This window comes from Ascaphus truei, chromosome 1 (assembly GCF_040206685.1).
Source record: "Ascaphus truei isolate aAscTru1 chromosome 1, aAscTru1.hap1, whole genome shotgun sequence".
NCBI lineage: Eukaryota > Metazoa > Chordata > Amphibia > Anura > Ascaphidae > Ascaphus > Ascaphus truei.
In genome coordinates this window covers 496,519,834-496,664,012 of record NC_134483.1, presented here as the reverse complement: position 1 = coordinate 496,664,012, position 144,179 = coordinate 496,519,834, and the positions used below count along the sequence as shown (strand labels likewise).

The 144,179-nt window shown below is 41.4% G+C and overlaps 1 protein-coding gene across 1 annotated transcript; it reads left to right on the top strand.

Annotated features, from left to right (window-relative positions):
• Window positions 1-24,802: 24,802 nt before the first annotated feature.
• On the top strand, window positions 24,803-141,794 carry C1QTNF7 (C1q and TNF related 7). The gene is made up of 3 exons (XM_075569198.1): window positions 24,803-25,265; window positions 131,684-131,929; window positions 137,717-141,794. The coding sequence occupies exons 2-3, from the start codon at window positions 131,689-131,691 to the stop codon at window positions 138,343-138,345; spliced, it is 870 nt and encodes a 289-aa protein (XP_075425313.1). The 5' UTR covers window positions 24,803-25,265; window positions 131,684-131,688; the 3' UTR covers window positions 138,346-141,794.
• The last annotated feature ends 2,385 nt before the right edge of the window (window positions 141,795-144,179 follow it).

The following is a 144,179-nucleotide window of genomic DNA, read 5'->3' as shown; positions in this document are numbered from 1 at the left end:
CGTTTTATGGTTATTTCAGTTATTGTTTGAATGTATTTCTTTGTTTTTTAATGTTTACATTCATTAATGTAGTAATTCATTGGTTTGATTGGTTAGTGTTACTATTCATTTTACAGTTGGTTTAGGAATTAATTGTTTTGATTGGTTGATGGTTTAATTAATTCATTGTTGATGTTGTTATTGCTTGTATTCATTGGATTAGCTGGCTACTGTTTTTATTTAGTGAAGTATGTTTTTTTGGAGTTAGGTTTTATTATTGTGTATCTGGTGCATTAATGTATTGTAATTAGGGTGCCCATTGAGTGCTATAGAGGCTTATCATGCCCATATTATTATTATATGGGTATGATGTACCACTATACTACTCAATGGGTACAGGGTGGGTATAACAGTTCAGTTCAGGGTGGGTGCTTAGGCCTCCCGGGTTTGTATCGGGGCAGGGTGGGTTAACCCCTTAATAACTATAGCGGTTAGTAACCGCTAAGGTGATTAAGGGTTTAGGGGCCATTAGAATGTCTTTATTATGTATATACTGTATGCTTTCTTTAAACGGAGGACAGAGGGACCTGCTGTTGTGGTAAATATAACTGTATTTATTTACTTTATTTATGTATGCTAATGCAGTGTTTAATAATGGGCAAGTAATCTATTATCCATATCTGGATAATAGTTATTTTGCACATTATTGTACTGTATGTGTTAGGGGGGTGTATTTAGTTAGAAATAATGTTTAGTATTTTTGTAGGCACAACATTGGCACCGCAGGCCCACGAGTACCCCGGGACGGCCGCGGGGTTAGCCGGGGACACCCGCGCGACCCCCAGTCTCTCTCGGGGACCCCCGCGGGGTCAGCTGGGGACACCCGCCGGCCTGTTGTATGGGTGTTGCGCATGCAAAAATGTAAAGCAAGAAATGTTTCAAAGTCCAGCTTTTTTTGCGTCTACCTTGAGCTGACGTGTTCTGTTGAACGCAACTTTCGCGTACGCTAAGGTTACGTAGCTTAGTGCATCCCGCTTAAGGGCAGAATTTAACGCAAACAGGGTAACGAACGAGCAAAGTTGGACTCAGAAAAAATTCCTGAAAAAAGTCAATTTTAGAGCGCAAATTGCCTGTTTGCGTGGCTTAGTGCATCGTGTTCAGCGCAACATCACGTTCTAAGAGCACTTTGTGTTCTAAAAACAACTTAACGGAGCTTAGTGCATGATCCCCCATGTTATGATCACTGTTACCCAAATGTTCCAGGACTTGAATATTTGTTATTACTTCTACATTGTTTGATATGACCAAATCCAGAACTGCCCCTCTCCTGGTTGGTTCCTCAATAATTTGGGTCATATAATTGTCTTTAAGCACCCCCAAAAACCTGTTTCCTTTTGTTGTAACGCTAATCTCATTGCCCAGTCTATGTCTGGATAATTAAAATCCCGCATTATGCAAACATGAGCCAGTTTTGATGCCTTCTCCATTTGCAAAAGTATTTTAGCTTCCTCAATCTCACAGATATTTGGTGGTTTATAGCATATCCCACAAACATTTTCTTAATACTTTTACCTCCACTGCTTATTTCTATCCACAAAGTCTCTACATTCTCATCATTCCCTTCATAAACATCATCCCTTATAATAGGTTTTAGATACAGTTTAACATATAAACATACTCCACCTCCCCTTCTATTTGTTCGATCCTTCCGAAAAAGGGAATAACCCTCTAAATTAACTGTCCAGTCATGAGTTTCATCCCACCATGTTTCAGTAATGCATATGATATCATACTGCTCCCTTGCAGCTATTAATTCAAGCTCCCCCATTTTATCTGTCAGGCTTCTTGCATTAGCAAGCATGCATTTAAGTTTTTTTTCAGCCTGTACTATTATCTTATCTGCTCCTTCCTTTCTGCGCCCACTTGGTTTAGTCTTTAGAAGCTTTCTAGTATTATCTGTATTTACTATGGGTGCTTGTCAAACTCGCACTTGCCCCCATTCTACCTCCATACCACCTTGTATCCTCCTCTATTCCATTTAGTTCATTATTTGTTTCATTTCCGTCCCCCCTCCATCCTAGTTTAAAATCTCCTCCAACCTTTTTAGCATTCTCCCCCCTAGCACAGAAGATCCCTCTTCATTGAGTTGCAATCCGTCCCTAGAATATAGATGGCACCTCTCAGAAAAGGAGTCCCAGTGCTCTAAAAACCCAAACCGCTCCTTCCTGCACCACTTTCTTAGCCATGCATTAACCTCCCTGATCTCTGACTGTCTCCCTGCGGTAGCGCATGGCACTGGTAGTATTTCAGAAAATACTACCTTGTTGGTCGTTGCCTTAAGATTTGGCCTAGATCCCTGTAATCATTTTTTAGGACCCTCCATCTTTTTCTAACTTTGTCATTGGTGCCAATGTGTACCAAGACCTTTGGGTCAATCCCAGCCCCCCCCCCAACAATCTGTCTACCCGATCCGCAATGTGCCAAACCCGAGCACCCGTGAGACAACAAACTGTTTGGTTCATGCGGTCACGGCAACAGATTGCCCTATCTCCCTTCCTAATAATGGAGTCCTCTACCACCACAATCTTTCTTTGTATCTTAGCATCCGGAGTCCCCACTGTGCTGGAGGAACTATTCCCCTGGCTGCTAGAGGAATTAGTCTTCCCCAGCCTTGCCATTTCTGCCCCGACATTCCCAACATCTTCACTCAACACGGCAAATCTATTGGGATGTGTCAGCTCAGAAACGACCCTATTTCTCCTGCTTCCCCTTCTAACTGTCACCCAGCTACCTACCTACTCCTCACTAATAGCAACCAAGCTACCTACCTGCTCCTCACTAACAGTACCACCATCTGCACCACTAGTCGAAGCAAGGGCCTGCTCAGTGAGCTCTAAACCCCTTTCAAGATTGCCAATGTCCCTCAATATTGCAAGTTGCCTCTTCAGATCAGCAATCTCTGATTCTAAAGAGACCACCCGCTCACACCTCTCACAGCGGTATGCTCCTTGGAACAGCTGCTCCAAGTGCACATACATGTGGCAAGATGTGCATTGAGTGGCATTTTCAATCCTGCTCATTCTAGCAACTATGAAGTTTATAAGTACTAACAGTAAACTGTACTTCAATAAACTATACCTTGTTTAACCGCTTCCTTGTTCAAACTGCTTCTGGTTCTAACTGCACACACTTTAAACAACCAGCACTTCAAATCAACCACACAGATCAGTCAGTACACGCAAGCTCTGAGGCTCTTTGTAATCAGGAGCAACGTCAGAATATCTATGTACTCCCCCTTTCATAACTTTTACCGCCTGTGCCAAATGCACTCCTAACATGCTTTTCACACAAAAGTAGAATCATGAAAGCTATTATTCACTATTTTTAGCTCCCTTTTTCTGCTTTTGTTGCTTGACCCGCCGTCTACCATCTTCTCGGGGGCCGTCTCCCCCTCCTCACCTCCTGCCGCTGCTGTAGGCTTACTGCCAACAATTAATTGAGCTGCTACCTCCGCTTGACACACCCTGCTTACCACCCCAGCTGCAACTCTTGCATTCTCCTGAGCTGCTTGTGCCACGCCTGCCGCCCAAGCATGTGACACATCAAGGCCAGGGACCCTGGCCCTGCCAACTCCGCTGCTCCATGCATCCGCTCGGCCCCATGAAATCCCTGAATGTGCTAAATAGAATCTCTCTTGCCCCAAAGCTCGCTGCAGTTGCCACCTCTGCCTACTGCTGCACCGCCATTTCTTCTGTCCCTGAAAACAACTTATGTGCTGCCACTGTACCATCTCAGCAAGCTCGTCTCCACACAGCAATCCTGCCACTCCACCGCTACTTCCTCTCGCCAACTGCCACTAGTGACTCAGCGCAGAGGATTCGGCCCCCTGAACCCCACTTTTCCCTTTGCCGCCCGAGTCAGCCCCACTTTAAAGCTTTCCATTAACCAACCTTACCACCGAAGGCAATCTAACTCCCCTGGCTGCCCCCCTGTCAGCCACTCTTCTTCTCCCACAGCCGATACCTCCTTGTTGCCAGCAGTCTCAACCTGGCTTGCCACCCACCCCCCCCCCCCCCGGCAGCTGCACCAGAGCCTAGGATCCACTCCGGGAGCCAGGCCGCACCTCTCTTCTCTGCCTCGCTCATAGACCAAACATTCAGGCTTCTTTACTGCCATCTGCCGCCTTCATCCTCATCCTGCTGCTCCTCCACTGGGCCATGCTGTCAGGATCCTTGTCTGGTCTGCTTATTACTTCAAACTGGTCATAATGATGAAAAAGTAGGTGCAACCTTTAGCCCCTGCTTATCTACCCTTCCTTCACTCCTCCCTCCCATACTCTACCGTCAATCAAATCGTACCCTTAACATCCCCCTCCACTTTGGCAGGAGTCACACTGCCCCTTCATCTAGGGCCTCTGGGCTGTTCTATTACACTCTACATTTATTTTTTATTTATTGTAAGGTATTTTCGTGGGTTTGTTTCTATTTTACTGTGAGAGACTCACATTGAATATGTTGAGAAGCTGCTTCCCAACGCTGGAGTAAAGTTCAGCTCCATCAAATGAGTGAGATTAAACTCCACTGGGAACACTTCCACTGCATATTATATGCTACAGCTGGCTCCCGGCTGCTCCGGTCTATGTTTTATGTATGACTACAAAAGATCTACATACTGTATACGTGTCCTTTTATCCAAAGCTGAATGTATTCCTTGATTTGTGTATTCAACACTGGTTATAATATATTATACGCTATGTTTTTAAAATGTAAAATAAAAAATGCTTCCAATATATTGAAGAATACAAAGAAAAACATTTAATTAGATTAAAAAAAATACTAATTAATTTGGTAGACTTTGAAATGAGAAGGGCGCAGCAGACAGTCTATGAATGGGGCAACGGATCGGGAAAACTGCTCAAATATAAACTGCAAAAACAGCAAAATTATTTATCCACACTATTAAAAATCCAAGCAATTTGATTCAAGATTTTAAAGAAATAGCGTCTTTGGTGATTTGGTGATTTTGATGAAAAACACTACACTTCCACACAAAAACATTCTACAGGACAAAGACTGTATCAGCATATTTATTCATATTTCTAAAATGTTTTACCAGAAAGTAATACATTGAGAGTTACCTCCATTTTCAAGTATTATTTTGAAACATGTGGCCATTCTCAAGTTCCTAGAAATCAAGCTGACCTTCTGGAGAAAAAAAATTGACATGAAAGAAGTTTCACAAGCTATTAAACAACACCAAAAAATAAATGCCCAGATGGGTTTACAGCAATCTTTTGCGCGACCTTCCATTTCATAAGGAAACACTGGAAGCATTAATCTCGGATATCCTTCCGGCTCTTTGCTGCAACTTTAAATCATTTTTTTTTATTGAATCTAGACCTGAAGGTATTTGCAAAAATGACAGCGAATAGGTTAGATCAAATCTTTACTGACTTCATTTTGCCATATCAGATTGGTTTTGCAAAAGAAACAAAAAGGCAAGAATCAACAAAAATATTTGATATATACCCAGGAATAAAGGATGGCTGGGAGTACCTCGCTTGCACATATACTATTATGCTGCCCATCTTAAGACACAGATGGGACTGGTTTATTATTATTATTAATAATAGGATTGGTCCTAACACTGCCTGCACTGTTACCAGGGCTTGTATGTCAGGGAGGACAGACTGGCAGCCAAACCAGGCTGGCTACATAATAATAATAACAACTTTGTTTCATATAACGCTTTTCTCCCAACGGAACTCAAAGCACTTCACAATTACAGTGTAGTGCGCAGTATGCAGCACATAGGAATTTTACATACTCAGTTGCTGCCCGTAGAGCTTACAATCTATGATTTTGGTGCCTGGGGCACTGGGAGATAAAGGTCACAAGGAGCTGACACCGGGATTTGAACCATGGTCCCCTTATTCAAACTCAGTGTCATTGTTTACCTGTGCTGAAGAAAAATTCTGGCTTAGTATTGAGCAAGCTATATGTAAATATATTTCTTTGGCACAACTATCTGGTCTTAAAAAAGGCATTCACAGTCTTAGCAAGCTCAAAACACAAACTTACTGTATTGAATATATTTTTGTGTCATTTGGAGCGCTTCTGGGTTTGTGACCAAAATGTATACAACAAGAGACAAAAAGGCCCCAATGCTATATCTAATATGACAAATTATTTAGTGCATTAATGTGCATTTTATTTATATTCTTTCTTCATAAATATCGGTCCTTTAGTTCAATACTTTGGCCAAAATATTTTAAGCCGACAACCAAGTCACAGTAATCCCATTTCAGCAGGTCCTACACTACCAATATTATACTGTCTTATGCATTTCACATGCCTAGTATGTGCCTCTCCCCGAGGGTAGCGTTCCTGCTGAAACACACGGAGCGGGTGCTCCAAAACAGCTCCAACTTGCTTTTTTGAGAAAAGTCACCATATTCTACTCACGCAACTAATAAACCTCTAGTGATAACAGTGATCAGTTGTGTATTAACAAATACCCTTCTAATTTAATCCATAAGATAAAACCACAATGTGAGAAATAAAGAATTTTTTACATAACCGTGCAATGTGGAAAATAGAGCATCTGCTGCTATGAATCAGGGGGTGGCTCGGCACCCCCCACACACTAAGGATATGGAGACAAAAAACAGCGCACAACGCAAATAGTGAAGTATGAAAATAACAAGTGTATATTGAAATAAGGGATAAATATTCTGCGTACATCAAAGTACTAGGACATAAGCATTGAGTGTGTATAACACACAAGTTACCAATCGGCAGCTGATAGTACAGGAGTCAGGAGCTTGTTTCCTTCGACAAGCGTCTGGGGCAGCAGCTGTGATGTTTTCCTTCCCAGGGACACCTCTGCACTCGATCACCGCCTCTAAGGAAATCTCCCCTCTGGTCAGCTGGGCTCCAGGTAAGTCAAGCGATCTGTAGCCTGCAGTCACACTCAGAAGGTCCCCGGATTGATCAGTGAAGATTTGGAAGATTCACACAGTTCTCCGGTCAGTGCAGCCACAAACAGAGACAGGCAAGCTGGCTGAGAGCAAAACTCCAGTATGCCACGCTGTCGCTCCGTGCTGAGGCGCTGCGGAGTGACGTCACAGTCACGAATTCAAAGTGTATACAACAAGAGTGGAAAATCGTCCTGAAAGTGCCCAATATGCACAAAAATGATAAAATAGCAAATAAACACATAGACCAAGGTATATCCTACGCGTTTCGTAGTAAAAACTACTTCATCAGGGAATAAAATAATCATTTCCCAGAGGTACTATATACCTCTCCAACACATCCCACTGGTCAGCCAATTTGGAAATAGCTAATTAATCACCTGGGCAGTGTGTCAGTCAGAGAGACTGGGGAAATGTAAACAACAATGAAACAACAACTTTATTAACAATGAAACTTAAAATACATCCTCACCTTTAAAAAACAGAATAAAAATCTGTAATAAAAGAAACACATAATTAGCATGTTAAAAATTGGCAAAACATTATCAGCACAGATAGAGAAGGGAGGAGATGTCACGTACTTAAAGTAATGTGGACTAAAACATTCAATAAAGTGCCCAAATGTCAACATCCTCATTTAACCCTTTCGGGGACATCGTATCTAACTTATGTATCAGTACGTTTCTCTAGAAGATAGGGTTTTAATCCTATCTCCACCCCTCCTATTACCAGGAATTTGTTGGATCCCCTTAAAGGTCAAACATGAGGGATCTTTATTGTGGTGGGTCAGGAAATGCCTAGACACACTATGCTTATCAAAGCCATTTTTAATATTTCTGACATGTTCTTGTACTCGAACCTTGAGACTGCGTTTGGTGCTGCCAACATATTGATATCCGCATGCACATTCCAATAGGTATACAATGTATGTAGATGTACATAAAATGAAGTCATCAATGATAAAGATCTCATTATTAATCTTGGAAGCAAACTTGCTCCTATCTGGGTGTAAGTATTTGCAAATAGAGCACTTGCCACAGATATGATTTCCTTTAGGCTGTGAACCCAACCAACCTCTTTGAAATAATGTATCCGTGGTTTGGTATATGTCACTTGGTGCTAACAGGTTTTTTAAGTTTTTTGCCCTTCTATAGATAAATCGTGGTCTCGTGCTCAAATGGGGCCCCAGAATTGGATCATTACACAAGATGCCCCAGTGTTTCGTAAAGGTTTTTTCTATATCTTTATGCACAGAATTAAAATCTGTAATAAAAGCCACATTCAGGGTGTCATTATTTATTGTCTGCATTTTATTTCTCCTATTTCTCGATCCGCTTTGGATCAACATGTCACTGCGATCCATATTGCGTACCCTCTCGATTTCTTTCTCCAGCAGTTCTCTGGGATAACTCTCTCTCTAAACCTATGAAACAGTTTAATAGCCTGATCATTAAATACCTCTATATTACTGCAGTTACGTCTGAGTCTGACAAATTATCCTCCTGGTATGTTGTTTTTCCATGAATTTTTATGATTACTATTCGCCATAAGCAGATTGTTAGTATCCACCTCCTTAAAGAAGGTCTCTGTCTCTACAGTTCCATCAGGTAGGGCTGTAAGTCTAAGGTCTAGGAAGTCTACCTGAGCAGCATCAACCTTATGAGTAAAAACAAGATTGTAATCGTTTACATTAAGGTGGGCTACAAATGCATTGGCTGACTCACAGTCGCCATCCCAAACACACAAGATGTCGTCTATGTAGCGTCTCCATACTACGACATTCCTGTGGAAGGGTTTTCCTGGCATGATGACATGTGACTCCCATTCTCCCACGTACAGGTTTGCGAAACTGGGGGCAAATCTTGTCCCCATTGCAGTTCCGCAAACCTGTAGGTAGAAGTTGGATAAAAACAAAAAATAATTATGTTTCAATATGAACCCTATTGACTGGAGGATGAATTCCCTATTAAGTGGGTGCAATTGGAGGTCTGATTCCAAAAAGGAACTCACGGCATCCATCCCCTTATGATGGGGTATGTGCGTATAGAGGGCTTTGATATCACAAGTAATCCATAAATAGGAGCTTTTCCATTTGAACCCATTAAATAGATTTAGAACTGCAGTCGAATCTTTCAGGTAAGATGTTAATTTGACCACGTACTGCACCGACACACTTTATTCGAGCAAATACCCAGTATGTACCTGGCAGATACCTGGAATGCGCCGCTCCTCACCTCTGACAAGCCCCGTTGCGTTTGCCTTCCCAGCCTGGGTTCATGCCTGGCTGACGGGCGGCTGATCTGTTAAATGATAATGATTAGGATTTAATAGGCTGCAATGCTTCGCGTGTCTACCAGATGGCATAAATTCATGAATTGTAATGCAGTATATATATATATACTGTGCAGTATTGCAGCCAGCGGGAATAAAATGCTTCAATCCCTGCCTGGAAAATACCTCAATGCACTCGGGCAGAAAACAGTCACAAACCTCAATACACCCGGGTATACCCGAATTCGTGGGACTAGCCGAGCTCGAATAAAGTGTGTCGCCAGTGTATGGCTGGAGAAAGAAATCCACATATTGGCTTAGGTTGGCTGTCATAGACTGTATACCCGATACTATTGGGCGCCCAGGTGGGTCTACTAGGGCCTTATGCATCTTAGGCAGATGATAGAATATAGGGATCCTAGGAAATTCAGTAAATAGGAAGGCAAACTCAGTTGCGGTAATAATGGACAAGGAAACTGCATTGTCTAACAATGCCTTAAGTTCTTTCACATATTCAATGGTGGGATCCTTGGGCAATTTTGCATAAAAAGATATATCATTCAGGAGTCTTAGTGCTTCTTTCTCGTAGTCACATCAGTTTTGTACTACTACCCCCCCCCCCTTTATTTGCCTGTCTAATAATAAGGCTTTTGTTGTCTTTCAAGATATTTAGGGCTAAGGACTCATTCGCACTGAGATTATGTTTTATATCTCCTGACTTGAATTTACGTGACATAATGTTAAACTCATTGATGACCATATTAAAAAAAGTGTCTATATGATGGCCCTTGGAATGTGCAGGATAGAACTTGGACTGCGGTTTAAATAGTGTATGCTGGATACCCAGCTCTGTCTCAGAGTTAGTGACAGGACCAATTGCAGCTTCATCAGAAATATGATCCCTATCTTGTTTAAGAAAGTGTCTTTTTAGGGTAATATTACGGGTAAATTTATGAAGATCTTTGAACAACTGGAAGGAGTTTGGTCCACAGGATCTAGAAAAACTCAAACCCCTTCCTAATATATTCAGTTGATCTTTCGTCAAAATAGTAGAGGAGAGATTAAAAACCCCATTATTCACTAGGGAGTTCTTTCCCGTGAGTACTCTCTTTTTTTGGATTCTGGCCCCTCCTCTTGTTCCTCGTCTGAGGTTACCCTTTTTTTCTTTTTCTCCTGGGGGGTATTCTGTATATCTTTTACTGTTTTCCCCTTCTTCTCTAATCTTGTTCTCACTAATTCTAAAAAAGAAGGTGATGCTGGTCTAGATTCAGATCTGACTGGGCGTTTAGGTGAGTAGCTGGATGAATGTCTAGGAGAGTATTTAGATGGTTGAGAATGGAATTCTTTCTTATCATAAGCATAGGTTTTGTGTGGGACCTGTGGTCTTGATCCATATCTAAAAGCTTCAATATAGTTTTTCCCTTTGTAGTTAGGGTTACAATATCCATTCCTATAGTTAGAGCGGGATTGGTCTTTTTCAAAAACCTCATGCTTATGGGTTTTACTCTCTCTCCTTTGTTCATAAGTGTGGTATTCTTGCTGCCTATTCTTAGAATGGGCAGATTCCCCTCTATCTCGTTTGTGGGGGATATACTCATTTCCTACTACTCTACCTCGGTCCTTTTTGGCCCAATCCCATTGTCTCCCATGTTGATAATCTTGTTTGTCTCTTAAAAATTTACCGTGTTTCGTTTTTAAAAGTTCATCTTCTTCATACTCTAATTTAACCTTGAGATCATGCTCAATTTCTGAGCAGTCAGTGCCAATTACCAATTGTTCTAATGTTTTAATTGCTTTTAAAATATCTTTCTCTAGATCCTTAATCTCATGGTTCCTCTCATAAATTATTAACCTCATGAGGTCCATGGAGCACTCATCTTGGATTCTATTCCACTCTTGCATAAATTTCTTGTTATCTTTACCGAAGGTAGGGCTTTTTGAGAACCTAAGTCCTCTTGGTATCCTTCCTACATCAATATAACTTTGTTGGGTTTTAGTCTCAAGCCAATGCTTACCTTTGGTAAGTAACAACTTCTCTAGTACTTTGAATTGATCTTTAACAGATAATTCAGTTACTTCATTAAGCTGACCATGTAATACCTCCTCTGAGAACAAAAGGTTAAAATTCTCCTCCCTTTTCTCCCTACAGTTAACCAGGCTCCACACCATGGTGTTAATGAATTAAAGTGATGATGCAGATAAATCAAATAGATAGGGGTTAATTGTGCAGCAACAATAGTGAGCAAAGACAAAAGTGAACAAAATATATTGTGCGCAACTAATAAACCTCTAGTGATAACAGTGATCAGTGATCAGTGATCAGATAACAAATACCCTTCTAATTTAAACCATAAGATAAAACCACAATGTGAGAAATAAAGAATTTTTTACATAACCGTGCAATGTGGAAAATAGAGCGTCTGCTGCTATGAATCAGGGGGTGGCTCTCTACACCCCCAAACACTAAGGATATGGAGACAAAAAACAGCGCACACCGCAAATAGTGAAGTATGAAAATAACAAGTGTATATTGAAATAAGGGATAAATATTCTGCGTACATCAAAGTACTAGAACATAAGCATTGAGTGTGTACAACACACAAGTTACCAATCGGCAGCTTATAGTACAGGAGTCAGGAGCTTGTTTCCTTCGGCAAGCGTCTGGGGCAGCAGCTGTGATGTTTTCCTTCCCAGGGACACCTCTGCACTCGATCACCGCCTCTAAGGAAATCTCCCCTCTGGTCAGCTGGGCTCCAGGTAAGTCAAGCGATCTGTAGCCTGCAATCGCACTCTGAAGGTCCCCAGATTGATCAGTGAGGACTTGGAAGATTCACACAGTTCTCCGGTCAGTGCAGCCACAAACGGAGACAGGCAAGCTGGCTGAGAGCAAAACTCCAGGTGATCGCTGGGGTTTTATACAAATTCTAACATTGCAGTAATGTAGCAGGGGGTCTCCGGAGCTGAACCTCATTGGTTTCAGGTCCGGGGACACCCTATTTCCCGAGATACAGGCCCCATTATGGGGTGCCCGTATCCCCATGTTAAAATCCTGTGGGTCATGTGACCGTGGGATCTAAACAGAGGAGAGGGGATACTGGCACCCCATACCGGGGACTGTATCTCGGGAAGTAGAGGAACCCCGAGGTTGAAATCAGCTTTGTTCAACTCAGGAGACCCCCTGCTCCCTCGCACTAGTATCAAACATCCCCCCTAACCCCAATAAAAAATCATTACCTTAGCGGATAGCTGCTAAGGTAATTAAGCTGCTTACATTTTTTTTATTCATAGTGTGCATGAGCTGGGGGTCACCTGAGCTGAACAATGTTTATTTCAGCCTCGGGGACCTCCTACTTCCCAAGTTACAGGCCCTGGTATGGGGTGCCGGTATCTCCTCCATGTTAAAATCCACGTGGGATGTAAACAAAGCAGAGGGATACCGGCACCCCATACCGGGGCTTGTATCTCGGAAAGTAGGGGCCCCGGAGGCTGAAATAAACTTTGTTCAGCTCAGGAGACCTATGGAGATCACCTGAGGACCCTCAGACGCCCACGGGAACCCCTCGAGGACCCCCGGACACCCACGGGTACCACCTGCGGACCCACAGGGGGACCTGCGGAGAAGAACCGGGGGCCCCACAGCTGTGGGGGCCCCACGGACCTGTAGGGACGACCCGAGGGCCCCAGACCCCCGTGGGAACCACCTAGGGCCCCAAACACCTGTGGGGAGGACCCAGGGAACCCAAGACACCCGCGAGACCACCTGTTGACCCCGGTATGGGGTGCCGGTATCCCCCTGCTTTGTTTACATCCCATGTAGATTTTAACATGGAGGAGATACCGGCACCCCATACCAGGGCCTGTAACTTGGGAAGTAGGAGGTCCCCGAGGCTGAAATCAACTTTGTTCAGCTCAGGAGACCCCAGCACATGCACACTATGAATAAAAAAAATGTATGCAGCTTCATTACCTTAGCAGCTATCCGCCCATACCGGGGCCTGTAACTCGGGAAGTAGGGGGTCCCCGAGGCTGAAATCCACATGTGCTCTCAAATTTACAATTGCAGCATGCGACTTGCAGATTGTAGATTGTGGGTTGTGACTGCAAATTGGAGCTGCTGGCTCACCATGTATCTGACACTACAGACTCTGGAGGTATCGTAGAATTTGTTGTCCCTATAACGAGATAGCCTACCTTGGGCCCCACAAACTTATCTATTCCATTTTGCATCCATTGGTACGATATTACAGTACATGTTTTTTAATAGATCTTCTCTGGGATTATCCATCCACTGTGTATGAATGGTTTCTACTGGTATAGTACATTATCATCTCTTCATTCAATTTGTTAGTAGAGATGGGCAAACCAGTCCAAATTAATTTCCTGGAATTCCTCGGATTTTTAGAACAAATCTGTCCTCCCCACCCAAATCCATCTGTGGATTGGGTACTAAAAAGCAGAGTAGATTCATTCAAATCCGTCATTGAATACAATCCAGACAGATTTAAAAAAATTCGAACTCGGATTTCGTATTGAATCCAAAATTTGTTGCCGAATTGAGAGAGCGAGAGATCTCTCGATTTTTAAAAATCCGGTAATTGATTTCAAATTAAAATCCACGGACCAAAGGAACCGGACGATCTGAGGCAGATCCAAATCCGCAAAATGTTTTTGCCTATCCGTATTTGTTAGTCCTCACCAGGCAATGATTATATTGTATTTCTACATGATTAATTACTGACTAAATGTGTTTATCGGGTAAACCATGTACTATGTATCTACAGTGATATTGCATCTAGAAAATAATACACTGAATCATTGATAGGAACAAAAAGGGAGGAGAAACAGCAGGTGTAGACGATAGCAAGGAGAGGGGCCAGGCCTCACCTGTATAGGTTTAGGACTACACTGCAGCTGCTCAGTTAGCATGAACAGGTTGAGGTCACAAGTAGTTTTAACTCTTGATGAGGAGTTATCAGTCCTTGTTAAAAAGTCAAGCACATTACAGTACATTTTCTAGCCTCTACGTATTTTTAGTCAACTGTGGGCATATTAGGCTTGGTGTTGTAACCTACATTTTCCCACTCTGTTAGCCAGTTCCGATGTGCCCTAAATAAACATAATAGAAATTGTACACATTTACCTAGTGTGAGGACAGAGTGGTAGGAACTTCAGACAGGCTTTTCAACATATTTTGCACACATGTTGCGCTGACCCCACCATGTGAAAGGGAAGCGGTGTTTCGCAACTGCAAGTAGTACCTTACTGTGCAGATCTTATGTGATGCACACATGAAAGTTCTGAATGTGGTAGCCATATGTCTTAAGAAAAATTGACTACACCTGAATGATGAAATGCAATTGGTCTCCAAGGATGTTGAGTCTTTGTACACATGTATAAGTCATGAACTAGGAATAGAGGCAGTCAGATTTTTTTTTTGTACAGAGCAGATTTGGCAAAAGAACAGATATGGTGATTATTAGTGTCAACTTTTACAATGTGTGTGTAGCCCTGGTTCCTAGCGAACACAGACCACTACCATATGCTGTATAACCTGTAGGCTCACAGGGCCTGAGCCTCTGCCACGGAGAGCCTGGTGTACGCACAATACTTATAACTTGGTGCAGCGCCTCCACCTGCGACAGCTTCTGCCCGAGGGGAAGTGGGTCTTCACAGGAACTTATGTACATTAATACACACACACAGCAATATACCTTAACCAATATACTTTACTTGTAGCAACCATAAGCTTTATCAACAGGTGTCACTCCCTAGAGGAGACACTACTCTCAGCGTCCTACCGAATGCTCACTCTCCCCCTCCCTTCACCGGGTTATCCCACCCAGTGTCCAGTTCCCTTTTGGAATAAGTCCCCCACCCTCAAGTGAGTCAGTGAATGTATATGTATGTGACTGCGCAGCCACCGTGTCCTGAGTGAATGATGGTACCGTTGGTGCACTTGAAGGTTACCTGCCGGGCACTCCAGTACCCGGTTCTGCAACTATCTTGACAAAGGTTCAGTGTGGGCATAGATGACATCAACCGTAGGTGTCCGGGGGGATCCCACCCAGACACGCTGCGACTTGGTAGCGGGGCCTGATCCCAGACCTCCCGCTGACTTAGAACTGTCCCGGTAGTGATCGTGTAACAGTAAGGGAATCCGGAACCTGTCTATGGCCAGTCCCTAGCTCAGCTTCACACTACTGGGACTCAGGGCCTAACTGGGCCTGGGGCATGCGGCCTAGGTAGGGGCGGACGGCCTCCCTACACCGGAGCTCCTTCTCCTTCCTCCTACAGCTAGCTCTGAACCAACGTGCGCCCCATCACTTCCTTTTCCTCCCTTCCTCTACCTGATTGGCCCTGGCGCGTCACGGGGGCCCGCGGGGCTGCTGGGACCCGTAGTTCCCTAACTCCCCTCCTATCCGAGCTCTCCTCCTTTGCGGGCTTTGCTCCCCTTGTCTGCGCATGCGCAGCCTTCTGCCAGGCCAGTTCTGTGCTGGCGCCAACCTAAACATGGCGGCTCACTCTTGCGCGGAACCACCAAAATCGGAGCGTTCCCTAGGTGCAGCATCTCCCACCCCACAACAACAAATGGTGGAAAAAGGGGTCCCGACTACATGTGCTTACCCACTGGTATTTTATTTGTTTTAATTAGTTTTATTTACAGACTGTAGGTACTGCAATGGGGTGGCTTTGGTCCTCACCAAATGCAGTATGATAACCTATTTTTAGATTGGTGGGAAAACTTTTTTCTTAAGTCAAATTATCTATGTATCTTGAACATTTACTGTATATAGATTATATTTGTATTATTTGAGAGGGGATACTAATAAGCTAAGGCTCAAACTTGACTACAATGTTGATAATCATCGTATTCATTTCTTAGATCTTCTTTTATTCAGGAATCCATAAGGAGAATTAACACAGACATATTTAGATAGAAGACTGCACTCCACCATGAATCTTGTACTCATCCAAAGTCTTTTATTTCTGGCATTTGGGTCAGATAGTTTCTATGAGTTAAAAGAAATTGCAGCAGTGAAGAAGTGTTCTAAGTAAGATCTGAAGAGATGAAACCAAGGTTCTTATCAAGAGGTTATTCCAAGAGGTTTATTCGTGGGTGTCATAGTAAAGTAAGAGAGGTCAAAAGAAGTACAGCCATACCCCACATTAACGTACGCAATGGGACCGGAGCATGTATGTAAAGCGAAAATGTACTTAAAGTGAAGCACTACCTTTTCCCCACTTATCGATGCATGTACTGTACTGCAATCGTCATATACGTGCATAACTGATGTAAATAACGCATGTGTAACAGGCTCTATAGTCTCCCCGCTTGCGCACAGCTTCGGTACAGGTAGGGAGCCGGTATTGCTGTTCAGGACGTGCTGACAGGCGCATGCGCGAGCTGCCATTTGCCTATTGGGCGATATGTCCTTACTCGCGAGTGTACTAAAAGTGAGTGTCCTTAAACCGGGGTATGCCTGTACTTCAATAATGGAGGAATGTAGCACTGCTAAAGAAGAGAATTGACAAAGTGAAAATATGAAGTTGGTAAAATGTAATTCAATTGAATCAAATAAGGGTCATGATTAATAAAAAAATATTGGTGAATACTATTAATAGAAAATGATCTTAGGGATGTCTTAAATAAAGAGCCCTCTATGGTGAGTAGGCATGCTAAAAATGTGAAAGATCTTTTGATGCATAGTCACAATATGCCAAGATATAATGTGCAGAGGAACCTAACTAATTGGGTCTTCAACAAGTGTGGTTGGTGCAAATTTGCCTTGAAAACACAAATCTTTTCTGATACTACTGGGAAGCAAAACTTTCAAATGAAATGATGCTTCAATTGTTGATGAAGTGGTGTAATTTATTTAATATATTGTACATGCAAAAAATATTATGTGAGGATGAAAGTGAGAATTCAAGAGGGATATTAGACAAAGCATCAGTCAAAACTCCAGTATACAGGCATTTCTGACATGCACATGACAGTAACAATAATAACGTGAGATTTACAGTCCTAGACCAATTTAAACCTGGAATGAGAAAGGATGGTGTAAATAAAATGTTGACACAAAAATAACTATAGTGGATCTATAGATGGCGCAAGCATGTTTCCTTAAGTTTAAATGAGGAGTTTGTTTTCATTTCCTTTATACATATACCACACACAGACAATATGGTGAATTCTCTGGAAGAAGACTTGTAATCAGGTAAAACGTGTGTCAGGCAACATATGGGTGAAGGAGATGGGACTCAATCGCAATAAGATGCACATTTGCTCCATCTATCTCTGGCACTATGCACTTTATTCTTGGGAATTACTGTATGCTAACGGGACTGTGGTCTAAAGAGATACATTTACTATAATGGACCTTTAATACCAAAAAGTTCCTTTGTGATTTTGCTATTTGTTCTGCATATATGGCTTCTCATGTACCTGTGAGGGTTCTAGTCCAGGCTTTGGTTGGAACCCGCCCTTACATGGCTGCTGTGGACATTTTGATTACTGGCAGCCTGCTACATTGGCTGCACCTGTTCAAGGGTTTAAATAGCAGCCAGTGACTTCCATCCCCTGCCTGAGGATTGTATATGTTTCCCTTTGTTCCTGGCCACCTCGGGTTCTAGTTACCGAGCCTTGTTTGTTCACGAGCCTTCCTTATTCGTGAGCCTTCCCTGTTGCTGTGCCTAGCCTATTGCTGAATGTCACGGGAGACCAGGCTAAATACACCTTTATACCGGGATCATATCATTGAGCAAAGCCAATAAGTAAAATAAATTGTAATTTATTCTATAGAAACAGGCAAACAAACATTGAATTATAATAGACAGAAAAAGATACACTTACTGGGGTCTGGGGTTGACAAACTGACTTTCCTAGTTTAAATAAAGTCTATAAATCAGTCCAGTGCTGAAGTGGGGACTTAGAAAACATTCTGGTTTAAAAGTCCTGCAGCCTTCCTCCTTGCAATCGCAGCAAGGCGTCTCTGGGCCCGGTCCGACCCGTTCTTGCCCTTATGGCAAATTGGACTTCAAATCACTTGGAAACACATGGAACAACCAAGAAAGAACAACAGCAGAGAGAGATCTGGGAGGGCGATGAGCTATCTTATAAACTTCAGGACAGGCCGTCCCACCGCTTGCCCTCCAACCAGTGTTGTGGGTATTTAAACTCCAACCACTCACACACTTTGCCAGGTTTGTGAAAGCTGGCACCTATGGCTTCAGAACAGTGAGAGAGCATGTGCACAAACCGCCATCTTGCCCACTCACTATTCAAAACCCCCCACCGGCTCAATGCCACGAAGTCTGGGCTAGGTTACAGGGACCCTTTGAACTGAGGATATCGGTACTCCAGTTAGCCCTCCTTCCTAACAAAACGGTTCACACCTCTGGGATCGCTAAGGCTTTCAAGTCCTGGCTGTCTCCCAGACGCCTAGGCACCGAGCCTGGTAGCCATGACTAGAAATCCCACAGTTCATATACAGGTTATCAATATATATACACATTAAACTATACCCATTTAATAAAATATATTGTGTCCTGTCTTCTGTGTGCTAAAAGTTATGAGTTCCTATTCTGGTGTCATGAATGGAGTGAATTCACCTACCCTCACAAGCCTCATTCTTGGCACACATTAGAAAAATACTTTTAAACTTTTTAAAACACTGCAAACAGGCTCAGCTTTATAACCTTAGCTCAAGCACCTTCCTGAACCCCTACTCTAGGCTCAGGATACCGGGCATGTATGTGGGTACCTCTGCTATACTGGGGAATCCCTACTATACTAAGGACTCCTATACCTGCAGATATATTTTAACTCCTTCATACCCGTTTACCTTGTCTGGAAGATGCTGCAGCATTGACTCTAGTGGTGAGCCGTAAGAACGTTTCCAGGGTCCAAGGTTGGCGGAGTAATGCGCTTAGCTGTATCTGAAGATATCACTCAATCTCCGGATACAACTTTTGGGGTATCCCCTAACTCCAGAACCTTGCTATATAGACACATTCTGCAAAGACTTTCTCCACCAAACCCACCCTGAAACTCACAGCCTAGAAATCTCCCAATCCCAGCATCCCAGTAAAGGCAAAAATCACATAATTTTTTGATGTCGCAAAATCCGTATACAGTTGCAGTAATACATTTTTGACATCTGAGTCCCAGAGGTCACACACTTAAGACCCTAAAACATGGATCAGGGTTAACCAAGTGGGCTTGACCTTTATTATAAGCCTGGTTAACCCCTTCGCCGTCACACTGAACCTTCCTTGTTCATGAGCCATCACTGTGGTTTCCCTGCTCAGGAGGCTAGCCTGTTTCTGTGGCTAGCCTGTTTATTTGGAATCCCTGTTGCTGACCCCAGACAGTGACCCCGATATTGCTGCCTGCGGCCTGTCCTGACCCTTTGTCTGTTGCCTGGACTTTGCACCACTGTCACCAGCCCTGACCTACTGCCTGCTTACCGACTACGGATACTCTAACAGGACTGTCCCTGGGCTCTGGACGGTTAATTTGCATCCCTACCTTAGCCCTGTGGGTCCGTTTCCTGATTGGAGACGAGCACCGTCACAGGACCATGATAAGTTGATATCTTTGTTTATATATGGTTTTCTACTTTTGTATGTATAAATATTTTTTTATAATGTATTATGATGAAGCATAAAGAGACACACTACATTATAGCATTTATATATTTTTAGTCCTATCTGCTGAGCTAGGTGTGTCGCTGCTAAATATGCCGGCTCATATTAAATGTTTTGTGGGATTCCTTCTTTATGCATTAATTTTGTTTAGAAGGACAGTGCTATATAGCTACTGTTAGGTGGATCTTGTTCCATTTCTATGTTGTATCAGTTATGGATTAAACATGTGAGTTATGGAAAATGTAGTTTGGTGAAGTCAATATTTTTTTTTTTGTATAATAAATATAAATGTAATATTCAATTTTTTCGAAATGCCGTGAGGTGCTTAGAAAGTCTTTATGTACAGTATATGCTATATATTTTTCAAGTGCTACTGTCATCACCTTCCTTGGTAAGTATCTTGGAAACCAGAGCCTCCCCGGAGCTTTAATAAACGCAGTTCAGCTCCGGAGACCCCTACTTAATACCCAAGTAAAAAAAGGGGGTAAAAAATTATGAGCTCCTTTAATATAAATTCAACTTTAGTGAGTGACATACTATTTTACAGGGGAAAAGATCCTTCCACATATACAATATGATGTTAGTGCTGTGGTAAGAAGGGTAAGTCCATGCTGACTCCAGGATGTGCACCAGGTTTATCTTCCGCAGGTGTGAGGACATTATTAATAGATGTTACTTTTTAGAATGACAGAATGTGGTATCTTCTATATTCCCTGAGTCTCAAGGATCTCCAAGTTCAGTCGCCATGAGCAATATTTTCAAGATTTCTCTAACTAACCAATATATTAATAGCCAATCACCACTAAGACAACTTGCTTATTATCTTACAAATCTTTCCTTAAAACCTGGCCTCTTTGTGCTCTGGAGGGCTTAGCTTGGAAAGCCCTTGTTTAAACATTTACAATAAATCCTACATATCTACTTCGCCTGCCTATGTTTAAAAATATATCCATGGTAAAACATACCAGATTACAGTGTTTTGTATCAATTGTAAAGTTACATCATTATTATCTGACAACACTGCTTTATTCTCAGAATGGCGGTGCCAGAATAACTCATGTTCACTTATCTTCTACTCATAAAATTCTAATAAAATGTTTAATTACTGCAGACCCAGTTATAGAACCCTATAAACATTTACAAGATAATTGAAAAAAATTGACATCCCTTTTTTATGTTGTTAAAAGAAAAAAAGTAATTAAATCACCCCTCCTGAGTCCAGTAAAGCTCTATTCAAGGGGGGTATTGAGAGCTGCCAGGGCAGGGGCCTGCCCTGATGCCCTGATGTTTTCAGGATGCTGAAAATATGTGCTGCACCCAATAAAGGGTTCTATTGGAAAGTTCCTGGCGTCTTATCTATTTTCCTGCATACTCCTATTCCTCAACAGCCAAGGCCTGGACGCACACACAGAGAAAGATCCTGAGTTAGAGAATTGCCCTAGCATATGAAGCATCAGGGGTTCAATTCCTGCATTGTGTATTATATATAGAATATGAAAAGGACCATGGGATGCCGGGAAGATGCAGGAGCTGGCACTGTGTGTGGTCTGGTTGCTGCACTTGTCCTGGTGTGTGCCTTGTGCTGCTCCTCATGTTGCTGCCATGCACTGGCGTCAGGAGCCCCCAGAGGAGAAATCCGGGCGTGGGAGGGAAATGGATGTCTGTTGGCTGAGCAACAGATATTAACAGAGCGATAACAGGACTGGCGCTTAGGTGTAGTGCAACTATGAATGGGAAAAAGGGAGTAAAACAGTGACATCCAGTGATGGCAGGAGGCAAAGACAGTTAGCAACAGATATTATCTGATGTTGTTGGCTATATTACAGGTGTCGCTACTACTGAGGTTTACTTTACAAGTCCTAATTGCAAAGTGTATAACCTGCAGGCTGAAGGTGCTTTTACAGAACTATTTTGGGCTTGTTTGTAATGTAAACGGTGCAGCAATGTGATAGCTATGTGAAAGTGTGGTTATGATACAGAAGTGCTGTGTGTGTTCAGGGATCAATAATAAAAATAATAATTATAATAATAATGGTTTGCTCTTGTATAGCGCTGCTAGTTTTACGTAGCGCTTTACAGAGACATTTTGTAGACACAGTCCCTGCCCCATGGAGCCTACAATCTATGATTTTAGTGCCTGAGCCACAGGGAGGTAAAGTGAGTTGCCCAAGGTCACAAGGAGCTGACACTGGGAATTGAATCAGGTGTCTTTACTCACTGAGCCACTCCTTCAGCAAGGAAGCTGTTTGTTAGGATTGTGCTGCAGATTTATTCAGCATAATTGATGATTTCCTTTTTGTTTCTGCGGGCAAAAAAAATGGAGGGGACGAGGCTATTTGGCGAGTAGATTTTTTGGTTGGGCGAGTAGCTTTTTGGGTAATTTGTCAAGCCCTGGTAGTCTTTATCCTAGGTGGGAGTCCCACCTGGACCCCGTAGGTTTGCTTTCTATAGTCCTAGGGTCCAGAACAACAGGGTGCCTCCTAGTTGGGAGAAGGTTCCCTTCCCCTCTCTATGCGGGGGAAACAGTCATTCTCTGGAAACTTCCTGCCTTTTATCCCTGCTCAAGCAGGAGTTAATTATATCCACCTCCCAGCTCAGGTAGGAAACCCGACACCAGCTCAGTTTCCTGTCCTGTAAAAGGGAGTTTAACTCCTTGAGTCCCTTACACTGGTACTGAGCCATTGTTACTAGCCAAGGTATAGAATGAATCATAGAGACAAAACATAAATAAAGTGCAATCAAACAGGGAATCACACTCAGTTTCATTTTACCAGGGTTGGAGGCCATATTACAACCCTGGGATGGCATATTAACCCTGCAGTGGGTCCCCGTCTTGACTGTCAGAGGCTGCCAGTGCCGTCACAAGCACCAGAAGGTGTCCTATGGAATATCATTGTTCAGTAAATATAGGCCCATATGAGTTAAGTCAATTTAAAAAATGCAAAATTTCTCTGTCTCTGTCATCAGCATAATAATGGTAACAAACCATAGCTACTAATGAACAAATTGAATATAAGAACATAATTAGAAACAGTAACATTAGTCACTAATGACCTCCATGCTGCAAAGACCAAAGTCATTACACCCTGCTCATTTTACTCAACCTCCCTGCAAATTCTGATACTGAGTAGTCTAAGAAGAAAAAAGGAGCGGTGCACAACGAAGGGAGCCAGGCCAGTTTAGAGTATTTACTCTCAACTGGCCTGGCTTCCCTGGTTGTGCTTTTTTTCTTAGACTACTTGGATTCTTCTACAAGCGGCTGGCACACCCCATCTGAACAGCTCTAGGAGTGGGTAAGACCTTCACTAAGGACATTTAAATCTACACTCAGTGAGTACATTGTCTTATGGTTATAAGTGAAGCAACTGCTATTTCCCTCCAATGAAGTTGCAGCACCGTGGGACATTATTTGTTGCTGGTACCTTCAGGAGAGAGTATTGTCAAAAGTCTTTAGATACCAAATATCTCACAGATTTTGTCTCATACCCACTCCATGCATCAGTGTTCTTTATTATATGTGATCATTGAATATGGAGACCTGAACTATGTGAGCACCCACTATTCCTCTCATATACTGCAACTTCTGATACTGTGTGGACCACCCTCTTCTCCTTCATATTCTCCAACTCTTTGTATTCATAACAGAGCTCTATCCTGGATTCACTCTTACCTCTCCCATCGTACTTTCAGTGTCTCTTCTGCTAACATCTCCTCCTCTATCAATCTCTCTGTGGGTGTACCCCAGGGTTTTATCCTGGGACCTATTCTCTTTTCTCTTTCTTTACACGCTATCTCTAGGTGATCTTATCACATCTCTTGGGTTCAAATATAACCTCTATGCTGATGACACAAAATTACTTTTCAACCCTTGACCTTACACCTGCTGTATAGACCAAAGTTTCTGAATGTCTCTCCACTATATCATCCTGGATGGCCCTCCACCAACTCAAACTTAACATATCAAAGATGGAGCTCCTCATACTTCCTCCCAATCACACCGCCTTGGGGTCACACTTGTCTCCTCCCTCACATTCTCCTCATACATTCACAATGTAGTTAATGCCTGTCGTTTTTCCTCCTTAACATTGCAAAGTTATGCCTTTCCTTTGTTGCTCTACTGCTAAAACTCTAACACAGGCCCTCATTCTCTCCCTTCTTGACTATTGCAAATTTCTGCTGTCCGGCCTTCCTGCCGCTCACCTGTCTCCCCGACAATCTATACTTAACGCCGCTGCTTGAATCACTCTACTGTCTCCAAAATCTGTCTCAATGTCTCTCCTGCTGGAATCCCTCTCCTGGCTTCCTAATAAATCTGTATTACTTTAAAACTTCTCCTTCTCTCTTTTAAGGTTATATACTCCTCTGCCTCTCCTTATATATCAGTTCCCAGTTCTATCTATATACCTGTCTGACTCTTCTGTCTACCCCTTTGTATCTAAAACCCTCTCCCACCAAAAACCTCTTACTTTCTGCCCCACATTGCCTTTCATTTCAATATCCGACTAGCACCCTCTCTCACCATCTTTAAAGACCATCCAGAACACACCTTTTTAATGAAGCATATGGGTTGCTCTGTTGGATGAGACTATAAATCTTACATCTATTTACCATGACCCCTTGCAGACAAACTTACCATAAGAACCCCCCCTGCCCCCTGTCTGACTCTGTAAGTTCTCCCTACTTACCATATAGATAATAAGCTCTTCAGGGAAAGGGACTACTTATTCCTATTATTCCAATTCCAATTATTCCTATTATGTCACGTGTGTTACTGCTGTAAAGTGCTATGCACATGGATGGCGCTATACAAGTAAAGATATACTGTGCATACATACATAAATCACATATTAGTAGACTAATGTAAAACCACCTCAGTTCCTTCAGCTGTAATCCCTCCCAGCTGCTAGAATGACTTGCTGACCTGAGTGGAGTGGAATAGAATACAAAACTGCAGGAAATTTTGCTAAGTGTTTGCTGTGACTTCATGTATTAAAGTAAAAAAAAAGACAAATGTGCTGTCATGGAATAGAAGGGAAAATATTGTCTTACTTGTTGCGTCCTAAACAGAGAAAGCCAGTCTCCGTGGGGAAAAAAGTGTTATGTTAAAGAGCTGCAGTTGCTTTAAATTGGAAAAGTTGGCAAGTGTCAGTGAAAAGGAGTGGGATTTTGTGTAACAGGGAAAACTTGATGCAGGGAATCATCTGCAAGTTGCAGACCAGTTCTCCTCCGTTGAGATGATCTGCTAGTGAAGTGTCAGACGTCGACGCTGTTTGAACAATTCACAGGATTTACAAAAAATATTCACGTTTTTCCTATCTGCAAAAACTTATGGGACATTTTGGAGACAAGGTTTTTCATGGAAGATTTGATAAGACCACTCCAAGATAAGGTAAAGTTATGTTACTGTATATTCTCATGTAGGATTGACATGTTGAAAAGGCTGTACATAATAACATCATCTATGTTGGTTTACATTAACTAGTGTAATGTAGGTAGGTTGTTACTAGCAAGTTGAACTAGATGTGGCTGATTAGTGATTGACCATAAGGACTGGGCATCTCTCTTGAAGTAGATTGAGAGATATCAGTGTCTTCCAGCTGCAAAACTGATGCAACAGTGGAGTGAAGTACAGCACTAGCTTTTACAAAGGCATACTGTACTAAAGCTATATCTTGTGCTATTTATAACACTTGTACTATAGCAGTTTTACACCTGAAGAAGTCTTTGGTATATCGCCGCTAGTATATACAGATGTAGCAGAAGCTATTTCTCACACTATGCGTTGCGTTAGCACTGACGTGTTATTTAAAGCAGTAGCGCTATTGAAAATATGGATTAAGGAGATAATTAAAGCATTATTTAATGTGTTATTTGGTGCGCTATTTCATGTTAATGTGGGTAATCTGCTTCATCTGCACCTATCATTTACATATTTGTGCGACTAAATATTAATTAAACTATCACAGCATGCTTTAAAATGATGTCTGCATGAAAAAGGAACCTATTTGTAATGAGACCTGCAAATTCTATATTCAATTCCAATCAAGTAAAGTTACGCAACCTTTCTACAAAATAAATAGTTGTACATAATAGATAAAAAGTATAAAATATATTCTGCTACAATATGTGTATACTGTACCAAGCTGTGTCTGCTCGTTTTTATGCCTCGGAGAAAACTGCACTAAAGCTACATTATAAAGTTTGTACCTTTCAAAAGTGTGATCCTGTAGAGGTCCTACGTATAAATTGTTGCAAACAGTCAGAAAACTCTTTATTACTTTAACATTGTGACATACTTTGCATGTGTAGATATATCAATCAGAATGTACATATAACATGAATATAAGGCTATAATACCAACTTATCATTATAGCAGTTATTATCATAACCAGTGGCAACATTGCAAGTAATAAAATGACTGTCTCTTGCATTAAAACCAGGGGGAACAGAAACACACAAGTAAAAACACGAGAAAAAACATTTTCTCAAAATTGTTCTCCTTTGCTCCCGGCGGGGCCTGTAACTCATTAAGTTGCTGTGCGTTGCAGCCCCTTCTAACAGTAAAGAGGATACAATGGTAGTTTTTGCATTGAAAATAATAATAGAATTCAACTTAATATGTTTGGAAATTGTTCAACTGACAATACTGTTAACCAGTATAGGGGAAAGGAACGTAAATAACTACAGCCACCGGAGTAACTGTTTTCTAAATCAACATTTTTACTGATGCCGTGACAGTGAAAAAGTAAACCCAATCCATTGTATTTCGCGAGATATTTTGAAATTATGCCCCATTACATATTTAGAAAATAAATCTTTTTTTTTTTAATTTTTATTTCTTTAGAAACAGTCTGCAAAACTTTTTGTTACTTTATCTAGAGCAGGGATGCGCACACTGGGGAGCGCAAGATTTTCCAGGGGGGTGCGGCGCTTGCAGAGGCCCGCACTCTTCCCTAATGCATTTAAATGAAATGCCGGGGAATCGCGTGAGGCCTCTGCAACTTTCCTTACATTGTCTTTTTGGCGACACGTCGCCATGGCAACATTGTGTCAAAGGATGACGCAGGGTCACGTGACCCTGCGGTGTCATTTGATGCTGAAGACAAGGTAAGGAGGGCAGCACGAGCAAGGGAGGAGAGCAGGCAGGGGGCGCAGGGGGAAAAGTTTGTGCACCCTTGAGCTAAAGTCTGGTACACTGAATACCAGGATCATCTTAACAATTCCTCATGCCACTGGTATCTATCATGTATTGCCATCTAGACAAATCTTTGTCATAGTTGATGTCTCCCCTGTGAAAGAGAACATGGTGATATAGTATAAGATAGACAGTATTGTTAACTTCACCACACCTACAGTATGTCCTTAAAGCTGCAGTGCAAGCAATATCCTACATGTGTGTTTTTTTAAATATATAATTTATGTACTATGAGAAAATTCTTGTAGCAATTTTTTTGAAAAAAAAATGTAACAAGCATTTTTGTTTCTATAGCAACCATTTACAAAGTCACATCCCCTTCCTCTTCTGAGACAGGCTCTGGCACACCCCTTTGCCCTCTTTCTAGCAGTGCACCAATTGTATCTAATGACTGCCTGGTCCCATGATCTTCCACACAGAACTTTGCACCTTGGGTACTCTTCTGCAGCACTAACAGCGATTTAATGAACCCCCGAGCTGAATCATTGCCGACCGATTGCAAGAGAACAGAATGATCGGCAACTTAGCTAATCACTTGTCAGCCTACAGATTGTATTGATGCACAAATCGAATGGGAGAATTTTTTTTATTAAAAAATGTCAGTTTGAACTGCAGCTTTAAATGAATTTGTGTTTAGAGATGCAGACATATCATAATTCACAATTGCATTATAAAATTATTCTTTTTACATTACCTTTTCCCAATATATAATACTTTCTCGTGTTACAAATTAGAAATAATTATTTCCATGTGAATTATAAGGTACAGTGAGTGAATCCTTTTCAGCATTTACCATAAGAGGCTTCTATTTGACTTATGTGAATACCCTAGAATTTAATTTTGTTTCTTAAACATGGAGACTCGTTATTCTGAGAACAACTTACAGCCAACTTACTGACATAATGTCCTTACATGGAAAGATATTCTTAACAATAATATGCTCTCCTGACCTGCTTTATAATTCAGACAAATTATAGACTGAGGTTACGCATGTGCTGGTTCTGTGATTGCAAATGATATTTCTGAAGCATAACAGCTTTGCACACTATCTGCCATCCAATGTTATGATGGATTTCAGCTGGATATCCACTTTATTTGCTTGTTTAAACACTAAAACATTGGAATTTCATGCAAGAATGAGTAATGTTGTTTGACTTCAAAAGGTGATGGTTTTTCATTAGTTGAACTGTTAAAAATTACACTGCGAGGTCTGGAGGCTTCATGTATTCTTTTTGTTAAACTATGTTTGCGCCGATCAATGAACTTTTCATGTGCAAAATGTATTATATGCCAGAATGTTTTGGTTCAACCCAAGTGCATCAGAGCTCAAAGAAACTTGGTACTAGTTGGGACTCTTTGGGGCCTATGTTATGTGTTCATAAGCCACTTATCAAGCACTTATCGGCCAAAATGCCTACTACGATTCTGTAAGCGTCAATAACTGGGCGATAAAAGACTGAATCGACAACATTTTGAGCCTTCAAAAAAAAGTCGTTGAGTGAGCGGTGATAAGCCACTTATCGGCAGGTTTTGAAACTCGTGCAATTCTATTAGCTTATCGAGGCCCATCGAGACTCTAGAATGGCGAGTTTATCCCAAAATCTTCACGCCAGGAAAAATTGGCGTGAAGATGGGAGTACCTGCTGAGAGACGGCGAGACAGGACTTAGAAAAATAAATGCTTTTTTTCTAAATTGGATTGATGCTGTGAGTCTCCGGAGCTGATATCCATTAATATCGGCATTGGAGACCCCCGGCATGAATCCCATGCAATAAAAATGCATTTACTGTCAACTTCATTACCTTAGCGGCTAACCGCTAAGGCAATGAAGGGGTTAACCCATCCCGCTACACACAAGGAGCCAAATACCCCCTTCACCCACCCCGCTTCCCACAATAAACAGTAATTCCCACCTCCTCTACCCCCACATGATTGATACCAGAGGCCTCGGGTGTCCGGGGGTCCTCAGGTGGTCCCTGTGGGTGTCTGGTGGCCATCAGGTTGTCCCTGCAGGTCCTGCTGTCCTGCGGTACCAATCCTGTGTCTTCTTTTTTTTCAGGATGTGATGTTATCTCCAAGGGAGGTACGTCACATCCTTCAAACCACATGGCTATATCACATGGTATTACAGCAAATGGGATTGAAGACAATCCCATTGGTTGCTGTACTATGTGATAGGTTACATTAATTCAAAAGGATGTGACATCATCCCTTAAAGTGACTAACACCCTTTGGAACTAATTTAACCTATCACATGGTACAGCAACCAATGGGATTGTCTTCAATCCCATTAGCTGTAATACCATGTGATATAGCCATATTCTTTGAAGGATGTGATGTACCTCCATTGGAGATGACGTCACATCCTGGAAAAAAAAAGATATGGCACACGATACAGCATCCAATCGGATTGGAGCCGTACCATCTGACCTGAAAATGTGACGTCACAGCCCATATATAAGGCCTTGACGTCTCATTTTACCTCAGAAGCCGACGAGACAACATCGTGTTTTGGATTTACCATGAGGCTATGGATTGACAGATGAAGATAGAAGATTAAAGAAAAAATAAAAATAATTACAGAAGAAGATAGAAGAAGGTGATAGAAAATAAAAGAGAGAAGAATTTTGTTACCTGTTCCGGATCTTCGAGGTGGATGGCGTTGGATTGATTTTGATGACGTCGCGGTACGAGAGCTTGCAGAAATGCCGTGTAAGAAAAATTTTGAATGTATGTAAATGTCTTTTTTTCAGGTTTTATTGTATTTTTTTATTTTTATGTTTTTTATTGCAGATGGACTGATAATGTATTAATCTGTGCCCATTTAGGGTACAGATCAATACAGTAATAGTCAATACATTTTTTGGAAAAAGCGTTTTTTCTATTGATTGTTGTTTTTTATTTTTCTGTTATTTTTATTGTTTGGATTAAATTGTTTGTAATCTGGATGGTTTGTTTTTATTTCATTTTCCAATTGTTTAGCATTTTTATTTAATTATTTCATTTGTTGGCTACTGGTTTTAATTTATGTGTTGCCTAGTGATTTGATTATATAATTGATTTGTTGGCTAGTGGTTTCAATTCATTAATTGTTTTGTTGGCTAGTGTTTAAAATTAATTGATTGGTTGGCTAGTGCTTTTATTTATTTAATTGATTGGTTGGCTAGTGCTTTTATTTATTTAATTGATTGGTCGGCTAGTGCTTTTATTTATTTAATTGATTGGTCGGCTAGTGCTTTTATTTATTTAGTTGGTTGAATAGTGCTTTTATTTCTTGACTTGGGGTGTTTATCTTTTATTATTGTCTATTTTTGGCCTTCATGCTTTTGGGTGACCATTAACTGCTATAGTACTGTAGCATATCATGCCTATATTATATGGGTATGATGTACTACTATGCAAATCAATGGGTATAGGGTGGGTATAGTGGTCCCGGGGTGGGTGCTTAGGCCTCCCGGGTTGGTAGCGGTGGATGGTGGGTTAAATCCTTAATTACTGTTGTGGTTACAAGGAGTTAGGGGCCATTAGATTGTTTTTTTTTCTTGTATTCATTCTGGCAATGGAGGACATGACCCTGCAGTATGCTGATGCCCTTCATGATGGCAGGGTAAGTAGAAAGGTTTATTCACTTTATTTATGCTGGCTGGCTAATGTTTAATTTTATAATGGGCAAATGAGCAAAATATCTGGATAATAATTATTTTGCCCATTACAGTACTGTATGTATTGGGGGGGGGGGGGAGGGGAGGGAAGGGAAGCGATATTTATTTAAATGTGTTGAAAACAAATGTTGGACATAGGATTGGTCTCAACCGAGGGCCCCTAGACACCTGCTGGGACCATCTGAGGACCCACGGAGACAACCTGAGGACCCGCGGCCTTCAGTATCAATCATGTGGGGGTAGAGGAGGTGGGTATTAGTGTTGTTGTGGTTTTAATGTTAATTGTGGGTCAGGGGGTCTCCGTGGGCAGAGCCGCATTGATTTGAGGTCCAGGACCCCCTGCTTCCCGAGATACAGACCCCGTTATGTGGTGCCGGTATCCCCTATGCATTTAAATGTCCTGCATCACGTGACCGCAGGAATAAAACCTATAGGAGATACCGGCACCCCATAATGGGGCCTGTATCTCGGGAAGCAGGGGGTCTCAGGAAGCAGGCGATTTAAATGGGCCGGCAATTTTTTTTATGAACGCTTAGACATAGGCCCCTTTATCTTTTCCCCTTTAGCTTCTTTATGAAATTGCCATTCGCTTAATTTTCTATCACAATTGCATAGGTTCTGTTGATTGTCCTAACTAAAGAGCTTGGTTAAAATGGTAATAATACATCTTTGGTGTAACATATGTGGGGTAGGTACTAAGATGATGCAATTTTCGTTTTGGCCCTGTGCAGGATTCTTTTTTTTAACTTAATTTTCTCTGGTAGCCAAGGCACGGCACGTATTATTTGAATGAGTTAGTTTGATGCTGATCTCTGGGCATAGAGACTGACATTACCTCAGAGCTGACAAATTTAATTGATGCAGAAACATAGCATAACAGAGGCATTCACAGACATTCATACAATATGGTGCTGTGCAATCCCTCCCTTAAGAGTATCGTATATTCACTCCCAGAATGTACTGATGTAAGTGGAGAAAATGTGATGCAATGCACATTGATACAGTACATGGATGCATAGGTATGCAATGTGAAATTGGCATACAAATTGCCAATCCTTGGCACACGCTTCTCATTCGGTAATAGTTCTAATTCCAGAAAATAATGATGTTGCCTGAAATAACCCTTTTCGGTGCCATAAGGCCAGTGGTACTAGAGCTTGTGTAATGATCATATGGCCAAGATATATCCCACCAATGATGCACACAGGAGGGGAGTGGCCCCCTCTTGCATTCAAGTAACTTTAACAATTCTAGGAACACGATGTCCCCTAGAAAACAAGCACAAAAGACATAGGGGCATATGTATCTTAGATTCTTAGATTGTAAGCTCTTTGCGGGCAGGGATTTCATTTTCTATAGTCTGATTTTGCTGTGCTTATTGTATTATTATAATTCTCTGTACTGTTTTCTTTGTGAAGCGCTGATTACACTTTTGGCGCTATATAAATAAACACATACAATTCAATGTCTCAAGGCAAAATTGGTGCAATTTTAGGACAAAACCATTGACCCAAAGAGTATGTATCACAGAACAAAAATCCCATTGAAATCAACAGGATTATTTTCATTGATGCATATGGAAGTATGTTTTGCCCCAGAATTGCTCCATATTTGCCTTGATACATATAGTATGCCCCATAATATTCTCAGGACATCATATGAGCAACTGCTGTCCCACCCCTAGTGATGCCTTAAAAGAGCCATAAGAGCATTCAAGGATCTAACTTCAACAGATCTGCGCACTAGACCCTACACTCCCAGGTTTAACCTTTCACCCAGGTCAAATGAGTCTCTGATCACTTTTTTTTATAGACTATTCTTTGAAATATTTTTCCTTCTTAGGGTCGACTCCATCTATGCAAGACCTATTACTTAAAATATCTTTATTGTCAATAATAATAATTGGTAAGCGTTCTTTTCAAGCATCCATATCTTACTGTTTACCAATAAGATACCATCTTATTCCATAAGATGAAATAAACAAGATAGCGCGGAGCACAGCAAAATAGAAACGAAAACTGGAGGCAGGATCAAAAGCGGAAAAACTTTGTGAATGTCTAATAATAATGTCAATACCCTGGCTAGAAATAAAAATTAAATACCAACTAATAACATAATAAAAATGGAACCCATGAATTAAATAAACCTTTGGAGATTGTATGTATGAATGTGCTACCTTGTTTATTTCGACTGATATCTTTCTACGGGATGCACACTGGGAATAAATCTACAAGCAACATGGGTATGCGAGTACTTTAAATGTGCCTTTAGTACTGGTTCTTTACCTATGAAGGTTGTGTTATTTGCTGTTACATACCTGGACCTAGGGCTGTTGTTGTTTACTGACCCCATCTGTCTTCCGGCTTTGCTGCATGACTGTAACGATGCGCGTAACACGCCCCCTGCAGCGTGTTCCTTCCTTAACTGTTTACTTCTGATCGCCGCCCTCTAGCTGCGAGTCAAGATCCTGTGTCTTTAAGGATTCTGAAGCAAACAACGCCATCTTGCTTCCTGGCAAATCCTGCCCTCTTCCTCCTGACAGGAAGTAAGCCTCTCTTTGACTTTCTCTTTGCTATTAGTCATTTGCTGCCTGCCCTGGTGCCTGCTTGTACTATCATCGCATGCTGTTCCTGCCTGGACCTCCTTGGGACCTTTACTTATCTCTTTTGGATTCCGGAAGACTAGGACAGTCACTCATATACTACTGAGGTTAGTTTACCGTCGGGTAATGTAGGTACCTGCTTAGTAGGGTTCACCTTGACGTGGCAGCAGGCTTATAATTCCTTGGCCAATGGATTAGACTAAGGCCTCAGACACGCTTACCGCTGGCGTGCTGAGGCGCGCTGAGGCTCAGGGAAAGCGGGTGCTTCCCCTGGCCTTGCAGTTGCTTACCGCACGCGCTCTCAGCAGGCCATCAGGGGGCGGTCCAGGGGCGGTCCAGGGGCGGGCGCGTCACTGGCCGGGGGCGGGCCAGTGACGTCACGGAGCTGGTTCGCCCTCATTGGGCGAACCGCTCACGTGACCGGCCTGTCTTGCCGGCAAGCAGGGGAATTTTAAATTCCCCTAAGACCTGCGCTTCCGCAAGCGCGCGGAAGCGCAGGTGAGCCCCTACTAAAGCCGCTCTAATTGCGGCTGTAGGGGCTCAGTGCTGAGCGGGAGCGCGCGTCAGCACGCTTCCGCAAGCAAGCAGGCAACATGGATGAGGCCTAAGAACCCTTATGTTTTATTTAGTTTCGCTGCACCTTACTGTTTCTGGCTTTATGCCTTTAAGAAGGCTGGACGTTCTCCAAGAAGAGTGTCACGCTTGTGCTCCTCACACACAAGCGCAGGGAAAGGGAAGGACCCGTTAGCGAGGAGGGGAAACCGCAGGGGACACGAAGGGAGTGAGTTGCCGTGCAGCTGGGGATCGGCACATGTAGTCACGTGACCGAGCCGCGCACAGGAGAATGCGGGACGCGTCCAGAGGTGCGGTGCCAGGCTCAGAGACATGACTGATCCAGTTGCATGTGTGCGCATGCTCTGACAGCAGAGTGGGAGTGCGCGTGTTCTCAGGCACCAACGCGGGGGTTGTGGGTAAGCCACAAGTAAGCCGCAGGGGAGGTAGAGTCCAGAGCACAAGGTAACACCCATAAGGGAATTGCTTCTTGGAGAACGTCCAGCCTTCTTAAAGGCATAAAGGCATAAAGCCAGAAACAGTAAGGTGCAGCAAAACTAAATATAACATAAGGGTTCTTAGTCTAATCCATTGGCCAAGGAATTATAAGCCTACATATAAGTACCTACACTACCCGACGGTAAACTAACCTCAGTAGTATATGAGTGACTGTCCCAGTCTTCCGGAATCCAAAGGAGATAAGTAAAGGTCCCAAGGAGGTCCAGGCAGGAACAGCATGCGATGATAGTACTAGCAGGCACCAGGGCAGGCAGCAAATGACTAATAGCAAAGAGAGAGTCAAAGAGAGGCTTACTTCCTGTCAGGAGGAAGAGGGCAGGATTTGCCAGGAAGCAAGATGGCGTTGTTTGCTTCAGAATCCTTAAAGACACAGGATCTTGACTCGCATCTATAAGGGGGCAATCAGAAGTAAACAGGTAGGGAAGGAACACGCCGCAGGGGGCGTGTTCCACGCATCGTTACAATGACTTCACCTGTGGGTCTCTTCAAGCAGGCTCAAAACTGTGGTCCGGAGGTACAGCTATTATTGATATGACTCATATCAACGGACTAATCCCTTCTTCTACTGATGGAATTTATGACCCTTTATCCCCGTTTGGCTTAAACTACATTGGAGATTCACTTCTCTGTATAAACACCTTCCATGAGATATAAAAGGCCAAAGGATGTTAATTAGAAGGCTGTAAAATAGTATTCTTAAGACAACGCCAATGATTTTGCATTCAAAAGGTAATTGCACCTGAACCGTGTTTTAATACTCCTGAGGATTCCTGTTACTATGCTAATAAAGCATGAAAGACATAGAGTATGGCTTTCAGGCCTACATTTTGAAAGCAAGTAAACTAAACATGAACTATAAAATGAAAATTACAAATGGCAGTAACACTGTTACATGACTGGGTGCTTTTATTTTATTGCAGCTCAAATATATTTTGCACAGTGGAATATTTATGGTGACAGCTCCCCTATTTTAAGTCATGGTTACTGTTTGACAGTGGTGCCAAGAACGTTTTACTTGAGTTTTTGTATAAGACACCCTAGTTTTTTTTTCAAGGGAGTTTGTTAGAAATTGAAATGACAAATTGTTACAAATGAAAATGTGGACCTTGTTTAATTTTTGACACAGCAGTCATTATGACACAAAGAGATTAACCAAGGAACCTTTAAAATATAGCAGAAATGTAATATAGTTCATAGTAGATGAGGTTGAAAAAAGACGTACGTCCATGAAGTTCAAACTATTCTAAATTTAGACAACAGATATTTCATCCTATATCTATACTTCCTTATTGATCCAGAGGAAGGCAAAAAAAAACCCCCAGTGTCATATCATCCAATGATATCTCATAAGGGGAAAAATAATATCCTTCCTGACTCCAAGAATTGGCAATCGGATTAATCCATGGATCAACATCCTTCCCATGTATACTTATTTGGTATATCCCTGTATACCTTTCCTATCTAAACATATATTTACATAGAATTTGAAATGAACACCAACCATAGTACAGAATTGACTTGAGAGTCCAGCTAAGCATTCATACATACAATCTCCAAAGGTTTATTTAATTAATGGGTTCCATTTTTATTATGTTATTAATAAATAATTATATAATAATATGTTATTAATTTTTATTTCTAGACAGGGTATTGATATATTAGACATACACAAAGTAAGTGGAAGTGGATGTGTCCAACGTTGGGGCCGGTGCCATCTTGTCTCAAAGAAAGTCGCCCTTGGCAAGACTACACCCCTGCATTTTTTTCCGAAAACAATTTCTTCTGCTGAGCGGAATTGTCTCATGCCCCAGAGGGCCTCAAAATCCAGAGGGTCACCTCTTCACCGCACCTCAATACCAAAAGAGGGTTCTTGACTGGTGCCATTTCTCGAAATCATCTGGACTCCCAGGTGCTCGAAGAACCATCAACCTCGTGCAGCGAACCTTTTGGTGGCCAGGTATGCAAGGAGACATCAAAGAATTTGTTAAAGCATGTGCAGTGTGTGCCCGTAACAAAACTCCTCGAAGCAGACCCCTTGGACTCCTACATCCTCTTCTGATTCCAGACCATCCTTGGAACCATTTGTCTATGGACTTCATCGTAGATCTACCCACTTCCAAGGGGATAAACACTATTCTTGTCATCGTTGATCGTTTTTCCAAGCAGACACATTTTATCCTGTTAAGAGGACTTCCTAACTCTCCCAAGCTTGCAGATATTTTTGTTCAGGAGATCTTTCGCCTACATGGGGTACCTCAGACCATCGTTTCCGACCAGGGGTCACAATTTAGAGCAAGCCTCTGTGCGCATGCCACCGTGCACCAGTGATCAGCGCTACAAAGTTTGGGGCTGGCGCACGTCCGTCTGAAAGTGCAGCGGTGACCGCCTGACATGGCAGGAGGTGGAGGCGAGCACGCGTCCTGTGCAGGAGCTGGACCCAGAGGTGGCGCCGTGGCCAACGCCCTGCATGGGAGAGAGAGGAGCCCCTGTAATGGAGGAAGGTAAGCGGGGAGTATGCTGAAGGCGGTGTGACTCCCCGATCCTGACAGTACCCCCCCTTTCAGTAGCAACCTCCTGACGACTCGGCTTCAGAGGGTACTTCAGATGGAATCGTCGAAGTAGACTGGGTGCGTGGATTTGGTGATGGGAACCCAGGGCCGTTCTTCTTGTCCAACGCCCTTCCAGTGAACCAAGTATTGCACCGCCCCTCTGGAAATCCTAGAGTCCACAATAGACTGGATCTCATACTCCTGTTGCCCTTGTACGAGTAGAGGTAGAGGTGGAGATGGTGAGTTGGTATCGGAGAATCATGAGCATTGGAATGTACAGTAGGTTTCAGCAAGGACACATGAAAGACGGAGGGAATCTTCATTGATGGAAGAAGGCGCTGTAGATATGCAACCGGGATGATTTTTTTATCACGGGATAGGGCCCGAGAAACTAGAGTGCCAGCTTGAGCGTGGGCACCTTAAGTGGTATGTTCTTGGAAGATAACCATACTCTGTCTCCTAGGCTAAATTCCTGGATCTTGCGACGGTGGCGGGCTGCTTGGAATTTTTGTCTCTTCGTTGCGAGACTCAGATTCTCCTGGATCCTTTTCCAAAAGTCCTGTAGGATGCAAATTCGATTATCCACTGCTGGAAGAAGAGGCCAACGGCAGTCCGGAAGGGTGGAATCCATCATTCATAAAAAACGGCGACTCTTGGGTGGACTCGTTGCGTAGGGAGTTATGTGCAAATTCGGTCCAAGGCAGAAGGTCCATTCAGTTATCCTGAAGAAAAATATAGAGAGATGCCCAACCTTTGAGAAAAGGATCACCAGTATTTGGAAATAAATTGCACCCTGAATTCAGCGGTCCGCCTGGTGGAAAACTTCCTAGGCGACGACAGCAAACAGGATAGCTGGGATAGATCCTGGCAAACACCAGCTGCTTCCGGTGGTGCCAGAGGCAGGAGAGCAGACAATCGAGTGGTCTACAACCCGCCAGCTTGGGAGGCTCTCATGATGAAGTGACATCATTCATGAAATGCGTTGGGAAGTGGCTGTTTGTATACTACACCTGGTCCTCTCCTTTGGCTCCCATCAAGTCCTCTCAATTGTGTTGCATGTAACGTCATCAGCCTGCAACAGTGCAGGCCAAGGTCATCAGTGACACGAAGGTTGCAGAAATGTGAGCAACTTGGAGAGTAGGATACTCCTGCTTTGATTAAGCTTTGTATTATTTCATGTTTGCAAGTGCATTACTTACTTGTTAATTCATTCATCTGATAAAAATTTGGTTACACTATTGACATTTTCTTGTGCTTCTTTTATTGGCTAAAGTTTTTTGGCCAGGGAAGAATTAGCATTGAAATGATATAACTTTAACAAACATATGTTGTCATATTTATCATTTCCATTTGTGTAGGTATATAAAATTAGATTTTCAAAGTTAACATTAATTCCAGATGGCTTTATTATTATAAACAAAAAGTCTAATCTTCATAGATTGCTCTTGAAAACCAATATCCATTTGCATGCACAATCTAAACTGAATTTATTTCCTTTAGAAAAATATAGCACATGCTGTTCTTAATTTAGTAGTAAGGCTATTGTGGATGGAATAGCTTTCCAGCATGAGATGTGCCATCTCCATAGCACATGTAGGATGTGCACAAGAAGGATGCTGATATTTTTCTAGTCTTGCCGTTTACTCAAAATGGAAAACTAACCTGCAACAAACGCAAAATCTAAAACTAAATATTGTCTACAAGTTTGACATTTCTGGAGGTATAGGAAAGGTGTTGTGTAATTTTCAATAAATAGTTTCTTCTACTGTGGTAATCTGATAATCAATCTTCAATGTATTAAGATCTCTAAATGAAATGCACCTGTTATAAATCACACCATTATTAAGTTATTTATTTTCAGCAATGGCCAAGCTCTGGCTTGTGCGGAAGAAATTATATACCAATTTGAGGGAATATCACACTTTTCTAGAATATTCATAAATTATTATTAATCATACTATTATTATTATTGGGATTATTATTATTATTATTGTTATTTTTATTCAACAGCCTTTAACTGGATAGTAGTACTTTTCTACTCACTATGCAGTTCAAGCCCCTACTTGAGTAAATGTATAAAGATATTTTCTAAAGGAACACTTTTAGGTGCAATGACTGAAATATTGTTTGATAAGTACTGCAAACCCAAATTAATTGTATCAGTTAATACAATACAATATACATTTTTGGCCCGATCCCCCTCCTAATTAATGGCATCATCAAGAATAGGGTGGAAAATATAGGAATAGAATAACAGAAATGAATTCAGAATGATCTCACATTAAGGCCCCTACTTAATACAATGAGAATTATGGTATGTTTTTATTATTATTGTATTGAAATATATATATCATTTAAAAAAAAAAAAAAAAACATTTAATGTATTATAATTATTGTTGGTTGTCACAGCTGTTAGACGTCGTAGTTAAGATATTGTGTTATGATTAATGTTGAGGCTCTAGGCTTAGAGGTAGAGCTTTGCTTAAATATTTGATTGATGTTACCTTCTTGCTGAGAAGTGAGGGAGGTTTGATGTTAAATGTCCTGAATTAATAAAGATTATGCTGCGGCCTTCACCTCCATACTTATTTGTCTCTTTCTTCTTTAATGGTTTATATTTAACATGCGACATAGGGCCTCATGCAGAGAGCAGCGCTATTTGAAATCTCGCCATTTTCCAGAGAAAATCGCGCTAAAAACAGCTGAAAATGGCGAGCTAGGGAAAACGCGCCATTTTTTTTCTATTTCAAAATTTCGTCGCGCAGCTGGCGAGAAACTACATCTCGCCAGTCTGAAAAATATCCGAATTCAGAAAGGCGCGCTCGCCATCTAGCGGCTGTTTTTGGCGCGATTTTCGTCAATTTTCTCCGCCAACTAAAGTTGGCAAGAAGCAGGAGCTCGTCGGCTATAGGGGGAAAAAAAATGCGCGATTTTTTTTTCCCCTTTCAGCTGCGCGCATCTCCTCCTTTACAATTCTCCACATGCAGTAATGCTAAAAATAGCGGATTTCGCCCATTTCTGCATATGGAGAATAAAACTCTCCATTAAACCTCCTTTTTATTCCCCTCTCCAATTTTAAAAAGCGCTGCTCTCTGCATAGGCCCCATAGACTGGAAATCTGTGTTAGAGGAGACCTGTACTTTGAAGAAATTGTTTGTCAACCGTATGTTGTGCTGGCTGCACAAGCAGTACTCTCCTCGTCTGACACTGTTTCACCGCACTTTGGAATTGTAATGCAAACATTGACAAGAGATGCACAAATTATTCGTCGACATTCGACTTCACCACAAATATAGCGTTTATTAGCAAGTGTGAATATGTGCGATTCGATTTCAAGAAAGGATCATTCGTCTACCTTTGATCGAATATATGCAATACCGCCGGCCACCACGTCAGAGACAAATAAAAGAGAGACAAATGGCTGCATGAGATTGAGAATGTAATACATAGCATTATACAGTATGTGTGTTAAACGTCTCCTCCATACTGCTCCCTGCCTAGACAGTTACCCTATGAAAGACACCACAATTGGTGTGACCTATTAACAAAGGTTGAACTCATTGGACCTAATTTTTTTAACCAAATCTATCGCGCTATGCACGTGGCGCGCTTACCTGTATGCAAGTTAATCCTCCCGTCCACACCCATGCGCGGGCACGCACGCTCTCCCAAGCTTGGGGCTTGGCGAGACAAAAAAGTTTGTTTTTGGAGCGGAGAGCAGGGTCACATGACCCTGCCCTGACCAAGGGAGAGAGAGAGGCAGAATAGGCTGAGTGGCGAGAGGTGGAAGGGGGGGGAGTGGAGAGAGGTTTTTTATTTTTCTTTACACAATTTTTATTTATTTTATTTTCTTGCACAATTAATTGCCAGTTTTGGAAGGCGGAGGGAGAGAATGGAGACACGCTGAGGGACACAAACAGAGACACACACACACAGACACACACACACAGACACACACACACAGAGACACACACACAGACACACACACACAGAGACACACACACAGAGACACACACACAGAGACACACACACACACAGAGACACACACAGAATCACATACACACAGACACACAGACCAGATCCAGCCAATGACATGCCCCCTCCATCATAGCCACGCCCTCCGCTCCTGCTCTAAAATTAGTGCAGGACAGCAGAACGCTCATACTTGAAGAGTTGATGACGTCACCACTCTCAAGCATGAGTGCGGCCAGCGCCAGCGGGGACTCTGCCTAACTGTACTTAAGTGATAATCACGCCTTTAAGGAATCATCCCCGTAGAATCAACAAAGGATAATTAAGTATTTTGACTAACTCCGAATTAAAATGTGGGTAGAAGTTTTCCTTTGCTGCAATGTAATTGAACAAAGGCCAATTCATCATAAAGCATGAACAAAGGGAAATGTAACTAATTAACTTCATGAAAACTAGAGAGACTTTGCAAAGGGAGAGATTGAAGTTTTCCAGTGGTACACAGTTTTTGCCAATTTTTTTCATCAGAACCAAGTACAAAGCCACACTGTAACAAGTTGGTTTATTTTCAATTTACAAATAATCATGATTTAGTATGACATTGCAATGATAACAGAGATTTAAGAAATCCATTCCTTAAAAGTTTCCATCCAGCTGGACCTCCAAATCCTAATTACAAATAAACATACACTTGGGACTAATGCATCCCTCTCCTATGTACCGTATCACAGGAGATGTGCCGGAATGGTTTGAAAGACACCATAGACCAACAAGAACTCCCCAATTTAATCCTCACAGATTTGCCATATCATACAGTATATAAAAACAGGAACACCCGTGGGACAGCACTTTTCCCAAACAAGACACTCCACTGCCACACTAATTAAAAAAAATACGCAGGATATAAAAACATAGTAATTAAAATACATCCACCTTCTGTATTCCAAAAACAATGGCTTGAATCAAGATACTAGATTCCTGACACTAGATTCAATCCACTTTCTGTTCAACATTTTAGGGAACGTGTGACCATAACAGCCTGACACCTCTTCACACCTCTGCTATTTACCCACCTCCGGCACCTACAGTAGCATATTTAGCTTCTGCTAGATATTTACATTTTTATGCCAACCCTCTCGCCACTCCACTTGAAAACTGCTTAGATCAGTGATAGCAATTTTTTGGAATGATGTGTGCTGAAAATTAGGCTCATGTTGAGGCTTTGTGCTGAAAGATCTAATTTGCCTTCTTGCATGTTAAAATCCTGTCAAATAAGAGCAGGTTACATAAATTAGTAGCGGACATTAACGAATATTTACACAGCTTATTACTGTATATGAAAAAACAATGGCCATTGTTTAAATCATTAGGAAAGGCTTAACATCAGGTTAAATTAGCACTTCTGTGCATTAACTTCAAATAACATGACTCCCGTAACACCTGTCTCACCTAAAGGTGAAGAGAGAGACAGAGGAGCATATAACCACACTGTGTTGAGGCCTTAAATATCAAACTTGTAGTCTGTTTAGAGATGGCCTCTCTCAATTGCACAGGTAGGCTGCGCTTATAGTGCCAGGGACGCAACGTTGCGTCAAAACAAATGTATTGCCGCCGTCGCCTGCACTTATAGTAAGCGCAATGCGATGGAGCGACGGCTTGGTCGCGATCGCTGGAACTCATCTCAATTTAATTTTTCCAGCGACCGCAGCCTGACTTCGCCGTTGCCATCACGTCGCCGGCACTATAAGCGTAGCCATAGCCAGCAAGATATCAGTGACAGCAGAACTAGGACCCAAGCAGCCAAGCAGAGCAGATAGCAGAAATGTCTTCAGAGTGAAGGGAGTGCAGGTTTGACAGCCAAATAATGAAACAAAGAAATGGACAGAATATGGTGTAATACGTTCCCACCAGATGATTTGTGAAGTGTTAGTAGCGTCTGCTCCACTCACAGTTCCCCAATTTAAAAACAGCATATCAGAGACACAATCTTCCTCTGAAAGATGTGTGCGGCTCCTCTCAGATTTAAATATAACCACTCCCAGGCATCCCAGCTTATCGCTATCCTACCAGCGGATCTCAGGAAAATAGACAAAATGCCGGACAATGGTGTAGAGTCAACAAATTTTTATCATGAAAGTTTTTAAACCATTAAAATGTTCACTCACAATTTGCACAAAGATAATGCATGTGTAAATGCCATCCCTGGTCCGTGGTGTCCTCACTGCTCCTCGAGCCTGCTTCGATGTTCCCCGTGGTCTCCGTATCACTTTCTATGCCTTCTCTTCCGAGTATCAAGACAGCAAGTTGCGTTCCCCACTCCGTCCCTGGATTCTGCAAACTCAATGCGTTTTGCCCTGGACAGCACTCACCCAGCGTTCACTTTCTGATTCTGACGTCACGAGTCTCGCGAGAAGTGGGTTAGATAGTGCTGTAACTGGTATGCGGACCTCCGATCACCTCCCTCTCCTCTGCATTCAATAGCTCCTGGACACTACGCGTTTCGCCACTGGGGCTTCATCAGGAGTCTTGAACAGAGGTCCGCATACCAGTCACAGCACCATCTAACCCACTTCTCGTGAGACGCAAGAATCGTGACGTCAGAAGCTGGAAGTGACCGCCGGGTGAGTGTGCCGGCATCCCCAGCGTTCTACAGACTCATGAGGAGAAAGTGTGGGACCCGAGAGGAAAGGACTGGACCAGGACCTGCCGATGGGAGACTCCCAAAGACCCCTGTACATTGAATGTAGGATTATTACAAAATGTGAGTGTAAAACCTGCACAAATTGTATAGACCTATCTGTTACAAGTGCACGCTGGAATCCATTCTCTCTTCATTGCCATGAAGGCTTCTGAAATAGATCACTGCGGGACGTTTGTGAAGAAGGATTTCCAAACATACTGTATAACCTCTGCTTCTGTGTTTTCATACGTTTTATTTTACACTTTATATTTCATTTGGTAATAAACCTTTCAAGCAGAGGTTGTATTTATATACATTTGCACATGCTTTTTGCACACATAAAGCTGTATGCACTTTAATTGTATATTGCACTAGCACTATGATTGAAAATATTTGTTATATTATTGCTCTTTTAAATACTGTATGCACCAGCACGTTGACAGAGTTTACATTTAAGTAGATAGCGCTCCCCTATTTTTCTACAGTGTTCCATATTTCATCTGGGAGGGATTAGGGGTCTCTCCATTGTTCCCGTGCACCCATCATTCAAACACAGCTTCAATATTTTTCTATAGGCAGTGCTGCCTATACTACATACTTTCAGTATATGAAAGGCAGGAAAATGATAAAGCATCCACTACACAACTGAATAGATGAACAAACTAAAGAAGGAAGACTGACAGAGCCATTGGGCATATGTGCGTTTTGGGATAAAAGGTTGTATTTTGTGCAGTGAAGAACATCTGTTGTGGTCAGTGTTGATGGGTAAATAAATGCATATGGATCTATGTAGGGAATTTGATTGCTTTCTCTCCTGGTCCTCAATTGGAGCTTGCTATGCTGTTCCATAGGAAACACCTTGATTCTGAAGTAATGTCTCATTTTGATTACTAGACCATTATGAATGTAATTGTTGCCATAACCCTACAACTAATGCCTATGATTGAAATTTCCAGATGGTTTATTAAAGATTTGTAATCGGTGTTCCATGGAATCCTGGTGTTCCAAAGCAAGTTACAAGGGGTTCCTTTAAAAAAAAAATTGGTAAGGGGGTATATGATACGCATCAAGCACACAATGTTAAAATTTGCCATATTTATTTAATCAAATTTAAAATTCTTATAAAATATTATACAAATTTGTTACAGGTTTGATATCTTTTAGGGGACCACCATGAGAATTCCTCATAGTTGAAATTATAATGAATATATAATGGATCTGTTCGATACCTAAGATGGCTGCTTCCATGAAGTGATTCATCCTCACAGAAGCAATTTGGACCATCTCGCTTCCTGGGAAATCCTGCCCTAAGTTCCCAACAGGAAGTGACTTCATCCCCACTGAAGCAATAGTGGCCTATCCTGCCCTTACCCCCTTGACAGGAAGTAAGCCTCACTCTGGCTCTCATTGTCAGCAGCTGCCATTGGCCATTACATAGCAGGCAGTTGCTACCTGACATTGCTCGAACAAAGTACTCTTTGCCTTGCTCTGCCTTTGATCCTGTTTGTCTTGACCCCTGCCTGGACCTGAATACCTCCTGCCAAGTTCCTGAGTCCTGAGTCTTCCTCTTGTCTGTGGCTGCATCTTTCCCTGGAACTGGACCTGTCTTCCCATGCATCCTAGGCTTCAGATCTCAGGCCAAGTGTGGTGTACCTACTCCCTACATCTCGCTTTCTGGCAAATCCTGCCCTCAGTTCCTGACAGGAAGTGACTTCAACCCCACTGATGAAAGTGTGGCCATCTTACTTCCTGGCAAATCCTACCCTTAACCCCCTAACAGGAAGTAAGCTTCACTTTTGCTCTCATTGCCAGCAGCTGCCTCTGGCCTTTAAATAGCAGGCAGTTGCTACCTGACAGTATTCGTGCAAAGTACTCTATGCCTTGTTCTGCCTTTGATCCTGTTTGTCTTGACCCCTGCCTGGACCTGAGTGCCTCATGCCTTGTTCCTGCCTTGTTCCTGAGTCATTCCTGAGTCCCAAGTCCCGAGTCCCAGGGCCGTCTTAACAGCATTATAGGCCCCTGGGCATAGCAGTGCACTGGGCCCTGCCTACACAACCACTCACAGGAATAAAAATGTAAATTATCGATAAAATAAACTTATATTTATTGGTACCTCCAACAAAATCAGTGTTTTGACATTAAAAAAAACATGCTGTTTTTTAAAATAATATAATAATAAATAATAATAATAAGCTTAATAAAAAGTGCAAAATTTCTCTCGCGAATGCAGACATGCCAACTCTCCGCTACAAGTCGTAATTTTTCTCCTTCTACCGATTTAGCGGGAGATTTGAATGTTGAGGAGGGGGATCGGAAAATTTGTGTTAAATTCTGGTCTGTGCATAGATTAGCATGGGGCCCCTATGCTCGTGGGGCCCCCGGGCAACTGCCCAGCGTGCCCAGGCATTAAGATGGCACTGCCGAGTCGTCGTCCCCCTTGCCTGTACCTACATGTTCCCCGAAACCAGACTTGTCTTCCCCTGAAACCCAGGCTTCAGATCCCAGGCCAAGGTCGGTGTACCTACTCCCTACCTCTGCCCTGCATGTCCGAATCCTGTCCTGCAGCCACAGCATTACAGTATAAAACTTTTAAAGCTTCACATGTTTTGGTAACAGCAAATATATACAGTACAAGTAGGATAAGGGTGGAGATAAACTCTGCAGGTAAATGGTTGGGGTGGTGATCTCTGTGCATATATATTTGCATGTGTGCATTTCTTTTGATTTCAGGGCTGTGTTCCTTTTGTTTCTGTTGTTACAGTAGATGAGCTGTCAGTCTGTTTCTGATAAGCATGTTAGTGAGGTTGAGACACTATTTTTGGAGACTATCAAGGATGTCCCTTTCCCATTCATTCCCAAAAGGCACAGATTGTAGATCTTTGATTATGGACCATAGTTACTAAGCAGTGCTATTCCATAAGACACATTCTGGTGCTGGAAGAGATCTACTTGCCACCTTGCAGCCCATTAACTTAACTACCAAATAAAATAACTGGTAAAATCAATGATCTGAGCATTGGTGTCTCCTGAGTGTCTTGCTTCATGTATTTGTCACATCTTGTGTTTACTGCTGTCTCTTCAACTAGCACTGTTTCATGCCTAGCTTGCCATTAGTGCTTCTTGCCCCTTATGTCTTTCTCCTGCATTCTGCCTTTCTTACCTAACTGAGCCCTGCATCATCATTCTTCAGATGCTGGGAAAGGCTTATTTCACGTTGGAGTGCAATAGTACTAAATGTGCCCAGGCTCAGCAATGTTATAGGTTACAAGGACTGCCTACCACCGCCGGGGCAGTTTAAAGTCACATACTCCAGACTGAAACGCTCAAAACTATCAATATATTAGATAACATTCCAAAGGCATGATTGGATTCCTTGTTTTAATTATTATCAGGCCTTCTCTAATAAACCCCACATGTATTTACATCATTGCTTCTCACACTGTAAAATGCAATATCTTTCACTATATGGCAGGTGGAAATCATTATATGATAGATCAACAAATCAACTGTAAAGATGGTAAAATCTAGGATAAAACTTGATACAAATGTATCAAGTGCTATATGATACTTGATACACATGTATCAAGTATAGTATTATAAAGTTTAAAAAAAATGTTAAGGTGCCATCGCTAAAGAGTTTCAACTAATTAACTAAGCATAATGTTAAACTTTTCTGGCATATAATGCTTTGGGATCTTTTTTAAAAGCTATTCATGGCTACCTTCCAGAAAAAACAAGGTCAGGATTTTGATCTTCAAATGTGGAAGTTTCATTCTCATTGTAAAGTTAGATATCTTAGGAATTCCTCTAAGAGTCAAAACTGGTCAAGCAAAGATAAAAAAAAAATGTGTTTTCACTTGGGCTCCTTTACTCACTAAAAGGTTTTTGTTGCTTGAAAAGCATCATAAAAATATCTCCCAGATGAGGCAGAATAGGGGTTATTCACTGAACCGCTTCACACCAGTATAAATATCAATTATTACCAAAAAAGGAGTATCAGTATTATTGTTGATTTTTGTTGTTCCAGAATTCAGTTAAGTCACATCATATAAAAACTCATTTGCATATGCAGCGCCTTTCCCTAGGACTAGGGTAACTACACGTGCTGCTTTACCTGTTGGTGCGCAGGTGGCCTAAGCCTCTGCTTCTGGAAGCCTATGGTGATCTCTCTCTCTCTGTTCGTTGCAGTGCATCCACGTATGAGGGATCCCAACAGGGCGGGATAGTCCCACATAGGACTCAATAACCACTATGCAACTGAGTATAATATAACTTCTTTACTACTCACACTATAACAATAATACAATATCACAATACAATATCACAATATCACAATGCAATACCCAAACACAATACCCAACACCCCTGTGTGGTTCCCCCAAAGTACTAAGGGTGCCTTAGGCACCTAAACACCCGGTGTCCGTAGAACAGTCCCACCTAAAGTGTGAGGTAGTGCTACCCCTGTTAGAATCGTTGGTGCACTTATATACCTCTCTGGGCACTCCTGTACCCAGGTACTGCCAATGAATCAAAGGGTCGGTCAGGTCCCACGTCGTGGGGTCTCCAACACCAATCCCCTCTCTCCTTATGAGTCCCGATCTACCTTGTGAGGCGAGCTCCAGCTGGAGTGTCTCACCTGTCTATGTGGCCTGGTCCCAGACCACAGGGTACCACGTGGCCGTCCGGTCACCGATGTAACAGCACTTCTATTTACTAATGGGGAAGCGTCCCTATCTGGGGGCCTTCCCTGCAACACTTCGCTCGGGGTGACTTAGGGCCTAGCTGGGGCCTAAGGGGCAAGCATAGGCCTAGTCCAAGGGAGCACTGCTACCTGCTCTATTGGATCCTCACTCAGGACTGAGCACGCTGGCTCCTGTCCCAGGGGATATCCTGTTTCTCTCCCCTGCCTGAGACCCATTGTTTGGTACAGCCCCATGTGTTAATCCCCCCCTCCCCCTGAGGACTCTGGGATGTGTAGACCCTCTGCAGGCTATACGGAGCCTGTTTAAGATGGCTGCCATGCTATTTCCACAAGGCATTATGGGACTTGTAGTTCCCAATGCCTTTTTTAGGCCATCCAAGATGCTGCCGCGCCACTTGCCACTGCACATGCTCCCCACCTCTGCAATTGCCGCCGCCACACTCCTGATCTCCACTGGAGGGGACTCTGCTACACATATGTGCATCATGTGACAAGAGAAGAAACTCATTAAAATTACTGTGATGGTGTCCTGCCTATCGAATGGCATCTGCAGAACGATGTACAATGCACATGCCAGGCTGATTCTGACCGAATTGTACATTTCCCTTTTTGGGAATGAGTTGTGGAAAAAATACAAAGTAACTGGCACTACTAGGGATCTTAACAACTACAGATGCCTGCGGAATACATGCACAAGGCAAACAAGACCAGCAAAAGTGCAATATTACTTTTACAATCTACCAAAATACATCAAATCCAGCAAACCTGGAAGTTCATCAACAACATATTCCAGATAGTGAGGAAAATTTAAACTAAAAGCATGTGATCAGCGCTCAAACCTATAAAACTATACCTAAATATTAGCTAAAATAACCAGGTGCTTACAAAAAAATAAATATTTAAGGTGTCCCATATAAGAAAAAACCTAATGTGAATTCCTCACAGCCTGTTGTGGCAGGTTGGGGAATGGCTGCCTTGGGAATATAACAACCCTATCCACAAGGGCTGTATGGCATACACAGAGAGATAACAAATGACACAAATATAACACAGACAATAATTCCCTGGCGCACTATCAGATAATAAACCTGACGAATCGGAGTAGTCCCATGAATCAAAAGATGGTATAAAGAAGATCCACAGTCCACAATGTCCCGTTCTTTTACACAGAATGCTGGTCTGAAAATACAAATAAAACAACCATTGCGCAGTACCCTATGGTCAGTATTCCAAGACCCCACCGTTGCTATCTACTTACTTAAAAATAGATAAGAATGGGCCTCAAAAGGTTTCTTTAAGTCCCCCCACGATTGGCTCCGACTGATTCCTGCTGCTGGTATCACGCTTTACACTTCCAGCATCAGCATCACCATACCGATTGGGAACAGAAAGGGGCACCAATAGTATAGCACTATAACATTTATTGTTAAAAAATGACAAGCATAAAAACATGCACTCACATGCGAGAATGCCCTATGTGTGTCCTACAACGTGCCGTCCGCTTCACATGGGAGGATGCCGAGGGATTGCAGGGGGAGGCTGGAGCCGGCGTGGGTCCCCGCTTCGTGGCCGCGACTCGGAGCGCCTAGTCCCTCCTTCGATGACGTTCCCCGTCAATCAACCTCTTTTCCTTCCACAGGGTCTGCACGTTGCAGCACGTTCAACAAGCTCCACCCTACGCGCGTTTCGTGACTCTGACGTCACTTCTTCAGGGGTAATGGAGCTGTGGGGGCACTTGAGGTATTTTATACCCTTGTGCAAAGCTGACAGGGAGTTCCCATTGGTTGAATGTCTGATTGGGAACTCCTATTAATTGTCCACTTGTTGGCTGATACCTGGCAATTCGTGTGTTTAGCAGGTTTAACCACTTCATGCCTGGATAGACAATTGCACTAGATGATTACATTCTAGCATGCTGTAAAACACTTTACAAAAAATTATTTTATACATCAGTATCATAAAAACCATAATAAAACTCTATAAATTGTAGAAATAAAAAGTAATTAGCAACCTTGTGGCTTATTATTCAATGTGCGAGATAGCTATTTGTATTAATCCCTGTTGCTAACAGCATAAAGGACCCAGAGGTGGAAAGAGATTATTTGCATAGCAAAAAAACAAAGTATAGCATCCCCCTGGAGAATACTCCAATGTTTCCTAATTATTTGTGTTATTTTGTTTGACATCCCATTAAACTTGGTTATAAAGGGGATGAACTCTACACCCTCTATTTGTTTTGATTTCTTATTGTCCATACTGATAAGGTCATTTCTATCTATGTCCTTTACACTTTCTAAGGCCTTCTCAACCATTTTGGGATTATATTCCCAAAATGGTTGAGAAGGCCTTAGAAAGTGTAAAGGACATAGATAGAAACAAATCAAAACAAATAGAGGGTGTAGAGTTCATCCCCTTTATAACCAAGTTTAATGGGATGTCAAACAAAATAACACAAATAATTAGGAAACATTGGAGTATTCTCCAGGGGGATGCTATACTTAAAACAATACTACCTAAACACCCCCAGATAGTGTTTAAAAGGGCCAATAATTTAAAGCTTCAACTGTCCCCGAGCTGTCCGTTCAATTCCGTAAAAACACAAAGTACAACATGGCTTAAGGAATTGGACGGATTCTTTACATGTGACAAATGTATTGGCTGTAGGTACAGCAGTAAATGCAAACATTTTCAATCCAATGTTACAGGTGTCAGATTTCCTATCAAATCGTTCATTTCCTGCAAGACTCCTTTTGTGGTCTACCTGTTAGAGTGCCCTTGTGGACTACAATATGTAGGGCGAACAGGTAGACCATTGAAACGACGTCTTGCAGAACATGTTTATAATATAAAAAGGGGTCTGGAGACACATAGTGTCTCCAGTCACTTTAAAAATAAACATGGGCAAAATCCGGAAGGGTTAATCTGTAAAGGGATTGACTGCCCTAAGCAGAATTGGAGGGGGGGTGATAAAATCAATCTTATATCCAGACGCGAAAGCTACTGGATATATACCCTCAAAACCTTAACGCCGAGAGGACTAAACATCGAATTTGACCTGGCAGCGTTTTTGAGGGACAGTTAGGTCTGTAACTGCTGATGTTGAATATTGCATAACCAGGTTATCTGTTTTTGTTTTTTTGCTATGCAAATAATCTCTTTCCACCTCTGGGTCCTTTATGCTGTTAGCAACAGGGATTAATACAAATAGCTATCTCGCACATTGAATAATAAGCCACAAGGTTGCTAATTACTTTTTATTTCTACAATTTATAGAGTTTTATTATGGTTTTTATGATACTGATGTATAAAATAATTTTTTGTAAAGTGTTTTACAGCATGCTAGAATGTAATCATCTAGTGCAATTGTCTATCCAGGCATGAAGTGGTTAAACCTGCTAAACACACGAATTGCCAGGTATCAGCCAACAAGTGGACAATTAATAGGAGTTCCCAATCAGACATTCAACCAATGGGAACTCCCTGTCAGCTTTGCACAAGGGTATAAAATACCTCAAGTGCCCCCACAGCTCCATTACCCCTGAAGAAGTGACGTCAGAGTCACGAAACGCGCGTAGGGTGGAGCTTGTTGAACGTGCTGCAACGTGCAGACCCTGTGGAAGGAAAGGAGGTTGATTGACGGGGAACGTCATCGAAGGAGGGACTAGGCGCTCCGAGTCGCGGCCACGAAGCGGGGACCCACGCCGGCTCCAGCCTCCCCCTGCAATCCCTCGGCATCCTCCCATGTGAAGCGGACGGCACGTTGTAGGACACACATAGGGCATTCTCGCATGTGAGTGCATGTTTTTATGCTTGTCATTTTTTAACAATAAATGTTATAGTGCTATACTATTGGTGCCCCTTTCTGTTCCCAATCGGTATGGTGATGCTGATGCTGGAAGTGTAAAGCGTGATACCAGCAGCAGGAATCAGTCGGAGCCAATCGTGGGGGGACTTAAAGAAACCTTTTGAGGCCCATTCTTATCTATTTTTAAGTAAGTAGATAGCAACGGTGGGGTCTTGGAATACTGACCATAGGGTACTGCGCAATGGTTGTTTTATTTGTATTTTCAGACCAGCATTCTGTGTAAAAGAACGGGACATTGTGGACTGTGGATCTTCTTTATACCATCTTTTGATTCATGGGACTACTCCGATTCGTCAGGTTTATTATCTGATAGTGCGCCAGGGAATTATTGTCTGTGTTATATTTGTGTCATTTGTTATCTCTCTGTGTAACAACATATTCCAGCCATCAACAACAATTGAATATCAAAAAGGACGATACTACCGTACTCTGACAAATGCAAACACATTCAATGAATACTTTGTGGGGTGTGCTACTTCCCTACTATCAAAGCGCAACCCTAACTACATTCATGAAGCCCAACCTGTGAGAACCCCTATAGCCCCACTCCCAGTATCTGAAGAGGACATTACACAGGCGTTCCTAACATTAAAGCTAAACAGCCAATTTGGACCTGAAAGCAGACGTCCAAGCGGTCATATTTTTTTTTAATGACATTTTTTCCCTTTAATATGTGCACAAATACAATGATAAGTAATGCAATTAGGTAAGTTGCCGATCGATCCATTCTCCTCTGATCAATCTGCAAAGATTCGGCTTGGGAGTTCAGTAAATGGCTGTCAGTGCAGTAGAAGAGGACCAAAGATGCAAAGTTCTGTGGGGAAGATCTTGTGACCAAGCAATCACTAGATACAATTAGTGCATTGCTAGAGAGAGGGTCTGGCTCAAAAGGGGTGTGCCAGAGCCTGTTTCAGAAGAGGAGGGGGATGTGACTTTATAAATGCCTGCTATATAAACAAAAAATGCTTGTTACATTATAATACATTAAAAATGTCAATTAGAGTTGTTATTTTTTTATAACAAGAGACAGGGGTGCCTAATGCTACATCCCATTGACAAAACATATATGGTAAAAAGTATAAAGTAAAATACTTCAGTAATAATAATAATAAATACTTGGTTATTTAGTTAACCCTTTGGCCCAAGCGTCATAAGCCTGCATACCAACGCCACGTATAACCAAATTAATGCAGGTCCTACACTACATTGTGAACACTTCCCTCTACCTGTGTAAGAGGGGAAGAACCATCATAGGTCCTGTTCCTGCAGCAAATGAAAAGACATCCCAAGTTAAAAAGGTGAAGGAGGAGGAGTGAGCTCTGGGGGGAGGTGCCACCAGCCTCCAAACAACTGCTACCAGTCAGAAATTGATTAACACACATTCCCAGCTAGCTCAAACTCCCACACCCACCACATCATGAATATATATTTATGTCAACAAGAGGGCTACTGAGCGTGGCAATTGTATATAACAAGAGACAGGGGTGCCCAATGCTAAATCCCATTGACAAAACATATATGGTAAAAAGTATAAAGTAAAATACTTCAATAATAATAATAAATACTTGGTTATTTAGTTAACCCTTTGGCCAAAGCACCATAAGCATGCATACCAACACCAAGGTATTTTTTTTTTATTCTACTACTGTATTTTCTCATACTATAGAACTGATTTTATTTTAAAAAAACACACAGGGGTATAGAAAATAGAAGGGAGGGTCCTAGGGTAGGATGTGAGGTAAGGGACAGATGTGCGGGCCAAGCGGGAGACTTAGCCTAGAGATTCGGAAGAAGAGAAGATCGGAACAGAAGATGAAAAGGGAGGAGGATGGACGGACAGACAGACAGACGGACAGACACCCCCCCCCCCCTTCTGATTTAGGTTTCATTTTTTCTTTTTTATTCCTTATACGTATTTATTTGTGTTTCATACTGTATGAATGCGAAGTTATGTCATGTTGTATGGTGGTAAACTTCAATACAATTTGAGTTATAAAAAAAAACACACATGTAGGATATGGCTTGGACTGCAGCTTTAAAAGTACAATCAAAGTTCCTACGACTCGGTGCACCAGTCATTACCTTGCCGCTTGCCTCCCTAATCAACTCTATTTTGTCTGCAGGCTATATCCCACAGACCTGGAAAACCACCAGAATTGTCACAGTCTTCAAAAGTGGGGACAAAAACATTGTCTCCAACTACAGACCAATCTATCTTCTCCAAATACCATCCAAAGTTATTGAAAATGTATCCACTCCCAATTAATCAATTACTAAACCAATACAAATGTTGTTAATCAACGCCAATGTTTTGCTCGTCCAAACCACTCCATGGTAACTACCCTCTTAAAAGTTTGCAATTAGATCCAGTGTGGAATGGAACTGGGACAACTTACTGGTGCCATATTCCTAGATTTTGCAGAGCATTTTGATACTGTTGATAATGTTATCTTGTTAAACAAGCTTTGTGTATATGTGTGTGTATATATATATGTATATATATATATATATATATATATGTGTGTGTGTATATATACAGTATTAGTTATGTTATGGTGGGTAAAAAAAGTGGCAAAAACCCTCCACCGTAAAGCATATAGCAAAAGGAAATATTACTGTATGCTCATTTGCATGTCTTAGACAGGTCTGCAACCCGCCTTTCACCATTATCACCCAGCATACAGTGCTTACACTGCAGCAAGGGATTCTGGGAAATGACATGCAAATGCCACCTTTTGCTTCAAAACCGTATCACATGGTCTCCTATAAGCTTATGCTTGCTGCATTGCACAGCTTTTGAGCACAGCCTGGGTTAAGATGCATAGCCAGTAAACCTACCAACAGACAGCTCTTTCGACCTGAATGGGTCTCATCAGTGTGAGGTTGGTTATACTGGCTATGCAATATGAAGCTTTGGGTAGGTTCCATCACACATTAATTATGTTATGGTGGGTAAAAAAAAGTGGCAAAAACCCTCCACCGTAAAGCATATAGCAAATGAAAATACTAATATTACATATATATATATATATATATATACATACACATACACATACACGGAATAATGGGGATTCTTGAGATGAGTTGTGTTTTAAGGAGTTTCATGCAAACTCAGCAAAAGGAAGCAGTTCCACCCAATTATCCTGCTGTTCAGATTCAAAACAACGAAGGAACTGTTCCAATGACTGGTTGGTCCTTTCTGTTAAACTGTGCATAGTAATCTGAGGGAAAATGGACAGATTATCATTCTGGTACAGAACGCTTACCAAAACTTGGAAACAAACTGCGACCACCGGTCTAAGATGATTTCCGAGGGTACCCTGTGCAAGCAGAAGATTTCCCCGGTGATGATTTCCAACAATTTCGAGGCGGATTGTAATTTTTTCATGGGAATGAAATGAGCCTGCTTAGTAAAGCAATCGACTACTACTTGAAGAGTAGTTATGCCTTGAGAGGGCAGCAGTTCAACAATAAAGTCCATTGCCAAATGGTTCCAAGGCCGGTCAGGGATTGGCAGTGGTAGGAGTAATGTATTCTCCTTCCAATCAGGAAAAAAAGGCAGCACTACAGCGGACTGGTAATGGATTTATTCAAAGTGAAATCAGATCAATGTTTCGGTCCTAACCATGGACCTTTGTCAAGTGGTAGGAGGAAGCTACAGGGAAGAGCACTGGGTACCTTGGTTTGAGAACAAGTGGCACAGGCTGTACACCATCATTTTAAAATTGGCATCATAATTCCTGCGCAGTCCTCTTTACATTTGGCCCTTTCTTGATTCCTGTCTTTCAATGTGGTCACTCATTATTTGCAAGAGGAACAATCAGCCAAAACGTTGTTGTCCATGGAGCACAGGTGCAGATGGCTTATGTGTTGGTAGCACACACAGGACTGAATGGAGCATATGCGCAGAAGGCTGCGGTCTTGGGAGCACACACAGAAATGTAAGTGGCCCGATTATAAAGCAAGTGTAGCCAGGTCCCCCTCTTACCTCCGGGCTGCGTGAGGAGGACGTCTGATAGTTGCTGAGGTTCAGGGAGGTTGCGCCGACCGACCAGGTCACGGGGAGGCCTGCGGTGCACCCGAAGTCGGAGCCACCATGTTGAAGTGGTCGCGCATGCGCAGAAGAATTTGCGCAAGCGCAGAGCGTATTATGAGTCGTGGTAGCCATCTTGTTCCACCTCGTGCATGCGCAGGAGGCATACAAGCGGTGGTCATTACCCACAAGCTCCGCAGGAGGAATTACAAGACCCAGCAGCCTCAGGGGCAGCCTACCACATGCACAGCTAGAGCCACTAGGGCAACCGGATTCCCCTGCTCACCCAGAGATACATTTGGCATGCTGGAGAGACCACGCCAGTCGGAAGAGGGACCTCAGAGGAGCAGGTAGTGTCCAGGGAGCAGTGCCTCCCTGGACTAGGCCAGATCTCCCCACTTAGGCCCCAGCTAGGTCCCGACTCACAGTAGCTTGTAGTTGCTGCAGGGAAGGCCCCATTAGATAGGGACGCCTCCCCATTTACTGCCTAGTTTCAGGGACACAGTAAAGACGCTGCGTGGTGATCACGGCCTGTGGTCTGAGACCAGACTATCTCCGTGGTAAAAGACACTGTATGGTGATATTATCCACACCGGAATTCACCCAACGCCAAGGCGGACACCCTCGCAGACGATGGCGCTGGATCAGCAGATCCCTCTTGCCAAGTTGGCCGCACCGAGTACTGGAGTACTTGACAGGTACCCAACTAAGTGCACCAACACCTCTCAGGATAGCGCTATCAGAACTACACTTCTGGGTGGGCCCTGACATTGGGGGAAACGGACATCAGGGTATTGGTGCCAAGCACCCTATGTACGTTGGTGACACTCATTGCTGGTACTGGGTTGGGCCTATCAGACTGTGTGGTACAGGGTACCTCTATACTGTGTTCAGTAAAGGTAGTTCTTATATACCTGCCTGTGTGTATTCTTGTTATTGTTCCTGTAAGGGGCATATCCCACCACGTTGGGATTCCTTGCAGGTGGAGGCGCTGCACCGAGACAAACCCGATATCACCCCAGGCTCCCAGTGGCGGAGGCTCAGGCCTCCTGGTTGCCATACAGGTACGAGGGAACAGGGGCTACATGAGTATGGATTTTTCAACTTAACTTTATTTAAAAAAACATTGCCTTATAATCGAGCCATCACAGTATTCCTTCTTTAATCTTCTTTTCTTCTCTCTTCATCTATTCCTCTAGATCTCTTCACCCTTCTTTCTTCGGCCATTGGATATAGCCTCTGTGAGTGTCCAGTGTCTGTGAGAGCCTTGGCCTTTTATAGAGGCCAGGGCTGTCGTAGAAGACCAATAATGGCATCACATGGTACAGCAACTAATCAGATTGCTTGCTGTACCATGTGATTGTCGCCTATTAGTTATAACATCACCAATTTGGCCAAATAAGCTTTCTCGTCTCTTTGTCAATAATGGAGCTTTGTGGATCTGGGTGTGGGTAACCGGTGCATCAAAGAAAAACAAGTCCCCTTAATAAATGATGAATTCTTCCATTAGAACCACTCCAATAATATGGTGAGAAACAATGAAGCACCCTAATAGGGCTAAGGGACTAGTACCTACTGTAGTGCTAACCAGCACAATAAACAGTACATAGATTGTCCCATAAAATATGAGATAAAGAGTAGTAATATACAAAGAAGACTCACTTTTTGCGTCCAGACGTCTTCAATAGAGCAGACCCATTGGGTATCCTTAGCAGCGTGCAATCCACCAGACAAGGTATGCAGAAGGTAGGTAAACAAAGGCAGTGCACTGCCTGAAAAAATGGAGGAGGCAATTAAAGGTTCCTTTATTGGATAAATGGATCAAACATGACCCCTAGGTGTCACAGCGAACGCACACCTACGCGTTTCGGGCCTTGCGTCCTTTATCAAGGTGGATCTGCCCCAAAGTCGTTGAATGAATGTCATTGGTTGAAGGATAGGCAACAGACAGTTGTAGTAAACAAAGTACATTCAGAGGAGGGGATCTTGACACGTGGAGTACCTCAAGGATCTTTACTGGGACTGGTGCTCTTTAATATCTTTATTCGTGACATTACAAATGGTCTGGAGGGGAAACTATGCCATTGACACAAAGATCTGCCACAGGGTTGAAACTCCAGGGGGGTTAAATAAAATGACTAATGATTTAAGTAGATTTAAGGAATGATCAAGATCCATTATCCATTTTACTGAATAGACGACATACAATTATGTTGCTGAAATCTAGTTGTTTTTACACAGAACCTATGTAATCCGAATAACTTTTTATTGGACTACTATGAATAGTCTTCATCATTCTTGCTGTACTTGAGCTTTTCAAATCAGATAAGTCTCTCTTTCTTATGCAGATATATATTTGACTTGGATAGGTCTGGAAAGCTCATTTGCAATAAGAACTATGGCTAACTTTCCAATCAAATAAAAGGCATCACAACCTTCATAATATCTGGTGCTTTATCTGACCAAAGTGGATTGTAGAATTCTGTGCTAGAAACTACAATATACTGCTAAGCTTAGCTGCTTGGCTGAGAGATTGCTTCAAGAATGAGGCCTCTGCTTGCTGAATCCAGTTGTTCTCAAGTCTCCTATCAGGGCCCCGAGCTCCAACCAAAGCTGCAGGGGCACACGTTCTCCTGACATGCAAGCAGTAGTTTGTGATGACATCTTCTCAGCACCAGAAAAGCAGGAAAGTATATTTGTCAAGGTGATCTGCATTAGAGTTTGAGCTATGTTCAGAGAATATGAAATACTAGATGAGTTAATTTTTTCCTTGCAGGTAATTCTGATGACATTTTACTGGATTTAATGTTTGACATATTGTAATAATTTGATTAACTTCTCCTGGCCATGAACATGATTGTATAACAGTGTTTTGTAACCCAATTTCAATGAACATAACAGAAAATAGTTTATTGTAAAGCACAGTGCTCTTTTACAATGTGCTGAACTTCCTATTTTTGGGTCAATGTATTTTGCTGCTGTATAACATTTTTAATGATAACAAAACATAATTGTAGCATATTCCAAATTTTCTCTCCGAGAACATTGCACATAGAGTTGTGTGATTGCTCAGAGAATGTCTATTTGCAAAGCAATGAACCCGCCCATTATCTCATTGTGCATTGCATCACTTGACTAGCACAGCCTATTAATCTCTATGAGGCTGCTTACATTTCCCGTGGAGAGCTTAATCATACACAGTCTGGGATCTCATTCCCTGAATCTAAATTAAAAAATGTGTTGACAGCAGAAGAAAAAAATTGGAGCCCAGAACTATGTAAACATACAAAAGGAGACGTAGAGTATTGAGAAGAAAGGGGGTAGCTATCTTTGGCAAGAATGAATAAAGCTATAATCACATTTAGTATGTAAAAGCATATATCAAATACCACATAAATACAGGTAAAAAAAGACATAAAATAGACAAACCATTTCCACATTCCATGTGCGTACATGTTTACTTTCAGTGTATGCATTGGGAAACCATAGTAGCCTGTGCAAGTAATAGGAGGAAATATGCTCAGTGATGGAACATAAATTAGATGCAACAAAAATGGTAGATATATTTTTTTAAAGCCAGTATTAATACTTAAACATTTCCATCCCATGTGCCTTCCATTCATATCAAAGTGCAAGTGCTTGGTTCTGTTCCACATGACGGCAGACAGACTTAGTCAACTTGTTTAGGCGTCATGGGGCAAAATTGAATCCTCAAAAAATAGGACCCTAGTCTAACTGATTTAGTGAAAATACCGAGTGGTTTTTTTTTTAAAACAGGGCTGAAACACCTCTATATTTTTTTTACAATATGTTCTATGATTCTTAGACTTCTATATGGAGTTTTACAAGTTTTATTCCAAATATTTTTTTTTTACAAATGTAAGAAATCACTGTGACTATATGTTGTAACATGCTGTAATGAGGGTCTTCATAGGTACTAGTAACAAGCAATTGCTATTTCTTAAGGACACAATAGGGCTAATTCTAGCATGTCCGTAACACCCGATCACACTATATAGTTGGACGAAAACTCGCATTTACTTGATAGGGAGTTTTCAGCTGGTAGAGGTGTGATCGGCTGCTTCAGACTGTATAGGATCACTCCCTATGCATGGACAATATAGGTTACCAAATACTTAACCAAATAAACTGAACAAATAAATAGGCTCAAAGAACTTAAACAAACAATGGCTGCAGATGTATCTGTTCAAAAGTGAATTCTTAAAATAGTCACCTTTCAGTAATAACAATAAAATTAAGCTGGATAATTCAAGAGAGATGTACAGTAGCCCTTCTTGGTTGGCTATGGGTTGCTATCATGGGTTCATTGTGATAAGTGTGTAACGGTGTTTCCCATGCCCGATGGGAGATTTGGCCATTTCCTCGTATGTGGTGCATGCTATATTTATTTATTTATAAAATATTTTACCAGGTAGTAATACATTGAGAGTTACCTCTCGTTTTCAAGTATGTCCTGGGCACAGAGTTAAGACAAATAATACATGGTTACAAATACAGTTGCATAAATGAACAGGGTATACATTATATACAAGACATTGCATGCACAGTTAAAGAAAATATATATTATGGGCGTATGCAACAGTTACAGACCAGATTAAAATGTGAGACAGCCTTAGATTTAAAAGAACTTAAATTGGTGGTGGATGTGAGAGTCTCTGGTAGGTTGTTCCAGTTTTGGGGTGCACGATAAGAGAAGGAGGAACGGCCGGATACTTTGTTGAGCCTTGGGACCATGAACAGTCTTTTGGAGTCTGATCTCAGATGATAAGTGCTGCATGTGGTAGGGGTGAGGAGCTTGTTCAGATAGCTGGGTAGCTTGCCCAGAAAGAATTTGGTGGCAAGAGAGGAAAGGTGAACTTTGCGCCTAGACTCGAGTGATGACCAATCTAGTTCTTTGAGCATTTCGCAGTGATATGTGTTGTAGCTGTATTGGAGAAAAAAACGACAAATTGAATTGTAGAGGGTGTCACGTTTGCTAAGGTGGGTTTGAGGGGCCGAGCCATATACTATGTCTCCATAGTCAATAATTGGCATTAGCATCTGCTGTGCGATACGCTTTCTGACCAGGAGACTTAGGGAGGATTTGTTCCTGTAAAGTATCCCTAGTTTGGCATAGGTCTTGGTTGTCAAGGTATCAATGTGCATCCCGAAAGTTAAGTGGGAGTCAAACCATATGCCAAGGTATTTAAAACAAGCGACATGTGTTAGGGTGGTGTTAGCGTTGGTTCTAATCTGGAGCTCAGTCGCTGGAAGCTTGAAAAATTTAGTCTTGGTCCCAAATACCATTGTTAAAGTCTTGTCAGTGTTTAAAACAGTTTGTTTTGGGAAATCCAATTTTAGAGTCTCAAAAAGTCAGACTGGAGTATGTGTTGAAGGTCAGAGAGGCTATGGCTGTGTGCATATAGGATTGTGTCATCTGCATATATGTGTATTGAGGCTTCCTTACAAGCTGTGGGAAGATCATTGATGAAATTGGACAAGAGTAGGGGCCTCAGAACAGAGCCTTGCGGGACACCACAGGTAATATCCAGGGGGTTGGAGTTACAGCCTGAGATGGACACATGTTGGGCTCTACCTGATAGGTAGGACTGAAACCAGTTTAAAGCATGCTTCCCTTTTCCAGAGCTCTGGAGTTTGTAAAGCAGGATAGCATGATCAACAGTATCAATAGCCTTTGCAAAATCTATGAATATTGCACCAGTGAGTTGACCCCGTTCCATTCCACACTGGATTTCATTGCAAACTTTTAGCAATGTAGTTACGGTGGAGAGTTTGGGGCGAAAGCCAGATTGGAATTGGCTAGGAAAATTTGTCTTGGTATAGTAATCGCATAATTGGCAGTGGATACATTTTTCCATGACTTTGGATAGAATTGGGAGAAGTGAGATTGGCTTGTAGTTTGACACAATGTTTTTGTCCCCACTTTTGAAGATTGGGACAACTCTGGCAGTTTTCCAGGTCTTAGGGATATGGCCTGCAGACAGGATAGAGTTGACTATGGAAGCAATTGGTTTGGCAATGGCTGATGCAACAAGTCGTAAGAACCTAGATTGTAGTAAGTCAGGTCCACATTGGCTGCTTAGTTTTAATTTGAGGAGTGCTTGTGTAATCTCCTCTTCGGATACTGGACCAAATTGAAAATTGTGGGCAGTGTTGGGAGGGGGTGGGGCTATGTGGATACTCCCAGGATGAGATTCAGGTTTGTGGTTTGGGCTGCGTTTCACTAATAAGTTAGTGGCGCACCCCACAAAGTAATCATTGAATGCATTTGCAATGTCAGTAAGGTTTGTCAGAGTAATATCCCCCTTAGTGATATTACTTGGTTGTTGATGGTTAGAAAGCTGGAATATATTGTTGATAACCTTCCAGAAGTTAGCTGGGTTTGATGTATTCTGGTGGAGATTGTCAGAGTAATATTGTGCTTTTGCGTGCCTTGTTTGCCTTGTGCACATGTTCCGCAGGCACCTGTAGTGATTGAGATCCTTGGTAGTGCCATTAACTTTGTAGCTTTTCCACAAGCTATCCCTGAACTGGTAGAGTGCTATAAGGTCAGTTATAACCCAAGGAAGGTGGGCCCCCCGTACCCTTATTTTGCTTAGTGGAGCATGGGTATCGCAGAGTTTTAAGAACTCGGATTGGAAATAGTCGAGCGCAGAATCAGGGTCGGGAATTCAATCGATTCTGTGCCATGGGCAGTTGGTAAGGTCATCCAGAAACTGTTGTGGGTTAAAGTTTTTAAATGTTCTAGTGAGGAGAACTTTAGGGCTTGAATGGGGCGGTTTAATTTTCCTTACACAGTACAATATTGCATGGTCACTGAAAATATCAGGAAGGATGCCAGAGGATTGGATTCTGCTGGGGTTTGAGGAGAGAATCCAGTCAAGCAAGGAATGGTTATGCGAGTTCAGGTTTGTCCGTGTGGGTTGGGAAATGAGTGGCGATAGGTTAAGTGACTTGAGTTGTATCTGGATTTTGTGGTTTTTAGGGTCAATCCAATTGAAGTTGAAATCCCCAAGAACTAGCAGCTCACTCTTCTCATTCAGAGAGGAAATGGAGCCAAGAAACTGGGTGATATCAGTCAGGGATTGTAGAGGGGCTTTAGGGGGGCGGTAGATGCCAGCAAGCAAGATGGGCTTAGAATAGGGGAGGCAGATTTTGCCAACTAGAATTTCAAAAGTGGGTGGGCTTGGGGGGCAATTTAACAGTGTGAATTGTAAGGTGTCTGCAATATAAAATAACACCCCTCCTCCTCTCTTTGACCTATCTCTCCTAGAAATGGAGTATCCCTGAATGGCGATATTTGAATCAGGGGTTTTAGGGGTTAGCCATGTTTCTGTAAGAATGATGGCTTTGGGTTTATGCATTAGGCACCATGCCCTTAGATCGTCCAGTTTGGGCAGCAGGCTCCAGATATTTACATGGGCGACAGATAGCCCTTTTTGGAATTTAAAGGTGGATTTCTCAGGGGTATGGGACAGAGCTGAAATGGGCCTGGGTTAGGTTCAATATCACCTGCTAAAGAGAGTAATAGTATGAGTAGAAATTTCGGTTGTTGTTTGCAAGTTGTAAATTTGTGATGTTTGCCATTTGAGTGTGCGGTGGTTGGTGTGCTGGTTTTTAGAGTTCTCCACTAACATTCAGTAAATAGTGCAAGGTTTTTGAGTAGTCCAGGGTGTATGGTGATGTTGGGTGTGGGCCAGGAGGGAGGAGTTTGTAGTGGATAGAGGGAGTAACATATCCATGAGGCCAGGAGAAAGAAAAAAGTTAAGATACATAGCAGGTTCATTATGCCAGAGGTAGGCAGTGCTGCATGGAGCTGTTGTGAGCAAAGTGAGTGTGTGCAGACTAAACAGCAGGGGTGTGCCTGTCCCTTGTCAAATGTTTTGCTGCATTGCAATGCTAGGGTCAATTCGGGGTTTCAGTGGACTGAGTGGGTGTGGGAGGTAGTTTTGTGCTGTCAGTTTTGGGAGAGGCTGCAGTGAAATAAGTTGTAATGGGGTGGGGGGTTAAAATATGCAGGCTAACAAGCATGAGATCATAGTGTGGTCATATAAGCTCACCGTTTGTTGCCTTGAGTAGAAGAGTTTGCAGAACGATGAAGTCCCCAGTCACCTCTAGTCAAACTGTAGTCTAACTATATATTGTCACTTAAAATGATCACTTTAAATGCATCATTCTTAAGATGCCAATGCTACCCTGCCAATATGGTTGTAAGCAGGAGGGCTGAGTCATCTGCCGATGGTTGTGGGGACACAGGACATGTTTCTGGGGTACATACCCTATGTGGTTCTTGGACGGTAATCTCCCTTAAGTACAGCTAGGAGAAGGGCACCTGGTCTGATCCAGGATTGTATATGCTCAGGCCTATTTTCACCTCCTCCCCCTGTCACTCAAGGGTACTGCAGGGAGTGGGGAAAACCGACGATTACTACTGGCAGACCGGCTCTTACAGGGCTTACTGCCAGTGAGGGCAGACTGGTAGCCAAAAAAACAGTCCTGGCTACAAGTGGTTAACTGTGTGGGTTAACCAGGTCCTACCCTTCCCTTTTAGCTACCTTGTGAGTTATAATGTCAGCATGGAGGATATAAATAGCCGCACCATTTGTCCAGAACCAGGTTCTTCAGAGTTCTGACTGAGGCCCTCATGTAAGTCCTGTATAAAGGTTTTAGTCTGCAGCTAGTTATGTCCTGTCACTATTTGTTATTTTACAGTTTAGTAACTTGCCCTGCTCATTAGTAAGCACCTGTTAGAGGATCAGGAAGCTATATATCCATGGGAGAAGTATACAGCATTGTTCTTATCGGGTTGCCCCGCTGTAACCTGAACTTATGTTGAATCGGCTAATATACAGTAGAAGGTTCTTAATACATCACTGTCTCCAATGTAAGCTGTTTCCACTCCATCCTTTGCACTGGGTAATACAAGATAAGTACCTCCTCTGGATAAAACCGGAAGATACTAGAGGATGATTCCTAAAGTTTTTATTTGTCATGTTTTGTATCATGATAGACAAAAGAAAATGTGACTATAGCGCTAAAGTGTGAAAAAACAAATTATAAACAATACCCTTTAAATAAACGTAGGCTGCCTTGTACTGTACCTACTGCCCAGTGCAAACAGAAACCACATAAAGATAAAAAAAACCTGGCACCAAATGTTCATATGGAAAGTCCTGTGATCTTCAAAGAATCTGCAAAAATGCTTGACAGGCCATGAAACGAAAAGAGAAAAAACAAACACACATCATAGCGCACAACTGTGGGTATAACAGTATACACTATGCACCATAAATAAATAAAACTCCTAGTAAACAAACTATAAAACATATATTTAATAAAAATAATGAACTCTGTCATAAGAGACAACACTGATTCAATGGAGGGCAGCTCGTCATCCGGAAATGGGAAAAATCAAAACCCTATTTACAACAAGCAAGGTTTTGGCAAACGATGTACTAGCAGAGTCCTCACAACACAGGAGAGTGTCCTGGCAGGATGTAGGCCCTGCCGCCAGTATCCGCACCCAAAGTCCCTTCCAGTAACACAGGACACAGGCCGGTTGGTGGAGATAGTACTTCAGGGGTCCACAGACCTTCCCCTGCACGGCTGGTTCCCCATACCTTCCTCCTCCTTTCCTCCCGATACTGGCCGCGCGCCCGCGCGCGTGTGCACGTGTAATTAAAGGGACAGTGGCTGGTAACCAAACGCCGGTGATTAGCAGTGAAATCTGAAAGTCCTGGACAAGCTGCACCCACAAATGATCAATGCGGTCCTCAGGGTGACTAATGGCACCCACCCTTATCTTTATTTTTATCTTTATGTTTTGTATCGTAGCATTCCTGTGTCTGTATGTGAATGTGTTTCTGGACAGTATTCAATAAACACTTTTTGTTCCTGGGGTCCATCTCTATTCCATACTTTCATCCACACCCAGCCAGCATCAACCCAGCATCCATCTATTTGGCCTAAGAGACTGAGCATTCATATACATTCTGGAACTACCAGATGTGACACAATTCAGAGCCGAAGGGAGGTTACAGAGATGACATGGGTCATATGTCTAGAGTTAGTAAAGTTTTGACATACACCACTACAGAGAGTCTTTGCAGCTTAGGCTGCGCTTATTGTGTCGGCGCCGGCGACACGACGGTGATGTCGCGTCACATCAAAACAAATGCATTGTCGCCGTCACGTGCGCTTATAGTGCATGCGACGACGACAAAGTGACGGAGCGACAGTGCTACCAGAAATCTGGTAGTCATTGATATTTGATTTTTTCGGCGACGGTCTCCCCTTGCGGCCAATCAGGAGCTTCTCCCTCCCTTGCAGCCAGCAACGTCGCCACAATTTGAAAGACAACTCATCGCAATGGCGACGGTGACGTCATCGGTCGCGGCGCCGTCACCGGCTTTATAAGCGCAGCCTTATACAAAACATTCCCCTTAACATCTTTGTAATAAAAATGGTGGGGAATATTATGTATTTTAATCAATCTGGTGCTTCAATGGTTAATGTAGGTACAGTTTGATTGAAAAAATACAATATATTGGGTTTATGATAGGTCAAGGCTCTTCCTGTGTTTTTCACACTTGGTTTCTCCATTTTGGCTTTATTTTTGTTAAATAAATCATGACACAGTGTAATATGTCATGTGTTGTTGTTCATCTGAGGTTGTATTTATCTAATTTTAAGACCTGCTAAGGAACAGATGATTGTTATTATGTCCTGATATGTAAAACCATAGAACTCAAAGAGGGTGTACTTTCTTTTTCACATGACTGTATGTATTAAACATTTTTTTTTAATAAGTATTGCTTTGGTGCTCTGAATTAACTGGTCCACGATCTGAAGAGAGTATTTACATTTTCAAACACATTTTGCTACAATAGATTTTTGTTTGTTAAATGCATAGTTTTTTCTATAATCAACAGGGACTTGAGACCCTGGCAGATATCATTGCATATTTTGCATATTTTTGTGGATGGTGGCAGTGTATAGATATGATTGCAACTGAGTGAGGGGTTAATATTAACTCATTGAAAGTACCTTTGCGCAGGAGAAAGGTGAGTTGGCTAGTGTAGCCGTGTGTATTAACCCTGGTTGCATATCTAAGTCACGTGCCCACTTGTGTGCTGTTCGAGACAGATGGTATATTGGGTCGGATTGAGGGGAGATATTGATCATTTGAGGGACGTTTGTGAAGGTGAAAAGTGGTCCAGCTTGAGAGCTGCATATTAACCCTTGTCCCATATGCAGGTCACGTACTCACAGATGTGCTTTACATGACAATCTTAAAGATGATTTATGGGACTGATACCAGATCACTGCCCCTGTCTGTACTTTTTTTCAGGGAACAAACATGTTTTCTACTTGGTCCCTCAGTGTTCATATCCAAGGTTACACAAAGTAATATTGAAAGTAACAGTGTGATTATAGTTGTGTGTGAGTATACAAGAGGTTAAAAAACTGTCTCACTATTGCAGATCCAGGAAACCATGCCCTAACTTGAAGGTCTGCTAGCTGATTGGAGACTTCCTGTTCTCTCTCTCTCTCTGCTTTCAATCTGGGGTGAAACTGGTTCCAGCGCACCTGTCTGTAGGAGAGTCCAGACTCCCATTCTGTTGCCAGAGACTAAGGACTTTCGTGTTGTTTTGCAAACATGCGCTTTTTACTTTGAACCATTTTTCCTAGTCCCTTGAAAGTCTTCTGCAAGCTTATATCCCTTGTGAGGGAAATAAAGCACTTACAATGCAGGAACATGATGTGTCAGATCCTTTCTAACCCTACCTACGAATCCAATCTGTCACACATTGTAACAGTCATTCACTGTGTACAATAGTGTGGTTAAGGCAGTGGCTACTAATGGGGTATTCTGATCACATATATTGAGTATCAGAAACATAAAAGGTGGCTCTGAAAGTGAAGCCTGTACAAAGCAAAATTCTAATAATTCTAATAAGAGAAACCTCCTAGTGTTTGAAGTGGATGTATAAATATACACACACACACACACACACACACACACACACACACACACACACACACACACACACTAAAAGCACTCTTCCCAACAAATATCTAAAAAAACACCCAGTGGTGATACTGGTGTAACGGGTATTCCCCCACCCAATAGCATATAGTGTGTGTGGGCGGGGAACCTAATGTTACCAGGTGTGGTGCGTTACCTGTTAGGCTCACAGGGGCCCTAAGCCTCCGCCACGGGGAGCCTGGGGTACGTATAATAATAGGAGTAACCTCGTACTCAGTGCAGCGCCTCCACCTGCGATGGCTCCCACCAGAGGGGGAGTGGTCCTCGCAGGACAATATATATATCACACACACAGCATGTAAAACAACCAATAACTTTACTGTAGCAAACGCACCTATTCATATAGATATCAACAGGTGTGCCTCTCTAGAGGAGACACTAACGACTGCGTCTCGCAGGACACTCCCACCTACACCGGGTGATCCCACCCCGTGTCCAGTAACCCCACACAATATGTCCTCCACCCTCAAGTGAGATAAGTATATGTGTGACTGCGCAGCCATTATGTCCTGTGTGAATAGATGGTATAGTTGGTGCACTTGTTGATTACCTGCCGAGCACTCCAGTGCCCGGGCCTGCCAAGGAGCTTCACAAAGGATCCGATGACAGCTGACCACAGGAACTACCGTCCGGGGCGATCCCACCTGGATGGCTACTGCAGCGACAGCGAAAGTCTGAGCCCAGACCTCTGGATGGACGCGCAGCGTCCGCTGTGTCCCTAACTGACTCTGGATAATAAGGGGCAGGGTCCCTAACCTGGGGCCTGTCCCTGATACACTCAAGCTACTCGTGACTCAGGGCTATCTGGGGCCTAGGGGGCTGCTGGCCTAGTGCAGGGAGTCACTGACTCCTGCACCCTAAATCCTTTCCCTAGCTGCTCCTGACGCCGACTGACTAACGTGCTCAGAGCCCGCGAAATGTATCAATCCCTCTGTGCAGGGAGATACTCTAGCCCTATTGGCTCCCTGGCGTCACGTGGGGCGCTCCTGAAGCTCATGGGATCTGTAGTCACTGCTGTGAGCCCTCCTGTGATTTGCTGCCTCTCGCGCACTTGTTCTGCGCATGCGCGAGCTGTCTCAGTGCCTCCCGTCGCCTGGTCTTACTGCGCATGCGCGAGGCAATGAGTGATGGTGGCGCCCTGCATCGGGAACCGCCGGGGGCCTCGCAACGTGACCGCGTCCCCGGCAACCGGCCGCACGCGTCCCCGGCAACCGGCCGCATCAAGAGGAGAGCACGCTGAGCCCGCACATGCCCCCACACCTCCCCGCTACCGGCCGGAGTGAGTACCCGGAGGGGGGGTCTACAACGAAAGGGGGACCTGGCTACACTGGGATGAATAAATAACTACTGAACTAGTGGAAAATCTCCCACAATTACATCACTAATGATAGATACATTCAAAACATTTCTATGCATTTAGAAATGGTGCTTCCTGTCTGGAAAACTAATGGATTCTCTCAATCTGCCACTTAGAACTTGGATATTGTAGTTCTTATTGGTGCAAGCTTCTCTTAGGTGATAAGAGAGTTGGATCGTTGTTCATCCTACATACCCTTCAGAGGGAATATCCTCCTCCTGACAGCCCTTTTCATTTAAGAGAACCTTGTACCAAGGAGAACTACAATATTATAGTACAGTATGTACATATGCCTGGATCAAAAGATCAGTCGGCTACACTAGTTATATTAAAAGTTTTATATTTCACCTTTCTCAGGCTAGCAGCTGCATTTTATGTAATGGATGAACAATTACATCCTTTTGTCTGGATCAAGAGATCTGTCGGCTGCGCTAGTAATATTCAAATGTTCTTTTTTCCCATTATTTTCAAACCAACAGCTGCCTTTTATGTGATAGTTGTTCAACTTGTAATTTTTCCCTTTTAGATTTTGGAAAGGACTGAGAGAAATCTCCATCGCATTGTTTCTTTTTCCCGAAAAGATGCATTAATGTCCTGTAGAAAAGGCTGATTGCCACTCGGCAGCTATTGACATTATCCCAAAAATGGACAAAAAAATCCCAATTGGCTTAATCAGGGTTGGAACCTACAACATCTTAGAAGGGAGTTAAAATAGCTTACACGTGGCCAAGGTAGCCCAGTTTAATGCCCCTCACCATTTTGATAGATCTTACTAATTTATTATAATGGTGATTTTGGCTCTTACTTTTAGCATTGATGTTGTAACATAAATTAACTATTGTGTTCAGGATTTGAATGTGCCACCTAAAAAATGCTGTCTAAGTTGGATATAATGGCATACACAAATTCCAAGTTTCTAGATATATAAGGGAAAGAGAAAGCCCTCATTCAGACCTTTTGGGCTTAGAGTATATAGATTATATAATCATCTGGATTCTTTTTGTAGTCGTTTTTTCGCCCAATTCCCTCTTCTTTTACCAAGGGGTGTATGGTTTATTCCTTTAAAACGCAGTGCTTCTTAATTGCCTCCATGTCTTCCCCAGACATGTCTAGAGATTGGGGTGTCATTTATAACCATGCCAATATGCTTTAAGATCATCAAGGTCATTGGACAGTGCCAGACAGTGTTAAATGTACTGTCCAACCCCCTTGATGACATAGTTGACTGAATATGGTCCTATAGTATTCACTCCCAATTAGGCGAAAACTGTACCAAGACAAATTTCCCTAGCCAATTCTAATCTAGCTTTCGCCCCAAACACTCCACGCTAATCACCCTCATAAAAGTTTGCAATGAGATCCAGTGTGGAATGGAACTGGGACAACTTACTGGTGCAATATTCCTAGATTTTGCAAAGGCTTTTGATATTGTTGATCATGTTATCTTGCTAAGCAAACTTCAGTGCTCTGGAATAGAGAAGCATGCTTTAAACTGGTTTAATTCCTACCTAGTATCAGATATCTCCCAACATGTGTCTATCTTGTGCACTAACTCCAACCCCTTGTATATTACCTGTGGTGTCCTGCAAGGCTCTGTTCTGGGACCCCTACTCTTCTCAGTGTTCATTAATGATCTTCCTACAGCTTTAAGGAAGCCTCAATGCACATGTATGCAGATGACAATCTTATACAGATGCAGCCACCAGTATTAGATCACTTGCCTTGGAAAATCTGGGGTAATCTCACTGTAAATGCCTCAAAATGCCTCAACATTTCTGTGAGATTCCTAATTAACACATTGGGGGGTCCCTACAGTCCCATTCAAACTGAATTTTTGAGACTTAAAAATTGGATTTCCCAAAACAAACTGTTTATAAACACTGGCAAGACTGTAACAGTGGTATTTGGGACCAAGGCTAAATTTCTAAAGCTTCCAATGAAGGATCAGAACCAACTCTAATAATATCCTAGCCCTGTTACTAGTTTCAAATATTTGGCCTTATGGTTTAACTCCCATTTAATATTTGGGTTGCATATTGATACCCTGATATCCAAAACCTATGCCAAACTAGGTGTACAAATCCTCCATAAGTCTTCTGGCCAGAAAGTGCATCGCACAACAGATGCCGATGTCAATTATGGACTATGGGGACATAGTATATGCACAGCACCCTAAACTCACCTTGGCAAATTTGATACTCTCTACAATTCAATATGCCGCTTTGTCCTCCAATGCAATTACAACACACATAAATGCAAAATGCTCAAACTAGATTGGTCATCACTTGAGTCTTGGTGCAAAGTTAATGTTTCCTGTCTTGCCTTCAAATACTTTCTGGGCCAGCTACCCATCTATCCAAACAAGCTCCTCACCTCTACCACATGTAGATTTTTCATCTGAGATCTGACTCAAAAAGACTGTTCATGGTCCAAGGTTCAACAAAGTATCCAGCCGCTCCTCCTTCTCTTACCATGCACCCCATAACTTAAACAGTCTACCGGAGACTCTCACTGCCGCACCAGTCTAAGTACTTTCAAAACTAAAGCTGTCTCACATTTTAATCTGGTCTTTAACTGTTATCTATTTCTATAATATATATATATATATATATATATATATTTATATATTATCTTTCACTGTGCATGCAATGTCTTGTATATAATGTACTGTATAACCCTTTTCACTTATTGTAACAATGTATTTATCATTATAACTCTGTGCCCAGGACATACTTGAAAACGAGAGGTAACTCAATGTATTACTTCCTGGTAAAACATTTTATAAATAAAAAATATATAACAGAAACATCACCATATCATTGTTGCCCTTGCAGAGAATGATACCATGTAAAAATGTCCAAGTTCAGTTGTAAATATAAATGGTGCCGGGATTCACATCACACGTCAAGCTCTCCATGATGGTGGGGGTGATTACTCATTATGTCTACCCAACGCGTTTTTCGCTCGTTGCTTCATCAGGAGTTGGTTAGAGAAACATGGTTACTGTATTTATTTAAATGCTTGAAACGTGGTGACATCATACCGAAATCGGAAAAAAAAGAGTAAAATTGAAAGAAGCTAAATAAGGACTTGAGCATAATCATACAGTTCACATGAAAGCAATAAAAATAAGTTATTCTTTTAACCCTTTTGGAGTGACAGCATCCAGATAAAAAATGTATTTCGATTCCTACCTACTGTAACAACTGTTTTTCCATGTTGCCACCCAATTCCACAGGGTTTCATTTTGAATACCTCAAGTTTTTGAACTTATTGGTAGACCCTAATGGGTAACAAAAAATTGTCTAGCAACATTTGTTAATTATTTTACCACTTGATAAAAAAATTCTGCATTCTTAATATTACAGACATGCCCCAACACACGGCTGGAAAATTATTACTTTGTGAGCATCGAAGTAGTGTCCTATTATAGTATTATTTGCCATGCAGATGGTCTCAAGGCAGTGAAAGGGTTTTTGAGAGCGTCCATTTATAAAAGTGAATTGACTGATTTTCTATTGGAGAGCCTTGAGTTTGTGTTGACACATGATGCTTTTGTTTTTCATGGGATGTGGTTCCATCAGAAAGAAGGACAGCGATAGGCACTGCAGTAGCAGCAACGTTTGCAAATCTATGCCGTGGGTATTGGGAGAGACAATTTATCTTTAATACTGATAATCCTTTCATTGCAAATATCAAGGTATGCGGACACTGCATTGATGACATATTATGGTGTAGGAGGGATCAAAGTTAGAATTTGAAGCCTTTGCTGTATGGATTCATGTGAATGATTTCAATATGTCGTTATCTTCAGTTTTTTGAGATCTACGTCTGGAATTCTTAGATTTACTGGATGACGAAGGCAATATCATCACAGATACTTTTACTAAACCCACATCCTGTCATTCATATCAACACTATAAGAGCTTTCACCCTCAAGCAGTTAAGAGGGGGATTCCTTTTGGCCAGTTTTCGTGCCTTCACAGGAAAAAAATGCTGGGGAGGAGGGTAATAGGGGGGCAACGTTTCCTCAGACCCAGACCCATTCCCTCGGGTCCAAATGGACCACAAGGTACTTCCCTTGAACCCGTGTCCCTAACCAGGTGAGCAGAACCCAAAAATTATGATAATATTGAAATCAATAGAACAGAGTTAAAGCTCAATGGAAATAGTCCAGAACCAGCAAGAGGACAACCTCTCTCAAACCGTCTCTCTCTTTCTCTCTCACTCCTGCTGAGAGTGAGAGAGAAAGAGAGAGACAGTTTGATTTTCCACCTTTTGCTAAACAGCATTTGTCCTCTTGCTGTTGTGGACTATTTCAATTGAGCTTTAACTCTGTTCTATTGATTTCAATATTATCATAATTTGTGGGTTCTGCTCAGCTGGTTGGGGACACAGGGTCAAGGGAAGTACCTTGTGGTCCATTTGGACCCGAGGGAATGGGCCTGAGGAAGGGGTCTTCACCCCAAATGTTGCCCCCCTATTACCCTCCTCCCCCAGCATTTTCCCCCCAAACCCTATCCACCCTCTCTCGCACTCCCTTCCCCTGTGTTCTTTTTTCCCCACACCACCTATTTTTAGGGTCCATTTACATATTACCTGCTTGTGTGACATCTCTCCAATTGTATTATGGTCTTTTGCTTGCATTACATTTTTCACTTGTTGGCATATACCCTGGTTGACAGTTTTCTTATAGTCAGCGAGTGCTGGAACATTAGTTGTTGTTTGGCTATTGCTTTAGGGGAGTTTGGGTCCTCCTGGTTTCTTTTTGCACCCCGCATATAGTCATCAGATTTTAAATTTCTGAGTGCTGTCTATCGCTTCTGTTTCATTTATTTAAAGTATGGTTCTCGTTCCATATGGTATAATCTTTTACTGTTGTTTTGTAAATTGTGAGGTTTTTTCTTCTAAGTTGTATAATGGGTTAATGTTTCTATTGGGATAATTGGAAACCTGTTGCTTTAAGGAAGGAGCTTTTTCAGCTATTTAAATCAGCCGTCCAAGCTGCCGCTTTTTACAAAATTATTATTATTAATTTACCTTTTAATATGTGCATCAATACAATCCACACAATGATAAGTAATTAGCTAAGTTGCCAATCGATGCGTTCGGCTCAGGGGTTCACTAATTGGCTGTCAGTGCAGCAGAAGATGACTGAAGATGCAAAGTTCTGTGGAGAAGATCATGTGAAGAGACAGTAATTAGATACAATTGGTGCACTGCTAGAGAGAGGGCAGGGCTCAAAAAGGGGTGTGCCAGAGCCTGTTTCAGAAGAGGAAGGGGATGTTACTTTGTAAATGGTTCCTATAGAAACAAAAAATACTTGTTACATTATAATACATTAAAAATGTCATTCGGAGTTGTTTAAAAAATTGCTACAAGTATTTTCTCATAGCACAGAACTGATTTATTTTAAAAACCACCCGTAGGATATTGCTTGGTCTGCAGCTTTTAGGTTTGAATTCTGCTTACCATTTCCTCTTCCTGTCCCGACGAAACGTTAGTTTGAACATGAAACAGCCGTTGGCTGGTGCTTTAACGTCATCTCTGGTCTTACCTCCAAGGTGTAAAGTATCTTGCACTGTTTGGATTTTTTCCATGGCCCATGGAGGTTGGTGTATAGATATATATATTTTTTTGTATACTGCTACAGTTTTAATTATAGGATGAATAAAGTGAATTTTTTTTTTGGACAACTGGTGGAACCATCCTCTTTTCTTTTTTCCATTTCCTTTTGTACTACACTATGGATTTATCTGATGGTTGTTGCACAGAAGAGAGGGATTTCCCTTAAATATTCGGACATACATTTTTTCTAATATATGTGCAATTCTTGGTGCCCCACATGAAATATTCTGGTTCTTAGCAAATATGATCCGGTGCACGTCTGCACAGTCCTTTGGATGTCATACCGACATATAAAAACCCACATGGGCAAGAGAGAGCATATATAACCCCCGAGGTTTCACAGTTCAGGTATACTTTAATAGTGAACTCATTCCTTTAAGAACGGTCCCACAAAGGAAATACCCTACAAATGTATCCTCTCTTACAGTGGTTCTACAAAGTGACTATGTACAAGTTGGTCTCATAAATGAGAAGACCTCTTGGCAGTCTTATACATGAGGCCTCAATGATCTAATAAATCATCATCACTTAATAGTGCCACCCAATTCTTCTGTAAAATTAAGCGGATTTCAATCCAATGAATGTTATACAGTATGTGCAAATAAATCAGTCAGGTTTGATTACACCCTTGTTCCGCGGAGCAAGACACAGGTCATGTTTACTTCTAGCAACACATGTAAATGCTCTTTTAAAACGTCTTCTGCTATATCCCCTTTCAATAAACATTTGTTTCTGTTTTTTTGCTCTTAACTGAAAGGTCCTATCATTAGGACAGTTTCTCCTTAAACATTACAGTGGCCCCACTAGAATACCTCTTTTCAAGGGCACTGGATAGCCGGTATCATAATTTAACAAGCTGTTGGTATTGGTGTTTTTCTAGAAATATCAGTCTGCAAAAATTTTAGTTAATCTAATATTCAAATGGATGTCATTCACTACCTCTTCACATTTCTGACATTATGTAATACTGCCCTCCCACAGAAAGAAGATGGCGTCATATATCTAATCCATAGAGGTATAGACATAGTCCACTCCATTAACTCCCCTGTAAAAACAAACTCACGCTCCCACCATCCTAGGAAGAAATTTGCATACGACGGGGCGCAGGTAGCACCCATCGCGGTGCCCCTGACTTGAAAGAAAAATGTATTGTCTACCAAAAAATAGTTAATTTAAGAAATTTGATCACCAGAGCACACCTTTTATTGGTGACTAAATACTGCATTTGCAGAAAATATTTAACTGCTGAAATACTTCAGTATGTGAATGTGAAATAATCGAGTACAAAAACTCAATGTCACATGATACTATATTGTGTAACTTCAGTAAAACATCAGAGGTATTCAAGACATAGGAATCACAAGCTCTGTGTGAGGTTTTTGGTATTCATCCACAAAATTACACACAGGCTCACAAAGACCCCCAATCCTGGAGACAATAGGATGTACTGGTAGGGACTGGAGGTCCTTTTGAATCTTGGGCAGAATGTAAAAAGTAGGTCCTTTATTTTAGGCATACACCAATAAATATTGTTGTTTTTCCTTAGATATAACACCCTCATTTTAGACACCAATGATGAAACTATCCACTTCCAACGTAAAAGATAATGTAGGATCGGTGTATAATCCCATATAATTATGAATATTGGAGAGTTGTCATTTTACCTCTTTAAGTTCATCTCTTTCGACCACAATACCACATTGCCTCCCTTGTTCAAGGGTTTAAAGACAACATTATTCAAATCCATAAGCTGTTTCAAGGCTAAATGTTCACTACTAGAAAGGCTTCTACAGTAGACATAGGACTAGTGATAGGCATTTGCTGGATATGTCTCCACACTAATTTAAAATTTTCTATAGCCTCATTTATGAGAAATGATGGGGTAAAGGTAAACTAGGTCTAAAAGTTGTGTACAATTGCTCATTTTTATCAATAACCTCAATTTCATCTAATAATAACACTGTATCTTGCATTGTTTCTGCTTATACTCCTGACCGGACCTCCTAAGGTACAAAAACATTTTTTAGAACTAACTTTCTACAAAAAAGATACAGATCTTTCACACATATAAATGATCAATTACAGGTGTTGGTACAAAAGAGAGATCTTAACAATACCGACCGTTGTACCTCAGTAAGGGAGTGCTGGAAGACATTAATAAATCTCAGTCCTGAAACCTCTAGTCTCTGCTCCATCCCCCGTTCTCGGTGAGAATCCTTCAGCATTTTCTGCATTCTTCTCTTTCAGCAGCTGGTATGCCCAATGCCCACCTCTCCCGGTGTCTTAAACATCTTCTGACCACATCTGGTCTTTCTCTTTTGATATTTGTAATGTTGCGTCACATACCACTAACCTTTAGAAGAAGATGCTTTTCGTGCGAGAATATCTCTGTCCACATCTGTTTCAGAGGATTCCGGATCGGTAGTTGAAAAGTTAAATGATCTTGTTTTACAGTAATAATCATGATTACATGCCTAGTCCAGAGAGTCCCTAATGGTTTTTACTCTTTAATTCCTGTGACATTATGTTCAAATGTATCCACTTCCTTATTGAGAGAAGACTCAAAAGTTAGAATATCCTCTTTAAATTTAGGGACCCTTACTTAAATCATGTTTTAGCTGAGTGAGATCATGTTTAATCTGCCCAAGTGCTGATCATTCTCAATAATCCAATGTTTCAGCTCCAATAGTGCATCTATTCAGTATAATTTCCCACTTACATCAAAAGACATAATTTATCTCCCACATTGTTAAACTTTAGTACATAACCCACGTGGGATCATGTTGGCTTTTAAGTAATGCTCAAGGCTAGAAAAATTCCACAATGTCTTGCTCTGCTTAAATAACAGAGATCTTAGATTATCCCTTGAGTTCATTTATATGTCATGTGCAGAGTTATATTCATGTTTATATATTAGATGTCTGTATATACTAGGATTCCGTCTTGTTAATTATACAGTACATGGGTACTTACAGTGTATATATACAGTACCTCTTGAGTGGGTTCTTGTTACTTCTGCTCAAGTTATGGGTCTCCAATATTGGCTATTAGACCTACAACGCTATCTTATATTGGTGATTTTTTTTCTAAGAGGCAATTGTATGTATGCAAGTCTTTATTTATATAGCGCCATTAAAGTACTTAACACTTCACCGTAGTAATACACGTGACAGTCATATAAATAACAAACAATACAAATAACAGATCATGGGAATACGTGCTTCAGACATAAAAGTAACATTTCGGAAGAGGAGTCCCTACTCCAAAGAGCTCACAATCGAATTGGTAGGTAGGAAGAACGTACAGAGACAATTATTGGAGTATACTCTTTTGCATATATTTCTTTAACTGTTTTTACCTTGGTGGTAGTCGTTGTGTAGGATATGTGCAAAAATATCAAAATATTTATTCATTTATCTAAGGCTACCCTCGGTTTTGCAGATTTCTAGACCCATTTCTTTTGTGACTGTCTTTGTGTGTTTAGTTAACATATCATAGTATACTGAGGAATTACTATAAATTCTTCATTACCCAGGTTTCTTTGTGTTTTGGTTTTGGCCTCGGATTGGAAGTCATATACTGTGTCCTGACAGTCTGGTTTATTCTCTCCCCGAAGAATTGACTCTATATATTTTGCTGTTTTTTTCCATCTTTATTACAGTATATAACTAATGAAGCCAGTCATTTTTTCCTAGGAAAAATAAGGAAATTACTTATCAGTCTGAAACACTGTTAGTTTCCTCATGTGGCCCAGTTAGGGTAGTGAGGCCTTTCACCACAACCAAACATCTGCATCCACTATAATTCCCTCCATGCAGCTGTGGGAACATCTTGCATCCAATGTAAGTAAACAGATCTTTCTTTTTAAGAAAAAAAAAAATGTTTGAATACCAGAATACAAATATACACAATTATTCATTAGTTTCAGATGTGTTTGCGTTGCACCATGCAGTGCTGAGACTTTCCACCCCAACATAGCAACTTTAAACTTGATTTTCTAGGTGCTTGCTAGTATCTGACACTTACTGGACACCTAACAAGCTCCTATTAAACCCCCAGCTAATATTGACAGATTTACTATAAATCATTCTTCCTGTTATTAAACAGGTTATTAAGAATTTATATTAGCGTTAGGGACCCCTGATATGTGGTCTGCCTTGGCGTTGGCTCAGGGGCTTACAACAATTTTGGCCAAAAATGTCAAACTAAAAGACCATTTACTTATTAGATATTTATCCATATATATTTAGGCACTGTACCGTGTATGAGTCTCACTAGATGTGCTAAAAACTGAGCTTTGTCTGTGTTTTATGTTATGTCTCTGGTTTTAGTATCTGACACTATAAGATTAATGTGACAAAAGATGTTGAAACTTGGGGTATTTTAAAATATCAGTCATTTCGCTGCAGTGAGAATTATCATGAAACGTAATCAAAGAGCCAGAGATTCGGAAGCTTTCTGAAGTTCTTGAAAATTAAAAGCGATTGCAGTTTAGTTCAACAAATTAAAGTGATGTGCATTTTATTTCATCAATAAAAAAATAACCCTGGCAGGCAAAGGGTTCGATCCTTTACGGCATCCGGTGATAATTAGCTGCCATGCTCTTATGAAACAAGAGACAGGGGGTGCCCAATGCTACATCCCATTGACAAAACATATATGATGAAAAGTATAAAGTAAAATACTTCAATAATAATAATAATATTAAATACTTGGTTATTTAGCTCTCTGGTTGACATAAATATATATTCATCATGTGGTGGGTGTGGGAGTTTGAGCTAGCTGGGAATGTGTGTTTATCATGCTCTTATGAAGTACATTTTTTGCAGCCCTATTCTGATATAGAAGGAGGAAGTCTTTCCACGGTTTGATGGCTCACATTCCTAGAAATGTTTTTTGCTGCAAACCAAAGCTATTTCATCGCATTTTGCATACTTTACACTTATTCTAAACAAGAATGTTGCAACTATTTAAAAAAAATAAAGTTTCATAATACAAAGTGCAGCCACAGATATACACAGGCTATGCTTTGCTTACAGAAGACTTGGTCATTTCATGTCAGTAATGTGATGATGCAAAGGTAGAAGACGTATGCCCCTTAAAATTAACAAACTGAAGTCCAGTACCATAGATCAGGGGTGCGCAAACTGGGGGGCATGCCCCCAAGGGGGGGCATGAGATTTTCTGGGAGGGGGCGGCAGTTACAGAGGCCCCGCACTACTCCAAAGGCATTTAAATTACTGCGCGAGGCCTCTGTAAATTCCCTTAACTTGGCTTCGGGTGACACGTCGCCATGTAAACCCGGCGTCAAATGATGTCGCGGGGGTCACATGATATTGCGTTGTCATGGGGGGGGGAGGCAGAGGGGGAGAGCAGGCAGGGGGGCACAGACTGAAAAGTTTGCGCACCCCTGCCATAGATCATAAATAGTTTCCTTTTTACAAAAATATTGATGAAAATCAGTTTTTGGGGGGCATTTAAATAAGGTTTTCACTGTTGCATTCTTTTTTTCAGCTATTAAGTAAACCCTGAAAGGATTCAACCACACTAACTAATCTCAGGCTTTCTTCTTTACACGATTGGAACTGAGGGGCCCTCCCAAGCTGAACCACACTATCTTCATCTCTGGGGAGCCCCCAGTTTCAAGATATTTATTGCTGAAAATTGCCTGGGTTTTAAAAGACCTTAGAGTATATAATTTTATATATGTAAAAGGAGTAAACTTCAAAATGATGTATTGAAGAGATAGACACTCAAAAGACCAACGTTTCGGTTCAGCAAACGGAACCTTCTTCAGGGTTCTGCAGTGTTCAAATGAACATGACTATAACTTATACCCCCACCAGTGTACACTAAACACCCAATTAACCAATAAAACAAGCTCAAAAGCCCGCGAAAATCATCATATGCAGTTGAATGTGAATGTGCCAATCACAATGCAAAGACGTGTCATTTTACTAAGAGATCAACACGGGTTGGTTCTTCCATTGCAGGCAGACTCGACTGACGTCAGTGTCTACACAGGTACCGCCCCCTCCATTGCCGTCTGTGCGGCGCAATTGCACACAAAGCCCACAGTGCATGACTATTGGGCCGATTAGGCTAATGTTAGCGGTCGCCTGTGACATATACTATACTGCGCATGTGCACCTAATGGCGTCCCAGTAACTGTAGCAATCCGCTATTATCCTCAAATGTATGAGTGCGCGCATGTGCGCCAACATGGTGCTGTTTCCCACACGAGTTAAGGCTGGACATATACCAAAGAACTAAGCCAGTAGCGACTCGAGCGATAGTGGGAATGAGGGGCGATATGTACATGGCACGTAGAATTATACAGTGTGGGCGAAAGGAAACAATAAATATTCCCCAAGGTGAGGTCAACATCGCATTATTATCAGTATTGAACTGTCTGTCTCCATGCCGGCTACACTGTACACCCATATACAACATAGATAGTACAATCCTGTAAGCCAGAACGGCATGTGGGCAAATGTATACAAACTCCTGTGTCAGGGTATCCCTATGCATGCGTAACAGGTGGCATCCTTGGTAACTGTAGTGATCCGTGATTGCGGTAATAGTCATGAGTATGCGCATGCGCACTGACTTGGTGATATGGGATGTTGGTACTATAGAAGTAAGGTACATATATGTATGTTTGAAGTGCAAAGGAAGAAGTTCCCTTGTTTAGGAACGAAACGCGCGTCGGGATGACGTCATAGCGACGTCCCGTGTACTGTCAAACTCACAGGAGTTTGCCTCTGGTCTTTAGAATAGGATCGTAACTTTGATGTGGGCCACAGATGTGGATCTCACTAGCAAGTGACAGGGACTACTAGGTCTTCTATCCACACTGACCAGGGCCCACCACGAATGTATACAGAGCTGTGATTACCTCACAGGAAGTGTCTGCCGGTATATTAAAACCGCGTAGGTACGTAAGTAGACTGGGGTACGTTTATGCCCTGCTGAATTATCAGGTTGCCCATTGGGATAGATTTACTTACCTCCACTAGCTTTATAGCGACGCTTTCCCCCTGTCTACAACTATAGGGGTCTGTTTCTGCCTGGGATTACATTAAGGTTTTCTGTGCAGGCAGCAATGCTATGTGTAATATTCAAGCATTGCAACACAGTGTCATATAACCAATGCTCCCAGTTCTCTATGTATCTCACCACTTGTTAAGATAGACTACTTCACATACTCACACCTTACAGGATTGTATTAAGTGTCTATCCATTGAGCCATTATGTTCCAAGTGTTGTGAGATACAACTGTATACCTATTCTACTGTGAATCACCCCAACAAATCAAAATAAATCACCATACCATCTGGTCATTTAGAGTGATCTCACACCAGAATTTTTTCAGTACACTATTTAGGTTTTAAATATATATTTATGTTTGCATTATTCTATTATATTAATAAAAGTTTATTATTTTCATTCAGTAGGGTTGAGTGCATCACATAGGGTTCTTGTCCCCTTTCCCCCCATATGAAGTGCAAAGGCACATATCGTAAAATTAAACATTGCAATCTGATTATGGCAATATATACATTACCACCACATATAATAGGGGAAAAAGGTAAACCCCCAAAGCGGAATCGAGCTGGGTAGAACAAGGAAACACCTAAATGTGTAAAACAGGGTGAAAAGACAGTGAGCCTGACTGGATGAGCATGCAAACCATGAAACAAAGGATACATAAATGAATGTAACTAGTACATAAAATGCAATCATTTACAAAAAACAACCAAGTGTGAGGTCTTCATTCAGTCCATATGGTGCCATAATTTTGAGATCATGAGTAAGTCTGGCCTCTTGCTGAAGCAGAAGGTTGCCCCTATCACCTCCGCGGGGTATTGGTTGAACCTGCAGAATAGGAATGCATCTCATAGTTGCCAAAGAATGTTGTTGTAGTTTAAAGTGGCGAGCAACCGGTAAGTATTTGAGAACTTCATCAGAGGTATTGCTTTGAAGTGCTTTCCTGATTGTTGAGCAATGTATTGCAATCCGCTCCTTCAACATCCGTGTAATCTTGCCAATATAGGGTAGTCCACATGGGCATTTAATCACATACACTACAAATTTGGATTCACAGATAAGGTGATGCTGGATTTTGATTTGGATACCACTATTTGGATGACAAAACATGTGGTCTAACTGCATGAATTGGAAGTTTGTACATCCGTGACAACGGTAGGATCCTGTTTTTTTAGTTAACCAAGTTTTACTGGGTGCATATTTGTTGACTGGGTCTGCATCAGTAAGCATATCTCCCAAACTTGGTCCCTGATGGAAGCAGAACAACGGCGGTTCTTTAAAGTATTTACCAATCTTCTTGTCATTTGACAAAACATGCCAATGCTTTTGAACACAATCCTTAATAAAACTGGATGCTGTAGTATATGAGCTGACTACATTGAATCGCGTTATCCCATCACTTTTACTGTCCGGTGTCAGGAGTACACATCTATCCGTCTCTCTTACTCTGGAAAATGCATCTTCAATATCTGCTGAACCATAGCCCCTCGCGTAGAACCGCTTTGCCATTTGTAGTAAAGCTTCATCCGCTAGTTCCGAATCACTTGTAATTTTTTTAACTTGTAGGAGTTGCGAATAGGGTAATCCTCTTTTGAGGGGTACAGGGTGATGGCTGGATGCATGTAGTAGGGTGTTTTTGTCCGTAGATTTAACGTAGACTCTGGTTGCAAGTTAATCCAGATATTTGTAAACCACCGTGTGTAGGAACGTGATCTCCTTGGAGCTGAAGCTCATGGTGAATCTGATTGTAGAGGGTAACGTATTCAGATAATCAACAAACTCCAATAGTTCCGCCTCCATGCCATCTGAAATGATGAAGATATCATCTATAAATCGGACGTATTTTTTAATGCACTGAGCATGAGGTGCATCGTGCAGTATGTGTGTGTTTGTACACGTCCATATAGAGGTTTGCATATGATGGCGCCATATTTGAGCCCATGGCTGTACCCATGAGTTGTAGAAAATAATTCCTTTCAAATTTGAAGAAATTCTAGTGCAAGATTATTTCAATAAGGAGTAATAAGAACTCAGATGGAGGGCCCATGTGGTCTTGAAAATCGCTCAAACGTGTCCGTATCGCGTCCAGTCCATCGTTATGTGGGATATTTGTGTATAAACTGGATACGTCTAGAGTCACAAGTAGACTCTGTGGTATCAAAGGAGAGGTCTGTGATCTTAACAATAAAATCAGTAGTATCTTTGACAAATGAGTCAATGCTTGCCACCAACGGTTGCAAAAAAAGGCCACATACTGTGACAATGGGTGGCAAAGAGATCCCATAGAGAATATGATAGGCCTTGCTGGTGGCTGTGTCGTGGACTTATGGATTTTTGGGAGATCATATAGTACTGGCATTCTTGGTTGTGTCTGTGTAAGGAATTTTGCTGTTTCTTCCGAGATCCAGTTGTTGCTTAAGCCAAGTGATATAACAGCATCTATCTCTTTCTTATAGGAGATGGTCAGAATCCCCCTGCAGACGTCTGTAATGGTTGCTATTGGCCAGTTGTTGTTCATTCTCTTGCCCACAATAGGCATATGTCATCATGACGATGCTTCCGCCCTTGTCCGCTGCACGGATGATAATTGACTGATTGTTTTTTAAAGTCCTGATAGCTTGTTGTTCTTCTTTTGACAGGTTGTAAAAGCTAGTTCGATAGCGCCTGATCCTACCACAGGTCTCATTTTGAAGAAGGTTCATACAGTAAATGTAGAGATATTATGATTGGTAGAGTGTGGGTAAAAGGTACTCTTGGCCTTAAATGTCTTGATACTTGAACTCTGCAGTGCCGGCATGGGGTCTGTTCTGCTGTAAAAGTCTTTTAATTTTAGATGGCGATGAAATTTGAACATGTCTACCTCCCAATTAAAGGGATTCTGATTGAACGTGGACACAAATGAGAGGCCTCTTTGTAATACGCTTTGTTCGGCCTCTGTAAGCATATGGTCCGTGGTTGAAGATTACCGTTTCTCCGGTTGCTTTTCAGTCTTCTTCCTCTCTGGTTTTCTCGCTCGGGATACCGACGACTTGTGCCCGCCTCTCCGGATCGCATTGCGGTGTCTGTGCCATGTAGTGGCGGTTTTGTTGATCCGTCCATTGCCTGTCCTAAAAAAGGCTCCACAGTTGCATTATCTGTGGTATCGGACAAATCAGTATCACTGGTAGTGTACCCCATCTTCTTGCATGATTCGCGTTTAGACCGTGACATGTTTCTCCTATTGCCTCCCCTGCCAGTAGTGGTTTCGCCTAGGCCCAAGATCCAATGATAGACTCTATCTCCTTGTAGTCTGCCGTAACCAGGCGTAGTTTTTCTATTTTATATTTAATTAGGTTACTGCGGTAGGCGTCTATGGTGGTTTGGATATTATCCGTCCAATCCGTATTGGCATCAGCCACCAGAATATCACCATGTCTGGTCATTATATCATCAATGTCCTTCTTGATTTTAACAATCTCCTTTCTGGATTGCTTTATAACCAAAATCGTGAGATCTAAAGAACATTTGTTCAAAATTGAAATCCATTTTTTGCAAAATCCACATCTGTGCGTCCTATAGTGGGCTGATTTTTTATTCTGAAACCACGTGGTGGCATCCTTTCCTTGTGGTAGTGTGAAAGCGTGACCCCATGGAGACAGAAATCCACGTTTCTTTAATTTTATTAAATCATTATAAACATCTACCGTCTTGTCAGGCCCAAAGACTGCTTCAAATGTCTCAGAATAACGAATGTTTGCTATTTCAGCATCACTATATCCAGCAGTTTCAGATAAAGTAGTAAATATCCCAGCAAAGTCCGCAAACTCATCCATGGCTAAGAGGTAAAAGTCACAACGTAACTGGTAATAAACAAAGTAGCTCTAATCCAATGTAGCAGTTACAATGCTGATCATAAGCAGAGAACCACAATGTAGCAATTTGTAGGGTGCACAGTTCACAGAAATAAAGATACTTGACACAGCAGCTGGCACACACATATACTTCTTAGAAATCCAAATGCTAGTCCCATAGAAAATAATAGAGGCAATTATCAGATTGTAGTCCAGCAAGGAGAGACAGCACACAAGGGGTAAACTTCAAAATAATGTATTGAAGAGATAGACACTCAAAAGACCAATGTTTCGGTTCCACAAACGGAACCTTCTTCAGGTTAAGCAGTGTTAAAATGAACGTGACTATAACTTATACCCCCACCATTGTACACCAAACACACAAGTAACCAAAAAAACAAGCTCAAAAGCCCGTGAAAATCATCAGCTGCAGTTGAATGTGAATTTGACCATCACAATGCAAAGACGTGTCATGTTACTAAGAGATCCACACGGGTTGGATCATCCATTGCAGGCAGACTCGACTAACGTCAGTGTCTACACAGGTACCACCCCCTCCATTGCCGTCTGCGCGGCGCAATCGCACACAAAGCCCACAGCGCATGACTATTGGGACGTGTAGGCTAATGTAAGGGCTAGCACTGAGTTTGAAGCAGGGGAACCTGGTTCAATTCCCAGTGTCGGCTCCTTGTGACCTTGGGCAAGTCACATTATCTCCCTGTGCCTCAGGCACCAAAAAAATAGATTGTAAGCTCCACTGGAGCTTAGATATATATAAATATATATTATAATAATAATAGCATGTTCTTGTATAGCGCTGCTGGTTTTATGTAGTGCTTAACAGAGATATTTTTCAGGCACAGGTAGAGCCCCGTGGAGCTTACAATCTATTTTTTTGGTGCCTGAGGCACAGGGAGATAATGTGACTTGCCCAAGGTCACAAGGAGCCGACACTGGGAATTGAACCAGGTTCCCCTGCTTCAAACTCAGTGCTAGCCCTTACATTAGCCTACACGTCCCAATAGTCATGCGCTGTGGGCTTTGTGTGCGATTGCGCCGCGCAGACGGCAATGGAGGGGGGGTACCTGTGTAGACACTGACGTTAGTCGAGTCTGCCTGCAATGGATGATCCAATCCAATATATATATCGCACAACCCTGAGGAAGGTTCCGCTTGTGGAACCGAAACGTTGGTTCTTTGGGTGTCCATCTCTCCAATACATCACCTTGAAGTATATCTCTTGTGTGCTGTCTCTCCTTACTGGACTACAATCTTGTAAATTGCCTTTATTATTCTCAATGGGACTAGCATCTGGAGTTCTTACAGTATTATATTTGTGTGCCAGCTGCTGTTACAAGATATATATATATATATATATATATATATATATATATATATATATATGGGCCCATATCCAAGTGGCCCATTATAAGTGGCATGACTACTGAACAACTGAACTTTAAAAGGAAGGAACTCTTACCCTAATGGATCTTATCCTTCTTCTCTCCTCAGGTAAAAACCATCTCTAAATCCTCATTGAAGCCTTTGCTGTGTGTATTATATAGTATGTGCAAGTGATCCAATGCTAGGTAAAAACCATCTCTAAATCCTCATTGAAGCCTTTGCTGTGTGTATTATATAGTATATGCAAGTGATACAATGCTAGGTAAAAACCATCTCTAAATCCTCATTGAAGCCTTTGCTGTGTGTATTATATAGTATATGCAAGTGATCCAATGCTAGGTAAAAAAAACATCTCTAAATCCTCATTGAAGCCTTTGCTGTGTGTATTATATAGTATATGCAAGTGATCCAATGCTAGGTAAAAACCATCTCTAAATCCTCATTGAAGCCTTTGCTGTGTGTATTATATAGTATATGCAAGTGATCCAATGCTAGGTAAAAACCATCTCTAAATCCTCATTGAAGCCTTTGCTGTGTGTATTATATAGTATATGCAAGTGATCCAATGCTAGGTAAAAAACATCTCTAAATCCTCATTGAAGCCTTTGCTGTGTGTATTATATAGTATATGCAAGTGATCCAATGCTAGGTAAAAACCATCTCTAAATCCTCATTGAAGCCTTTGCTGTGTGTATTATATAGTATATGCAAGTGATCCAATGCTAGGTAAAAACCATATTTGAATGCTGTTTTCTGTCTACCCCTAATCAAATAAAGTGGGCAGGTAAATGGCAAATGAGGTTTAATACAGATAAATGTAAGGTTATGCATTTGGGATGCAAGAATAAAAAGGCGACGTACAAATTAAATGACGATATATTGGGGGAATCCTTGATGGAGAAGGATTTAGGAGTGCTTGTAGACAGCAGGCTTAGCAATAGTGCCCAATGTCATGCAGTAGCTGAAAAGGCAAACAAGATCTTATCTTGCATCAAACGGGCAATGAATGGAAGGGAAGTAAACATAATTATGCCCCTTTACAAAGCATTAGTAAGACCACACCTTGAATGTGGAGTACAATTTTGGGCACCAATCCTAAGAAAAGACATTATGGAACTAGAGAGAGTGCAGAGAAGAGCCACCAAATTAATAAAGGGGATGGACATTCTAACTTATGAGGAGAGGCTAGCTAAATTAGATTTATTTACATTAGAAAAGAGACGTCTAAGAGGGGATATGATAACTATATACAAATATATTCAGGGACAATAAAAGGAGCTTTCAAAAGAACTATTCATCTCATGGGCAGTACAAAGGACTCGGGGCCATCCCTTAAGGTTGGAGGAAAGGAAATTTCACCAGCAACAAAGGAAAGGGTTTTTTACAGTAAGGCCAGTTAAAATGTGGAATTCATTACCATGGAGACTGTGATGGCAGATACAATAGATTTGTTCAAAAAAATGTTGGACATCTTTTTAGATGGGAAAGGTATACAGGGATATACCAAATAAGTATACATGGGAAGGATGTTGATCCAGGGATTAATCCGATTGCCAATTCTTGGAGTCAGGAAGGAATTAATTTTTCCCCTTACTGGGTTTTTTTGTTTGCCTTCCTCTGGATCAATAAGTAAGTATAGATATAGGATAAAGTATCTGTTGTCTAAATTTAGCATAGGTTGAACTTGATGGACGTACGTCTTTTTTCAACCTCATCTACTATGTAACTATGTAAGTGTTGCCACCTAGGCAGGGAACACCCTGTGTAGAAAACCATTTATTTGAATGTGCCTCAGATGTGCTAATTAAGCAGACAGAACAACACTGTCAGCTGACTTTTTAGGCCTATATAAACCCAGTCAGAACAGCTAGTCTGCCTGCAGCCCATCTCCAAGTGGCCCATTATAAGTGGCATGACTACTGAAACACTGAAGTTTAAAAGGAAGGTCAAAAGAAGTGAGGAAGAAGTGGACACCCCATCTGGCCCTGATTCCTGCATTTGAACTACGCTGGAAAGGAGGATATCATCAAAACCAGACTGCATCATTACTGCTGTGATGCTGCCTTTACCATTTATATTAGCTGTGACTTCACTTCTTCTCAAATTCTGCACTTCTTTTTACCAGCCTCAGTATGTCTCTAACTCTATTCATATATCTCCATCTCTCCTTCCTTCACCACTTCTCAGTTCACATGAACTCCTTTCTTACCTGCGTCCTCTGACACCACACAGCTATATCCCCTGCACTAAAAAACACCCCTACAAATCATCCTCACACATCCTTTTTCTATCCATGCTTCTCCTCCTTGCTTCTGGAGATATTTCTCCCAATCCTTGTCCCTGTCTTATTCCTACATTTGCTCGTCCTCGCCTGCCAACTGCAACCTCTACTCCTTCTGGTGTCAACCCCTCCAACCTCATACCCATCCCCTGCCACCCTCCCTCCTCTCTCCTTTTCTCCTGTGCCCTTTGGAATGCTCGCTCCCTTTCTAACAAGTTCCTCTCTGTACATGACTTTTTTCTCTCTCACTCTCTGCTCCTATTTGCTATAACTGAGACCTGGCTCACTCAGTCTGACACTGCTCTGGAAACTGCCCTCTCCTATGGTGGCCTTTCCTTCTCCCACACTCAGCGCACTGATGGCAGGGGTGGAGGCGTGGGGCTCCTGCTCTCCTCTCTCTGTCGTTACCGAACCCTTCCTATTCCTCCCTCTCTTGCTTTTCCCTCCTTTGAGGCTCACACTGTCCAGATTTTCTCTCCTCTCCCTGTTCATGTGGCGGTCATCTATCGCCCACCTACCTCTACTCATCCCCCTTCTGCCTTACTCTCTCACTTTGAATCCTGGCTCTCTTTCTTCCTCTCCTCAGACTCCCCTGTTCTTCTCCTTGGGGACTTCAATTGCCACATTGATGACCCCTCTCTCCCTTGGGCTTCCCGCTTTCTTTCTCTAACCTCTTCTTTTGGCCTTCAACAGTGGACTGCAGCCAGCACCCACAAGGATGGCCACTACTTAGACCTGGTTTTCACTAAGAACTTCTCTCTCTCCGATTTCTTCATATCCCCTTTTCCTCTCTCTGACCATCATCTCATCTCATTCTATCTATCTCGCTTCTCCCCTTCTCCACCTCCATCTACACCCCGGTTCTGCAGAAACCTGCGCTCTATTCACTTACCTGACTTTGAGTCCACTTTACGCTCCTCCCTCTCCTCTCTCAGCTCTGCTACAGACCCCGACAACCTGGTCAGGAACTACAACTCTGTCTTGTCCTCCTCTCTTGATCTACATGCCCCACTTTCTCTCTGCCGCACTCGCCCTTCTAACCCTAGACCCTGGCTAAATTCCCACACACGCATGCTGCATTCCTCCACTCGTTCCTCTGAACGCCTCTGGAGGAAGTCTCACACTCTCGCAGACTTCCTTCACTACAAATTTATGCTATCCTGTTTCAACTCTGCCCTCTCGCAAGCTAAACAAGCCTACTTTTCTGCACTAATCAACATGCACAAGTCTACCCCACGCCGACTGTTCTCTGTCTTTGATACTCTACTCAAACCACCCTCAGCTGGCTCTCCTTCCTCCATATCCGCTCAGGACTTTGCTGACTATTTTAAGGAAAAGGTGGAATCCATATGTCAGAACATCCCCTCTGTTTCTTCTTCCCATCCTACACCTCTTCCTAACTCTCCTCCTGCTTTCCTTGACTCTTTTTCCACTGTCTCAGAGGAGGATGTGTCGCTGTTGATCGCCTCTTCTCCCTCTACCACTTGCTTTCTTGACCCCATTCCCTCCCATCTCCTAAAACCTCTTGCTCCTACTATAATCCCTACGCTCACACACATTGTTAACTCCTCCCTCTGCTCTGGAACCTTTCCATCCTCCTTCAAACATGCAACAGTCATACCATTACTCAAAAACAGCAAGCTTTACCCTACTTGTCTTTCTAACTATCGACCTGTCTCCCTCCTGCCTTTTGCCTCTAAACTCCTTGAACGTCTTGTATTCTCTCGCTTGCTCCATTTTCTCAACACCTATTCTCTCCTAGACCCTCTACAATCTGGCTTCCGCACTGCTCACTCCACGGAACCAGCCCTCACTAAAATAACTGACGACCTCCATGCTGCCAAAGACAGAGGTCATTTCACTCTGCTCATATTACTCAACCTCTCTGCAGCATTTGATACTGTGGATCACCCTCTTCTCCTTCACATTCTCCATACTCTTGGTATTCGGAACAAAGCTCTATCCTGGATCTCATCCTACCTCTCCCATCGTACTTTCAGTGTCTCTTCTGCTAACACCTCCTCCTCTATTGATCTCTCTGTGGGGGTACCCCAGGGCTCTGTCCTGGGACCTCTTCTCTTTTCTCTGTACACACTCTCTCTAGGTGACCTAATAACATCTTTTGGGTTTAAATATCACCTCTATGCTGACGACACACAAATATACTTTTCAACACCCGACCTTACACCTGCTATACAGACCAAAGTTTCTGAATGTCTCTCTGCTATATCATCCTGGATGGCCCTCCGTCGCCTTAAACTCAACATGGCTAAAACAGAGCTCCTCATACTTCCCCCCAAACCTGGCCCTACTACCTCCATCCACATTACTGTTGGAACTACGATCATTCACCCAGTAGCCCAAGCACGCTGCCTAGGGGACACACTCAACTCCTCTCTCACATTCGCCCCTCACATTCAAAACATTTCTAAAACTTGTCGCTTTTTCCTCCGCAATATAACAAAGATACGCCCTTTCCTCTGTTGCTCGACTGCTAAAACTCTGACTCAGGCCCTCATTCTCTCTCGTCTTGATTACTGTAACCTCCTGCTCTCCGGCCTTCCTGCCTCTCACCTGTCTCCCCTACAATCTATCCTAAATACTGCTGCCAGAATCACTCTACTCTTTCCTAGATCTGTCTCAGTATCTCCCCTCCTGAAACCCCTCTCCTGGCTTCCAATCAAATCCCGCATCTCACACTCCATTCTTCTCCTCACTTTTAAAGCTTTACACTCTTCTGCACCTCCTTACATCTCAGCCCTAATTTCTCGCTATGCACCATCCCGACTCTTGCGTTCTGCTCAAGGATGTCTTCTTTCTACCCCCTTTTTATCTAAAGCCCTCTCCCGCCTTAAACCTTTTTCACTGACTGCCCCACACCTCTGGAATGCCCTTCCCCTCAGTACCCGACTAGCACCCTCTCTATCCACCTTTAAGACCCACCTTAAGACACACTTGCTTAAAGAAGCATACGAATAGCACTGTGAACATTCTGAACACGTGATACATAAAGCTTGGCCCCCTGCAGACGCACCTACCAGAACTCCCTCCTAGTGTCTCTGTACGTTCTCCCTACCTACCAATTAGATTGTAAGCTCCTCGGGGCAGGGACTCCTCTTCCTTAATGTTATGTTTATGTCTAAAGCACTTATTCCCATGATCTGTTATTTATATTATCTGTTATTTATTCGATAACCACATGTATTACTACTGTGAAGCGCTATGTACATTAATGGCGCTATATAAATAAAGACATACAATACAATGCAATATATATATATATATATATATATATATATATATATATATATATATATATATATACTGTATATATAAAGATTGAATTAGAGTAGGTGGCACAAATGCCAATGTTTCAGTCCTCACAGGGGGACCTTTCTCAAGGCAGTCATCTTCTCTAATACAATCTTTTTGAAAATTACCTCTGAGTGCTGTCTCGTTCCTACTGCGTTGCTGTGGCTGCACCACTGCTGTGAGCAATACCCCTGCCTGTTAACTACTGCTAAGGGACATGCACCTACCTTTTACTGCATACACGTGCGGGCCAACTACTCTCCATTGACTATATATATATATATATATAAATATATATATATAAAGACTCCTTACCCGGCAGATCATGTATCCTAGGACCACACAGCAGGGAAGAGACACCATACACAGTTATTCAATATCCAAAAGTATATTGTGTGTGGTCCTAGGATACATGGTCTGCCGATAAGGAGTCTTTACCTATTCACTTTCTATGGGATAAGCACCTACTCTTACGCTATATATACACATACTGTATACACATAAACACATCTACAGACACATTGAGAGTTACCTCTTATTTTCTAGTATGCCCTGGGCACAGAGTTATGCTGCAGAAGATGTATCTTCATTTTGTGTAGCAACATCTTATCTAGTGTTAAATCACAAAGACCAGAGGGTAATTCTATATCAACTGAATTGGCCATTTGGGGCGTTGTTCGGCCAGAAACAGCCAGAACGGGTGCTTCGGAAAATATAGAATAAGGTTCAAAACCAATTATTTTACAACAACGCATTTAACCTTTGATGTACCAGTTGTAATTACTTGGAGATAATTATACACACTATATTGTGTATAATATAATAATACATACTATATTGTAAGATTTAAGACATTTTTGATGTGTTGACGCTGCGTGTTCTCATTACAATGTTTGATGTTGCAACCTACCCTATATAAGGATTAGTCATTGTCTTTTTAACATCTGCAATCAAGTTGTAGGAGCCCTTATATCTTTTCAGACAGATGTTGCATTGCACAAGTGACACCTCTTCAGTCACACATAAGGAAGTTATATAAACTTGGCATCAGCAACAGACACAAGATATAGAGCATCCGGGGAACTAAAAAGAATTTTAAAAAACTACGGAAAAAAATGCAAATTCCTTTCCAGTTACGCAAAGTTTAATACAAGTGTAGTAGTCACATGTTAGACCCAATCCGAGTTAAACATTAGATGCTTGAGTGATTTATTCTTGGTGGATCAAAGTTCATTAAAGTTAGTGCTTCCTATCCAATAATAGCAATGTTTTGTCTAATGAATGTAGTGTCTTAGCTCATGAAGATAGAAAGGATGTGGTTGATTGCTGTGTCTGCCATGAGGCTCTTTTATATATCACTGGAAATGTTGCTTATTTTTTACTAGAGCTGAGAGCCTCTGCATAGTGTATAGTGTACTACACATTCGACATTAGTTCAATCTGAATATGACCTGCTAAAGACCACACTCCTTTATGGGAGCCTATATTGAAGTAAAAATACAGTGTAGCCACCCATAATAATGTACAGCGTGTAGTTCAGCAACCTAATGCCTGTGGATCAAAATCTCCAAAGTACAAGTAGATAACATCTGCTGTTGTCACGTTGAACTAAAGCTGTGCTTACTCATAGAAGCTAATGTGTTTAGTTTGGTTTCATAAAGCCATGCTGATAACCCCCAGTAACTGTAATTATATCCTGAAAGGTTGTTTGGAGTCATTTGTCCTAATAATTATTTAAGTTGTTTTCATGGTTCCATCTGTGTCACAGTGTGTGGAATGATGTGATACTGAACCAATAGAATTTTTGAATATTAAATGTAGTAGTTTAGCAATCTGAAAGGTAAAAATATGTTTAATGTTTTATTTGAAGTATGTTAAACGTGTGGGCTTAAACAAGATATGGTATTGTCATCGTTGTACAGATGTTTGTTCTGTATTTTTTTATAAATGACCAGAGACCAATAGTTACTGTATGCAAACTAATAAGCAAGAAGCATTGTTTGAGCATAGTCTGGCACTACAACAATCATTATGGAATTTGGAGCATCTTATTTTTGGGGATGTCAATGTTAGCATCTCATTATTGGTATAAGCTCAGGTAAAGATTCTGCCCACCTCATTGAGGGTTGAGTAGAAATGACCGACTAATAGCACAGACCAACAGTGAGACCCAGTTGTGAACACTTGAAGTAAACAAAAGACCAAGCTGCATTTTAACAACAGTTCTGGTATAGTAACAGTCAAAGTACAGCCCTTTTGAGCAAAAGTAACCACAATTCTGCAATAATGCGAATACCAATATAGATTTCCTTCTGTGATATTACTATCAAGCTTCAATCTGGCCACATTTAATATTCTTATGTGCAACAATGTTTTCAATCCTGCATTACAAGTATTTAAAATGCAATGTGAAAAAGTGAAGCTACTGAATATTATACCACAAATCTCCAACTATGAAAACTTTTACTTTTTTGACCCTCAATACTGAACAAAATAATATTGTAGTAGTATTAATCTACACCAATTGTATTCTGTAATCCATTAAAAAATGTATTAGAAAAAATAGGTGTTGGTACCAAAGATGGGCATTTTTGCGGTTCCAAAAAATGGGCGCTATTTTAGTTTTTGGTAGCAAGAGTTAACTATAAGGGAATTTCAAGGACTGCATAAGCCCTGGAAGCTTTTGGATTTTTAAAGCATAATATGTGAAAATCACTGTTTTTTTAATAGTAGGTAATGTGATTTTATATATATATATATATATATATATATATATATATATATATATATATATAATATATATATATATATATATATATATACATATATATATATATATATACATGTAGAGGTATCAGTACTGTGTTAGCCGAGCTTCAATAATCAAAAAATAAATAGATGATACCGTTCTGTGGCTAACGAAATGCTTTTATTTGTGCGAGCTTTCGAGATACACTGATCTCTTCTTCCGGCCGGAAGAAGAGATCAGTGTATCTCGAAAGCTCGCACAAATAAAAGCATTTCGTTAGCCACAGAACGGTATCATCTATTTATTTTTTGATTATATATATATATTTATATATATAGAAAAGAGAGAGGAGAGAGCGCACGCCCCATAGTATAAAACCGTATTTTTAATGAAGGGAAAGGGAGTGAGGGGGAAGAAATAAACTCACAAGGGTACAAGAATTAAAAGCATTTTGTGACAATATCACCACCATCCGGTATCTGTACTTGAATCAAAGGTCCGTCAGTCTCTCAGAGATGAAGGGGCAGTGATCCGTCAGGATGTCCAGGGTGCATAGATAATGTTCAGCAAAACGTTCCAGAAATCCCAGAGAATGTCTCCTTGCTGGATGGCCTCTGTGCTGTTTCGCACTCGAACCGGCCTGTTCCTGCGCATGCGTGATGACGTAGTGTCCGTGCGTATATATTTTACTCCTTGTGTTTTAGTGGTATGCAAATGAGCACCCCGTGATCATGCCACCTTTATCTTCCTATCCACTTTATTGCATTGATTTCCTACAAATAACCATATCCACACTTCTACCACCGTACATAAAGGTACATAAAGGTTGTCTGTTGTAATTGCGGATACCGGATTCTTCAATGTGGTGAGGATGTTAGTGTTTCAGTGTCTGTGCTACCTCTCATTTGAGGAAACCTCCTCTACACGATGAAAAGGTGCAATTCTGAAGGTGATGAGCAGTAATTTATTTTAAGCTTCCTTCTTTTTCCTTGAGCCAGCAGCTTGGCTGTGCTCCTCACCTCAAAATCTGCAGTAACAACCTATAACCTCAGTCCAAAGCCTTTTCCTGCCAGTCGGTTGTACTGATGTTGAGAGCATTGCATGTGATTTTAAAGTGATTTGCTTTACATATCCTTCTGGTTGTCATTGAATTTGATCTGTGCCCGCATATACTGTAACTACATACATTTGAGAGCCATATATTCTGACAAACCCTTTCCACCCTCTAAAAGCCACCTCTAATAAACATGTGTACTGTATATTAAGTAAATAATGAAAGAACATATTAGACACAGATGTTACTAAAAAAAACCTCCAAATTGATAGCACAAGAATCCCTTGAGCTCAGACCACCAAGTTATGCTTCAGATCAACATCACATCAATACAAAAATAAGGTGCCAGCAACTGAGGGAAGTCAGACTCAAAATTGCCCCGAAAGTATAGTTCTCTTCCTGGAAGAAAGGATTTCTTTTGTTCCACCTCTGCGTGCTACATAAGAATAACCTGGTCATGAATACTAAAGGTGGGTCATTTTCCAAACATTTATGGATGTTTCAAAAATCTGTGAGAATGTATATGAGACAAATTTTGTATTTAAATTCTCAAGCATTGTGTGGCTAAATTTAAAAGGAGCATGTAAAGTTTCAAAGTGTTCAAGCGTATCATGCTACAGTGATATGCATGAATTGTATGATACAATAATCGTCTATGGTTGCAAGGAGCTAGCAATGAGATTGGAGCCTCTGGCACTCAAGTTAGAGTCTGATAGGTCACTCTACTGCATTCTTGTATGGTGCACTATAAGGAAAGTGGGAAATGATTATTATATTTACCTAAAAGTGAATGAAAAATAAGTAATATTATTGGTGACACTACTCTCTCATGGTTCATCTTCATTATGATGGACTGCCCTCTCAATATTTCATTTCCTGGCAGCTCATGTCTCCACTCACACTCTGTTGGCTTCGTACACAGATCTGTTCTAGGACTGCACAGCTCCTCTCTTGAGAAATGTATACAATAATTAGTCTTTTAATATCCCCTGTATGCTGGTGAAACCCAAGTCTACATTTCTTCTGGCCTCTCACCTACTCTCTTTTATCATTTCACTAACTCACACCTTTTTCCCTCAATGTCTGATCACTACCTCAAACTTAAGGTCTCATTTCCCAACGTCCACCCTCACTCCTGACTTTTCTCACTATTAAAGACTCCATCATTCTCCAAATATCTCAAGTACAATGTCAGGAAATCATCTTTGAATGCTCCCTCCCCTTTATCCCTCACAATCCATTATGAAGACTGTGCATTGTATATCATTCTGATGTATCCTCCAGGTCTGGCCACAGTTATCTGACCAAGGTAGTACCACTAAACTAAACAGTAGAGTGGTATCACAACCCTCTTTCCACAACTTTGCACTGCCTTTCTTTATTGTAATTTACACACTCATATTAATGTACTGCAATCAGATAATTCCTAATTCTGTCCCGTGTTCCCTATTTTACATAATGGTGATATATGGAAAAAATGACACTAAAACGATTTATAATGTAATTGAAGGCCTGATTGCAGAACCCTGTGGTACTCTAATAGTCTTTTGGAATACTGTACTACTGATATCCACATGCCACAACTCAGGAGTCATAATCCAGCTCTAAATGTGGACCCCAGTTCCTCTGTTTCTATGATGAAAAGCTGCAAATAATTTTCTGTGCACAATATCCACTTCTGGACCAAAGCCAAGCCCCCACGTCTCTACATCATGTTTGTTCAGCAGATTTTCTAGTGTGTTCCTCTTGGGAAGTTTGATGCTAGCAAAATAAGAAAACATGTTTACACTTTTATTGTATGAGAATATTTCCCAAGGCTCGAAGAAAAAGCTGTTAATAAAGCAGTAAAACTTGAATACCGATTTTTACCTCCTACGGTGTCTTTGGTGGAAGACCTACAAACTGTATTCCCGTTTTCTGGTGAATGTAAATTGGAACTTTGACAAAACTTTCAAAAATATATCATCAAAAATGTTGGCAAGCAAAAACCAAAGAAACATAGATATTTCCTGTTATGAAGTTTGTTCTTCAGACTGTAATAGTGACCTCTTAGAATTATATCGTGTTGACATAAGACTTTGGATTTTGTTTTGATTTGGGCTTTACACTGATATGACATTCCTTCCTATAGAGTCTTGGCAGAAAAAATAAGTGATTTGAAAGGATGTTGTATAATACTCCTAATTTGATTAGCAAAAAAAAAGCCTTAATTACGTCCAAATTTGCATACATCAGATCATGAGTATGTTAACTTAAATAATAATTTAAAAAAAAGAATGTCCTTATTTTCTCTCCTACTAAAAATGTGTGTGTTTTACTAATCCTACCAGGCGACTGCTTCTATAAAAAGTGACAAACCGCCCAATTTGTACTTGCTTTAGAAGCAAAATGAGAGGAAGAGGAGGAGGACAATTTTGACTGGACCATGGTGTAACGGATCGGGGGACACGCGCTTCTCAGCGGGTCCCCGTCACCTCTAGCCCCACGGCAGCCTCCTGCCCTGCTTCTCCGCTCCCTCTGCATCTTACCTCCTCCACGCCAAGCCGTTCCTCCGCGGCGCACGCCGCATCTGCATGCACGCGATCGGGGAGCGCGCACGGCAGCCTTACAGAAGGCGCGCGCACCCAATCCTCTTACCTGCCCTCCCGTGCTGCTGGCGCCGCCCCTCATCGGCTGCAGGCCATTACTAGCTATCACACCCCTGCCTCCCTCCTGGACCTATCCCTGCGTTCACTCAGACAGGCCTCCGCTCCTCCCCTTGCCACCATTGGTTCTCACTCCTTTATTACCTCAGTCTGCCCTCTCCGTCGTCGCTCAGCATAGCTTCTCTGTGGCTCATGTGTGCAGTAACTTTGCCAAGCTCTCTGTTCCAGCTCCTTGTGCCTGACCCTGCCTCTGTTTGGATTTCCCTGGTTTGATCTTGGCTTGGCTTTACTAAGTGTACCTCTCTACCCCTGGACTCTGCTTTGGACACCACTACGCTGCTCTCTCCTGCCCCTGACCCTTGGCTCTTGGACATTAACCCTCCGACTTCTGGCACCCCGGACTCTGCAAGTATATGGTTAACCCTTTTCTCACCAGGCCCGGCAACGCCACTTACCACACTCCGGGCACACCCTCACTGCTGTTGGTGCGTGTTATACCCTTACCCACCTCAGTACTGGGGACTGGCCAGGTCTGCGGGCATGCAGGCGTTACACATGGCCACGATGTTTATTGGGACCTCCCCTTCCAAAACACTGCTTCCTGGTCTTATAAATGGCTAGCTTAGCTAATGACCGGAGTAGGTCGATGAAGAGATCCCTAGGCTTATTGTCCCAGGACACTGGGCACCCAAAAATAAAATGGTGAGCAGAAATGTGCAGCCAGAACTGCAGAAGAAGGCCCCTAAAGGTGTATTAGAGGCACTGCAGTCTGGCGCAGCTAAAATAAATATGGTGACTCCCTTTTGCCACAAAAGGTGCAGGTAGCAAGGAAGTCAATGAAGTGGGCCAAGTACTCTCCTGTGCTCAGTGCACTGTTGAGGACTCTCCAACTCAGATCCCCAGTATCTGAATAGAGTTCCCTCAACCGGAGCCTCTCGCCCTTGTTTGCAGGTAGCACCCACCTCCAGATGGTATCTGAACAAGCTCCTCACCCCAACCACATGCAGCAATTATCACCTGAGATCAGACTCCAAAAGACTGATCATGGCCCCAAGGCTCAACAAATTATCCGGCCGCTCCTCCTCCCTGTGTACCCCATAACTGGAACAATCTACCGGAGACTCTCACAGCCGCCACCAGTCTAAATTCTTTCAAAACTAAAACTGTCTCACATTTTAATCTGGTCTGTAACTGTTACATACGCCGTTAACATATGTGTCTCTTACTGTGCATGCGATGTCTTGTATGTAATGTATAATCCTGCTCACTTAATGTAACTATGTACAGCTCAACCCCCTTATAACGCTGGGCTTGGGGACCAAAGAATCACATCGCGCTATAAGCGGATCGCGTTAGAAATAATGTACTATATTATGCATTGTACAATAAAGTATTTAAGATACCAATAATTGTGTCGTAAAGTATTCATAAATACAAAAATTGGGAGCCACACTTGCATTGCGTTATAAGCGGATTCGCGTTGTAACGGATAGCGTTATAACGGGGTTGAGTTGTATTTGTAGCCATGTATATGTCATCATAACTGTGTGCCGAGGACATACTTGAAAATGAGAGGTAACTCTCAATGTATTACTTCCTGGTAAAACATTTTATAAATAAAAATAAATCAGAGTGGGAGATGAGGGTGAGGTAGTGCACTATATGGAGCACAAGAGAGTACAGCCCTTTTCTCGGCATGCCACAGATACATGCCGGGGACATGTGCCTCCAACCTGATCAGGTTTGGGATGAGAGGAGCCTGAGGGGGTTGCCGTGGCTTTGGTCCCACGCAAAGATTAGGAGAGCTGGTGGTGAAAGGTGGGCTGGGCTCTCTGGTCTGTGAGCCAGGAGAAATGGCATGTTTAAATCTCCTGGCTCATTGGCGAGGGCCACGGGAATTATCATCCATCAGATCGGCCACCTGCCGATCTCCGATTATCACTGGTCGCAAATGCCTTGTCATTGGCTTTCAGCCCGATAGCTGCAACCAGATGCCCGGCTTGATCCATCTCTGTGCTCCTGGGTAAAGCTGTGGGGACCACTGCACTGTTTCTTGCTGCTCCTCTGTTTGGGGCCAGCCCAACATAGGCTATCGGCTGGGCAGCTTGTGGTCATTGCCTCAGATTTGAGATATTGGATCGGGGAGCGCTGGGGCAGTCCACTTGCAGATGCCATGGCCGGTTGCAATGATAGCACCGGCAGTCATGGACACACTCCCAGGCTTTGCCAGATCCCTAATGGCACTAGGTTGTGTCCTCAGGGCTTTGTGGCCTGTGGAGGGATGACTGATTGGGGAGCCTGAGCTGTCGGCACTGGAACGGGGTTCGTGACCCGCTTCTTGCAATGTGGCCAGATGGTCACATTCTCATCTGCCATCATGGCAGCCTCTTGGTACATGGATGGTTTGTGGTCCATCACAGAACAGAAGAGACAGGTCCAGATATGAGCAGGGGTCACAACACAGGTCAGACAAGGCACTAGAAACAGACAAGACAACACAGCAGTGAGCACAGCACATAAACCTACGTTTATGCTCAGCAATGTGCACAGGAATCAGGAAGGTAAATAAAGGGAGTGAGAACCAATCAGGAGGCTGCAGACAGAGTGAGGTCAGACAAAGGCTGTGAGCTGATAGGAGGAGATTGCCTGCAGATGAGAAGCAGGTGATACCCTTCCTGGTATCAGCTGTCGTGCGGCGTGTGTGCGCAGGTAGAGCGCGGCGTGGAGCGAGCGCGTCGCCAGTGAGTGCCGGCGCCGGTTCACTGTATGGAGAGCACACCTCCGCGGATGTTTTGGTTGTCTGGCGTGCACGCGTCACGGGTCAGAGTCTAGTCGCAATCCTAACAAACTGCTCTCGCACGAGCAGAACCACTATTTTTAAATTTAACGTAATGACGCATAACAGGTATTTATGTCTATTCTAACGTCTAGAGTCAAAAATGACTAATCGTCTGTGTATAGATCCTTGTATAAGACTAGATATGTTTTTGGCCTAACAACCTTAATGGCTTATCAACACATAGACAAAAAGAAAGACACTTGTCATAAAAAACATTTTTTTAAAGGAAAGTAAAAAACACCTTTAGTGGAAAAATGATGTTAAAATGGTACAAGCTTTCAGTGCCATTCAGGTCAAGGACTTTCAGGACCACTCAGGTCAAGGAGGGAATTCCTTATTCCCCAAGGTTATTATATACAAAAACTAATTGGTTTAGGATTATCTTCAGAATATTATTATATTTAAGTAATAATCCCCTCAGAACAGGGCATTACTGGCCAATAATGCCCTGGCTGGAAGAGTTGAAGGCCCGAGGCGAAGCCGAAGGACTTTAACCCAGCTAGGGCATTATTGGCCAGTAATGCCCTGTTCTGAGGGGAATATTACTAATATAGGCTAAATGTAGGCTTATTTCATATATAATAGACACTTTTGTATAGTTAAATAGATTTTTTTATTAAAATAAAATGGTAAATACATGAAACCACCTCTATATATGCTTACACTGCAGATATCTATATCCACATACTGCCGCCCCCTCTGTGCACACACACACACACACACACACACACTGCACCTCTATTCACAGCACCTCTACACACAACACAGCACCTCTACACACACACACACACACACACACAAACTGCTGCTACACACACATGCTACACCCATAAACACTGCTGCTGACACTGACACTGACACACACACACACTGGAGCTCTATACACACACACACAGAGAAGCTCTACACAGATATACAACACAACAGCACACACACTGCTACTGACACACACACACAAACTGCAGCCACAAACAAACTGCAGACAGCCACTTACTTCTTTGCAGACTACTTCCCCCCACCCCCCTATTCAACTGAATCAGCTCAGAAAATCTCAGTCAGCTCGGGAGGGGGAGGAGTCAACCATAACTGATACTTTTTCACCAATCCCCTGCCCTGTCTCAGAGCTGTTACTTCATTTGAACCAATCCCCTGCCCTGTCTCAGCTGTTCTGAAAGCTGATTGGCTGGAAATAAACAGATTGAAAACTGCACTTTGCAAGCTGCTAAAATTCTGGGCATTACTGATTGGTTAAAATTCCGGGCATTATCCAATCAGAGAGCAGGGTTTTCAATAATGCCCTGAATTTTACTGCTTTAGCCTATAATTCAGAATAATTATAGACATCAGAGCTGTCAGCTCCTAACTCCGGTGCTCAAAAGTCCCTTACCAGTCTTATGGATCAGAAGAAAAAAGGCTGTAAACAGAGAGGGTTTCCTTCTCTCAATGTGAATTACTCACGGCTTGGTGATCAGCTCTGATCCATAAGACTGGTGAGGGACTTTTGAGCACCGGAGTTAGGAGCTGACAGCTCTGATGTCTATATCTATGTGATTTATCCTGGTCGCTCAAGTCAGCAAGAACACTTGATCAAGATACAGTTGTCAAGAATTTTGGGATAACTGTGTATCATTATATTGACTTATAAACACTGAGAGACAGTTATTAGAAATGTATCTCAACTTATACATATTATATGCACCTCACCTGATGGGTTGAAACAGAAGGTACAACAAACCTGTACCACCTGAATAATGAGATTTGGGAATTAATACATACATATTTTTTGCATTTGTCTTGAACCTGACTATCTGGACATTTTTGTATTATACACTACCGACCAACTTTATTCTTACTTGGCTAGCTCCGCGAATTTCGGAGTATCCCGGTTATCTGCGGTTTTGTGTCGTTTTCTCCCTGGGTATATAGCGTTATATCGCGCCCGTGATTTAAGCATTTTATTCCCGCTGGCTGCAATACTGCAATGCCGTGTAAAAACGCATGAGGGCGTTTGGGAGCTGTTGTCTTTGAAGCCGAGAAATTCATGAATTGTAATGCAGTATATACTGTATATATACAGTATATACTGTATAACAACAACCCTTATAACCCCTAACACACACATACAGTACTGTATATGCACATCAATGATACTATAGGCCATGCCCTGGTGAGATGTGTTTGCAGCAGAGAGAGAACCGCTGCTCTCTCTGCGCAAACATCGGCACATTAAAAATGATTTAAAATACATTTTTATTCATAGTGTACATGTGCAGGGGGTCTCCGGAGCTGAATCGCGTTGGTTTCAGGTCCGGGGACCCCCTGCTCCCCGAGATACAGCCCCCTTTATGAGGTGCCGGTATCCCTCAGCATTTAAAGGTCCCGATCACGTGACCGCGGCATGTAAACAAAGCAGAGGGATACCGGCACCCCCTAAAGGGGCCTGTATCTCGGGAAGCAGGGGGTCCCCAGACCTAAAACCAAAACGTTTCTGCTCTGGAGACCCTCTGCACATGTACAGTATAAACAAAACACATATATAAAAAAACACTCGTTCCTTACCTTAGCGGCTATGTGCTATGGTAACGAAGCAGCATTTCTGCATTTTAATAATATTGTACAGTGAGCAGGGGGTTCCCTGAGCCAGAAATTAATGCTCAGGGGACCCCCTGCTCCTGCACAATATTATTAAAATACAGAAATGCTGCTTCATTACCATAGCTGATAGCCGCTAAGGCAATGAAGGGGTTAACCCACCGTGCCCGCTTTATTGTGGGTAGCGGGGGTGGGTTAAGGGGGTATTTGGCCCTTGGTGTGAGTTTAGGACTTGCGGGGGGGTTGCGGGTGCACTTAACCCCTTCACGACCATAGCAGTTAATACCGCTACGGTCATGAAGGGGTTAACCCCTACCGCTATCCCCCCCGCAAGCCCTAAACAACCACCATTGGGGCTAATACCCCCTTCACCCACCCCCACTACCCACAATAAAAAAAACTCACACACAGCAGCAGCAGCAGCACAAAAAATAAATAAATAAATCTAAATAAATAAATAAATAAATGAATATAAATAAATACATTTAAAATACATTTTTATTCATAGTGTACATGTGCAGGGGGTCTCCGGAGCTGAACCGCGTTGGTTTCAGGTCCGGGGACCCCCTGCTCCCCGAGATACAGCCCCCTTTATGAGGTGCCGGTATCCCTCTGCATTTAAAGGTCCCGATCACGTGACCGCGGCCTGTAAACCAAGCAGAGGGATACCGGCACCCCCTAAAGGGGCCTGTATCTTGGGGAGCAGGGGGTCCCCGGACTTAAAACAAAAACGTTTCTGCTCCGGAGACCCCCTGCACATCTACAGTATAAATAAAACACACACATCAATAAAGAATGAATGCTCAGGGGACCCCCTGCTCCTGCACAATATTATTAAAAATACAGAAATGCTGCTTCATTACCATAGCTGATAGCCGCTAAGGCAATGAAGGGTTAAGGCAGAATAAACAATAAATACATTAAATACATATTTTTAATGTGTGTGTTAAACCTCCCTGCCTTGACTGTAACCTGTGTAAGACCCCCTCCCCCTATTGTGTGTGTTAAACTTCCCTGCCTAGACTAATCTATGTAAAAAACCCTCCCCCTATTGTGTGTGTTAAACGTCCCTGCCTTGACTGTAATCTATGTAAAAAAACCTCCCCCTATTGTGTCTGCTAAACTTCCCTGCTTTGACTAATCTGTGTAAGCCCCCCTCCCCCTATTGTGTCGGTTAAATCTCCCTGCCTGTGTTTCTGAGTGCAGTGTACTGTATGTAAATGTGGGGAGGGGGATCCCGTGTAAATAACCACACCCACACCCACTATCCACTACCCACTACCCACAATAAAAAAAATTCACACACAGCAGCAGCACAAAAAATAAATAAATAAATCTAAATAAATAAATGAATATAAATAAATACATTTAAAATACATTTTTATTCATAGTGTACATGTGCAGGGGGTCTCCGGAGCTGAACCGCGTTAGTTTCAGGTCCGGGGACCCCCTGCTCCCCGAGATACAGCCCCCTTTATGAGGTGCCGGTATCCCTCTGCATTTAAAGGTCCCGATCACGTGACCGCGGCCTGTAAACCAAGCAGAGGGATACCGGCACCCCCTAAAGGGGCCTGTATCTTGGGGAGCATAAATACATTACCCACCCCCTGTGCCCCCCCATAAATACATGATTTATTATTTTACAAACAGGGTTCATAACGCAGCCCCACGTGAGTCCCCGGTGGGCTGGCGGGGCACCTGGACAGACCTACAGGGTACCAGCAGCCCTTTTCAAACAGGTTCTGGAGGCCTGCTGGTGGATCTCGCCAGCACCATGGCCCCCAGGTGGTCCAATATACAAATAAATGTAGAAGGGTTATCAAAACCATACTGTCGTACAAATAACACTTCTCCATACAGATACACTACATTACAATGAATTTCCTTTAATAATCCTAACTGATCTTACAATCTAAATCATCAAATGACAAAGAAAAACCTCACATTCCAAATATATATATATATATATATATATTTATATGTAAATATAATATAAAATATATACACATTCAATCACACATACATACACCTTAGTCACATTCATCCAGCACTTGGAGTTAGCTCCATCACAACATGCACACGTATATAATGGTAGTAGCACACATATATTTCTAGTAATTGAGTATAACATAATATGTATTTGATCATTTATTTAAATTTATACACTGATTCACTAACACTTATTACATCACTTTTTTTTTTAATTCACTTTAGTATTATATTCCCTCCTGATACCTTGCTTTGTTCGTGGCTTATAGACTCCAATATTTTATATGTCTGTTTATTTGCAGGACATAGGTTAATATGGTAATTATCTATCTTAAAGGGTTCAATATTTGGTTACTACGGTTTCTTTACTGTGTTTTTAATTGTTTTAATTGTTGAAATTGTACATGTATGTTTTAAAACATGTCATGGCTCTGATGAATTTTACTGGCAAGATTGTCTATTATAAACTAGTACAAGGGGGGTTCTTCCCTTTGATCCATAGAGCTCTATATATCTGATTGGTTGATTGATTGTTAGAAATTCGTATATATACATATTTTGTATTTTTTAATATGGTTTCATGATTACTATCAATTATTTGTTTAATTATTGTTATGTTATATGATAGGTATATTCCCCTTGTATTCACCAGTTGCGGTTTTATTTGCTTTATTTTATCTTTTATCTTTTACCTTCTATAGTCCATTTCCTTCAATTTCAAGGTTTTAATATGTATTTCGAGCATTGTTAATTATATCCATTAGCACCAAGCAGCTGAGAGGGGGACGTTCCAAGCCATTAAGATCATTGGGTTGTGTATTTTAATACCGGACCATCCCCTTCTCCATACTTCCCTTTGAAAAAGTCACGCGTGAGTGACGAAACGCGTCAGGGAGCGTCATTACGTCAGACGCATTGACACTGACGTCATCACCGCGCGCTGGAACAGATTGATCCGCGCGATCGCTGCAGAGGCTTCAATTACACGGAGCCACTTTCCAGGACTCTAACCCAGTTCTACAGAGGATTACCTACCCTGGACACTTGTTGGGATGTTGATCCTGATACTGCAAGACCGGGATAACCCCAAGAAGCTGCAGACACTAACCGGATGGTGGTGATTATATCACGCAATGCTTGATTTTATTGTACTTTTGTAAGTGCATTTCTTATCCCCTCCTCCCCTTCCCCTCATTAAATTTACTATTTTACGCTATGGGCGTGCGCTCTCTCCTCCTTTTTTCTTTTAGATTCCCTGTGGACGTGGTTTGTCCACTTTGAGAGCAGCCGGAGACCCTCTACACCAGAACCCACATCATCATTGGACTATTTTGAGGACTGGTTATTACACTCTTTCCTTTTTTTGGAATACATATATTTTGTATTATCTATGTAATTAATCCTTATGGTTTACAGGTTCTATTATCATTTGTGCTAGAATTTATTTTATAATTTATCACTATATTAGTTTATATAGTGTTGATTTTTATCATTCATTACAGCCAGCCATTACACATATTTATATAACCGTAAGCAGAGGCGCTGCTTTTTTCTTTTGTTTGATGACATCATTATGAGTAAACATACACAACTTGACCTGCATGAAGGGATTATGTGTAATGATCTTCCAAATAACACACACTGCAACCTTCTACCTTACAAAGCATTCAACATCTTTGCCCTATAGTTGAAAGCTGAATGTATGTGTGAATCTTGGTACAAACAATGGGTTAACATGCATAACCACAAAGCACACCCGCACTCATTCTTTGTCACAGTAATGTATAACTTCGTTATACTGTGTCTGTGCACACAAATGCATAATTCACTATTTCATGTATGTGTCGATACATATATACATATATACAAATAATATATATATATATATTAGTTATAATCTATGTTACACCTATAAACAGGCCATTACTGCCTAATCAAGTCTTGCATGGAATATTGTGCATTCAAAGGCGAACATAAATAATTTGCACAAACAAATTTCGTTATGTTTTATGAAAGCTCTTTTTTTGCTTCATGTAGTATAATGTGAGCATAAATAGGAACATGTACCATATGGTATTTAATTATGTTCATATGTAGCTCACTTCATATTTGTATTTTGCACATGTACCGGTGTGTTAAACCAGCTGCAATTAATATGTAATCACAGCATAGAGGTGAACAGAGGGGGTGGGGTCGGGCACAGAGCCAGATCACAGGGTCATGGTAGGGTCAAGTCTTGTGGGATGGCTTACAGGTGGTAGAACAAATAAAAGGTCAGGGTGGTGTCACGTCTTGGGGGAGGGACTACAGTTGTTAGAAGCTGACAAGGTGAACAGAAGTTCATCACATTCATTTGAAATGGTAATTATCTGAATACTTTCACCCACCAGTCCACTATATATGAAAACGTACGTTAGTCATTCGTTCACTCATATATTCTTTTAACGTTATAGATACGCCACCTTATCACACCAGTACCATCTGTGAGCAACACACTGCATGTGTTGCTGAGTGTCAGCCACATTGAGCGCTACACCTGCTTCTCTTAAATGTTCGGACAGATCTCTAAACACATTCATACACATTTCCACAATTAGGTGCTGAATTGTAAGCAGAGTCAACTTTGCGTTCATGGTAGTGATGTACATTATTATAGTTAGATTAGTACACAACATATGCAGTGTATGTACAACAGAACACTTCATTTTACAACGCATTCCTGCATGAACATTGTATGTTGTATGGTGTTGAAAATAAATGTGCCGATTAGGTTCACATGTACATTTATGTTAAGATGGCTAATATACAGATTGCCCGAACCATATCATTGTCATTTCGTTATGTGATGCTGATATTTAGCCATAACTACTCCCACTACAGATACTTCATGTTAATTATGTACACATGACAATTAAATTCTGATGTTATTCTTCTATATAGTTGCTCCTGCAGCTCCTGTATCACCTGACACTGAACATGTCTCATCACCTGTCTCATCAAGGTCATCATCAAGAATGGAAGGTGAGTGTATGAGGTGCAGCACATATAATGTGTACATTTGAAGAATTTAATTTGCCATGCAAAATAAATGCCTTTCACATGTAATGAACTTCACATCAGTTATTGTCACAGAAGATGTAGTGTTTCCTGACAACATGTATTGTGTGTGTTTTAAAGTATCAGCTAGGAGTTGTGATGTTACAACAAACTTTAATTCATTCTTTCACACTGAGTCGAAACATCATTGTTACTTCAAGCTTCATCTTTTAATTGGACACAAATAATAAATTATGGAAACATGTTATGTGTTACACTATGAGAACAACTATCATTATAGTGAAAACAAAGGAAAAGTTCCATGGCAGTTCATAATGTCTTTCTTTATTTGTAGAACCAGATGTTGCCGCTCAAGGACAAATTCACTCAAGTGACATGAAGATATTGACACTCAAAAAAGGAAATCATCAAAGACAGTGGCTTTGCTAAGTGTCAATCTGTGCCTTTGTCATCACCTTGTACAGAATTTGTATATAATGTATTTTTTTTTTTAATTGTAGGTTTTAATTTTTTACGATAGCTGCGTTTACGATAAACCCAGCATTCAAGTCCTCCTACTCGTGACACCTACTCAGCTATTGCAGATTCTGAAGAACGAATCTTGGGTGAAGAAAATCGTCGCTATTCAGAAATGATGTCAGTGCTTGAAAGGATGATGTCACTGCATGAAAGGATGCATGAAAGGTCAATATCAGAAATGTCACAAATTTAAAAAGTCATCATCCAAGTTCCTAAAGAAATCCAAAATGTAAACTGGACATTACAAGCACTAGTTATGAATGTAAGCCAAGCAAATCAGTTTCGGAGAACAGCAAGAGAACAACAATTCCACTTTACCCCATCAGAGGATGGATCTTTACATGCTGCTACTTTTTCTCCTGAGACATCAGTTCTTCATTCCCCAGTTCTGGATGATACCGGTACAGTAGGTGCAAGTTCTGTGCAGGTCCCTGTCAACATCCAACCGCTTACATCTGTTCAAAATATGGAACCGACACCTACAAATGAGACACGCAAAAGAAAGTTAGGGCAACAATTACTAATAACCAGCTTTTGGAAAAAGATTAAAACACATGTAACGGTTATTCCCACACCCAATCGCAGATTATAGTGTGGGTGCGAAGGACATACAGTGTTACCAGGGTGTGGTGCTTTACCTGTTGGCTCACAGGAGGGCTGAGCTTCCGCCACGGGGAACCTGGGGCAATATATTAAGACTAATAGTACTCTTGTACTTGGTGCAGCGCCTCCACCTGCGATGGTTCCTAGCAAAGCAGGAATTGGTCCTCGCAGGACACATATAAATAACCAGCACAACGTGTGTAACCAATAGGTGATTTTACTAGTGAACACAGAAACATACGTGCATATAGCATCAACCGGTGTCCCTCTCTAGAGAGGACACTAACTATTGCGCCTCGCAGGATGCTAACACTCGGACGCCTCGGCGGACGCCAACACTCCACGCACCATGGTGGACGCCAACACTCTACGCGCCATGGCGGACGCCAACACTCTACCAACCCTTCACCGGATAATTCCACCCCGTGTCCAATAACCCCACACAATGTCCCGCACTCTAGGCGAAAGAATATGTGTGACTGCGCAGTCACTATTATACTAAGGGCCCGTTGGTGCACTTGTATACGTATAGTACCTGCCGAGCACTCCGGTGCTCTGATCAGCAACAACTTCGCAAAGGGTCAGACGCGCTCCTCCACGATATCCAGGATCCTCCTTGGAGACAGTCCAGCTTGCTTAAACGACAGAGACTTGAGCCCAAGTCTCTCAGTAGTGAGCGCAGGGTTCGCTGTTCCCTAACTGACAAATAGATAAGGGGGCAGGTTCCCTAACCTAGGGCCTGTCCCTACAACACACAGCTACTGTGACTCAGGGATATCTGGGGCCTAGGGGGATGCTGGCCTAGTGCAGGGAGTCACTGACTCCTGCACCCTACCTCCTTCCCCTTGCTGCTCCGGTCACCAACTAATGTCTGCAAAAACCCCGCGAATTGTATCTCTTTCAGGTCTGCAGGGCAATCCTTCAGCCCTATTCGCTCCATGGCATCACATGGGGTCCCCTAAGGCTCATGGGATCTGTAGTCCCTGGCTAAAACCTTCCCTGGTAGGCTAGGGCTTCGCGGGCTTTCTCTCCCTCTCCTGCGCAATCTCTCTCTGGGGCTGCCGCAACCTTTTCCTGGGCTCTCGGGCTTCCTTGCGCATGCGCGATCACTGCGCATGTGTGAGTATCCGAGCAATGGCTGCGCCCTCACCGCCTGGCTCCAGGAGCGCCGGGAGCCCGGTGACGCGATCGCGGCCTTAGCAACCAGCCGCACGCGTCCCCGGCAACCCCCGAGCCGGAGCCTGACCGCCCTAAGACTCGCGGACGCTCTGAATCTCGCTCGAGGTGAGGGGGTGCTGACTCCAAGGGAGACCTAGCTATACACAAAAACAAGAAAGTGCTCCACCATCACTCTTGCAATGTTTATCAACTGTTTCACAACTGCCACAGCCCACACCCTGTGCCCCTGAACTGCCACAACCCACACATAGTGCCCCTGAAGTGCAACAGCCCACACTTAGTGCCACTGAAGTGCCACAGCCCACACCCAGTGCCACTGAACTGCCACTGCCCACACCCAGTGCCACAGAACTGCCACTGCCCACACCCAGTGCCACAGAACTGCCACAGGCCAGTACAAGTGGTACAGTTAAGGCCAGAGTACTTGCCAGAGGGAAAAGGCAAACACAACAGCCAACAAGCAGGCCTGTGACTCGCTCTCAAAAGGACAAACAAAAATAAATAATCACATTCACTAAATTTGTTGGTGTACTGGTGTTGTTTACTGCAGACTATTTCATGCATAGTGTACAGTATGTCTGATCATGTACAGATGCTTGATAACAATCAAGTATGTCCTTGTACACATGAATGTTTATAAATGCTCACTGACTGAATGAAGGCATATTTTATAACATATGAATATCTATTAATCATCAGTTGATTCATGGTACAACATTATTACACACTTGGCATGTTAATGGAAGATGACATTCACTTAGCTCTTGTTCAAGATGAGATGTATGTGGGTTATTTTGGTAATGCAGATAGTCATTTCATGCTAATATTATTGACATACAACTTTAAGTAAGTACCCATATAACAGCATACATTTTAATGTTATGTTTTCTGGTGTCTTATCTCTGTAAGACATTACTTACCTTAATCTTCTTTCATAGTTCATAATGTTGGCATGTGATCATGTATGATATTTGGTTACAATAACAGATCTGTAAACCTGTATGAATATATCTGTAGTCTCTCTGTATCTCTATATATGTATACACACATGTATGTGTGTGTGCGTGCGTGCGTGCGTGCGTGTGTGTATATTAACTGATAAATATATATATATATATATATATATATATATATGCCACTGTTGTCAGCAAACAGGCCTTGTGTTAATGAGATATAAATGTTAGGACACTTGCTACAATTATGGTATCAGTATGAGTGAGCACCTAATTCACTCAGCTGTATTTAACTTTGAATATGATTACAACAAGGCCTGCTTACACACATCAATGCCTTTAGTTTAGCACTCTATATATAATATATATATATATATAATCAGAATGAACAGTAGAGGCCTTCATGGCTGCAAAGAGGCCTTGTTTGCTGTTAAATACAACTTCTACACAGCTGACTCAATTAGGCCCTCAAACATACTCACCCAGTAATGTTATAAACTGTAATGAACTGTTAAGATTATTACAACCAGGCCTGTTTGCACACAACAAGGCCTTCAATGTAGCAAGATATATATATAGCAACTTTAAATATTACTGTATGTTCATTTGCATGTCTTATATATACACACACACACACACACACAGACACACACACACATATATATACATACTATATACAATATATAATTTAATATATATAGATATATATAAATATATATCAACATATATATTTATCTAATTATATATATATATTTATTTATATAAATATCTATATCTATGTATATATCAAGAGAGACAAACAGAGAGAGTCAAAGAGAGAGAGAGAAACAGAGAGAGAAAGAGAGAGAGAAACAGAGAGAGAGAAAAAAAGAAAAACAGACAAAGAGAGAGATGTGTGTGTGTATGGTTAATTTTAGCTAAGTGTAAGCAGAAATCTGTTCATCATAGCACTGTAGATGATTTCACACACATTGTTATTGTAATTAAAAACATAAACTTGTTTTGCACATGTTGATTGCCTAAGCCGAAAGTAACGTATCGATTCCTGTAAAAAGAGGGTATCATAGACAAAGAATTTCAGCCAATTATTGTAACAAATTTCTTGTGGGAGAAAACCTAGGCGTATAACTGTTAGGTTGTATTATAACCTTGGAACAAACCGCGAAGATAACATGTAACTATTCACACATTCAGCAGACATCCGTATGCGTTCAACTTAGACACTGTACACTTGAAGAGAGAAGAAATGGCAGAAGCTTCCACATTGCAAAGCCATCCACGTAAATCATACAAATTTTTGATTTATGAAGCAATCGAGTCAACGCCAGAGAAAAGGGCAACCGTGGGGGAAATCTATGGCTTGATCCAAAAGAAATATCCATACTACCAAGAACCTGACAAACAACGAAATTTAAAAACTTCTGTACGATTCACTTTATCCGCAAATGAATGTTTTGAGCGTGTCCATGATCGGCAAGATCAACGATATGGATGCTGGCATGTTGCGCCATCATTTAAACTTACCATGGAACATGGAACATATCTTCTGTTAAATAGAATATTTTTGCCCAATACCAGTTACATTGAAGCCGCACAGACTGTCGCGTTTGCTGATATACCGGCACCCTCCATTCATCGAGACCAGATGGAAGATGGACATAACTACTATGATATGTATCAAAACCTATATGGCCAATACCAATGTGGATGTGAAAACAACCAACAACTGTACGTACCTCCGGACGTCTTGTTTGAAGAAGCCACTGCAGATCCAGATGACGGCCTCATGGAGATGTGTGTGATTCAGGATTCAACGGTTGCCTCAACCATGGATGCTACTGTTGTGCCTTCCTGGAGCGAGCTGTTGCAGCCAAATCAGTTTTGACTTCTACAAGAATGGTAAATACAAATTTCGTTATGCCTTTACTCAAATTATATATGTGTACATTAATAATATACAGCATTTGTTAGCCAAATGAGTGGATACAGCTTAACATTGCAGACAGCCTTACATGTAGCGTGCACAAAGACATTATTTCCTATAACAATATACTACATGACGAACCATTACTACACATTGGTGACGGAGTCCTAAAACATAGATTATTATCGCTTTTAAAGTATCATTTCAACACGTTACACTAACTGTAACACACACCTCATTGTTTAGCATTCAACATATAAAAACAAAGTGTCGCCCACATATGACGTGGGAACGTGGTCATGTCCCAAGGTGTCCTTAAAAAGGTTACCGATGCAAGCCCCACCCCCAAACGACATGCGCGCGTGAAACCGTATTGGCTGTGCCCGTAGCTTATTGTTACGGTCAGTGCAGTGTGTCATGCGCGCACGTCGGTGGGGCGGTGCGTGCACAGTGCTGGAGGCCAATGTTCATTCAGTGGGAGGGGTGTTTGCGTGCATTTCACGGTGCCATAACATGACTTCACATGTATTTTGTTCGCTCATTGGCTGATCGTCCGTTTTGGCCATGGGCACACGTCCGTTGAAAAAGTTTAGATATGTACGTGTGTAGAAGTGAATTTGTTTCGCTTCCATATCATAACTTTCAGCCATGATATGCGTACTGCTAGCAGCACCATGGAGGGACATGTATTGAACGCACAGAATACACATCGTTTTGCGCATGCGCTAAGACTTAGTCCACACATTCGTGACATGCGCGCGCAACAGACGTTGTGCGCGCACATTATTATGTATACAGGCACCGGAACAAACATATCAGTAGTAATGCCAGCAACGCCATTTGAAAAATGAGATAGTTCAGTATCTGTAGTTTTATCCTTGCAATTTAAACATATACGTAACTTATGCGTGAATACTGTATCCACAATCATATAGAGATGTGTTAAGCGTTGTCATGCTGAAACATAGATAAATGTGGCATCTTCGAACATCATGTGTTTGCTGTATTTCACAGATGTCGAGGGTGAATACATGGGACCAATGTATGATTTCAGATGGGCCAATCGTTATATTAGATGATTGTGACGACTAGCGAACAAATATTATAATAAATATGTAACAATGCTTTCAATGATTGCTGCGCAGATTAACAATCACTACATAATGTTATCCTATTGTGCAAGTATTTACTATGCACTTAATTATCATAATGATGTTGCTAAGCACTGAAGTTAGAACTTATATTGATATTTTTTTCTTTGCTACTAACATTATATGTATTGCCATGTGATATATGCAACCAACATTATCACTCAGCAAACACATTAATCTACTATATCTTCTAATCTCACGTGTGACTTGTCAAAGAATGTAAATGCTACATAACAACTCGTAGACATTGTATCTGAACGTACACAATAAAAATAGGGAGATGATAGAAACTGTTTAGTCGTGTGAATGTTATATTATCACCTAAGTTGTAATGGTAACCTAACTTGCATGAGCTAATGAATGTTAGGTACAGATCACACGAGTAACTATAGTTTAGTGTTATTAGTAAACGTTCAACACATACATAGCTAATTGACGCCGATGATAAAAGCAACATTATTATGTTGGTTTATATTATTTCTGGTAGAAATACATGCATCACACAAAAACTAAAACACACACACACTATGTTGCTGAAATGTGTGCGTATGTAAATGTCGACTTCATTTATGTTCATATATTGACAGTAGTTATAAAGGATCATGATCATTATGACTAACTAACGTGAATGAAATAAAAAATTTATTAACTACATTGTCATTGTGTTGAATGATTTAGGGAAAGTTGAGAATCCAAAGAACTATACTTTGGAATGGTGTTAACATTTTGACAAATTTTATATGAACGTCAAAACAACACACATCTTTCACTTATACATACACATGTGACAATGTAGTAATCAACATGAAGATGAAGTGAGAGAAGAAATAATCACATGCATTGCAATGTTAATGATGTTTAACACATTTGGGTCTTTTCATACAAACATGCATTGAGTGTTAACATCGCTCATGTGCATGAATGGAAGTTGTTACGTTGCCAAAATTACATGTTATGTAATGTACGTAATGATTTGAAAACACACTGCACAATAACCACCAAGTGTAGATAAACGCACGGACACAATACAGAAACGACATCTTTCAATTGTCACATCTTTTTCATTACGTTCTCTATATACATCCTGTAACTATGGAGAAAAACGTTGTATGGTGCTCAGGATAAAACAGCAATACTAAATGTTGATAAGGTCTTGTAGGATGGAATTAACCCAATAAAGGCATATATCAGATGATTCCAAGAGATGCGTACTGGCACACTATAATCCCAAGGCAGTAAGGATATAATTATAGTAAAGCACCCTCAGGTGACCAGTGAATGAGCATCTATTAAATGGAAAACAGTAATGATAAAGTCCAGAACAAATGTGGGTAAATTGGAAAGGACTCACATTGGAATGAATATACACGATGAACAGCAAGTCCAGATGTATCCAGGATCCCATGGGTTAACTGTGCCTCCACCTGTGGAGGAATATGTAGAGCAGGAGAGAAAACAGAACACTAAATCCAAACCTGGCAATGCCAGAAAAAAGTTCAAGGATGCGTTCCCATAAATAAAAGCTTATTTTAATGGATCAGAAACCAAAAAAAAAACACACCAACGCGTTTCAGACTATCGCTAGTCCTTTATCAAGGTGAATGACTACTTACTCGCTAAGAGTGTCATTTATACCTGAAAAGAAATCCAGGCACGCTAATCGCCAATACTTCCGCATATGTCACGTGATGCAGACGTCGAATGTCATCTCGTACGGCCGCGTCATAACATATGCGCATATCGAGTCCAACAACCAGGGGGTGCGGCATAGAGACAGGGCAGCCACTAAAGCAAGTAGCGGCTCCCAAGTATCCAGCGCTACTCCCATAGAGGGAGTTGAGCATGAAAGCTAATGGCGCCCATCGACGTGACATCATTACATCACGCGACGCGGCGCATGACGTCCGCGTGTCATAGGATCTAATTAACATAGAAAAAAACTTTATTAAATGTAAAATTATTGACACTCCAAGAGGGCAATATCAAAGGAAAAGAAAAACAACATGTGAATAATGAAATAACCTAATTAAACATAAAAAAGTTACAAAATAACAAAAAAAAACTTTTTAAAAAGAATCATTAAAAAAAAATAACAACCTTTGATATTGGCTAAGATTATCCTAGTAACGAAGGTAGTGCATTAGGCAATGTAATCTTAGAATAATACAAAAAGATACATATAAACTGTATATATTAAATCCACAGAGCCTAATACATATTGAAAAAGAAAATGAGACTGACCGAGAGCATGTAAACAATTAGTAAATTCTTAATAAGCATATACTGTTTCGGTTATATTATGAAATCAACAACCGAAAAATATATTACTCACATCAATTCTATCTCGTAGATACTAATCTGTCAAACAGTTAACATAAATGATTTGAATGAACACACATGATTATGCATACTCTATACACGGTCATCCTGAAAACTGCTTATGAATGTAACAAACACTAGCCAAATGCAAAAAATAGCAATAGTTTGAAAACAATTTTGATACATAAATTATGTGTCATAAAGAAGGGGTCCTATGTCCCAATCTGAATTTAAACCACATGGGGCACTTGTCTGTAGTGTGAAAATCCAGTATAGTTCCCGTTTATTCAGGGTATTTAGTCTATTCCCCCCTCTGATTGGACACGGTATGTACTCTATACCTTAAAAAGATAAATTATTAACATTACCCAAACTACAATTGGTAAAATGAAGGGACAATGGGTGGTTCGTATCTTTTTTAACAATAAGACGCAGGTGTTCAAGAATCCGAACCTTTAAACATCTAATAGTACGTCCTATGTATTGCTTGCCGCAACCGCAACTGAGCAAATATACCACAAAAGTGGTGTCACAATTAATAAATGATTTTGCATGAAACGTTTTTCCCGTTTGGAATGAACTAAATTCTGAAGTTTGTTTCATAAATTTACATGCTTTGCAATTAGAGCAATTGTAACTACCTTTAGGTAGAGTATTTGTGGGTATTGGGTCTGAAATAAACATGCTTGCAGAAACATGATTGGCAATTGTTTTTGCCTTTCGGAAGACAAATCTAGGGCCTTCTTCATAAACTGATTGTAAAACTGGGTCTGCTGCCAGTACTGCCCAATGTTTTCTAACTATGTTTTTAATAGTCATGGCTTGATTATTTTGTTGAACCATAAAGTATGGTGAATGAAAATCTTTTTCTTGACCTTTTTTGTTTCTGTCCAAAAGAGTTGTTCTATTCATCATTTGTACCTCCTTAAGAGTTCTATCAAGATCTTTTTTCAAATATCCCCTAGCTTCAAAGCGCTCCATCAGATCAAGGGACTTAACCAAAAAATCCTCATCATTTGTACAAATTCTTTTTAATCTTATCAGCTGGCCTTTGGGAATTCCTCTAATGAGTGATTTGGGGTGGCAGCTGTCAGCGCGCAAAAATGTGTTGCGTGAATTAACTTTATGATAAACCGTAGTGATAATATTTTTGTGTATATCAATAAATAATAATAAATCCAAAAAGTGAATATGGTGAGAATCATAATTGATAGTGAATTTTAAATTGAAATCATTATTATTAAGGTGCTCAGTGAATAATAAAAGTGAGTGCTCATCCCCGTTCCAAATAAAAATAAGATCGTCTATATAACGTTTGTAAAAAGTGATAAAGTGTCTAAAGGGATTCTTTTCTCCAAACACGTGGTTCGACTCCCACCAACCTAAAAAAAAGGTTGGCATAGGAGGGGCAAAACTAGTGCCCATAGCGGTACCACGTGTCTGGAGAAAAAAATCCTCGTCGAACATAAAATAATTGTGGGTTAACAAAAAACGTATAGCATTTACAATAAAAGTGCTCTGTGCAGGTGATAAATCAGAATGTTGTAAATAAAATCTGACAGCTGCCAGCCCATGTTCATGCTGTATAACTGTATACAATTAAGTTACATCAAGGTTGAGCCAGAAAAAATTACTTTCCCATCTGATGGAGCTAAGTTGATTCTGAAGATCTCCACTATATTTTATGTATGAAGGTAACATTTGCACCATACTTTGCAGGCAATGATCAACATATCTTGATACACCATCTCCCAAAGATCCAATACTGGAGCAAATCGGCCTCCCAGGTGGGGAGACCAATGTCTTGTGGATCTTTGGGAGATGGTGAAAGATAGGTATAATGGGATAAGGGCAAAACAAAAATTCTAATTCCTTGGCATCAAGGGCGCCTAACATGGAGCCATCGTCTAGAAGGGATCTAAGCCCCCTAATAAAGGTGGCAGTGGGGTCTCCTCTCAACAAAACATAAGAAGTTTTATCATTCAATTGTCGGAGGGCCTCTGTTATATAATCATCTCTATTGAGGACCACAATTGCCCCTCCCTTATCAGCCCCCATGATGACCAAGGAACTATTGGCCATAAGTGTGTTTAAAGCTAACCTTTCAGATAATGTAAGATTATCTATTCTATGCTGCAACGGTGACATAGAAAATGTATAACCTTTGGAAAGAAGAGACAAATCCCGTTCTATAAGTTGCTCAAAAGTAGCCAGACAGTTGCCCTTCATATGTGCTGGATAGAAAATAGATCTATTTCTAAAACCAGATGACCATCTACCTAAAAAAGAAGAGGGAACATCTGCATCATCAACATTTTCAACCATTAAATCTATCAAATCTTGTGCACAACAATGTTCTTTGAAGCTAAATTGTTTAACTTCTTGAGCAATATTAGAAACAACAGGACTGGATTCATTGTCAATACTTGCAGATACTGTTTGATTGACATTATCCTGGCTATAGAACCTTTTCAAAGTTAGTTTGCGTATATTTATGAAGGTCAATGATGGTTTCAAAAAGTTTGAAGTCACTACAAGGAGCAAATTTTAAGCCTTTATCAAGGACTGATAACTCAGCCTGACTAAGGACAACATCAGAAAGATTAATAACTCCAGTTTGATCAATTAAAAGTTCTTCTTTCTTTTCTGAGGATTTTTTATGTCTCCTTTTTTGGCTCCTCCTTGTGCGTCTGTATTGACCCTGTTTTTTGACCCGAAGAAGGTTCTAGACTCGTACTCCGACTCCCCTTGAAAATTTTGATTAGATGTTGCACCCCCTTGATGTCCATTGTGCCTATCTGTGGGGCTATCAAAAGTTGGATTTTCTCTATCATTGGCTGACATACGTCTAGGACAATAGTCCGTATCAGAGCCCTCTGATTCTGCACTTGCTGAGTGAGAAAATGATATATTTTTCTTCAAGATAGACTTTTGATAATGTTGACCTTTATTTTGGTTGGACTTATGGGGTGTTGAGGAGTTAAAATTCTTGTAACGGGGGGTTTCTGCCAAACATAACCCTGGTTGCAGTCGTAATCTTGTTTGTCCCTTTCAAATTTCATTTGTTTTTTTGGACATGATCTCTTTTTCCATGCTTTTTATATTATTAGATAGGGTAAGATCAAGATCATCAAAGCCATCCATTTCCTTAAATTGACAAAGATTTTTTTGGAGGGATGTTATTTCCTCATCCAGGAAGGTTTTTTCTTTGGTTTTGGCTTTGATAATGAGATCAATAAGGGTAAAAGAGCATACATTCAGTGCTTCTTTCCATTTGGTTTCAAATTCCTGGTTAATAAAACCAAATGTGGGGGATTTCTTCACACGTAGACCCCTAGGTATCCTTTGTGTTGTTACATAATTTTGCAAAGAAATAATATCCCACCAGAGTCGTATTTTTGTGGATACAATTTTATCCAGCTTTGAAAAATGAATTTTTAAGTCAGACACATCATCACAGTATAACTCTAAAGTGTTGTCAAAAACCTGTTGAGCTTTCTTGGGAATTGTCTGAGCAATTAAAAGCAAATTGAACAGGAATGTCCGTGTCAGTCTCATAATCAGTTTCCGTGAGGTTCTGATCCATAATGTAGTCTGAAATCAAATGTTGTGTAACCAACAATAAACTACAAAAAAGCTAAAGGGAAACGAGCTAACCCACAACTTGAGTACAATGAAGAAAAACGTTGTATGGTGCTCAGGATAAAACAGAAATACTAAATGTTTATAAAGCCTTGTAGGATGGAATTAACCCAATAAAGGCATATATCAGATGATTCCAAGAGATGCGTACTGGCACACTATAATCTCACAAGCAAGGCAGTAAGGATATAATTATAGTAAAGCACCCTCAGGTGACCAGTGAATGAGCATCTATTAAATGGAAAACAGTAATGATAAAGTCCAGAACAAATGTGGGTAAATTGGAAAGGACTCACATGGGAATGAATATCCATGATGAACAGCAAGTCCAGATGTATCCAGGATCCCATGGGTTAACTGTGCCTCCGCCTGTGGAGGAATATGTAGAGCAGGAGAGAAAACGGAGCACTAAATCCAAACCTGGCAATGACAGAAAAAAGTTCAAGGATGCGTTCCCATAAATAAAAGCTTATTTTAATGGATCAGAAACCAAAAAAAACCACACCAACGTGTTTCAGACTATCGCTAGTCCTTTATCAAGGTGAATGACTACTTACCCCCTTAGAGTGTCATTTATACCTGAAAAGAAATCCAGGCACGCCAATCGCCAATACTTCCACATATGTCACGTGATGCAGACGTCGAACGTCATCACGTACGGCCACATCATAACATATGCGCATATCGAGTCCAACAACCAGGGGGGTGTGGCATAGAGACAGGGCAGCCACTAAAGCAAGTAGTGGCTCCCAAGTACTCCCCCAGAGGGAGTTGAGCATGAAAGCTAATGGCGCCCATCGACGTGACGTCATTACATCACGCGACGCGGCGGGTGACATCCGCGTATCATAGGATCTAATTAACATAGAAAAAAACTTTATTAAATGTAAAATTATTGACACTCCAAGAGGGCAATATCAAAGGAAAAGAAAAACAACATGTGAATAATGAAATAACCTAAATTAAACATAAAAAAGTTACAAAATAACAAACAAAATGATCCCCTGACGTAGTGACGTTCCCCGTCACGAAACGCGTAGGAGGAGCCTAAAGTGAACGTCAATCAGGACTCTCATCCACTCTCCGGTCAGTTCACTGAACAGTGACGTCAGCACGCGCAAGTCTGGATAGCGCGAAACACACGCGACCAGAGGCAGGAGCTGACAGAGACTGGGGTGTGTTGTGGGACAGCCGGGTCGGGCGTTTGAATTGTTTTTAAACTCACGGAACTTGTGAGTATATTTCTGCAGCTAGCTAGGATGCGTCATTAAAGTTTTTTTTTTTACTGTATTGCGCAATCCTCTGTCTTTTGTATACCCCTATGCTGGAGGCACATACAGGAGAGCAGCACAGAAGGAGAAAGCACTTTCCTGAGACGGAGTTTCTTCAAGGATCCAGGAGAGACAGAATCAACACGTGGGGTTCGGGTTAACCTGTGAACGTCTGGATTTGAAGAAACAAGGATATAGATTCTCTCAACTGCATGAGACCCACTTTATATCTAGTAAGTGGGCATTTCATTTAGAGGCATACAAGGGAGAACTTCATTTGCTGTTAAGTCAATACTGCGCAATGTGGTGTCTCTGTTCTTGTCTCAATCAATAGGAACACACTTGCTGCAGGAGAGTGATTTTATTCTACCCAAGTCAAGGACAGAGTCCATTTCACCTATAGACTTTGAAAAGACTTCACTTCACTGATATATCCTTTATATTATTTTATTATTATTAATATAATATATTGTTAATATTATCACTATTTGTATGCGCCAGGTATTTATTCCACTTTTGTATTATTATATTGTTTTTAGGGTTCACTTGAGATTGCACCCATAGTAGAATCACCAGGCAGCTTCATCACACGTTTATATGCACTACACATATACACATTTGGTCTAGCGCTAATTTAAGTTATCTTTGTTAACATTATGATATTTGACAATGATGTATCGTTAAGCTTTGTACAACCATTTATTCGCAAGTATTTATGGAATGTGTAATGCATAAATTTAGTTTATTAACTGTTTCATTCCCCTCCCCCCTCCATCCTAGTTTAAAATCTCCTCCAACATTTTTAGCATTCTCCCCCATAGCACAGAAGATCCCTCTTCATTGAGGTGCAATCCGTCCCTAGAATATAGATGGCACCTCTCAGAAAAGGAGTCCCAGTGCTCTAAAAACCCAAACCCCTCCTTCCTACAAGACTTTCTTAGCCATGCATTAACCTCCCTGATCTCTGACTGTCTCCCAGCAGTAGCGCATGGCACTGGTAGTATTTCAGAAAATACTACCTTGGAGGTCCTTGCCTTAAGCTTTTGGCCTAGATCCCTGTAATCATTTTTTAGGACCCTCCATCTTTCTCTAACTTTGTCATTGGTGCCATGGTGTACCAAGACCCCCGGGTCAATCCCAGCCCCCCCAACAATCTGTCTACCCGATCCGCAATGTGCCGAACCCGAGCACCAGGGAGACAACAAACTGTTCGGCTCATGCGGTCCTGGCAACAGATTGCCCTATCTACCTTCCTAATAATGCAGTCCCCTACCACCACAATCTTTCTTTGTATCTGAGCATCCTGAGTCCCCACTGTGCTGGAGGAACTATTCCCCTGGCTGCTAGAGGAATTAGTCTCCTCCAGCCTAGCTATTTCTGCCCCAACATTCCCAATATCTTCACTCAACACGGCAAATCTATTGGGATGTGTCAGCTCAGAAATGACCTGTTGCCCCTGCTTCCCCTTCTGACTGTCACCCAGCTACCTACCTGCTCCTCACTAACAGCGCCACCATCTGCATCACTAGTCGAAGCAAGGGCCTGCTCAGTGAGCTCTAATTCCCTTTCAAGATTGCCAATGTCCCTCAATATTGCAAGTTGCCTCTTCAGATCAGCAATCTCTGACTCTAAAGAGATCACCCGCTCACACTTCTCACAGCGGTATGCTCCTTGGAACAGCTGCTCCATGTGCACATACATGTGGCAGGATGTGCATTGAGTGGCATTTTCAATCCTGCTCATTCTAGCAACTATGAAGTTTAGAAGTACTAACAGTAACTGTACTTCAATAAACTATACCTTGTTTAACCGCTACCTTGTTCAAACTGCTTCTGGTTCTAACTGCACACACTTTAAACAACCAGCGCTGCTTCTGGTTCTAACTGCACACACTTTAAACAACCAGCACTTCAAATCATCCACACAGATCAGTCAGTACACGCAAGCCTTAATAAGCTTTTGAACAGGCAAAATACACTGACAGAAGGGACTTATTGGGCTACAATAAAACAAAATGTAAGTGAAGAGACAAACAAAAGTTACAAAATCCTTTGTTTATTACAAAATATAATAGACAATCAACACAAATCTCTATGATCCTAAAGAAACATTGGAATACACTAAGATTGGATGAAGACCTCAAACCAATCTTGACAAGTGGACCACGCATAGTTTTTAAGAAGGCCAATACAATTGCATCATCAGTATCTCCCACCCTGTTCAACTCCGTAGATGAATATAAGAACTTTCGGAATATTCCTAAGGGCTTTTTTTCCTGTGGCTACTGCAATTTTTGCAGATTTGCGAAACCTTTAAAAAGAATTAGATAACCACAATCAAAGGAGAGTCATAAGACACAAACTTTCATCAACTGTCACACTAGCTTTGTCATATACACACTTTGGTGTGGGTGCGGCAAGTGCTATGTGGATCGGACAATAAGACCCCTAAAAATGAGGATCTCTGAGCATGTCAGGCTTATTAAGAATCATGATACGACTCATCCTGTCTCTAGACATTTTTCAAGTTGTGACAAAGGTGGTATTAATAATTTCCATTTTTCAGGTCTTGAGCATGTTGTTCTACACACCAGAGGGGGAAATAGACTTAATCTGCTCAATCGTAGAGAGATGTATTGGATCTTTTTCTTAGATAAATTACATCCCAAAAGAATCAACATAGATTGGGAATTAAAACCTTTCCTTATTTAATTATTTAATAATGTAATAAGATATTAAACTAATTGTCTGATCCCATCTGCTGTGTAGATTTATACAGATGTTTGATTGAGGTGGAATTTATACATCCTCATCATGCATTTGGATAGGTTCTATACTTTCTCCATCATTTCTCTTATTCAACTATATTTAGTTCATTTGTATAGAGGAATATGTCATACATTTGATTTATCAAGATAATGTTTTTATTACAACACTCTGATAGCTACTTGTAGCATCAATATATGTCATGGTGATTGATAAATATGATACAATCCTTTTTATGTCCAAATCTATATTATATTTATGATATAAATTACATTAACAAAGATATCAATAATTGTACATTTAATATTGATTGTAATTATTCACTATTGGATATTTTGATTATTACTATCATTGTTTTATAGCATATATTTTTATCATCAATAGATGAGAAACATAGTCAGGTTTCAACCTAATATGCATTGTAGTATGAGGTTATATAAATGTATATACTACTGATTAGGTTTAAGAATTTTTTGACTTAGACATACAGCAGTTTGAATAATGTTATTAAATTTATACAGATTGATAATTTATATATATGATTCATGGTAGTCTATCTATGTAGACTGAGTTTTTGATTGTTTTTATTCTTTTTTTCATCACATTTTTTCATTGTTGTTGTATAACACATATGTTGTATAGAGAGATGTATATCTCTTTATGTTTTTACCTAAGTGTTTTGGATTAAGTGTTTTGCCTGTGTGTTCTTTCTGATTAATCAAATTCTTGTAGGCAACTCTCCTTCATTTACATACCAACATCAGACAGGGATTACAATCACTTATGTGATTGGAAGATGTCTGAATGAGGAATTATTGAGATGCTATAAAAATGTGATTCACTACTTACCTGTTACTCTTTGATAAAGCACCCTGCTTGTGAAACGTGTTAGAGTGACTGAATCAGTTGTGTTCTGTCCATGTTTTTATATGAATAAACTCTTCTGAATTATTCTCCCCACGACTGACGCTGTGCACCAGTTTTTTCCCTTTTGAGAGTTTCTACATATAATTCAGAATAACACAGCATTTGAAGTCTTATCATTAATCCCATCAAGACCCTGAAGGAGAGCTTTTGGAGGAGGGTGAGAAGGGGAGACCGGTTTAGGAGATGGCCCATTGATATTGACATACTTCCCATGTGGAGCACAGGTTAAGCCAATTGGAGGTATATAATGGGACAATGGGAACCTCTATCTCTCATTTGTTCTTTTCTCTCGCATGTCCTGGTTAACATCATGTTATTTGTTTTACTGAATACTGTGTTATAATTAACCAGCATTAACTGAGGTTTACATCATGTTTAATAGGTTAATGTAGTCCTGTTAGGCTAATAAGTCTAGCCCAGTGATCCACTTTTCTTTTAAGCACCCTGCTTTATTATGGTTATACAGGCATACCCCGCCTTAACGTACGCAATGGGTCCAGAGCATGTATGTAAAGCGAAAATGTACTTAAAGTAAAGCACTACCTTTTTTCCCACTTATCGATGCATGTACTGTACTGCAATCATCATATACGTGCATAACTGATGTAAATAACGCATTTGTAACAGGCTCTATAGTCTCCCCGCTTGCGCACAGCTTCGGTACAGGTAGGGAGCCGGGATTGCTTTTCAGGACGTGATGACAGGGGCATGCGTGAGCTGTCATTTTCCTATTGGGCGATATGCCCTTACTCGCGAGTGTACTTAAAGTGAGTGTCCTTAAACCGGGCGATGCCTGTATATATTTCTTGAACTGGTTTCTGGCTAATCTAATAGTGTTATTGTATCTTTTAAAAATTAACTCAACTGCATCAAAATACAATTTAATTCAAATAAATGTGTTAATTCATGAAGTTCTCAGTTTTTCCTGGTCAGTCTTCATGAGTATAATGCATAGCATTTGCACTACTGTAAGTTGAGAAGATGGAGTGATACTGAAAAACTTTTCTTTGTTTCATGTTTTGTTTTCTCTTTTATATGTGATTTCAATCTGAAACAATGAGGGATGTAAAGTGATTGCAGGTTATGCATTAGGCACTGTTGTGAAAAGTAGATTTCCTGTTTGCTTTGGAGCATTAATGTTTTTTTTGACAACATGTGAGCACATTACATAAGAGTTTGCCAAGGTTCTGTAAAAAAAGAATTATTACTTATAGGAGCCAATGTGCTAAGATCATATTTGAATTTGTTTTGTGTGAAACGGTTGTTCCCTCTGGTCTGACCCACCCAACCTCACATTGGCCCCTGTGGTCTATCCAGCCCTCATTACATGTTCGTGTCTGGTGGTGCACCTGTAGGCAACAGGACTCCTGAGTCTCCCGCATGATGGTATTAGGGGATGTCAAGCCAGACAGGCAGCTGAGGTAGTGGGTGCGAGTCCTACCTATATCATGTGCAGCGCCTCCACCTCATCAGGATCTATGCGTCCGCAGGGAGAGGGTCCTGATGAGGAAGTCCTTCTTGGTGGTGAGGGCCCCTGGAGAGTAATTTCAGACTCACACCATGGGGTTCTCATTGAACAAGTCATCTTTATTGTGCTTGGTGTTTTGGGCCAGCTGCCTCTCGCAGTCAGCTCTTCAGCCGCACATCGCTCCGTGCTCCCCTTTAAAAGGTACGCCCTCCCAATGGAGTGGGATCCCCTCTCCCTGTAGGGAGATCACCCCTGTGCCAGGTCCCTGGACACAGTTGGCCTTTTCTAACTGGATATATAGAACGGCGCCACTAGTTACTGCACTAGTGGGCACATCAGAACTTGCTGCTTCGCCTTCACCTTGCAGCAACCAACCTAACTTTTGGCAGTGCGGTGCCTTATATACCTCAGGAGGCAGGCAAACCTCTGATGTCACTAACTGTGGACTCAGAGCATGTAGCCACTCCCATCCATACATAGGGCACCTCACCAGGGTGTGAGGGCAAACCTCCATGATTACTGCTGGCATTCCTGTAACTTACCAGGTTTTGCTGCCAGCAGGAGAGATGACTGTAGACCATTGTTACGCATGGCTACATGTATATCACTATTATTGTGCTAAAAAGTAGTTCAAGACTTCATTAAATGTGCATCACATACTGTATATCAGGGGTGCGTAAACTGGGGGGCGCAAGATTTTTCTGGGGGGCGCGGTGGTTGCAGAGGCCCTGCGCTCTTCCCCAAGGGATTTTAATTAAATGCAAGGGGATGGTGTAAGGCCTCTGCAATGTCCATTACCTTGTCTTCGGCAACGCGGCGTCAAATGGCGCAGCGGGGTCACGTGACGTCATTTTGCCACACAAGTGGCAACTCCGTGCCAAAAATCTGTTTGCATTGCGTAGTATAGTACCCAGGTCCTCAAATCTAAACAAATAAGGAGTTGGGCATACTTTAAATCTATTGTGTCAAAAGCAAGAAGAATTATTTTTTGTTGAGCAGTTTAACGTAATATTTGATTGCATATGAATGACATATTATCAGTAGTTCTATTATCTAAAATGGTTATTTAGTAAGCATTAAAAATGCTGCATATGACGGAAACGTTTTTAGCAGTTTAAGCTCTGCAAGACTTCATGCCATTTTATAAGATCACATTTGTGGTTATCTATGTATGTTTTTATTTTGACAGCACCAACAATGTTCAGAGCTCTTTACAAAACAGACAGAGTACAGGGAAATATAATATAGGTATCAAAAGCAGCTTTTTATCAATAGTTTCTGACTGCAAAAATGGACATATTCTTTTATATATCTGGTGCTGCTTTCGGTCCAGTTTTGCCCCATACATACTGTAGCTGACCCATATGTGAACCTGGTTACCAATCCTGAAAGACAGAAGTGTTACACGAGATCGCTTTTTACCTGTCATTACTCAGATTTGTGTGTGGTGGGGGGGGGGGGTTGTTTTAAAGGGCTCAGATGGTTTTAGAGTAACATTCCTCTAACCCTAACAGGCATACTAATATATCAGTTTGAAAATATGATCTTAAATGTGCTCAGTATTCCCACATTTGGTGCACAGATTTCTTTATGGCACAGTTTATTTCTATGTTCTTCTATGTTACAATAAATGACTTTCTGAACTCTGCTTCAAAGAATACGAGATCAATAGGTGCTGTCGCAGCTTTGGTCTGTGCAACATCCCACATGCTATCTCTTTTCAGATTATGCTCAACACAGCTGGTAAATGATTTTTCTGGATAAAGCCCCAGAATCCCACAAGACTTGCAATTTGGGAAATATCATCGTTTCAGTCAATTTATGGTGAAGGGCCATTAAACATCATAATGACTTAACTGCTGTAGATTTCTTTACAAATTTATTGCAAAAGAACATGCTTATAGTATGCAAATTAAAGTGAAACAAGATATGGGTCTTGTTGTGTAAGTCATGGTTATAACACTTTAATGTTTGCGGTGTAAGAAAGATGGCAATATTGCATGTGGTGGTTAATCCTACACTATAATGAGGATCAACAGTCCATGTGCAAACATCAGAACTATGAGGCTTGAATTGAGGTCTGGAATTTCCCAGCTAAACAACATTCAATCCCTTCAGAAGATTTTGTTACCAAACATGACCATATCATCGGCACATACATAGTGAAGGAAGGAAGGAAATACGATGTGACTGCATAGTAAGATTGATACAATCATTACCATATTTGTACCAAGATAATCCTCGCCTGAAACCACTTTACAGCTGCTCTTAGCCAACTGCTCTACAACATTTCTTAGCCAATGCACAGTCTGAAAAATCTAGTGGTAAAACCTGGGCAAAAAAAAAGAAATGCACCAGATAAATCAAAGGAAAATAATTAATTTCAATGGGAAAACTCAACTTGCTTTCAATGTGATTCCTTTACTTTGATAAATACAGTATGTTGCTTCTTTCGCACTGGTTTTGCAGCCAGGAAATACAGATGTAGCCAACATTCTTGCATCCGTTATCGTGCAGTAAGGCACTAAATCATACATTTTACAACTCGCTGCTCGATTCCATTGAATTGAAAATTGCACGTGTTAAAACTCGCACATACGATAATGGGTGCTACTGTATAACAGTGGCTATGTTGGCTAGATCTGTAAGCCCCAACAACTCCTACAGCAGTACAAAGATGCAGATTTTAGGGGCGCCAAAGAAAGGGTGTTCAGAGCTTTCGAAACCTGATAAATCCTCACTTGAAGAAGGCACCTCTCATACACTAGATTGAATCTTCTTTTCTCCAGGACCAATACAACTACTAGTATTTTGGTCTCATGGAAATGAATACCTATTTGCAATGTGCGATTCAAGTTAAAGATGCTCTAAATAAAAAAAATATTCTTTTTTTTCCCCTAGGGTCGATGATGTTTATTTTGCTTTACATCACAATCTTTGCCATCTATTCAAGTGGACAACCATTAAACAATAAACTCAAAGGAGAACATCAATACCCAAGGTACGTCTGTAGCATACCAGGATTACCAGGACCTGCAGGTCCTCCTGGAGCTAATGGATCACCAGGGCCTCATGGACGAATTGGTCTCCCTGGAAGAGATGGGAGAGATGGCAGGAAAGGAGAAAAGGGTGAAAATGGGACTGCAGGTACTGAACATAAATACACCATTATTTGTATTGTAACCATCTGTTATTTCCTATAAAACATTACTATGGTGAGTTCACATGGGTATATGTTCTAAGTGCTTGCAGCATTTTCTCTTTATAGAAGACAGATTTAAAATAAGCATTTAATAAAAAGCCAGTTACAATTATCATCTCAGTTGTATTAAAATTACATTTTATTATAGGGGTATAAATAACATTTTATCAAGAAAGTAATATCTGGGTTGAAGCAATAAATACAAATTGACATGAAACCTCCAGGGAATAGTAAAACTGATGGGTTCTATATCCACACATAAAAACACTAGCATTGTGCAGCTACAAAACCTATAAACCTGTATGTAGCAAACCCATTATATGTTTCAATACAATGTTACAAAATTAATTTTACATGCTGCAAGTTAGCCTGGAAATGAAATAATAAGGAATAATAAATTGCTGTAAGATATTTGAAAGAGTGCACATAATTACTCGTATACACAGTAAAACTCATAACATTTGTGAATCATTTCTCATACAACATTGTAAAGTAGCATATGTTAAATGTGTTGCATATATTCTAGTTCAATGATTTTACACACGTTTTGCAGTTTAAATTTTTTACAGGGATGTTTTAATGAGTAGAGTTTCCCACAATTATATCAAGCAGCTTTTAATTATTTAATTCATGATTTAATGAACTCTACTAATCTCCTCTAAATTGTGGAAGTGTGAAGATCTTCAGCCCAGCAATGTCACATCTGATGAGGATTTGAAGCTGAGTAGTACAGTACATGCAAAACTCTGCTCATGCTAGCATTGACAATAGGGGTTGCTGAAGAACAGTAGTATGGACTGCACGTGGACACATGCTGAGCATGTTCTGCTTTCATGTTAGCTGACAGCACTGACTGAGAGAAGGAATGCATGTACTAGGTGGTGCACAGGCTGGCTTCATAATTCCTTCCATTAAGTATTTAATGTGCCCAACATGTTCAATAGGGTCCTATTGAATCTCTTGGGTTGAGGATCCCCCTGTTGGTGATAAGGCATTGTTCATGGGTTTTTTTTTATTCCCCAGAGGCGCAGTAGTTCCTTGATGAGTTGGCTTTCCAAATCCCTCCCTTGATCGGAATGTATCCTAGCTGGCAATCCATACTGGACAAAGTACTTGTCCCACAGCACCTTGGTGACAGTAGTAGCTTGTTTATCCTATGTTGGGAATACTATGAAGTGGTGCCCATGACCACAAGGATATTACTGGTATTCTTTCTGTCTGTCTCTAATGACAAGAAGTCAATGCAGACCAAATCAAGTGGTCAACTGCTGGTGATATTTGTTAATGGTTCTGCCCTTGTAGGCAAAATATTTCTAGGCGCACACCTTCCACAGTTCTTGCAATATTCTGCGATATCCCGAGCTATTCTGGAAAATAGAATCAGTCTTTCACTAATCCCAATGTCTTGTCCGTGCCCATGTGGCCATGATCGTCTGGAAAGAAAAGAGTACCACATGCCTATACTTATGTATCAATTGCTTAGTTATGGTGTGTCATGACTTCTTTGCGCCTGAGCATCATTCCGCTCGATCACCAAATTAGACCATTGCTTTAAGAGAATTCGACTTTCAGGGTGCATTCCGATGACTGCCCTGGCCCACTTCTGGTTCCTCAAGGCTAACCATACTTCCTTCAAATTGGGGTCTGTCTGTTGGGCTTATGCTAGACCCCTCCATAGTTAATGCTTCAGGGTGAGAGTATACCAAGGGTACCGACTCTCAGCCACTTATTTTTAGATTTGCCTTTTTATCCGTCTTGGCATCTCAATTTGCTTACACAGTGAGCACACTCCGGCTATGGCAATTTCTTCCTATTGTCCATCCTTCGTGTATCTCTGTGAATTGGAGAGAGTGAAACAGCATCGATGTTTTGCTTCCCTGGTCTGTATTTCAGGCTGAAATTGTAGGTAGCCAATGCCAGTAACCACCTGTTAGCAGTGGCATCCAACTTCGCTGGGGATAGAATGTAAGTAAGTGGGTTGTTGTCTGTGTGCACTACAAAGGTGGCTCCATACAGATAGTCATGCAGCTTGTCCACTACTGCCCATTTCAACTACAAGAATTCAAGTTTGTGCTCCGGGTAGTTCTCTCTGATACAGTTCTGCTACTAACCCCTCTTGGCTAATGTCTACATAAAGCACATAAGGTGTTTGTGGATCAGCAAACCCAGAGAGCAAACCCAGCGCATTAGTGAGACAAGCCTTTATGGCTTGGAAAGTCTCTTCGCACTTAAAAGTCCACCTGTCTCCAAATGGCTCGTTCATTTTTAAATAGTCTTGACTGGTTGCTTCAAGAGCGATACTACATCCTCTAGGTGGTGGGTAACCTTTAGTTAATTGCATCAACGGCTGTACTATAGCTGAGAAATTATTCACGAACCGTCTGTAATATCCACATAACCCCAGAAAGGATCACAATTCTGTCTCTTGTTTGGGCATAGGCCAGGATGCAATGGCCTCTAATTTAGAGGGTCCGTAGCCACTCCTTTTTCAGACACAGTGTGGCCCAGAAATATGACACTTGTCCAGTGACAATTTTAATTTGCTCTCGCTTAGCTGATCTAGTACCTTCATCAGGCACCTTGTGTTCTTCCAGTGTCTTTCCAAACACAGATTCATATCCCCAACAATGCATTCCATCAGTCTTTGGAAAGTAGCTGGGGCCCCTGACACTCCTTGGGGCATGCACTCAGATTGATAGAACCCCAACTGGCACATAAAAGTGGTCTTTTCTTTATCCTGTTTGCACATTGGGATCTGGTAATATCCGTTGTGGAGATCCAAGACCGAAAACCATTTGCTCCCAGTGAGACAATCCAATGTATCCACTATACGTCAGAATATGTTCTCACAGTCCAGGGGGAGCATGAAAAAAAAGGAGAAACGACAACACCAACTCTAAGTGCAGTTGAATGGTACAGGTTGGTAAATCTCAGGCTGAGATCTTGGCTCTAATGTATGCCTACTCACAAGATAGAAGTGCAATAAGGGCACATAAGCTGTGGTGCTCAGGAGCTCAGGAACTCAGGACAGGCTGTCACTCACATAGTAGGTAGGTGGATGAGGATGTGTGGATGAGCTGGTGTGAAGCCGAGTGAGTGACGTCACGCAGCTACCATTGGCTTGCTGGGTACTGACCCAGGATTCTGATCCGAGACCGGAAGAGCGTTCAGAAGTGGTGGGGTGGTGAGCAGTGTGATGCGCAGTCTCCTCTTAACACTTGAGAGTGTAATGTGCCTTTTTAATATTGATACTTTGTAAGTGCATTTTTTACACTTCTTAATATAAAGTTTTATTTACATACTGATCTGTGCTATGGAGCAGTGCTGTATCTTTACTGAGTTACATCCATCTACCTACTATGTGAGTGACAGCCTGTCCTGAGTTCCTGAGCTCCTGAGCACCACAGCTTATGTACCCATATTGCACTTCTATCTTGTGAGTAGGCATACATTAGAGCCAAGATTTCAGCCTGAGATTTACCCACATGTACCATTCAATTGCACTTAGAGTTGGTGTTGTCGTTTCTCCTTTTTTTTTTAAATAAATCAGTTCTGTAGTATTTGATAGGTGACTGTTTTTCTTCTCTTTTTAACTAAACTCTTAATTTTGCGTTTTAAAATACTGAACATCCTTTGAATTTTATAGCAGTGCAAGATATTTGTAACACTTTCCTGTTTGTGATAATTTGTTGCCAACATTTCCAGCAGTTTGAGCTGTAAACTGTAACAATAAGCAATGTCACCTTGGTAATATAAGAATACATTGTAGCTGCTGAGTTACACTGACTGAAGGATTGATTGGAACCAAAAGGCAGCCATTATGTTAGGCATGCAATCAGGATTTTTACAGATTTATAACAGGAGCACCAAACGATTGCCAGCTTAGGTAAGGGTGTAACCCCGTTTTAGAGTGAAAATATGTTCGATGATTTTATATCCAAGTTGACTGATTGTAAGTTTGTATTCACACAAATGTTTTGCGATTGGTGATATTTTTTATTGATGTCTAATAAGACTTTTATGAGTCTCCTAGTAAATGCTCTTGAGATTTCTCCAACATAAATCCTCCCACGGGAACCTTTAAGAAGATATACTACATATTCACTTTAACAGTTTACAAATATTTTAATAAAAGATTCCTTCCCTGTGTAGGTATAAGAAAACGTATTCCCTTTAATTACTGCATTGGACAGTATTTAAGAGTATATCACAGTTTTAATGTTACTACAGAATACATCCCTTTCTTTTGTCATGTTTTCACTTTTTCAAATTAAAGGTTATGGCTGTGAATTATGTGTGGCCAGCAATAAGAAAATAAATGCAGTAACTGCCTTGTGAAGCTATACGAGTGCAGCATCTTCTTTGTTACACTTCATCATTTAGGACTGTCTCCTAGTTTACCTTTGTTAACCTTCGTTGCCATACCAGAGTTGTTGGGCTACAACTATAGGATATCTAACCAGAAACTGAAGATTTCACTGAATGTAAGAGTAATACTGATACATACTGAATGTATCACGGTGGTGCTATCTATAACATGAGAAATAATGCGATGGATATCCATGCACTCCCAGTAGAATAGTAAACTCAAGTCAAGGCAATGGTACTGGTAGAGTTATACCAGTGACCCTTCTCCTGCTTGTATAATGCTTAAATCTTAGAACCCTGATTGAAGCTCTGTCCATAGCATGGAGTACAATTTGTCATCGGTGTAGATTTCTGCTAGCAGCATTATGTTAGAAGCTGGCTAATCTTGTTTCTTACATTTAGTGCAGTTCTCTTAGGAACAGAAGTTAACATGTTACATTTCATATTTGTTTAAAAAGCCAATACTAATCAAGTTTAAAACAAACATGAACAGTTTTTAGAATCAAACACCAGTAAAAGTGAATGAAGGACATAAATGAATCACAGATTGTGAAAAAGAAGGGGCTACTAAAATGGTGCATGGTCTACATCAGGACAGACTGAGGGCTCTTTATATGTACAGCTTGCGAGAGAGAAAGGAGAGGGGGGATATGATGAGAACTTTCAAATACATCGATGGTTGTAACAAAGTACTGTACAGCAGGAGAGTATATTCCAGAGAAATAGAAATACTACAGCAAGAGATCATGCTCGGAAGATGGAGGTTGGCAGCCTCCGGGAAATTGTGAGCAGGTTCGTCTTCTTGGAAAGGGTGGTGGATTCATGGAATCACCTCCCAACAGAGATAGCATAGGCTAATACAGTAAGGGAATTACCAAATGTGTGGGATAGACATAAAGTTATCCTAAATGTAAAAGAAAGCCAAGGATCAAATAATGACTGAGGTTTTACAAGCAGATAGGATAATGGGTAGAGTAGGTGGGCCAAGTGGTTTTTATCTGTATCCTATTCTATGTATCTGTATTACGTGCATTACAGATTTCGGTATTAGTATACACATTCATTTTCAGGGTAGTATTAAAATATGTAGAATCCTCCCGAAGGGGGTGTTAGCGCTGCACAGCCGAAATGAAGGACTTGCTGGAGACTGATGATAGGATTATACAAAAATTTTATTGCACATAGTGCAAGCAGATCCTCTTGATGCATTTCTGCCTAGTTGGCCTTTGTCAAAAGAGTATTAAAATATCCCTCAACCCAAAACACGTCTTCGATGAAGCATATTCAAGTTTATTGTTTCTGGACTTCCATGTATAGCGTGCTTTTTAGAATTGTATACTAATTACAAAATATTATCATTAAAGGTTTACGAGGAAAAACAGGGCCTCTTGGGCTCATTGGTGAGAAGGGAGATCAAGGAGAGCCTGGTAAAAAAGGACCCGGAGGAGCGCAAGGCGACAAAGGAAAATTTGGACCTGTTGGAGCACTTGGTCCAAAGGGAGATATAGGACAAAGGGGAAAGACTGGAGAACCTGGGGTGTGTAAGTGCGGAAGCATAATTCTCAGGTCTGCTTTCTCAGTTGGAATCACCACTAGCTACCCACAAGAAAGGCTACCAATTCTTTTCAATAAAGTTCTCTTCAATGAAGGAGATCATTACAATCCAGCCACTGGGAAGTTTATATGTGCTATTCCGGGGATCTACTATTTCTCCTATGACATCACTGTCGCAAACAAGCACCTGGCCATCACTCTGGTACATAATGGCCAGTACCGGATAAAGACATTTGATGCCAATACAGGAAACCATGATGTTGCTTCTGGATCCACGCTGCTTTACCTAAAGCCAGAAGATGAAGTGTGGCTTGAGATATTCTACACAGACCAAAATGGTCTATTTTCAGATCCCACTTGGGCAGATAGTTTGTTTTCTGGATTTCTTTTATATCCCGATATAGATTATCTGGATTCATTAACTGAAGATGAACTGTGAAATGCGTTTGGTCTACCATTAATGATGACTGGACGGCAAAGCTTTTGCTGGTGGACAAATGAACTCCAGAAAATCTGGTTGATGTTCTCAGGAATACCAATATGCTTCTCAATATATCTTGTAGAGCAGGGGTGCTCAACTCCAGTCTTCGACTGAGCCTCTGATTAAGCCACTAGTGCTGAAGCTAGGATATCCTGCAAACCTGACCTGTTGGGGGGGGGGGGGCGGGCTTGAGGACTGGAGTTGAGCACCCCTGTTGTAGACCATTGTGTACACATAGTTTGTGTCAAAAATATAATAAAAATAATATTATTTACAGTGCAATTAAAGAGAAAACATGTAGACATTTTAAGATATCAGAAACTGTAATGTTTCCCAGAAGAAAAAATATATATTTTTGTTTTATTAACAAACCTCTTAAGTTTTAAGAAACCAGAGGTAAAAATAATAATGGAAAATTATACTATCCCAAATAAACTGGGTAAGTCAGTAAGACTGAAGCCTGTATTGGGCAATAGTTCCTCTTTAGAAGCAATAAATCTCCATCTCAGACTGCTAATTAAACTCAGTTGCATTTTATATCTGTGACAACTTTATTGCCCTGCTTAATTCCTGGGTTCTGCATTCAACACATATACTGTATGTATGTATGTACTGTATGTACTGCATGTACTGTATATACTGTATGTACTGTATGTACTGTATGTACTGTATGTACTTTTAAAGGCAATAAGGTACCATCCCACTGTTTCGAATGACTCTTGACAATAGACAAACCTATTGCACACTAAGGTCCAGATGCACTGAACTCTGTTAGGCTATTTAATCTAACGTTAATTTAAGTTAACGTCAGGTTATTCATAACACCTATCCACTAAAGAAAATAGCCTAACATTAAACCAGTGCTATTCGTTGAAATAACGTATGGTTACAATTTTCCAGCCGTTAGTGCTAATGATATGCAGCCGTTAATGCTAATAATATTCAGCCATTAGTGCTAATGATATGCAGACGTTAGTGCTAATGATATGCAGACGTTAGTGCTAATTATAGGCAACCATTAGTGCTAATGATATGCAGCCATGCTAATGATATGCAGCCAGTGCTAATGATATGCAACCAGTGCTAATGATATGCAGCCAGTGCAAATGATATTCAAATGTTAGTGCTAATGATATGCAGACGTTAGTGCTAATGATATGCAGACATTATTGCTAATGATATGCAGCCAGTGCTAATGATATGCAGCCGTTAGTACTAATGATATGCAGATGTTAGTGCTAATGATATGCAAACATTAGTGCTAATGATATGCAGACGTCAGTGCTAATGATATGCAGACGTTAGTGCTAATGATATGCAGACATTATTGCTAATGATATGCAGCCAGTGCTAATGATATGCAGCCGTTAGTACTAATGATATGCAGATGTTAGTGCTAATGATATGCAAACATTAGTGCTAATGATATGCAGACATTATTGCTAATGATATGCAGCCAGTGCTAATGATATGCAGCCGTTAGTACTAATGATATGCAGATGTTAGTGCTAATGATGTGCAGCCGTTAGTGCTAATGATATGCAGCCGTTAGTGCTAATGATATGCAGCCGTTAGTGCTAATGATATGCAGCCACTGCTAATGATATGCAGTCGTTAGTACTAATGATATGCAGATGTTAGTGCTAATGATATGCAGCCATTAGTGCTAATGATATGCAGCAGTCAGTACTAATGATATGCAGCCGTTAGTGCTAATGATATGTAGCCATTAGTGCTAATGATATGCAGCTGTTAGTGCTTATGATATGCAGCCGTTAGTGCTAATGATATGCAGTTACTACTAATGATATGCAGCCAGTGCTAATGATATGCAGCTGTTAGGGCTAATAATATGCAAAAGAGGTGTTCCCCCTAACAGCACATATCCAATAAAAGCCATTTAGGTAAACACCTATATTTTATTTATGTCTAACCTAAAGGTGATGTTACTCCCTTCACACCCTGAAATCTGGGTTTTGCTAGAGAGGAAAAGAGAGAGAGGAGAACATTTGAGATACTTGGGATGTGCTAATTGAAGTCATTTAATCATACTTTGTATTTCCATATTATGACATTAGCATATATCCCAGGTGAGCGTCTCCTCGTTAGTGCCCAGGCGTCCCGCCACGTGTTATATAAAGTGTGTTTGGGGAGTTATACATGGCCTTTGGGAAAACAATTATCTCTCCCTCATCCACTCCTTCTCTTGGAGAAGAGAACATTGAGATACCTGGGATATATGTAACTTGCAATATATCATTTAAATATAGTTTTCTTATCCATATTAGCATATATCCCAGGTATCTCCCCTCTGTATGAGAGAGAGGGGGAGAAGGGAAGAGGGGGAGAGACACACACACCAGATATCTGGGATATATTCAACTTGAAGTCATTTAAATGACATATCCAGATTAGCATATCTTTCAGGTATCTGTCACCTCTCTCTCACCTCACTCTTACTTCTCTCCCCTCCCCCTCTGGCTCATATTACGTTCTGAAAATTCATCATTTGAACACCTAAATCTGAGAATGTGCCTATCATTAGTTATATAGCTATAATAGTATATACAGTGTGCATACACCTACAGTATATGTGTTTTATTCTTTTTGTAACTTTTTGAATGGCTCGTGATCAACTAATTTTAATTGTTTATACAAATCGACTTGTTTATATTTCAGTAAATTAGTAAAAATGTGGAAGCTGTGAGTTGTCTATCTTGTTGGCCGAAACACTTGTCAGCACTTCATAATTACCATTAAAATAAAAATAACACTGAATTATTTTTTCTCCTTGATATCAGCTTAACATTGTATAGAACTATAACACTGATGTAAATTCCCTAAATCCAGAGGGTCTTGAGGGGCCCTAGGAAATAGTATGACAGTGGCCCTATCCCAATAGGTTGTGCAACATTTTGTAGCAATATTTAAATGTTAGTTTATGGGTTGAATGAGTATAGCGCAGAGTACAGAGCTAGAGAGAGGTTGCATCTGCAAAAGCAGAAATGCGTTCAGGTGTATGAAGGTAAGAGGTGTTATTTCTGCACCTCAGATGTGGGATATGTGCCCCTAGAGACCTGGCAACAGGCAGATTCAGCCGGAAGCATTGGCACCAATGGGTGTACCTTAAGCTGAAGGGGCTTAAGCAAGCTGTCTCTGCTTAAATCAACTCTGCTTAAATCAACTGAAAATTGGTTTTAAAAATGTAAACTATGCTAAAGTGTAATAAGTACAGTCAATTTAGTCTATGTATGTTTATATTTATCTGGATAATTGCCTTGTCATCTCATAAACCCTATAAATCCAACATATCGTGCACAACTACAACTAGTTAAATAAATACCTTGTCGTGCATGCAAATTGTTGTTTTACCTGTTCAAAGGGGCCAATTATTTCCCTGATGTTATCTAATAATATCATAGAATACGGTGAAAGATCACAGAGGTGACCTAAAAGACTCCTATTTGCACTCGCTAGACCAAATTGCTAGGCTAGGAAAAATTCAATCCTCGGAGTTGCCCCCATAGCCATACAAAAACAATTATAAAATCACATTTATTAAACATATATACAATGAACCTTTTGTCTAAAATACCACTATGTGGCTCCAGGATAACACAGAGAAAGTGGGGGTTGGGGAATAAGTGCTAATAAAGTTTATCCAAAACATGGGAGACTATATTTGTGTACAGGATAGTATGTGAAGTGTCTATACACTCCTTGAGAGACTTCCCACCATAATCCACTATTGGTATACTTAAGGCAAATATCCTATATGGTGTGGGCAGGAGTCCTGGCGTGGAGAGGGTTGCTGAGTAGTGGTAAGTCCCTTATGTCAATGTTGCTAAGGGATATATATTCTCCTTAGGTGGCGTCCCTATATGCAGTATGCAGACGGTGTGGTGCGGATGCCCCAAAACTACTTGTCCCTCTGCGTTCCTGTTTCAGGTGCAGGTGCTGCCAAATTGTACCGTTGTAGTGTGCTAGTTATAGGCTCATCACTCGGTCCCTAAGGTAACAGTCAGGGCGTCACTGTGTACAGTGTGGCGCCGCTATCTCTCAAAGCAGATCAGTCTCGCTGCTTTACATTTGTTCTGCCATTGGTAATGTCCAAGGGCAGACACTGGTGAATATACCACTATCAGCTCCCTTATGTACTTATACGACCTGATAGCCTCTCAGTGCTGTTTGCTTCCCGCTTCCTGGTTCTCTGTGTTTCCGGATGACGTCACCGGAAGTGCGTCATCACGTACCGACGCACGTTTCACGCTCGTAGGCGCTTCGTCAGGGTAATGGGAGTGACTTCTCTAGTCTCCTCCCTGCTGTAAGTACTGGTTGGTTGGGGGCGTATGACGCTTCTAAACCAATCCAGAGAGTGTTCCAATAGGAGGACAGGTGTGCCTAATCTCCGTTAAGGAGTGTGTGGATTAGTTGTCCGGCTATTTGTTATTCATGTTGCCTTGGCAACTTGTCTGAATAAGGGAATGAGATACTAAGGTTCTCATAAGGAGCGGGAATGATTGTACATGATCCGCACGGCATGCAATGTATGGATGCTGTGGCGAACTGATGTAACGGGTATGGATGGTCAAGAGGATGGCTGCTGCTGCAATAAAGAGATGACTTACATGTATGGTTTGAACAATTTGCTGTCCTGTAACCTGTATGTCTGTTTGGTGTGTACTAATCACCATACTGTATAACAGTCATCAGTGGGTATAGACTTGAGTGATAATAGTAATCCACTGGTGTATATCGGTGGTGTAGGAATGTATGCCTATACTAAAATCCGCCTCTAAAGTCAATATGGACGTACTGAGCTTAAGACTCTATTTATCTAGAGCTCCGTCCGTGTCCTATTGTGTCATCTCTCTGTAATATGGGGGTGTAGTTGGTTGTGTGACCACCTATATTGGTTACTAGTTACATCTGTAGTCGCAGCCCTAGAATTACATTCCTCACATGAATCCATTAATGGGGCAGAATTTGAGTGGTCCCTACAGGAATGCTGAGTAAATGTATCCCTCGTTAAGGCCTCCTGGTTGTAGAGTCTGCAGCGTGAATATCCATTGACACTCACGCTGCATCAGACGTCTATCCCAGTTACCTTTTCGAGGACCCCAGGGTATATGTTCTATCCCACAGAAGGTCAGGAATTTGGGGTCACCATTATGTTCACTTAGAACATGACGGGCAACAGGGGTATCTTTGCTGTTTCTGATACACCCCAGATGTTCTAGGACCCTCACCTTTAGGGCCCTATGGGTCTTTCCTACATAGCGTGCCCCACATCTGCACGTGATGAGGTATATGACCCCTTCAGACAGACAGTTAATGTGGTTCTTGATGACATAGGTACTACTTGATGGGTTAGGGATGGTTTTGGTTACTTTCATAAATGGACAGGCCTTACAGCGGCCACATGGGTATGACCCCATGGGTATCCTGTCTCCTAGCCAGGTTCTTAATTTAGTTTCCTTGTAGTGACTATGTACTAGTCTGTCCTTTAAGTTTCGCGCCCTCCTGCATGTCATCGTTGGTGAATCTCTAAGGACCTGTTTCAAATCAGCATCGCTAGTAAGGATGTGCCAGTGTTTATTGAAGATCTTTCTCAGATCCTGCCACTGGTTGTTATACTGCACCGACACACTTTATTAGAGCAAATACCCAGTATGTACCTGGCATATACCTGGAATGCGCCGCTCCTCACCTCTGACAAGCCCCGTTGCGTTTGCCTTCCCAGCCTGGGTTCATGCCTGGCTGACGGGCGGCTGATCTGTTAAATGATAATG

Excerpts from the sequence above, each read along its gene's own strand:
- C1QTNF7 (XM_075569198.1), top strand. The coding sequence starts at position 131,689 with ATGATGTTTATTTTGCTTTACATCACAATCTTTGCCATCTATTCAAGT. Across the intron at positions 131,930-137,716 it reads GGGTGAAAATGGGACTGCAG|GTTTACGAGGAAAAACAGGG; the intron begins GTACTGAACATA and ends TTATCATTAAAG.